Source organism: Scyliorhinus torazame, unplaced genomic scaffold (genome assembly GCF_047496885.1).
Source record: "Scyliorhinus torazame isolate Kashiwa2021f unplaced genomic scaffold, sScyTor2.1 scaffold_211, whole genome shotgun sequence".
Taxonomy (NCBI): domain Eukaryota; kingdom Metazoa; phylum Chordata; class Chondrichthyes; order Carcharhiniformes; family Scyliorhinidae; genus Scyliorhinus; species Scyliorhinus torazame.
Genome location: NW_027307938.1, coordinates 46,354 through 190,532, shown reverse-complemented (window position 1 = coordinate 190,532; position 144,179 = coordinate 46,354). Strand labels below are relative to the sequence as shown.

The 144,179-nt window shown below is 45.5% G+C and overlaps 1 protein-coding gene across 2 annotated transcripts; it reads left to right on the top strand.

Annotated features, from left to right (window-relative positions):
* Window positions 1-32,310: 32,310 nt before the first annotated feature.
* On the top strand, window positions 32,311-111,574 carry LOC140405771 (Fc receptor-like protein 5). Of its 2 annotated transcripts, XM_072494203.1 has the most exons (9): window positions 32,311-32,705; window positions 53,508-53,537; window positions 65,195-65,467; window positions 87,705-87,986; window positions 90,681-90,947; window positions 94,812-95,096; window positions 100,052-100,348; window positions 105,583-105,693; window positions 111,396-111,574. In XM_072494203.1, exons 1-9 carry the CDS (start codon window positions 32,675-32,677, stop codon window positions 111,434-111,436), a joined length of 1,617 nt encoding a protein of 538 aa, XP_072350304.1. In that variant the 5' UTR covers window positions 32,311-32,674; the 3' UTR covers window positions 111,437-111,574. The 2 variants fall into 2 exon arrangements, with proteins under 2 accessions (XP_072350304.1, XP_072350305.1); XM_072494204.1 differs by lacking the exon at window positions 94,812-95,096 and having other exon boundaries at window positions 32,312-32,705.
* Window positions 111,575-144,179: the final 32,605 nt, after the last annotated feature.

Below are 144,179 nucleotides of genomic sequence, written 5' to 3'. Positions count from 1 at the left end.
CTAAAACGTGGCAGCACAGGTGGAAATGGTGGTAAGAAAGCATATGGCATGCTTGGCTTCCTAGGACGAGGTATGAAAGCTCAAAAAATTATGTTGCGATTATATAGCACGTTGGTTAGGCCACATTTGGACTACTGTGTCCAATTCTGGTCACCGCACTTCCAGAAGGACGTGGAGGCTTCGGAGAGAATACAGAAAAGGTTCACCAGTATATTGCCTAGTTATGGAGGGCATTAGCTTTGCGGAGAGATTGAATAAACTGGGATTGTTCTCCTTAGAGTGACGCAAGCTGAGGGGCGACCTGGTAGAAGTTTATAAATTATGAGGGGTGTAGATAGGATGAACTGTTGGAGGATTTTTCCCAGGGCGGAAATGACAATTACAAGGGAGCACAAGATCAAGTTGAGGGGGGAAAGGTTCAATGGAGATGTGCGGGGAAGTTTTTTACACAGACGGTGGTGGTGGACAGGAATGCACTGACAACTGAGGTGGTTGGGGCAGATACGTTAGCGACATTTCAGACTTATCTGGAAAGGCACATGAACAGACGGGAGATAGAAGGATACAGGTGGTTGGTCTCGATAGGGCACGTGATCGGCGCAGGCTTGGAGGAACGAAGGGCCTGTTCCTGTGCTGTAATGTTCTTTGTTCTATGTACTTACTCGCACAAGCTCCCGCACATACATGTTCACACAAACTCACAGACTGACACTCACACACCCACCCACGCATATACTCACACATATCCTCACAGGCACACTAAAATTGCTACACACACTCACACATAGAAACACACGCACAACTACCCACACATGCGCGCAGCACACGCTCCCACAAACACCAACACTCACAAATGCACACACACACTCACACGCCCTCACCCAGACACTGACACACATCCACAAATACACACACATATACAGATACATATCGAGACATCCCACCCACACATAGCCAGCCACACACACACAGAAATGCACACACACCCGGACCCAGACGACATCCAGACACATCCAGACACTTACCCACACATCGACACGCATACAGAGACTCTCGCGCACACTCAAATAAACACTCTCATACAATCAATGACATAGAAAGAGACACGCGTCCTCTCACCCACACAGACACACCTAGACTGTCACCCTCCCACACACACATAAGTATACACACATATACATGAATCCGCACACACATCCACAAACACCCCCACATACCCACACTCTTACCCACAAACTAACAAAGAAACACCCACACACACATACGCACACAGCCAAACTCTCAGACACTCACACACAAACACATTCAATCACAACCGAGCCACCCCCACACACAAAACGCACACCAAACACACAACTATGCAAACAAGCTCCAAAACATGAACACAAAAACCCTCACCCACACACACAGTCATACCGACAGACATTATCCCACTCACACTCACACAACTCCATGCATACGCACACTCACACACAATCATGCACAAACACGCACTCACCCACACGCTCAACCACTCACACACAAAGTCACGCTCACGCACCCACGCACGTATAGCCACATCTACACACCCACACACAAACATAAACTAACCATATGCACACCCAAACGCGAACACACAAACACCAACATACACTCCAAGGCACACACGCACATGCACACAACAACACACCCACACACACATAAACATACCCAAACAGACCCCAGACACCTACACAGACATACAAAGGAAATTTAATCTGCCACACAAACACTCGCGCACGCACACGCACACATAGTCACAGCCATACGCACACCCCATCAAACACACATAGTCACCCACACAATCATCAAGACACACCCACACTCAAATACGAACACACCCGCACATTCACACACACCCTACAGCCAGCCACACACCAATATATCTGCACATATATGTATACAACACAAGCGCAGTTACCCACACACCACACACAATACTGCACATACACCCAACACACCCACACATATCTCACACACACACAAGCTCCCACGCACACGTTGCCCCGCCAGATACTACAACCCACTCACCCAAACTCACACGCACCAATACACACTCTCACCCACACTCAGACCTACACAGAAACACATACGGACACACACATATATAGTCCCACATGCACGCATACACAACCAGACTCATACCCAGCCATTCCCAAACGCACGCGCACACACAGTTGCACTCACACTCACAGCCACACATTCATACGTATAGTGGCAGCCGTGTGTACCATTTCCAATATGCAATGCAGAACTCGCCAAGCTTCCTTGGCCAGCACCTTCCAAACTCACAACCCTGACCACTCGAAGGACAAAAGCAGATACCTGGGTTCACCACCACCTGGAGGTTCTCCTCCAGGTCACGCACCTTCCTGACTTGGAAATACTTCGCCGTTCCTTCTCTGTTGCTGAGTCAAAATCTTGGAAGTCCCTCCAGAGCAGCACCGTGGCTCCACCTACACCTCAGGGACTGCACCAGGTGTTATGGGCAAGGGTTGAAAAAGTTTCAAAGTATATTATGAAGCCCACCTGACCTACAACTTTTGTGTTGAAATTGGCTAGGATGAGCACAAAGCCTTCCTTTCAGGTGGTATTCAACAGACTTCTTTAGCGTTTGAATTTAAAAACAGTTTTCTTCTAAGACTGTAGTTAACATTTGTATAAGCACACACAACAAGTATTTGTATTAATTGCGAAAATTAAGACCCCACACAGCTGCAGTAATTTATGTATAACCCTTAATGAATCCCCCCTTTAACTGTTCCAATTCATTAACAAAATCCAAGTAAAACCAAAAAACCCTTTTTTCAGCATATGGCCTTCCCACTTGTATAAGACTGTTGTTACTGATACTTTGTTCCCCTTATCAAACAACAAATTTGAAATCCTTCCAGAGAGCAATTACCTCTTTCAGGTTAACAAGCTGACTGGAACAGCTTTTAAAATGAAGATAGGGTGGAAGGCCCAAAAAACCTCTGTTCTCTGTCTGTAGTCCACAGCAGCCACATGTGAAAGCGAAACGAAAAAACTCACAACCACAACTCAGCTCCATCCACACAATGATATCACTGAAGCATTGTGATAAGACAAAAACCATTCATAAAACGACACTCCCATGACACAGGCCATGATGGCAGCGCACCACCATCTTATGCAGAGTAACAAGGGATTGTCAGTAAATGGTGGCCGAGCCAGCGACACCCACAACGTAACTGAATAAAACAATACTGAGCCGCAGCCAGACCGGGAAGGAATGGAGATCAGGTTGGCTCTAAGTAGAGTCTCCATCGTGTTGTGTAGCACCATCATCGCATTAAACAGCATTGATTTCAAATAGATCGAGCACCTCAAAACTGGGCTTTGATGAGACGCTGTTGTCCATCAGCAGCAGCAGAATTGTAACAACTACAAACTGTAACTTTATGGCTGATCCTATTCCCCAACCTCCCAATCACATCGCTCCAGGGAATCCTCCCTGGTTCAATGAGGAGTGCAGCAGAACATGCCAGGTGCAGTACCAGGCAGAGCTGAAAATGAGGAGGCAACCTGTTGAAGCTACAACACAGGAGAAGCAGAGATATGAAAACCCTCAGATCAGATCTAAACTCAGCAGTCCTGCCACAGCCAGCCGTGAATGGTGGTGGATACTAAAACAATCCATTCCAGCAGGAGGTTTCACAAGTATCCCCATCTTCAATAATCGGGGAGACCAGCATATCAGGGTAAAAGTCATGGATGAAGCAATCCCAACGATGTTCAACCGAAAGTGCCGATGGAATGATCCCCGGGAGGTCCGCAATATCACAGATGGCATCAAACTTGATTCACTCGACATGGCATCAACAAACCGCTGACGGTACACGATCCTGAAAAGGCTCTGGTCCCTGACCATGTTCCAGAAATAGGACTGACGACCTGTGGCCCCACAACTTGGCCCATAACCAGGCTGCTCCAGTAGAGCTAGAACATTGGCATCTACCCGGCAATGTGGAAAATTGCGCAGCTCTGCCCTGACACGAAGAGTTGGACAAATCCAACCTGGAAAATTGCCGTCCCATCAGTCTGCTGTCGACCGTTAGCAATGTGATGGAAGGGATCAACAACAAAACAATCAAGCGGCACTTACTCAGCAATAACCGGCTCACAGACGCTCAGTTTGTGTTGTGCCTGGATCACTCGACTGCTGACATCATCGTAGCCTTCGTTCAAACATGGACAACACACTGATGTAAGAGGTGAGTTAATATGAAGGCAGCTCACTGATGTCACATTCAGAAGCTGCCTCACATTACCTCCCAAAGCTGGACACACCCCGACACGGTATCTGTGCAGCTGGGAGATGGACAGACTACACTGGAAGTGACCAGCAGTGCAGCAGTGTGGATGCACAATTTATGCATCGATATTTCCACAGCACAGGGACAGGAGGGGCTGTATCATTGAAATCTAGTGTCAGAGAGAGAAAGTGTGCGGTACTGGGGACGGGGAGATTGTGGGGGGCGGGAAGCTCTGTTTTCAGGCTCTGTTTAAACGTCAACAAGCAGATACGTTTTGACAAATGGATAGAGCTTTGGCCAATCAGACGGACAACGTAATCGTGGGATTGGATCAGATGATTGAGACAACCGAGGCTTTGCCAGAGCAGCTGGTGATAAAGGTCAGTGAGTACAAGATGATGGTTCGAGGGGATTTGGTCACAGGTTGGAATGTGGGCAGCAGAGTTTGAGATGAGCTTAGATTCTGCAGCTTTGCAACTGGAAAGCTGGTCAGCATGGAATCATAGAACTTGCTGTTCTGAATAAGGTTATTCGGCCCATCGAGTCTGCACCGGCCTCGGAAAGAGCACCCTACCTAAGCCCACACCTTCACCACATCCCCATAACCCAACAACTGCATCCAACATTTTTACACACCAAGGGCAATCTATCACGGCCAATCCACCTAAGCTACACATCTTTGGACGGTGGGACAAAAACGGAGCAGCCGGAGGAAACCCACGCACACACGGGGAGAACGTGCAGACGCTGCACAGGCAGTGACCCAAGCCAGGGATCGAGCCTGGGACCCTGGAGCTCAGAAGCAACTGTGCTAATCACTGTGCTACCGTACTGCCCCTAAATGGGAATAGCCGAGTCTGCAATTCTCATTGACAGCTCGGGTGTGTCAGCGGATATTGTGGAGGTGACAGTAAACACGATTAACGGCAGAATGGATATGGATCAGAAATCTGCTCAGGGCTAAATGTTAACAGAGGTGGTAATCAGTCTGGACAAGCTTCAGGTACAGGCATGGGGTCAGCGGTTAGGGGCAGAGTTTGTGAATGGAACTGAAGTCAGTGCCCATGTTACCGTGATTTGTATAAGGAGAGTAATACATTTAAAATGGGGATTACAAATATAACAGCTGCATATCGGGGCTTATCAACAATTCCACTCGGAGCCAGAGGAGGGGGTGAAGTATCAAAACACTAAAACGTTTCGCAGTGTTGTTGCAGAGTGAAACCTGGATTCGGAGACTCAGTTGAAACAACAGCATCAAACAGGGCAAGATAATTGACAAGAACAGTAATACAGTTAAACGAGGTTTATAGAATTATAAACAGGAAAACGTACCAGGGACACCTACAACGGCCAGGATCGGATAGTATCCCCCTTGAATAATCCAGAGTACATATTTGATCCTGGTTGCATATGAAACCCGATATTTAGAAAGCCAATAAACACCCCAGGATAAACTCCTGTCCATTGTTATAATGTTCCGATCGATTATTCCCAGATTAGGATCCGTTGTTGGAACGTTGCGATCGATTGTTCCCACATTCTGATCCATTGTTGTAATGCTCCAATCTATTGTTCTCAGATTCTGATGCTTCTTCTCGGTCTCTCTGGAGCCGCTGATCTCTGTTAGTGTTGGAATTGATGCTCCCGCTGATAGATTGGGATAGCACATTGAAAGGAATCCCTTATTAATAGAAGAGCGACACCCTCCAGTGGCACAATTAGGATCCATGGAGACTGACATTAATCACTGAACAAACAGGCTCACGTAACACATTTCAATCCATTTTTTAAAATATCGGAATAGATTGGAATATTTACCCAGTCTAAATGGGGTGCATGACACTCAGTGAGGGATGGAACGGTTATAATGGCTGGCGGACTGAGCATAATCTTTACATTTTCCTTGGATAGCTGAGTGGTCATTTTGTTATCATGGTTATGTGTCTCAGATGAAGGTTTCTTTCGTCATCTTAAGTTCTCTTGCTCATGTATCTGCTTTGTTTGTTTTGTTTGGCCCCTTGTTCCGCAATGTAACCAATCACTATGTTGTCGATGTACTATTTGTCAATGTTTTCTGTTGATTATTGTTGTGTCTATTTTGTACGTACTGTGTACGTTCCTCGGCCGCAGAAAAATACTTTTCACTGTATTTCGGTACATGTGGCAATGAATCAAATCATCAGGATTGATTAAGACTGCTGAAATAAAGGATCTTGTTGAACTTTACATCTGTTGAACAATCTTATGTACAGCACAAACATTGCAAGAACTTGGCGTAGAACTGTCCCTCAGTTACGCACTGTGCAAACTTAGCAAGAACTTCACATAGAATTATCTCTCAGTGTTATGTACAGCACAGACTTAGCAAGAACGTCACACAGCACTGTCTGTCAGTGTTACGTACAGTGTAATATTAGCAAGAACTTCATATGTCACTATTTGTCAGTGTTATGTACAGTGCAATATTAGCAAGAAGCTTCACACAGAACTATCTCTCCGTGTTATGTACAATGCAATCTCAGCATGAACTTCACATCGAACTATCACTCAGTGTTATATACAGCACAAACTTAGCAAGAACAACACGTAGACTATCTCGCAGTGTTATGTACACTGCAACATTAGCAAGAACTATGCATGGAACTATCCAACAGTATTATGTACACTGCAACATTAGCAAGAAGCTTCACATAGAAATATCTCTCAGTGTTATGTACAGTGCAATATTAGTAAGAAGCTTCACATTTGCCTATCCCTCAGTGTTATGTACAGCACAATTTTAGCAGGACCTTCACATAGAATTAGGTCGCAGTGATATGTACAGCAAAAACTAAAGCAAGATAATTCATACAGGACTATCTCTCAGTGTTTTATAAAACAGAAAATTGGCAATTACGTCACAATGAACTATGCCTCAATGTAGGTAGAGCACAGAATTAGTAAGAATTTAACATGGAATTATCTCTGAGTCGCATGTGCTGTACAATCCTGGCAGAAAGTTTCATACAGAACTGTTTCTCGCTATCATGCAAAGCACAAACGTAGCAAGAGGTTCAACATAGAACTATCTCACTATATCACTCTCACTCTGTATTAATCTGTCTCTCATTCTCCATGTATCTCTCTACCTGCATCTCTCACTCGCTCTCTCCCTGGCTCACTCTCTCTACCTCTCTCTTTCTCTCATTCCCTCTCTCTCCAGCTCTCTCCCTCTCTCACTCTAGCTCTCTCAATATACATCTGCATATCTCTCTGCGTGTATCTATATCTCTGTGCCTCTCCTAATGTATCTCCCACTCTGTATCTCTCTCCCACTCTGTATGTATCTCTGTATCTCTATCAATCCACTGTCTCTCCCCTTCTCTCCCTCTGCATCTCTCCCTCTATACCTCCCTCTCTCTCTGATGTATATCCATGTGTATATCTCTCTGTATCTCTCCGCTTAGTACCTATCTCTCGGCACCTCTCTCTGTATCGCTCTCTGGATATCACTCCCTGTATCTCTCTCTCCTTGCATGTCTCTCTCTGCATGGCTCTATATCGTTCTCTGTATCTCTCTCTGTATCTCTCTATCTCTCTCGATATCTCTCTCTCTGTAACTCGCTCACTGTGTATCTCGCTCTCTCTGCATCTTTTTCCATATCTTCAGCGCTCCATCTCTCGAGCTGGTTCTCTCCCTATATCCAGCTCTCTCTCTGTGTCTCTCTGTATTTCTCACTCTCTCTTTCTCTCTCTCTCTCATTCTCTCCCTCCACCCCCCCCTCTCTCTCTTTCTATCTCTGTGTATCTCTGTCTGTGTATCTCACTCTCTCTCGGCATATCTCTCTTTGCATGTCTCTCGCTACATGTCCTATATCCTTTTGTGTACTTCTCTCTCTCTGTGTCTCTATATCTCTCTCTACATCTCTCTCTCACACGCTCTCTGCATCTCACTCTTTATGTGTCTCTCTACCTCTCTCTCTACATCTATATGTATGTACATATATAGAACATAGAACATAGAACAACACAGCGCAGTACAGGCCCTTCGGCCCACGATGTTGCACCGAAACAAAAGCCATCTAACCTACACTACGCCATTATCACTATATGTAGAATCTGCATCGCTCTCTGTGTGTATCAAGATCTCTGCACCTCTCCCAATGTATCTATGTGTAGCTCTCTCCCCCGCTATATCTCTCTCTTTGTATCTCTCTCTTTCCACTGTCTCACTCTTTCTGACTCTCTATATCTCTCTACCTATACGTATCTCCCTATGTCCCTCCCTCTCTCTCTGTATTTCTCTGTATATATCTCGCTGTCTCTCTCTGCTTGGAATCTATCTCTCGGTACCCCCCTCTGTATCGCTCTCTGAATCAAGCTCCCTCTATCCCTCTCGTTGTATCATTCTCTTTGCACGTCTGTCTCAGCATACCTCTGTATCTTTCTCAGTATCTCTATCTCCGTCTCTATATCTCTTTCTCAGTGTCTCGCGCTCTCTGTATCTCGCGCTCTCTGTATCTCGCTCTCTCTGCACCGTTCTCCGTATCTCTCGCGCTGCACCTCTCTAACTGGTTCCCGCTCTGCATCAAGCTCTCTCTGTGTGTCTCTCTGTGTTTCTCACTCTCTCCATCTCTTTGACGCCCATTCTCCTCCTCCAATCCCTCTCTCTCAATCCTTCTCTATATCTCTCCACGTCTGTATATCTCTCTCTGGATCTCTCTCTGTGTTTATCTCTGTCTCCAACTCTTACGTTATATATATATCTGTGTATCTCTCTGTGTATCCATTCCTCTCTATCCCTCCTACTATCTGGCACGCTGCACCTCTCTCTCCGTATCTCTCTCTGTGTATCTCTCGCTCTTCCTCTATCACGCTCTCTTTGTCTCCATCTCTCTGTATCTTTTACTCTGCATCTCAATCGTTGTATCTCCCTCTGTGTAGCTCTATTTATCTCTCTCGCTGTCTGTATCTATCTCTATATATTGCTCTCTATCTCTCTCTCCGTATATGTCTCTCTATTGCTCTATCTGTACCTCTATCTCTGTATCTATCTCTATCTCACTCTCTCTATCTCTCTATATATAGATATATTTATGTCCCCCCTATCTTTGTCTGCACTTCTCTCTATATTTATCTCTCCATCTCTCTCAGTGTATCTCGCTCTCTCTGTATCTCACTCTCTATGCATCTCTCTACCTCTCTCTCTGTATCTATATCTCTGATTCTCTCTCTCTCTCTGTATCTCTTTGCTTGGTATCTCTCTGTCTCGCTCTCTGTATCTCACTCCCTGAATCTCTCTCTCTGTATTTCTGTCTGTGCATCTCTCTCTCTGTATCTCTCTCTTTGCAAGTCTCCCTCTGCATGACCCTATATATTGCTCTGTATCTCTCTCTATATCTGTATATCTCCATATCTCACTCTCGGTATCTCGCTCTCTTTATCGTTCTCCCTATCTCTCTCGCTGTATCTCTAGCTGGTTCTCTCTCTCTATCAAGCTCTCTCTGCATATCTTTCTTGATATATATCTCTCTAACTCTCTCTCTATATACCTGTATACATATATATGTCTGTATATCTCTCGCTGTATCTCTCTCACTGTATCGCTCGATGTATCTCTCTCTCTGTATATCTCTCTCTGTGTATCTCCGGCTGCTCCACTGTCTCCCTTTCTGTCTCGCTCTTTCTCTCTCTCTCGCTCTCTATCTCTTTCTCTGAACCTCTCTCTTTAGCTCAATTTCTCTCTCGATCTCTGCATCCCTCTCTGTATTTCCCAGTACATTTCTCCCTCTAGCTCTCTCTGTACCTCTCTCTCTGTATCTCTCTTTCTGTATCTCTCTGCTTGCCATCTCTCTCTCGTTACCTCTCTCTGTATCGCTCTCTGTATCTCACTCCCTGAATCTCAACCTCTGTATATCTGTCGGTGTATCTCTCTCTCTGTATCTCTCTCTTTGCATGTCTCTCTATGCATGCCTCGATATCTTTCTCTGTATCGATCTCTGTATCTCCATATCTCTCTATATCTGTCTCTCTGTATCTCGCGCTCTCTGTATTTTTCTGAATGTGTCTCTCTGTATCCGTCTCTGTCTCGCTGTCGCTCTCTGTATATCTCTATCTGTATCTTTAGATCTCTCTCTATATCTCTTTCACGCACTCTCTGCATCTCACTCTTTATGTATCTCTCTACTTCTCTCTCTCTCTATATACATATATATATATGCATCTCTCTCTGCGTGTATCTATATCTCTGCACCTCTCCCAATGTATCTCTGTTTCTCTCTCTCCCCCGCTACCCCTCTCCCTCTGTATCTCTCTCTCTATCCATGACTTTCTCTTTCTGACTCTCTATATCTGTCTCTATATATGTATCTCACTCTGTACCTCCCTCTCTCTCTCTGTATGTCTCTGTATCTCTCTCTCTGTCTCTCTCTGCTTGGTGTCTATCGCTCGGTACCTCTCTCTATATCGTTCTCAGAATCTCGCTCCCTGTATCTCTCACTTGAATCATTTTCTTTGTATGTCTCAAGCCCTCTGTTTGTCTCTGTATTTCTCATTCTCTTTCTCTTTCTCTCTCATTCTCTCCCTCCCACCCCTCTCTCTCAATCCTTTTCTTTATCTCTCTGCGTCTGTATATCTCTCTCTGCATCTCTCTCTGTGTATACCTATGTACCAGCCTCCCCGAACAGGCGCCGGAATATTGCGACTCGGGGCTTTTAACAGCAACTTCATTTAAAGCCTACTTGTGACAATAAGCGATTTTCAGTTCGTTCATGTCTCTATCTCTTACTGTATATAATCACTGTGCATCTCTCTCTGTATCCATTCCTCTCCATCTCTCTCACTGTATCTCTCACTGTATCTCTCTCTGTATATCTCTCTGTGTATCCCTAGCTGTTTGCCTGCCACGCTCTCTTTGTCTCTATCTCTCTGTATCTTTTACTCTGCATCTCAATCGCTGTATCTCTCTCTGAAAAGCTCTATTTATCTCTCTCGCAGTCTGTATCTATCTCTATATATTCCTCTCTCTAACTCTCTCTGTATATCTCGCTCTGTATCTATATCGCTGTATCTCTCTCTCCGTATCTCTTTGCTTGGTATCTCTCTCGGTACCTCTCTCTGCACCGCTCTCCGTATCTCACTCCCTGAATCTCTCTCTCTGTATTTCTGTCTGTGTATCTCTCTCTTTGCATGTCTCTCTCTGCATGACTCTTTATCTTTCTCTGTATCTCTCTCTGTACCTGTATATCTCTCTATATATATCACTCCCTATCTCGCGCTCTCTGTAACTCGCTCTCTATATCGTTCTCGCTATCTCTCTCGCTGTATCAAGCTATCCCTGTGTATCTCTCTTTTTATATCTCTCTGTATCCTTCTCTCTCTCTCTCTATCTATATATGTCTGTATCTATCTCCCTGTATCTCTCTCACTATATCGCTCGATCTATCTCTCTCCCTCTATATATCTCTCTGTGCATCTCTCGCTGCTTCGCTTCTCTCTTTTTGTCTCTCTGTATCTCTCTCTCGCTCTGTATCTCTTTCTCTGTATCTCAATCTCTGTATCTCTCTCTGTAGCTCAATTTATCTCTCGCTCTCGGTATATATGTCTGTGTATCCCGCTCTATATTTCCCTGGATATTCTCTATTGCTCTCTCTATACCTCTCTCTCTCTCTCTCTCTCTCTATATATATATATATATATATATACACACACATGTATGTCTCTATGCATCTCTCTCTATGTCTCTCAGTATCTATTTTTCTGTATGTGTCTCTCTGTATCCGTCTCCGTCTTGCTCTCGCTCTCTGTTTTTCTCGCTCTGTATATCTCTCTCTGGAACTCGCTTTCTCTCTTTATATCTTCATTTATCTATCTCACTGGATCCCCCTCTCTCTCTGTATAACTCTCTCCATCCCTCTCGGTAACTATCTCTACCTCCCTCTCTTTCTCTCTCTCTCAATTTAAATTCCATTTCTCACTCTCTCTCTATATATATATACATATATATTTATATGTATGTATATATAAATATATATATATAATTATCTCTCAGTGTTATGTACAACACAAACTTAGCAAGACCTTCACACAGAACTATCTGTCAGTGTTATGTACAGTGCAATATTCGCAAGAAGCTCCACACAGAACTATCTCTCCGTGTTATGTACAGTGCAATCTCAGCATGAACTTCACATCGAACTACCACTCAGTGTTTTGTACAGCACAAACGTAGCAAGAACAACACGTAGACTATCTCGCAGTGTTATGTTCACTGCAACATTAGCAAGAAGCTTGACATAGAACTAGCAATCAGTGTTATGTAGATTGCAATTTTAGCAACCAGCTTCACATAGAAATATCTCTGTGTAATGTACAGCGCAATATTGGTAAGAAGCTTTACATTTGCCTATCCCTCAGTGTTATGTACAGCACAATTTTAGCAGGACCTTCACAAAGAATGAGGTCGCAGTGTTATGTACAGCAAAAACTAAAGCAAGATAATTCATACAGGACTATCTCTCAGTGTTTTGTAAAACAGAAAATTGGCAATTATGTCACATTGAACTATGCCTCATTGTATGTACAGCAGAGAGTTAGTGTGAATTTAAAATGGAATTACCTCTCAGTCGCATGTGTAGCACAATCCTGGCAGAAAGTTTCATACAGAAATATTTCTCGCTATCATGCAAAGCACAAACGTAGCAAAAGGTTCAACATAGAACTATCTCTCTATCGCACTCTCACTCTGTATTTATCTCTGCATCTAATTCTCCATGTATCTCGCTGCCTGCATCTCTCTCTCTCACTCGGTCTCTCTCTGTCTCACTCTCTCTACCTCTCTCTCGCTTTCTCTCTTTCCCTCTCTCTCCAGCTTTCTCCCTCTCTCACACTAGCTCTCTCGTAAGGTGTTCTTCCGAAGGACAACAAAATGCTGACTCAAATTGTTTTTAAACCAAGGGCAAAACATTCATATTTACTCTTGCGTATGTTCCCAAGCATTATCTCTTCAAACTTGTTTATTTCAACCTATAAATAGAATGGTTTTTGACTGCATAACTCAGAGTGCAGTGCCTTGGCTTTGCAGCTGAAACACTCTCTCTCCACAAGTAAATTTGTGTAAATAAATTTCCTAAAATCGAACCTCGAGGAATTTGTCTTTATTATGATTTCCACGACAAATTGGCGGAGTCGTTGCAGTTTCCCTAATTTAGCGGGATGTGAACCCCGAATCTCTAAACAGGACTCTCTCAGCTGAAAGGGAGAGAGCCAAAGCGCGTCCCCAGCTGAAAGGGGGGGGGGGGGGCGGTCTGCGGCTCGGCAGCCTTAATTACTGGCAGGTGACTCATGCGAGGAGAGTTATCTTAATTAATAAATTAATGATAGCTGCATGGGAAGAAAAAGTGGCCTTAGAGACTAAAATTGTTTTTTAAAAAAGACTTCGAGGTTCGTGAAAGGATAAACAGCGGTGTGCGCTCCCTGTCGTATTTGTAAATGATTTCCGATTTCCGCGGTTGTTGTTATTGTTATTTATATGTTCTAAAGTATTTTGCAGAAGGAAGGATGAGCACGAAACTCGCCGCTCCCTCACAGTTCGTCCCGAAGACTCGGTAAAGATATCCGGAGCGAGAAAGAAGGTGAACTCCTTAAAGTGGACAGATAAGGGAGTCAAAATGAGTCAGAAAATGAAAAGAAACAATCGTAAAGCAACAGAATGAGGCAGGAAAACCTACATGTCCCGCTTAGAAATCTAATGAAGCTGACCCCCTTTCGGAAAAAAAAACAGGGGAGTAAAAGTAAATCGAAGATTAAGGTAAAAGCGAGATTTGTCTGCAGCCGTGAGATAAGGCTAACGGTTAACTGTGATATGTGTGAGCTGTGAGAATCTGTGTGTTTTGTTTAACCAATTAATTTTAGTCAAAGCATGAAGTGGGTTGTATTTTTTATCGTCTGTCATTGTGAGTCCGAGATTACAACTTAAGTGATTTTTGTTGAGATTTCTCGAATGAACGGAAACATTGGAAATTACGATCAGTTTTTTAAAAAGTGCCTTTACGGATAAAAGTAATTGAAGATGAATAAGTTTTTAGATTATGTGAAAAGACGTAAATGGCAACATGCCAAGTTCTCCGCCCCTGAGATTCTGCAGGAACCATTCACCATGTCAGCAGACAGTTGATCTTTTCTGAATTGACAAAGAAAAAATATACGTCTCTAAGAATAGCTAATGCCTATAAATTCAATCATTGGAAATTGATTTAAATTTGTGCTATTTATAGCCTCCTCCCAGGTGATGTGTTGCTGCTTCCAAAATACTCTTATGGTGCACCTTTGTCAGCTTTGAAGCTTTGAATTGCAGTCCCACCCGGCATAAATGGGGATGGTTCCCAATAATGATAAACATTTGAACGAAGGAAATGAGTCCCTCGAACACTGGTCAGCAAATAGAGGGAAAGAGGCAATCATGCAAGGGGCCAAGAAGCATTTAACCCCCAGGAAGGATGTCCCGCAACTAGCGACACCTGACCCTATTAGGCAGAAAGACACTCTGGAAATTAGGAGCGGTAATACATCGAATTGAAAATGGAATGTTTATATAACTGCCTCAAATACAAGCTCACCAGCTGAAAAATGTAATAACTTCTGAGACTACGCCCAATCGCTCTGTGTCTGTGTTCTATGGTGGCAGCTGAACATTGACCTTTACAGTACCACTGTTTAAAAAAAAATTATACTGCAGGAAGTCTTACAAAAGATTAATCATCGTTGGGCACATCTATTAAAACACCTGATAGAGTCCAGATGAGAGAATATAGTGACCCATTGCACGACTTGGTATGCTCGTGAGGATGAGCACGCATTCAATTTATAAACGCAAAGTCACTTAGGACAGCAGACATCATTGCATGCCACTCCTTTTTATTTTTCGGGAGTGTGGGACAGGGAATGTTAGTACAGTTGACCCACAGTGAGAGGGACCTTTTTAGGATGTGTTTACCTTCAGAACCCCATTTAACATTGGCCGTATGACATCCCGCTAAGGCAAAGCAAATAGGAGAAGTGTTCAAAGAGGCCAAAGGAAAAAAGTAATACACGGGATTTATATTTAAATGGACGGACAAAATTGCCTGATAGAATTTTATGGCAAACAGGAGGGCAAAGTGACCTGGAAAGAAGAACAATGGCCCGCCACATTTGAAACACAACAACCTCCCCGAGAGAGCCATCATTTACTCCCTTCAATCCTGGCCCAGGTACTGGCACATCTATGGGCCCAACATAAAAATCATGTTGGAAAAGTACAATCTGCCCCAGTGCATAGGGTGCAGTTACAGAAGAACATTGCCCTGCCCTGCTTAAAACTGTACAGGTTGACACTGGAAGCAGAAAAAGGGATAGAGGGAGTGACCAATGCACGATGACAGCAAGGGGTGCTGAAGAGAACACAAAGCCCCTGTAACCCCCTATACTCCCCATTCTAAAGGTTGGAAGACCCAACGAGTGGTGGTTTGTGCAAGATCTTACAACCATCAATAAAACTGTTATCACTATTGCTCCATTTGTGCCGGACACAAATGTCATTTTGTCTTCTATAACATCAACAACGGATACTTTCTCAGCCTTTTTCTCCATACCATTGCACCCAGAAAGTCATCATCTATTTGCTTTACATATCGGAATTAACACTATTAAAAGAGACTTGGACGAGTGCCAGTTGTCGGCAGGCTCAACATTCCCTCAATATGATGACGATTTATTGAAAGCCTCAGAGGGAGGGCTAGTTTGCCAACAGAATACCCTTTTGTTACTACCACATCTGGCAGAAAGAGAGCATATGGTCTCAATGGACAAGCTGCAATTCTGTCAGGAGACAGTTCAGTATTTGGGATTTCAGCTGCAGCAAGGACAGCGGAGGCTTGGGTCTGAAAGAAGACAGGCTGTAGCAAGGGTGCCAACTCCACGCACGAAAAAGGAAACCTTTACCTTCCTCGAAATGTTAGGCGATTGCAGGCAGTGGGCTCCGGACGATAGAGAGATGGACACAGTATTGCGAAAGGCTACCCTGCAGGATGCCCCTTCAGTTGTTACCTGAATCCCAGAGAGGGAGCAAGCATTTCGTAATTTGAAACAAGCCCTGATTGGAGCCCCTGCCTTGGGACGTCCTAATTTCAGCAAAACCTTTACTCTTTATTTGAATGAAGCAGGGGGATTTGCAACAGGGGGTCCTGGTGCAAGAGCATTCAGGAGGGGAAAGACCACTTGCCGCTTACTTGGTGGCCCTGTGCTGTGGTAAAGGGTCTGCCAAATTGCTCAAGAGCAGTAGCAGCCACAGCAGCCATAGGAGAAAAAATAATTCATCCGCAACGTAGCATTTTACTGCGGCTCGACACACTGGGTACGAAGTAATCCACCCTTAAACCAACTTTACCTACAAGCGAGCGCCAGCTGCCAATCCTGCTACACTCTTACCCACGCCCTCAGAAACAGAACATATGGATGATCAAGACTGTTTACTATTGGTTGAAGCCACCACAACCTCTCGACCTGTTTTATTGAGTCACCCACGAGAAAATCCAGACATCATCTTTCTCACCAATGGGTTAGCAAATCGACCAAATGATATGACCCTCCTGGCCGGTGATGCAATAGTAACTCCATTTATAATAATATAATAATAATAATATAATATGGCACTTACCTCAGACCAATGGGTTTTATTATTAGGTTAGAGGAGGAGGGCGGGTGGGAGACACTACACGTGTAGTGTCTCGGGTTTCCTCTCCACCAGAATTTATTGGTGAGGGTCTTCCCAGAAGTCCGCGGGTCGAACTTCCTGTTCCCGCCTTAAAACACTTAAAACAGCAAAGAGGGACCAAAAAAGGCACCAGGTAAGTGTTTACCGCTGAAATTGACTAGCCTGCTCCTGTGAAGGTCTCCCAGAAATCACTTGCGCACTGCTCCCGCTGAAATTGACTCACCTGCTCCGCTCCCGCTGAAATCGACTGGCCTGCTCCTGCAAAGACAAGTGTTTTTAAAGGAGAGACTTACCTCCCAGAAATCACGGGCGTCATTCTCCGCCGGCGGGAGTCTCCATTTTGCCGGCGCCGGGGGGGGGGTTTCCCGACGGCGTGGGGCTGCCCCACAATGGGAAACCCCATTGACCGGCCGGTGTTACGGAGACTCCCGCCGGCCGGTCGGGGCTGAAATGTGGCGGGGCGGGTAGGAGAATTTCGCCCCACTTGCGCACTGCTCCCGCTGACTTTGACTCACCTGCTCCGCTCCCGCTGGAATTGACACATTCTCCCCGTGTCTGCGTGGGTTTCGCCCCCACAACCCAAAGATGTGCAGGCTCGGTGGATTGGCCGCGCTAAATTGCCCCTTAATTGGAAAAACCTGATTTGGGTACTCTAATTTAAAACGCTAGTATGGTTACTGGGTGATGTGAATATGATGTGGAGGCATGAGTTTCAGTGCCCTCTTTCTCGGCACAGGCGGAGGCACAATGCACCGAACGACCTTCTTCTGCACTGAAAATTCTGTGCATTCTAGGAGATCAGTTATGTTTCCAATCCTGATACTTCAATCCATTGAATTTAAATTGTCCCGGTTGAAGTTATGGAATTATATTCTTTGTACATTTGAATGAGGTATCGTTCCTCTGACAATCCCGTCCAACATTCAAGATATTTCACTGCATATACTGATGATTAGGTCCTGTTAAGATTAGTCGAAGTGATGTATCTATATACAGTGATTATTGCCAATGGTGCCTTTCCAAAATTATTGCCACAGAGCCCAGAAATATTTCACTTACTGGAGGTCAGAAGGAGGCAACAGTCACTCGTGTTGATTGCGAGGAGGATTCTGAGCTGAAATTCAATATGTTTCGGAGGACACGCTGTTCCGGCCAACTGCTGTGTGATCCGGTTTCCTGAAAAACATCCAATCTGAGAATCATTGAGGATGGAAGGAGGGGATTCTATCCTCGGCACGCCTGCCGGCTGCTCGTCCAGCTTTGCAACTGGACACCAGGCTCCTTCCCGCAGCATTTGAACTGTTTTATGTGCTTATTTAACTGGGATCAATAGCTCGCGTTACTAACATCAGCTTACAAATGCAAAATAAACTGCTATGTTCTTTTTACTTCTATGCAGCTCCCATTAAGGCAGGTGAGGATCATACTGTCGCGGAGAGACATAAGAAATCAGTCGCTCACACACAGCTTGGGCCGATGGGCAGTTCCTGCTCCTGAGAACGCAGCCTCACAAATTCAGCCTCTCCTGCTGCTTCTGCAACCAGGGGAAGCTCCAGCGGATGCCGTGCTGCAGTGGAAAGGGGAACTTAGCCCTGCCAGTTCAAGTACAAAAACCTGACCGAATGAAAGCAGTTGCAAAGTTGGCCTCACTGGAAACTGATGTCAAATGTGATTGATTCCTACCGCAATGTCCCCTGTGCTGGAGCCCATGTCCCCAGATGGAAGCCCTTGTTTAGCTCACTGCAGAGCCTGGCTCTGAGGAGGAGTGAAAGTGAAGGGCTGCCGTGAGCTGACAATGTAAAGCTGAGCCGGGTTTCCTCCAGCAGAGACACGTTTTCAAATCAACACCGAGTTTCCAAAACGGAATTTGCTTCGAAAATGATTGAAGTCGAACACGAGGTCTTATCTCCGGAAGCATCTTCAGCTGAGACAACTGCTCACACTCGTCCTAACAGCTGGAAAAGATACCTTTAGTTGGACCCAGGGAATCCAATGATCTGATGCCGTTCCATAAGAGCTTAAAAGAACAAGCACCTCTGAATGCGTCGACCGGCATCTAGATATTTCAGATCTTTATCATGGACGATCTGTTCTGAAAGTTCTCACTGTTATATCCGGATCTGTGACTAATTAGCCAAATAACGACCACAGTGCGACGAACCCCACAATACTCGGGCGTCAGTAACACTTAATGAAGTAAAAATGAAATGTTTGGCGCAGGAGTATAAATTTTCCTCATTCTGTAATTATAAAATCCGATGAGTACAACCTGTACTTTGTGAATTACATGTGGGAATCTGTACAGCAGACCGGGTAATGGATTCATGTTGTTCCAAATATGTATATAAACTTGGACAGGCCTGTGATCAGTGTCTGTACTGCCGTAGCCGTACTGGTCAATACTCTTCCTGGTTCTGGGTTATAATTCATTCCGCACTGTCTTGCTGTCCACTTGCCTTCTGGTCGAGACCAATTATTACGCCCAGGGTGCTGCAACTCCCTTCAGCGTTTTATCAGCCTATCCAACTGGCTAACTGGTATGACAATATTACAGTTTACAGGGACATACCAAATAGTTCAATATGCCTACCGTAGGCAGCACGTAGCATAGTGTTTAGTACAATTGCTTCACAGCTCCAGGGTCCCAGGTTCGATTCCGGCTTGGGTCACTGTCTGTGCGGAGTCTGCACATCCTCCTCGTGTCTGCGTGGGTTTCCTCCGGGTGCTCCGGTTTCCTCCCACAGTCCAAAGATGTGCAAGGTGGTGAATCGGCCAATGATAAATTGACCTTAGTTTGGGGTGAGGTTACTGGGTTATGGAGATAGGGTGAAGGTGCGGACCTTGCGTAGGGTGTACTTTCCAAGAGCCGGTGCAGACTCGATGGGCCGAATGGCCTCCTTCTGCACTGTAAATTCTATGATCGATTTGTTCATGTTAGAATTAGTCCATTTTTCAGCCATATTTTTACAGGAAACAGATTTTGTAATGAAATATTATCATGTCCCCATTGAGGCCCATGGAGGAACATATACGGCCTGTATGATGTAGGTTATTTAGTATAATCTGTGTATTTATTATCATGATCTGTAGTCAGAGTTTTGCCTCGATTTGGAGTTTGGAATGCAGAAGGCTTTGATGAACAATAGCTCAACTCACGGCCCATAGCCTTGAATGGTGCGACGTGCAAAGTGTTCATCCCGGTACTTTTAAAAACTTAGGTCAGGCGGCCTGACTCTACCCCACTTCCAGGCAGTGCATTCCAGATCGTCACCGCTCTTTGGGTGTCCTCCAATCTCCCCTAAACTCACCTGGAAATTGTGCCATCGTAAATGACCCGTCAACTCAGCGGAACAGCGGCACCTATCCTCCCTGTCCATGCCCCTCATGATAACAATACAAATCTTTATTAGTATCACAAGGAGGCCTACATTAACACTGCAATGAAGTTACTGTGAAAAGCCCCTAGTTGCCACATTCCAGCACCTGTTCCGTTACACAGAGGGAGAATTCAGAATGTCCAAATTACCTCAACAGTGTCTAATTCTAACATGAACACATAGGAATGTATAACTATCGCGCCATCCCCGTGTGGAAAATTGTCATACCACTTAACCATAATCTTCCACACCTCGATCAGGTCGACCCTCAGTCTTCGTTGCTCCTTCGAAAACACCCCAAGCCTATCCAACCTCACTTCATAACTAACACCTTCCATCTCAGGCATTATCCTGGTAAATCGCCTCTGCACTCCCTCCAGTGCAATCACATCCTTCTATAATGTGGCTAGCGGAATTGCACTCAGTACACACAGAAATGCATCTCCCTTCACTTGTCTCTTATTGTTCCAACTTTGACCTCCAATCCCAACTGAACATGAAACAATCAGACCGGCCGTCCATCACCCATTCTCCGTCTTGTGCCCATGCTTCTACAGATGGAAAATAGACAAAAAAACTGCTCCTCCTCCTCCGAACCTGCTTGAAACTGTTAACCATCTCTACTTCGGCCCCCTTGATGCTGACAGGGGTGTGTACAGTGTGTTGCTTCTTGACGTCTATGACCAGTTCTTTAGTTTTGCAGTCATTGAGGGAAGGATTGTTGTCGCTGCACCACGCCACGAGGTTGTCTCTCTCCCTCCTGTATTCTGACCCGGCGTTGTTCGAGATCCGACCCACTATTTTCGTGCCATCAACAAACCTGTAGATGGAGGTGGAAACAAATTTAGCCACACAGTCGTGTGTGTAGAGGAGGTATGTAGGGGGGTAAGTACGCAGCCTTGCGCCGCCCCGGTATTGAGGACTATTGTAAAGCATGTGTTCTTCTTTATTCTTACTGATTGTGTTCCATGGGTCAGCAAATCATGCATCTAGTTGCAGAGTGAGGAGCCAATTCCTCCGTTTTGGTGCTTTGATATGAGTTTGGCTGGGATTATGGTGTTGACGGTGGAGCTGTATTCAATAAATAGGAGTCGGATGTACATAGACCATAGAAAATACAGCACAGAACAGGCCCTTCGGCCCACGATGCTGTGCCGAACCTTTTTCCTAGATTGATCATAGATTATCATAGAATTCACAGAGCAGAAGGAGGCCATTCGGCCCCCTGAGTCTCCACCGGCTCTTGGAAAGAGCACCCTACCCAAACTCAACACACTCAGCTTGATGCCAGGGCCAATGGATGGTAGTCATTGAGGGACGTTGCCTGGTTATTCTCTGGCACCGGTGTGATGGTGTCTTCCTGCGGCAGGTGGGACCTCGGAGCGGATTAGGAACAGAATGAAGATGTCATCGAACACATCTGGGCGGTGCAGACTCTGAGTGCATGACCAGGGATCCCGACTGGACACGTCGCCGTCCGAGGGTTCACTTTCAGGAAAGCCGATCTGACTTTGGAAGCTGTGATGGTGGGTATGGATGTGTCCTGGGCTGCTGGAGCATTAGACAGCTGATCGATGGTTTCCTGCTCGAATCCTGCAGTGGATTTCTTGTATAGGTCAGGGTCAACTACTTTGAGCACCTCAGACCTGTCCTTTAGTAGCGAGTCAATCTCGCGACTGAGCCATGGTATCCGGTTCGGGAACGTACGTACTGCTCTGTTTGGCACGCAGTCGTCCACACATTTTTTGATGAAGTCTGTGATGGGGGTGGCATACTCGTTTACGTTTGTTGCCGAAATCTTAAATGTGGACCAGTCCACTGTCTCCAAGCAGTCACGCAGGAGTTCTTCTGCTTCCTCGGACAAACACTGCATGACCTTCCTCGCCGGATTCTCCCACTTAAGGTTCTGTTTGTATGCCAGGAAAGGGAGAACCGTCTTCTCGTCTGCTTTTCAAAAGTGCTGTCGGGGATGGAACAGTAGGCACCTTTGAGTTTTGTGTAGTTTTGGCCGAGAGTGTTGCCGCCACTGGTGGAACAGGAGATGTGTTGGTGGAACTTTGGCGCTACACTCTTGAGGTTGGACTTGTTGAAGTCCCCGGCTGCGATGAGCAAGGCGTCCAAGTGTTTTGTTTTTTTGTTATTCACAACAGTGTACAGTTTGTCCAGTGCCTTCTTCACCTGCTGGGGTGGGATGTAGTCCGCTGTGATAACAGCTGAATTGAACTCACTCTCACAGTAGGACAGTGGTTAGCACAGTGGCTTCACAGTGCCAGGACCCCAGGTTCGAATCCCAGCTTGGGTGAGTGTCTGGGTGGAGTCTGCAAGTTCTCCCCGTGTCAGCGTGGGTTTCCTGCGAGTGCTCTGGTTTCCTTCTGCAAACCCTGAGAGACGTCCTCTTCGGTAATTTGGACATTCTGTGTCCACGAACCACGATTCGAGTGCAGACGCACAAAAGTGTAGTTTACTCTTTCCTCACTGCTAGAGGGATGGAGTTTAAGACTACGGAGTTTTTGCTGCAATTGTATAAGGTGTTAGCGAGGCCACACCTGGAGTATTGTGTTCAGTTTTGGTCTCCTTACTTGAGAAAGGACGAACTGGCACTGGAGGGTGTGCAGAGGAGATTCACTAGGTTAATCCCAGAGCTGAAGGGGTTGGATTAAGAGGAGAGGTTGAGTAGACTGGGACTGTACTCGTTGGAATTTAGAAGGATGAGGGGGGGATCTTATAGAAACATATAAGATTATGAAGGGAATAGATAGGATAGATGCAGGCAGGTTGTTTCCACTGGTGGGTGAAAGCAGAACTAGGGGGAATATCAAAATAGGGGGAAGTAGATTTAGGACTGAGTTTAGGAGGAACTTTTTCACCCAAAGGGTTGTGAATCTATGGAATTCCCTGCCCAGTGAAGCAGTAGAGGCTCCTTCATTAAATGTTCTTAAGATAAAGATAGATAGTTTTTTGAAGAATAAAGGGATTAAGGGTTATGGTGTTCGGGCCGGAAAGTGGAGCTGAGTCCACAAAAGATCAGCCATGACCTCATTGAATGGTGGAGCAGGCTCGAGGGGCCAGATGGCCTACTCCTGCTCCTAGTTCTTATGTTCTTATGTTCACTCAATGGCAATTGGGAATGGGCAATAAAAGCTGGCCCCACGAACGAATAAAATAAAGATTTATTTTTCATATGTCGTCAATGGAGGTCGAACTCTCACTCAGGGCCAGCCTCGCCAATCTCCGTGAACGATATCAAGCACATCGATGTCCACATGGATATTCGCATACACTCCAGCCCAGAGAACGATGGAGCAATTAAGTTTCAAAGCGTGTTGAATGCAATGGTAGTGTTTTGATCACAGTTAGAGACTAGGTTTCAATTCCAGATTTTGTTCAATGAGATAAATTTAAATTCTGTCCTTTGCCCTTGAACCCATGCTCCCAAATGCAATTCGCATTTATTACTACCTCAGTTGGGGCCTCCGTCTCCCCTGAACTCCGCCCCACACTTGTTCAAAAGGACACCTCCTGCAGACAGAGTAGTGCTAGAATTTAGAATACTAGAATTTACAGTATGGAAGGAGGCCATTCGGCTCATCGAGTCTGCACTGGCTCTTGGAAAGAGCCTACACATCCACCCTGTCCCAATAATCCAGTAACCCCACCCAACACTAAGGGCAATTTATCACAGCCAATCCACCTAACCTGCACATCTTTGGACTGTGGGAGGAAACCGGAGCACCCGGAGGAAACCCACGCACACACAGGGAGGATGTGCAGACTCCGCACAGACAGTGACCCAAGCCAGAATCGAACCTGGGACCCTGGAGCTGTGAAGCAATTGAGCTAACCACTGTGCTACTGTGGCTAGCACAACTGGTTAGCACAATAACTACAACATGGAGAAGAAAGGGGCTGCCCCACTTTTTCTCGATTCTGAGAAGCCTGCCCAATTGGCAGACAAAATGTCAACTGCAGGATCTCCGGGTACTCCTCTCCTTTCTTCACAGGGATGTCTTACTGCCGTGATTTTCAGTGGAACATCCCGTCTGTGTGGAGCGGAGTTGAGTGGACGTGGGAGGCCCGAGTGCCTTCAATTTGGACTCATTGCTGTGAGCCAGACATGGGTGGCTCACTCGGCAATGTGAGAGGGCAAGTCAGGGTCAGACACATAAGAACATAAGAACTAGGAGCAGGAGTCGGCCATCTGGCCCCTCGAGCCTGCTCCACCATTCAATGAGATCATGGCTGAACTTTTGTGGACTCAGCTCCATTGCTATAGATCTGCAGTCACGTGCAGTCGAGATTCCGATAGGCTGGCACATTTACTTCCAAGAGAATATTAGAGGTGGCATTGTTCATTGTCCGACGCTGAAACCCATCAATGTTCCGCCCCCGATGGGCCGAGTTCATGACCGGTGGATCCTGTGTGGTCTCAGTTTTCCGAGCCTCGGCGTGGCGATGCAGACTGTGTCCCCCACCGCCACAGCCGGGAGAGAGCCGAGCTGCTGGCCACTGGGGTGTCGGAGGGGGCTGGGAGGAGTGGTGGGGTGTGTTGCCGGGGTGCGGAGGAGGGTGGGGGAGTGGTTTAGGGGGAAACTGTTTGGCGGGCCGGGTCCGTGCAGCTGCAAAATGTAAATGAGGTCATGACCGTGCGCACGCGTGAACACAGAACACACAGTGCAGAAGGACGCCATTCGGCCCATCTATTCTGCAGCGACCCACTTAATATCATAGAATTTACAGTGCAGAAGGAGGCCATTCGGCCCATCGAGTCCGCACCGGCTCCCGGAAAGAGCACCCTACCCACGCCCACATCTCCACCCAATCCCCACAACCCAGTTACCCCAACACTAAGGGCAATTTTGGACACTAAGGGCAATTTAGCATGGCCAATCCACCTAACCTGCACATCTTTGGACTGTGGGAGGAAACCGGAGCACCCGGAGGAAACCCACGCACACACGGGGAGGATGTGCAGACTCCGCACAGACAGTGACTCAAGCCGGAATCGAACCTGGGACCCTGGAGCTGTGAAGCAATTGTCCTAACCACCATGCTACCGTGCTGCCCCAAAGGTTTGAGGGGGCAGATCTATTGAGCATTCAGGAGAGTTCAATCCACCAACCTTGCACATCTTTGGGTTGTGGGGGCGAAACCCACACAAACACGGGGAGAATGTGCAAATTCCACACAGACAGTGACCCAGAGCTTGGATCGAACCTGGGACCTCGGCGCCGGGAGACCACAGTGCTACCACTGCGCCACCATGCTGCCCTTAAGCCCTTACTTCTTCCCAATCCCCATAACCCAATAACCCCCCTAATCCTTTTTGGACACTAACAGCAAGTTAGAATGGCCAATCCACCGAACCTGCACATCTTTGGACTGTGGGAGGAATCCGGGGCACCCGGAGGAAACCCACGCAGACACGGGGAGAACGTGCACACTCGGTACAGGCAGCGTCCCGGTGGGGAATCGAGCCTGGGCCTCTGGTGCTGTGAAGCCACAGTGGTAGCCCCTTCTGTCATCGTGCCTCCCTTATCCGTGGCCACGGACCTGGCAATTCTCCGGCCGTTTCTGTCGGGAACGTGCTGAGTTTTACTCGGATCCACCGCTGGCCCCCCACTGGGCGGAGCATCGATGCGGGGGCTGCACCAACCTTTTCATTGTAAAACTAGACACTCAAAACAAGTCTCAAAATCGAAGAAATCAACCCTCCATTTATTTTGCAAACACAAACTCAACTGGACTAGCCACAGGAATTGTGTGGATACAAGAGGAGGGCAGAGGCTGGGACTCCTGGGATGGAGAACTAACTTCCCACCTCCCGAAAGCCCATCTACGATCTAAACGTACACGGAGTGCAATGGAATACTCTCCACTTGCCTGGGTAAGTGCAGCTCCAACAACACTCAAGAAGATTGACACCATGCAAGGAAACAGCAGCCCATTGATTGCTATCCCATTCACAACAATTTGTGCTCTCCACCACTGATGAACAGTGGCAGCCGTGTGTAACATTTACTAGCTGCACTGCAGGGACTCACCAAGGCACCTGAGACAGCACCTTACAAACCCACAGCCCATCTAGAAGGACAAGAGCTGCAGATACCCACCACCTGTAGATTCCCCGCCAAGTCACTCAACGCTCTGACTTGGAAATACATCACCGTTCCTTAACTGTCACTGGGGAAACATCCTGGAACTCCCTTTCTAACAGCACAATGGGTGCACCTGCATCTCAGGGACTGCAGCAGTTCAAGAAGGCAGCTCACCGCCACCTTCTCAAGGGGCCACTTGTGATGGGTAATAAATTCTGGCCCAGCCAACGATGCCCACATCCCGTATCGAATATGAAAACAACATCAACAATTTATGTTGGATTCATGTCAGAATTACTGGAACTTCCTTTCAATTCCAAATTTTATTAACTGAATTTAAATTTCCACGAGCTGCTGTTGGAGTGCGTCACGGAGTGGAAGACTTGAACACTTCCCCACAGAATATTAACACGAGCTTTTATCAAATCAAGTCAGTGAGCTGGGCAGCACAAGTGGATAGCTCTGTGGCTTCACAGCGCCAGGGACCGAGGTTCGATTCCCTGCTGGGTCACTGTCTGTGCGGAGTCTGCACCTTCTCCCCGTGTCTGCGTGGGTTTCCTCCGGTTTCCTCCCACTGTCCAAAGATGTGCAGGTTAGGTGGATTGGCCATGAACAATTGCCCTTAGTGACCAAAAATGTTGGGAGGGTTATTGGGTTTCTATGGAAGTGAGCGCTTAAGTGGGTCGGTGCAGACTGGATGGGCCGAATGGCCTGCTTCGGCACTATTGGTTCTATTTTCCCATGACACCCATAGACTTCACTCTGTTTAGATGTTTAACACATTTAGATCTTGTTTTGTCTCCCCCTTTTCTCTGCCTCTCTCCCTCTCACCCCCTCCCCTCCCGCCCCAATATTACATGTATGCCCACCACCTCCTCTTACTGGTAAGAGTGGCAAAATGCAGGCACCAGGGGCTGAAGGAACACAGCTGCTGCTTTTTCCTGTGCTATTCCGCCATTAGCAGAGCACATCTACCTCCATCTGTGTAATGTGGCTCAGTCGGTAACACTAAGGTCTCTGCTGCCAGGAGCTGCTGGTTACAAGTGTGATTCCCCCTGCCCCCGCCCCAGCGGAGCGGCTCCCCCCTCTCCCGACTGTGGCTGCACTGGACGGAGAAGGCCCGGACCTGTGGCTGCGCATGCGCACGGTGACCGCCCCCCCGATCGCACTGGACACGTGGCGCGAGCCGTGCGCGGAGCTGGCCTGCCAAATCGTGCCCTCCTGTAACACCCTCGCCACCACCGGACCAACCCCCGCCAATTCCCCCCCCCCCCCCCCCGCCTGTGCCGGCGCCGGACAGAGTCCACAGCTGCATACGGCGAAACCTCAGACCACGAGTGATCCACACCAGCAGGAAGTAGACCCATCGGGGACGGTGCAAGGCAGAGGGCCTTCAGCTGAGGTCCTGAAAAGGTCCCAAAAGCGTGCTGCGTACCCACCAATGATGCCGTTTTGGAGCAGGCGGGGTACCGGAAACAGGCGCCGGCCCCGAATTCGGCCTCCAAAGGGATTCTCCGGCCAAACGGCCAAGCGATTTCGGCATCGGCAATCGGAGAATCCAGACAAATGATAAATTGTCCCTTAATGTCCAACGGTGTGTCCGCGTGGTAACATGGTCTCAGGAATGTGGTAGGGTGGTGGGCCTAGGCAGAATGTTCTTTCAGGGGATTGGTGCATAATTGATGGGCTGAATGGCCTCCCTCTGTACTTTAGGGATTGTATAATTCTATGAATGTCAAGGGGAGTCGGTTCGATTCAGTTTAAGCTGTAACTGTTGTAATATAAATGTTCCTTGCCCCAATATTACTGTAGGTTTAAATGTATTTTGGGAGCATAAACAAGAGCGAGTATACAAACTCAATTGTACAACTTTGAAGGAAGTACAGGAGCAGGGGAGCTGGGGTTCAAGTACATAATTCACTGAAGTTGGCCAGGCAAGTTGTCACAGTTGTCGAGAATGCTAACAGGATTCTTGGGTTATAAATAGGGGCAACATGTATCAATGCAAGAAGTGATGGACACCTCTGCAAATGATTGGCCACATCACTTTTGTAGTATTGTGTTCAGTTCTGGGAAATTTATTTAAGGAACAATGCAAAAGCCCTGCAGCGGAGATTAACTAGAGTGATGCCAGGAACGAGGAATTTTAGGTAGGGAAGGATTGGAGAAATTCGCAATACAACATAGAACATAGAACAATACAGCGCAGTACAGGCCCTTCGGCCAACGATGTTGCACCGAAACAAAAGCCATCTAACCTACCCTATACCATTATCATCCATATGTTTATCCAATAAACTTTTAAATGCCCTCAATGTTGGCGAGTTCACTACTGTAGCAGGTAGGGCATTCCACGGCCTCACTACTCTTTGCGTAAAGAACCTACCCCTGACCTCTGTCCTATATCTATTACCCCTCAGTTTAAGGCTATGTCCCCTCGTGCTAGCCATTTCCATCTGCGGGAGAAGGCTCTCACTGTCCACCCTATCTAACCCTCTGATCATTTTGTATGCCTCTATTAAGTCTCCTCTTAACCTTCTTCTCTCTAACGAAAACAACCTCAAGTCCATCAGCCTTTCCTCATAAGATTTTCCCTCCATACCAGGCAACATCCTGGTAAATCTCCTCTGCACCCGTTCCAAAGCCTCCACGTCCTTCCTATAATGCGGTGACCAGAACTGTATGCAATACTCCAAATGCGGCCGTACCAGAGTTCTGTACAGCTGCAACATGACCTCCTGACTCCGGAACTCAATCCCTCTACCAATAAAGGCCAACACTCCATAGGCCTTCTTCACCACCCTATCAACCTGGGTGGCAACTTTCAGGGATCTATGTACATGGACACCTAGATCCCTCCGCTCATCCACACTTCCAAGAACTTTTCCATTAGCCAAATATTCCACATTCCTGTTTTTCCTTCCAAAGTGAATCACCTCACACTTCTCTACATTAAACTCCATTTGCCACCTCTCAGCCCAGCACTGCAGCTTATCTATATCCCTCTGTAACCTGCTACTTCCTTCCACACTATGTAACCCTTGGATCAGGGAAGATTAAAAGGCCACTTTAATGAAGTGTTCAAAAGACTGAAAACATTTCAAAGGGAAATGACGGATATTCTATTTCCACCAGTTGGTAAGTCAGTGACGAGGGGGGTCAGAATTTCAAGATGACCTGCGAGAGAGCTAGGAATGAGTTTAGGATAAACTTATTTACTCAGAGAGTTGTTGGAGTTTGGTATTCGGTGCCGGGAGAGTGTCGGAGGTGGATTCAATAGGAGGTTTTGAGAAGAGATCTGGTTCTATACTTGAAAGTGGTGATTATAAAGGCCAAGGAGATCAAACTGGGGAATGGGGCGAGCTCTGGAACTCTTTCGGGAGCCGGTGCAGACATGATGGGCAGAATGGCTGTGCTGTAACGTTCCATGATTATAAGATGGGAAGAGGTGGTGTGGTGGGTGAAAAGAGCATCAATTGTAACTGATACTGCACATTGAGGGACAGAAGCTGGCGTGTGGCAGGATCACCAGATCCCAAGAATTGATGTCTTGTTTGGCATGGATTCATATTCCAACATGGAATTGTCTGGGATGTAATGTTAGTTTAAATGATGACAAAATGCTGAACGGTTAAACGCAGCTCCTCTTTTGAAGGCACTGGTATGCTTCAGGAAAGGAAATCTGCCATCCTTACCTGGCCAGGCCGACATGTTCCTTCAGGCCCATATTAGTATGATTGACTGCCCTCTGAAATCGCCTAGCAAGGTCACTTAGTTCAAGGGCAATTAGTGATGAGTAAACAAACAAAGAACACATTAACTACAGCACAAGAACAGGCCCTTCGGCCCTCCAAACCTGCGCCGACCGTGCTGCCCGCCTGACCTAAAACCGTCGACACTCCGGGTCCGTATCCCTCTTTTCCCATCTTGTTCATGTCATTATCAAGCACCCCTTAAACGTCACTATCGTTCCTGCTTCCACACCTCCTCCGGCAGCGAGTTCCAGGCACCCACTGCCCTCTGTGTAAAAAAACGTCCATCGCACATCTCCGCTAAACTTGGCCCCTCGCGTCATAAACATATGCCCCCAAGTAACTGATCTTCCACCCTGGGAAAAACATTCTAACAATCCACTCTTCCATGCCCGTAATAATTTTGTAGACTTATATCATGTCAACCCTCAACATCCGTTGTTCCAGTGAGAACAAAACAAATTCCTCCAACCTCTCCTATTAACTAATGCCCCCATACCAGGCAATGTTCTGGTAAATCTCTTCTGCAACCCCTCCAAAGCGTCCACATCCTTCTGGTAGTGTGGCGGCAAGAATTGGACACGATATTCGAAGTGTGGCCTAACTAAGCTGCAGCATTACTTGCCTATTTTTATACTCAATGCCACGGCCGATGAAGGCAAGCATGCCGTATGCATTCTTCGCTACCTTCTCGACCTGCGTTGCCACTGTCAGTGACCTGTGGACCTGTATACACAGATACCTCTGTCTTTAAATACTCTTTTTTTTAAATTAGAGTACCCAATTTTTGTTTTTCCAAGTAAGGGACTTGGCCAATCGACCTAACCTGCACATCGTTAGGTTGTGGGGGTGAAACCCATGCAGGCATGGGGAGAATGTGCAAACTCCACACGGACAGTGGCCCAGGGCCGGGATTCGAACCCTGGACCTCAGCACCACACTCCCCGAGCTATCCACTGCGTCACATGTCTGTCAATACTCTTAATGGTTCTGCCATTTACACTACATTCCCCACCCGTATTAGACCTTCCAAAATGCATTTCCTCACATTTATCCAGATTAAACTCCATCTTGCATCTCTCCTCCCAAGTCTCCAACCGATCTATACCTGATGTACCTCTGACAGTTCACATCGCTATCCGCAATTCCACCAACCTTTGCGTCGCCCGCAAACTTACTCATCAGAAAGTCACATTTTGTTTGAAATCATTTATAGATATTGTAAAAAGCAAGGGTCATACACTGATCCCTGAGAAACACCTATAGTCACAAGTCTCCATTCAGAAAAACACCCTACCACTGCTACCCTCTGCCTTCTATGACAGAGCCAGTTCTGTATCCTTCTTGCCAGCTCACCTCTGATCCCATGTGACTTGATCTTCTGTACCAGCCTGCCATGAGGGACCTTGTCAAAGGACTGTGGACAACATCAAGCACTTTTGTCACTTCCTCGAGAAACTCGATCAAGTTAGTGAGGCACGACTTCCCCTTCACAAAACCTTGCTGCCTCACTCTGAAACGCCCAATCACTTCCAAAAAGGACTGAATGCTGTCTAGACGAATCCTCTTCAATAATTTCCCTCCCTCTGACCTAAGGATCACCAGCCTGTAATTTCCTTGATTATCCCCGGTAAAAAAAAGAATTCTGGCCTGGTTGGCAACATGCCAAAGAATTAAACAATCAAAAATAAATTAAGTAACTGCAGATTGGCCCCGTCTCCAGAGAGATGGTCCGAACGAGGAACTGGAAGACTAAAAGTGGAAGTATCAATCCCCCCAGGATGAGAACAAGAGGTGAAAAGCGTTTCTTCTTTTCTCCAGCTGGGAGTTGGAAACTCTTCTTTATCAGCCCAGCTGCGGTTTGGAACCAGTTCACTTTAAGATGAGAGTTGATATCAGAAAGGAACAGCTTCCTCCTTTTGCCCCTCTGCTGTTTCCTGAAGTCACAAGATAGCCAGTCAACCGCTGCACATGTTTCCGTTTAGATTTACACTTCTGAGTTGGACTCTTGCAGACTCAATTCCACACTTCCTCCTACTTGGTTGCGCTGTGAATCATTGGCCTGAGTGTCTTATTTCTCATTCCCAGCCTGACAGGGTAGTGTGATGCCACATTCTCGCCTCTGCTGCTAGTGGAGACCACGAAAAAGGAACGGAAACCTTTTTGAAGAAGTTCTCTCTCTGCTCTGAAAAAACCTACTCACCCCGTCTAAACTCCTGGGGGACACTTTGTTAAATAACTGTCACCATCTGTTCAGACAGCAGCATCTCACAGGAATAGCGACTGCAACTTTATGCAAGTGTGGGGTATAAGGTAATACACTGCTCCCCCTCTATCTCCTTCAGGCCCCCTGTCCTCGCTGTCCCAGGCCGGAATCGGAATCGATCACTGGGAGCAAGACGAGATAGAGGCAGGAGTCTCTATGGATCGCCCCTGGTCTTTTCTTCTCATTTGTAAGTATCAGTATGTCAGTGGCGGCTAAGGAGTTTTCACAGTAACTTCATTGTTACTACTGATGTAACAAGCCGACTGATATATTTATTGATGGAGCGTTTGATCACAAGATATACTGAGTAATTCTGTCCATGGAATCTTTGCGTTCATTAACAGAGGGATTGAATTGCGTTCATTAACAGAGGGATTGAATTGCGTTCATTAACAGAGGGATTGAATTGCGTTCATTAACAGAGGGATTGAATTGCGTTCATTAACAGAGGGATTGAATTGCGTTCATTAACAGAGGGATTGAATTGTGTTCATTAACAGAGGGATTGAATTGCGTTCATTAACAGAGGGATTGAATTGCGTTCATTAACAGAGGGATTGAATTGCGTTCATTAACAGAGGGATTGAATTGCGTTCATTAACAGAGGGATTGAATTGTGTTCATTAACAGAGGGATTGAATTTAAGAGCCGTGAGGTGATGATGCAGCTGTACAAAACTTTGGTAAGGCCACATTTGGAGTACTGTGTACAGTTCTGGTCGCCTCATTTTAGGAAGGATGTGGAAGCTCTGGAAAAGGTGCAAAGAAGATTTACCAGGATGTTGCCTGGAATGGAGAGTAGGTCTTACAAGGAAAGGTTGAGGGTGCTCGGCCTTTTCTCATTAGAGCGGAGAAGGATGAGGGGCGACTTGATAGAGGTTTATAAGATGATCAGGGGAATAGATAGAGTAGACAGTCAGAGACTTTTTCCCCAGGTGGAACACACCATTACAAGGGGACATAAATTTAAGGTGAAAGGTGGAAGATATAGGAGGGACATCAGAGGTAGGTTCTTTACCCAGAGAGTAGTGGGGGCATGGAATGCACTGCCTGTGGAAGTAGATGAGTCGGAAACATTAGGGACCTTCAAGCAGCTGTTGGATAGGTACATGGATTACGGGAAAATGATATAGTGTAGATTTATTTGTTCTTAAGGGCAGCACGGTAGCATTGTGGATAGCACAATTGCTTCACAGATCCATGGTCCCAGGTTCAATTCCGGCTTGGGTCATTGTCTGTGCGGAGTCTGCACGTCCTCCCCGTGTCTGCGTGGGTTTCCTCCGGGTGCTCCGGTTTCCTCCCACAGTCCAAAGATGTGCGGGTTAGGTGAATTGGCCAATGATAAATTGCCCTTAATGTCCAAATTGCCCTTGGTGTTGGGTGGAGGTGTTGAGTTTGGGTAGGGTGCTCTTTCCAAGAGCTGGTGCAGACTCAAAGGGCCGAATGGCCTCCTTCTGCACTGTAAATTCAATGATAATCTATGATTAATCTAGGACAAAGGTTCGGCACAACATCGTGGGCCGAGGGGCCTGTTCTGTGCTGTATTTTCTATGTTCTATGTTCTATGTACACATATGTTCACAGACACATACATAACCACACACTCTCTTGTACTGATATGTTTTCACACACACATTGTCGCCTTTCACTCAATCTCTCACACGGGGAGACAGTAGCGCAGTGGTATTATAACTGGAATAGTAATACAGAGAACCGGAGGGGGAATTACAAGCACACCTATTCTCTCTGTCTGTCTAACAGACATGCACCGAGAAACGCTCCCTCACACGAACACATATTCTCTCACCCAATTCATCACTCACATGCAGCCAAACACTCCCGCTTTCCTCCCACACGCACTTCACATACACCTTCATATGCATTCGCTCTCTCCACCACATACTCTCTCCCCCACATACTGTCTGTCACATACACTCTCTCCCACACACTCTCTCCCACACACAGTCTCTCGTAGAGGTGACACACACAGTCACACGCAGAGTCACACACTCTCTCCCCCACATACTCACTCCTTCACACACTCTTTCTCACACAGTTTCTCTCATAGCGTGCCACACACAGTCACACACATAGTCACACACTCTCTCGACAACATTCCCACATACTGTCTCTCACACACACACATACCACCTCCCACCACATTCTCCCCCCACACTCTCTCGCACACATTCCAACGCATCACACACTCTCTCCCACACACACTACCACAGAGTCTCATACACGCAGTCAAACTCTCTCCCGCTCTGCCCCCACACACAATCTCTCTCGCATAAACACACCCTCACACACATTCTCTCCCCCACACAGTAACACACACACAGTCACACATTCTTTCCCCCACATGCTCCCTCTCACACACTCCCACACTCTCTGTGATTGTGTGTATAAGAGAGGGAATCTGTCTGGAGTCATTTGTATGTGTGTTTATATATAGGTATGTATGTACAGGTGTGAACTTGTGTGTGTGAGTCTGTTTATGTGTGTATTTGTGCTAGTGTGCGTGTGATTATATTTAAGGAATGAGACAGCCTGCAAAGGATCCCGAGCAGGATTAGCTGTGAACCGGCATCGTATTGTTTAAGGGCAGCCCATACATTATAGCAAAAGGCCCAGGGTAGGCATTCATTAGCAGAAAGGTATTCTTCTATTTGACAATTCCTGTGCTTATATTCCATTGACATTGCTTCCAGTGGTAGCTGAAGCTACAGATATCTGACGTGTGCGAGTGACCGCTGCTTCTAGTACTGAATTGAAATTAGAGGACTTCTCCAAATGGAGGCTAAATGTGACAAGAGATTGCTCCAGAGGTAGAGACGAGTCAATCCACACGTGAACAGCGAGGGTGGATTAATGTTTGAACAGGAAACTTTGCACCCTCGACACACGTCGTTCACACGATAACAATGACAGAACGTTAGAAAGAGGTGGGGGATGGAATTACAGGTAAAACACAGCTTGTAGTAATCGGTAGCAGTGAAGAGATGTGCTGCGGTACCCTCAAGAACTGATGGCCATAGATATGGAAGTCATAGACTTTTCCAAATACCCACATAACTTTCCACCTATCTACCGCCTCTTCCCAACACCCACCTAACGTCAAATATGCACCCATCTTTCCAAATAGCTACCTAACATTCCACCTATGTACCCATCTTTTCAAATACCCACCTAACTTTCCACTGAAACACCCACCTTTACAAATAATTACCTAACTTTCCACCAATAAAACCACTTTCCAAACATCATCCTAACTATTCACCTATCTACCTCCCTTTCCAAACACCTACCTCAATTTCCATCTATACACCCATCTATCCAAATAACCGCCTCATTTTCCACCTATACGCTCATCTATCCAAATACCCATCTAACTTTCCACGTTTACACCCATCTATCCAAATACCCATCTAACTTTCCACCTATACACCCATCTAACCAAATAATCATCTAACTTTCCACCTATACACCCATCTATCCAAATAACCATCTAACTTTCCACCTATACACCCATCTATCCAAATACCCATCTAACTTCTCCACCTATACACCCATCTATTCAAATACCCATCTAACTTTCCAAATGTACACCCATCTATCCAATTAACCATCTAACTTTCCACCTATACACCCATCAAACCAAATTCCCATCTAACTTTCCACCTATACACCCATCTAACCAAATAACCATCTAACTGTCCACCTATACACCCATCTAACCAAATACCCATCTAACCTTCCAACTATACACCCATCTATCCAAATACCCATCTAACTTTCCACCTATACACCCATCTAACCAAGTAACCATCTAACATTGTACCTATACACCCATCTATCCAAATACCCATCTACCTTTCCACCTATACATCCATCTATCCAAATACTCATCTAACGTTCCACCTAAACACCCATCTACCCAAATACCCATCTAACTTTCTACCTATACACCCATCTAACCAAATACCCATCTAACTTTCCACCGATACACCCATCTATCCAAATACCTATCTAACTTTCCACCTATACACCGATCTATCCAAATACCCATCTAACTTTCCACCTATACACCCATCTATCCAAATACCCATCTAACTTTACACCTATACACCAATCTAACCAAATACCCATCTAACTTTCCACCAACACACCCATCTATCCAAATACCCATCTAACTTTCAACCTATACACCCATCTATCCAAATACACATCTAACTTTCCACCTATAGACCCATCTATCCAAATACTCATCTAAATTTCAACCTATACACCCATCTATCCAAATACCCATCTAACTTTCCACCTATACACCCATCTATCCAAATACCAATCTAACTTTCCACCGATACACCGTCTATCCAAATACCCATCTAACGTTCCACCTCTACACTCATCTATCCAAATACCCATCTAACTTTCCACCTATACACCAATCTATCCAAATACCCATCTAAATTTCCACCTATAGACCCATCTATCCAAATACCCATCTAACTTTCCACCTATACACCCATCTAACCAAATACCCATCTAACCTTCCACCTATACACCCATCTATCCAAATACCCATTTAACTTTCCACCTATACACCCATCTATCCAAATATCCATCTAACTTTCCACCTATACATCCATCTACCCAAATACCCATCTAACTTTCCACCTATACATCCATCTATCCAAATAACCATCTAACTTTCCACCTATACACCAATCTATCCAAATACCCATCTACCTTTCCACCTATGCACCCATCTATCCAAATACACATCTAACTTTCCACCTATACACCCATCTATCCACATACCCATCTAACTTTCCACCTATACATCCATCTAACCAAATACCCATCTAACTTTCCACCTGTACACCCACCTAACCAAATAATCATCTAACGTTCCACCTAAACACCCATCTATCCAAATACCCATCTAACTTTCTACCTATACACCCATCTAACCAAATACCCATCTAACTTTCCACCTATACACCCATCTATCCAAATACCCATCTAACTTTCCACCTAGACATCCATCTATCCAAATACCCATCTAACTTTCCACCAATACACCCATCTATCCAAATAATCATCTAACTTTCCACCTATACACCCATCTATCCAAATACCCATCTAACTTTCCACCTAGACATCCATCTATCCAAATACCCATCTAACTTCTCCACCTATACACCCATCTATTCAAATACCCATCTAACTTTCCAAATGTACACCCATCTATCCAAATAACCATCTAACTTTCCACCTATACACACGTCTAACCAAATACCCATCTAACTTTCCACCTATACACCCATCTAACCAAATAACCATCTAACTGTCCACCTATACACCCATCTAACCAAATACCCATCTAACCTTCCAACTATGCACCCATCTATCCAAATACCCATCTACCTTTCCACCTATAAACCCATCTAACCAAGTAACCAACTAACATTGTACCTATACACCCATCTATCCAAATACCCATCTACCTTTCCACCTATACATCCATCTATCCAAATACTCATCTAACGTTCCACCTAAACACCCATCTATCCAAATACCCATCTAACATTCTACCGATACACCCATCTAACCAAATACCCATCTAACTTTCCACCTATACACCCATTTATCCAAATACCCATCTAACTTTCCACCTATACACCCATCTAACCAAAAACACATCTAACTTTCCACCTATACACCCATCTATCCAAATACCCATCTAACTTTCAACCTATCCACCCATCTATCCAAATACCCATCTAACTTTCCACCTATACACCCATCTATCCAAATACCCATCTAAATTTCAACCAATACACCCATCTATCCAAATACCCATCTAACTTTCCACCTATACACCCATCTATCCAAATACCAATCTAACTTTCCACCTATACACCGTCTATCCAAAGACCCATCTAACTTTCCACCTATACACTCATCTATCCAAATACCCATCTAACTTTCCACCTATAGACCCATCTATCCAAAGACCCATCTAACTTTCCACCTATACACCCATCTATCCAAATACCCATGTAACTTTCCACCTATACACCCATCTAACCAAATATCCATCTAACCTTCCACCTATACACCCATCTAACCAAATACCCAACTAACTTTCCACCTATACACCCATCTATCCAAATACCCATCTAACTTTCCACCTATACACCCATCTATCCAAATACCCATCTAACTTTCCACCTATACACCCATGTAACCAAATACCCATCTAACTTTCCACCTATACACCCATCTAGCCAAATACCCATATAACTTTCCACCTATACACCCATCTATCCAAATACCCATCTAACTTTCCACCTATACACCCATCTAATCAAATACCCATCTAACTTTCCACCTCTACACCCATCTATCCAAATACCCATCTAACTTTCCACCTCTACACCCATCTAACCAAATACCCATCTAACTTACCACCTATACACCCATCTATCCAAATACCCATCTAACTTTCCACCTATACACCCATCTAACCAAATATCCATCTAACTTTCCACCTATACACCCATCTATCCAAATACCCATCTAACCTTCCACCTCTTCACCCATCTATCCACATTCCCATCTAACATTCCACCTATACACCCATCTAACCAAATACCCATCTAACTTTCCACCTCTTCACCCATCTATCCACATTCCCATCTAACATTCCACCTATAGACCCATCTAACCAAATATCCATCTATCTTTCCATCTATACACCCATCTATCCAAATAACCACCTAACCTTCCACCTATACACCCATCTAACCAAATACCCACCTAACTTTCCACCTGTACACCCATCTATCCAAATAACCATCTAACCTTCCACCTATACATCCATCTAACCAAATACCCATCTAACTTTCCACCTGTACACCCACCTAACCAAATAATCATCTAACGCTCCACCTAAACACCCATCTATCCAAATACCCATCTAACTTTCTACCTATACACCCATCTAACCAAATACCCATCTAACTTTCCACCTATACACCAATCTATCCAAATACCCATCTACCTTTCCACCTATGCACCCATCTATCCAAATACACATCTAACTTTCCACCTATACACCCATCTATCCACATACCCATCTAACTTTCCACCTATACATCCATCTAACCAAATACCCATCTAACTTTCCACCTGTACACCCACCTAACCAAATAATCATCTAACGTTCCACCTAAACACCCATCTATCCAAATACCCATCTAACTTTCTACCTATACACCCATCTAACCAAATACCCATCTAACTTTCCACCTATACACCCATCTATCCAAATACCCATCTAACTTTCCACCTAGACATCCATCTATCCAAATACCCATCTAACATTCCACCAATACACCCATCTATCCAAATAATCATCTAACTTTCCACCTATACACCCATCTATCCAAATACCCATCTAACTTTCCACCTAGACATCCATCTATCCAAATACCCATCTAACTTCTCCACCTATACACCCATCTATTCAAATACCCATCTAACTTTCCAAATGTACACCCATCTATCCAAATAACCATCTAACTTTCCACCTATACACACGTCTAACCAAATACCCATCTAACTTTCCACCTATACACCCATCTAACCAAATAACCATCTAACTGTCCACCTATACACCCATCTAACCAAATACCCATCTAACCTTCCAACTATGCACCCATCTATCCAAATACCCATCTACCTTTCCACCTATAAACCCATCTAACCAAGTAACCAACTAACATTGTACCTATACACCCATCTATCCAAATACCCATCTACCTTTCCACCTATACATCCATCTATCCAAATACTCATCTAACGTTCCACCTAAACACCCATCTATCCAAATACCCATCTAACATTCTACCGATACACCCATCTAACCAAATACCCATCTAACTTTCCACCTATACACCCATTTATCCAAATACCCATCTAACTTTCCACCTATACACCCATCTAACCAAAAACACATCTAACTTTCCACCTATACACCCATCTATCCAAATACCCATCTAACTTTCAACCTATCCACCCATCTATCCAAATACCCATCTAACTTTCCACCTATACACCCATCTATCCAAATACCCATCTAAATTTCAACCAATACACCCATCTATCCAAATACCCATCTAACTTTCCACCTATACACCCATCTATCCAAATACCAATCTAACTTTCCACCTATACACCGTCTATCCAAAGACCCATCTAACTTTCCACCTATACACTCATCTATCCAAATACCCATCTAACTTTCCACCTATAGACCCATCTATCCAAAGACCCATCTAACTTTCCACCTATACACCCATCTATCCAAATACCCATGTAACTTTCCACCTATACACCCATCTAACCAAATATCCATCTAACCTTCCACCTATACACCCATCTAACCAAATACCCAACTAACTTTCCACCTATACACCCATCTATCCAAATACCCATCTAACTTTCCACCTATACACCCATCTATCCAAATACCCATCTAACTTTCCACCTATACACCCATGTAACCAAATACCCATCTAACTTTCCACCTATACACCCATCTAGCCAAATACCCATATAACTTTCCACCTATACACCCATCTATCCAAATACCCATCTAACTTTCCACCTATACACCCATCTAATCAAATACCCATCTAACTTTCCACCTCTACACCCATCTATCCAAATACCCATCTAACTTTCCACCTCTACACCCATCTAACCAAATACCCATCTAACTTACCACCTATACACCCATCTATCCAAATACCCATCTAACTTTCCACCTATACACCCATCTAACCAAATATCCATCTAACTTTCCACCTATACACCCATCTATCCAAATACCCATCTAACCTTCCACCTCTTCACCCATCTATCCACATTCCCATCTAACATTCCACCTATACACCCATCTAACCAAATACCCATCTAACTTTCCACCTCTTCACCCATCTATCCACATTCCCATCTAACATTCCACCTATAGACCCATCTAACCAAATATCCATCTATCTTTCCATCTATACACCCATCTATCCAAATAACCACCTAACCTTCCACCTATACACCCATCTAACCAAATACCCACCTAACTTTCCACCTGTACACCCATCTATCCAAATAACCATCTAACCTTCCACCTATACATCCATCTAACCAAATACCCATCTAACTTTCCACCTGTACACCCACCTAACCAAATAATCATCTAACGCTCCACCTAAACACCCATCTATCCAAATACCCATCTAACTTTCTACCTATACACCCATCTAACCAAATACCCATCTAACTTTCCACCTATACACCCATCTATCCAAATACCCATCTAACTTTCCACCTAGACATCCATCTATCCAAATACCCATCTAACTTTCCACCAATACACCCATCTATCCAAATAATCATCTAACTTTCCACCTATACACCCATCTATCCAAATACCCATCTAACTTTCCACCTAGACATCCATCTATCCAAATACCCATCTAACCTCTCCACCTACACACCCATCTATTCAAATACCCATCTAACTTTCCAAATGTACACCCATCTATCCAAATAACCATCTAACTTTCCACCTATACACACGTCTAACCAAATACCCATCTAACTTTCCACCTATACACCCATCTAACCAAATAACCATCTAACTGTCCACCTATACACCCATCTAACCAAATACCCATCTAACCTTCCAACTATGCACCCATCTATCCAAATACCCATCTACCTTTCCACCTATAAACCCATCTAACCAAGTAACCAACTAACATTGTACCTATACACCCATCTATCCAAATACCCATCTACCTTTCCACCTATACATCCATCTATCCAAATACTCATCTAACGTTCCACCTAAACACCCATCTATCCAAATACCCATCTAACATTCTACCGATACACCCATCTAACCAAATACCCATCTAACTTTCCACCTATACACCCATTTATCCAAATACCCATCTAACTTTCCACCTATACACCCATCTAACCAAAAACACATCTAACTTTCCACCTATACACCCATCTATCCAAATACCCATCTAACTTTCAACCTATCCACCCATCTATCCAAATACCCATCTAACTTTCCACCTATACACCCATCTATCCAAATACCCATCTAAATTTCAACCAATACACCCATCTATCCAAATACCCATCTAACTTTCCACCTATACACCCATCTATCCAAATACCAATCTAACTTTCCCTCTATACACCGTCTATCCAAATACCCATCTAACTTTCCACCTATACACTCATCTATCCAAATACCCATCTAACTTTCCACCTATAGACCCATCTATCCAAAGACCCATCTAACTTTCCACCTATACACCCATCTATCCAAATACCCATGTAACTTTCCACCTATACACCCATCTAACCAAATATCCATCTAACCTTCCACCTATACACCCATCTAACCAAATACCCATCTAACTTTCCACCTATACACCCATCTATCCAAATACCCATCTAACTTTCCACCTATACACCCATCTATCCAAATACCCATCTAACTTTCCACCTATACACCCATCTTACCAAATAACCATCTAACTTTCCACCTATACACCCATCTAGCCAAATACCCATATAACCTTCCACCTATACACCCATCTATCCAAATACCCATCTAACTTTCCACCTATACACCCATCTAATCAAATACCCATCTAACTTTCCACCTCTACACCCATCTATCCAAATACCCATCTAACTTTCCACCTCTACACCCATCTAACCAAATACCCATCTAACTTACCACCTATACACCCATCTATCCAAATACCCATCTAACTTTCCACCTATACACCCATCTAACCAAATATCCATCTAACTTTCCACCTATACACCCATCTATCCAAATACCCATCTAACCTTCCACCTCTTCACCCATCTATCCACATTCCCATCTAACATTCCACCTATACACCCATCTAACCAAATACCCATCTAACTTTCCACCTCTTCACCCATCTATCCACATTCCCATCTAACATTCCACCTATAGACCCATCTAACCAAATATCCATCTATCTTTCCACCTATACACCCATCTATCCAAATAACCATCTAACCTTCCACCTATACACCCATCTAACTAAATACCCACCTAACTTTCCACCTGTACACCCATCTATCCAAATAACCATCTAACCTTCCACCTATACACCCATCTAACCAAATACCCACCTAACTTTCCACCTGTACACCCATCTATCCAAATAACCATCTAACCTTCCACCTATACACCCATCTAACCAAATACCCACCTAACTTTCCACCTATACACCCATCTAACCAAATAACCATCTAACCTTCCACCTATACACCCATCTAACCAAATACCCACCTAACTTTCCACCTGTACATCCATCTATCCAAATACCCATCTTAACTTTCCACCTATACACCCATCTAACCAAATAACCATCTAACTTTCCACCTATACATCCATCTATCCAAATACCCATCTAACTTTCCATTTAAACACCCACCTTTCCAAATGCCTACATAACTACCTACCCACCTAATGGGCGGCACGGTAGCACAGTGGTTAGCAATGCTGCCTTACAACGCCAAATACGCGGGTTTGATTCCCGGCTTCAGGAACTGTCTGTGCGGAGTATGCACGTTCTCCCCGTCTGCATGGATTTCCTCTTGGTGCTCCGGTTTTCCTCCCAAATGTCCCAATATACCTGCTTGTTAGATTAATTGGATATTCTGAGTTCTCCCTCAGTGTATCCGAACAGGATTTGGTGTGTGGTGATGAATGGATTTTCACAGCAAATCCATGACTTAACTTCATAAGTACGCCTTCTTATGACACTAATACAGGTTATAGATTAAATTAACTTTCCACCTATATATCTACATTTTCAAATACCTATTTAACTTTCCACCTGTCCACCCACCTTTCCAAACACCGAGCCAACGTTCCACAGATATAACTATTCCAAATGCCTGCCTACCTTTGCACTGATATACCTAACTTTCCGGGTGTCTGACGATCTTTCCACTTCCCTATCTCCCGTTACAGCCACAAATTCATAAGTATAATGCTCGGAAGCTACCGCCATCGAATCCTGGAGGTGTGGGGGTCGGTGTTATTGAGGTGTCGGGTACCTCTTCGTCCGGATTAGGGCCTGCAGAACGTCACACTTGCATCCAGTCTGGTCTCTGCATTCTTTAAACAAATATCACCTCCAAGTAAACACCGCGTCCAGAGCTTCAATGGGCCGACAGTGTTTTCCTCAAATGTCAGCCAGGCGGAGTGCATTTCCCGTACCAGCCTCCCCGAACAGGCGCCGGAATGTGGCGACTAGGGGCTTTTCACAGTAACTTCATTTGAAGCCTACTTGTGACAATAAGCTATTTTCATATTTTCATATTTCATTTCTTTTTTAGCAAACTCTTTCTGAGATTGAACATAATCCACTGCCGACAGCCACAGTTTAGGGCGGATGTCAGGTGAATGGGGAGGGTTCAGAATGTTTCGAAGGTTGGGGGTTGGGAGTTCGAGTTTTAGTTTGGGAAAGCTGAAATTGCTCTACTTGAAAAAAATGGGCTGAAGATAGATTTGACAGAAGTGTGCAAAAGTATAAGAAGTTTGGTTGAGGTAGACGAAGAAAATATGTTAAATGCTGAAGACACAAGGACCAGATTCTCAGTAAAAGGTACCGCGCGATTCCGAGTTTTTAATTCATTGAGTTTAGTAACCTGCAACTCACTGCACACGAGGCTGGTAGATGGGGATGTCATGGATGATGCTGAAAGGAAATTGAATGGGCCCTTGAAGAAAATACTCCTACATTTCGCTGGGGCGAGTGACTGGGGGAAAAGGAATGAATTGGGTCTCTCTATGAAGTCCCATCCTGGGCTCAGTGACCGAAAATGGCATTGTTCTCTCCCAGAAATGACTATGTACCTCTTTGATTCAAAACACACTGCCCTCATTAACTCCCTCCACTGCTACCAGAGAACGCAATTGAATTATTAAACCTTAATTTGTCTCAAAATCAAATCCTTGCAGACTACAATTTGAAACATGGGACAATTCATTTTGTCTGGATGAATGACTCTTAAACTGGCCCACACTCCCCGCCCACATCACCCAACCCTCGACCCCCACAAATAAGAATTTGACTCGCCGTTCGTTATTATATTCACATGAGCTTTTCAACATTTGAAAATCTCCTTTTTTTCCGGCATCATTATGATGTGTGGCAGAAACCTTAAGAGTTTTGACAAGCAACCAGATCTGGGCGTACACGTCAACTGGCCAACGAAAGTGGTAACGCTGTTGTAGAATGTAGTCAAGAAGGCATACGGCATACATGCCTTCATCGAACTGGACTTCCTTATAATAATTTGCAGGTTGCAGCTGTCTAGATCCTGAGTTAGGCCACTCTTTGGATTTGGTGTTCAATACTGTCGCCACACTACCAGAAGGATGCGGAGGCTTTGGTGAGGGTACAGCATAGGTATACCAATGTGTTGCCTGGTTATGGAGGGCGTTAGCTATGAGGAGAGGTTTGATGAACTAGGTTTCTTCTCACTGGCCCGATGGAGGTTGATGGGGGACCTGATGAAGATAACAAATTTTTGAAGGGCATGCACAGAGTCAGAAGCTTTTTAACCAGGGTGGAAGAGTCAATTACTAGGGGAGATAGGTTTAAGGTGCGACCGGCAAGGCTTAGAGCAGATGTGCGAGGGAAGTGCTTTCCACAGAGGGTAGTGGGTACCTGGAACTCACTGCGGGAGGACGTGGTAGGAGCACGTACGATAGTGACGTTGAAGGGGCGACTTGACAAACACAAGAATTGATGGGAATAGAGGGATACGGACACCAGAAATGTAGAATATTTTAGGCATGACGGGCAGCATGGCCAGCGCAGGCTTGAAGGGCCGAATGGCCTGTTCCTATGCTGTACTTTTCTTTGCCCTTTGTATGCGGAAAACGGAAATTTCACGATTCCTCTTTGATCCCTCAACAGCGAAAGTGCCCTTTCCATTCTCTATTCTAGATTGAGTCACTGCAGATCTTTAATTCCCTCCTGATATTAATCATCCTTTACAATGCCTCTTCATGTCCTGTTGACCGCAAAAATTGTCAGTTTTAATTTTCATTGCAAGGAAATGCAAAATATAGATTCAGAAAGTCAACCACAGGGATGTATCGATCAGTGAGTCATCTGGTTATTGGTGCTCATTAAAAGCCTCTCAAGCTCCCTTTTATTTTACTTCTCATCTTTGGGCACGAAGGTGCAAGTTGTCCTGGCCAATCTACCTAACCCAGATATCTTTGGACTGTGGGTCGAACGGGAGAACCCGGAAGAAACCCGTGCAGAGACGGCAATAACGTGCAAACAAATCACAGACAGTGACCCAAACCGGGTATCGAACCTGAGACCCTGGTGCTGCGAGGCAACAGTGCTAAACACTGTGCCACCGTGGAGTACCAACCTTCTGCCTTGTGATGTAACTGGTCTGTACATCAGCTACCCGTTGTTTGAAGGCCTAATATTATCCCTTTACTCTTTTATAATAATGAGAATAATAATAATCTTTACTTTCACAAGTAGGTTTACATTAACACTGCAATGAAGTTACTGTGAAAAAGCCCTCGTCGCCACATTCCGGCGCCTGTTCGGGTACACAGAGGGAGAATTCAGAATGTCCAATTCACCCAACAAGCACGTGTTTGCGGACTTGTGGGAACAAACCGGAGCACCCGGAGGAAACCCACGCAGACACGGGGAGAAGGTGCAGACTCCGCACAGACTGTGACCAAAGCCGGGAATCAAACCCGGGACCCTGGCGCTGTGAAGCAACAGTGATAATCACTATGCTAGAGTGCCGCCCTTGTGGCTGTTCCTTGCATTTTATCTGGGACAGATTCTTGTTCTAACCATTGTGATTAGCCCACATCCAATAATTATTCTCATCTTTGCTCTCAGTAAATAATGAACATATGATACAGTTGATGGAGGAGACCATTCGGCCCATAGGGCCTGGCGTTCCATTCAATGTGGTCATGGTTTAGCTAGATTTTGAACTCCATTTTCCCGCCCTCTACCCGTATCGCTTATTTTCCCAAAACGCCAATAATCTGCCTATCCCCGCCTGAAATCAATTCGGCAATGGAGATTTAACAACCTTCTGGAGCAGATAATTCTAAAGTTTCACAACCCTCTGCGTTAACTAATGCCTCCTTATCTCAATGCTACACGAACTGTGCTTCCTCCTGAGGCTGAGTCCCGTGTTCTCGATTACCCCACCAGAGGAAACAACAAGAGATACCCGATCATCATCGGAAGCTTAAATGTTTCAGTGAGGTGGCCTGTCATTCTACTAAACTTCATAGAATATTGTGCAATTTACTCAGCGTCACATGATACGGAAATCCACTCATCCATGGGTTAAGTTTCGTGAAACTTGGCTGTCCAGCCTCTAATGTAAGCAGACCTTTTCCGAATGATGAGTACTTCACATGGTACTCCAGAGACAACCTGGACCTGACTTTGTACAAATGTACCAAATCTTCTCTTGTCTTTTACTCAAATCCATTTAATCTCACGTGTTCCTTATCTAGAACGGTTCTAATGCTGAATATATTGTGATCATTGTTCCTCAGATTCCTTCCAGGTAATATATGCGACACTTGCCCCAATTTTTTACATGGGAATGGCTGTTTTTCTTTGTTTTATAACTTATTGTCACAAGTAGGCTTCAATGAAGTTACTGTGAAAAGCCCCTAGTCGGCACATTCCGGCACCTGTTGCAAGAGGCCGGTCCGGAAATTGAACCCACGCTGCTGGCATTGTTCTGCATCACAAGCCAGCTGTTTAGCCCAGTGTGCTAAACCAGCCCTAGCACTTGGCTGAAAACATGTTGGTCAACTAATGTCGCCACTGCTTTTGCTCCTGACTTTTCCAATGAAAAAAGAACAAAGAACGGTACAGCACAGGAGCAAGTCCTTCAGCCCTCCAAGCCCACGCCGAACATGACGCCCGCCTCACTTAAAACCTTCTAATCTTCCGGGGTCCGCATCCCCTTATTCCCATCTTATTCATGTATTTGTAAAGACGCCTCTTAAACGTCCCTTTCGTCCCTGCTTCCAACACGTCTCGAAAAGCGAGTTCCAGGCACCCCCTACCCTCTGTGTAAAAAACAACTTCTCTCGCACATCCCCTCTCAACTTTGCCATTCGCACTTTAAACCTCTATCTCCTTGTAATTAATTCTTCCACCCTGGTAAATGTTTTTGGGAGCATCCGCTCTGTCCCTCATACTTTTGTAGCATCTGTGGGGAAAGAACGGAGCTAATGTTTTGAGTCTAGAAGCGTCTTTGGCAAAGCTTATCCCCCCATTCCTCCCATCAGACTGGAACTGAAATTTCGGTATTTAGTCATCATAAACGCTTTCTTATTATAGAAACACCGACAATACCAGCTGGAGTAGGCCATTCAGTCCTTCTAGCCTGTTCCCTATATCCCACCAAGATTTAACCCTGCACAATTTCCTGTGTTTATCTCAACCAAATAGATGTAGGCCAATGTTAGCAAACTGCCAACGGGCTACCAGAGACCTGTTGCTATCGACGCGTTCTTATTGCATTATTTCTCAAAGGAACATTGAAGCAAAGGTTGTTAATTAGTCTGGCCTAATCTGCACGGTCATAAAATCGTCTGCTGCTACAAGAATTCCCCACTTTCCCCACGTCCCTTAATGTCATGGGTATCCACACATCCATCGAAATCCGACTCTGATTGATTGGCATTCAATATCCCTTGGGATGGAATGGGTGGGGGGATTCTAAAGATGCACCACCTTCTAAGTGAAAACATTCCTTCGCACCTCAGTATTAAATGACCTGCCCCTTATTTCGAGTGGTTTTGGACCCAGCCGCAAAAGCGAAAGGGGACGATGCGCATGTTCCCAGTCATGACATGTAAGAAGTTTTGACAATGAGCTCAGATCACCCAAGTACGCCAAAATACGCCTAATGTCTTGCAACCAAAGAATTGCGACAGTGCTGAAGGAGGCAATTCGGCCCATCGAGTCTGCACCGAACCTTTTAATGTGCGCCTTCCTCGGCCCACTCCAGCGCCCAATCGATAATTGCCTCTCAGAAGACAATCAGGTAATATAGTAAATACCAGAAAGCTTTAGAATACTGACAGGTAGAGGGATCTGAGTGCACTGGTCGACAGGTCACTGAATGTGTCAAGGCAGGTGGAGAAAGAAGTCCAGAAGGCATACGGCATGCTTGCCTTCATTGGCCCGGTCATTGAGTTTAATAATTGGCAAGTCATGTTGCAGCTGTGCAGAACCATAGTTAGGCCTCACTTGGAATATAGTGTTCAATTCTGGTGGCCACACTACCAGAAGGGTTAAGGCTTTGTAGAGGGTACAGAAGAGGTTTACCGGCATGTTGCCTAGTATGGAGGGTATTAGCTATGAGGGAGGTTGGATAAAACTGTTTTGTTCTCACTGGAACGACGGAAGTTGGGGGGCGACCTGATAGAAGTCTACAAAATTATGAAGGGCATGGACAGAGAGGATTGTCAGATGCTTTTTCACGGGTGGAAGTGTCAATTACGAGGGGGGCATAAGTTTAAAATGCACGTGGCAAACTTTAGAGGAAATGTGGGAAGGAAGATTTCTTACACAGATGGTAGTGGGGGCCTGGAACTCGCTGCCGGAGAAGGCAACATTGATGTTTAAGGAGCGTCTTGAAAATACATGAATAAGGTGGTAACAGCACCATTCCGATCCCTGAAATGTAAAATCTTTTAGGTTAGACGGACAGTGTGGTGGACGCAGGCTTGGGGGGCCGATGGGCCTTTCCTGTGCTGTACTGTTCTTGGGTTCATTTTCCTTTGTCATCCCAGGAGTCAGCCTGGTGAACCTGTCCAGCGCTCCCTCCAGGGCAGTCATGCGTTTCTGAGCGCATGAGAGCAAAACTGTCCACAATGCTCCATGTTTGGACTCGTCAACGTTTTGTACAATCGCAGCAGGAAACCTTTACTCCGGGCCCCAAATCCCTTTGCAATTAATATCAAAACTGCAAACACTTAACTTCCGATCAATGTACAAGTTCAAGTCAATAGTATATACAAAGACTAATCAGTGCGAAACATCACTGCACATTCTCCAATGTAAATCATTCAATATTCCCCTTTGTTTTCTGTCCTTGCGCCTGGCAGTTATGATCAAGCTCATTACCCTCATAAATACACTCAATCACCTCCTGGAAGAAAAATAAGTTTTTTTCACACATTCCCTATCTCTATCTCATGTGTCATTTCTGTGACTAACTTGTCTCTCAGTCCTTAACTTCCTCTCTCACTCAGTCTCTTTGGCCTTACTCTGCCCACCTCTCATACTACTGTAGACTGTGTCAGTGTATTGTCAAATGGTACCTTTGGGTATTGTTATCTCTCTCGCCCTCTTTGTCTCTCTCTCTCCGGGCGCTTTCTCTCTCTCTCTCTCTGTCTATCACTCTATCTAAGTATCTCTCCATCCATTCTCTCTCTCATACACAGACATACAATACTCACTGTATTCCGCGCACACAGGCACAGAGGCATCAATACTCTCTCTCTATCTCTCTCTCTCTCTTTCATACACACAAACAGCACTCACTCACGCTCACACGCACAGGCGTACAGACTGTCTATCTAGCTCTCGATCTCTCTATTCCATCCACACAAACAAGATTCACACTCGCGCGCATACACAGACACAGAGGCATTGATGCTCTCTCTCTCTCTATCTATCTCTCTATCTCTCTATCTCTCTCTCTCTGTTTCATTCACACACAGACAACCACGGTCAAAGGACCAGTTGTATTAATGCACTCCCCCCCCCCCCCCCACCCTCTCTCTCTGTATATATATATATATATATATATATCATTCATATACACAAACAGACAACGCTCATGGACGCAGGAACAGTGGCATTAATTCTCTCTTCATATCTATCTATCTATCTCTATCTATCGCTCCCCCTCTTTCATACACACACAGCCACAGACACACATGCTATTCTATTCAGCACGGTAGCATTGTGGATAGCACAATTGCTTCACAGCTCCAGGGTCCCAGGTTCGATTCCAGCTTGGGTCACTGTCTGTGCGGAGTCTGCACGTCCTCCCCGTGTGTGCGTGGGCTTCCTCCCACAGTCCAAAGATGTGCAGATTAGGTGGATTGGCCGTGATAAATTGCCCTTAGTGTCCAAAATTGCCCTTAGTGTTGGGTGGGGTTACTAGGTTATGGGGATAGGGTGGAGGTGTTAACCTTGGGTAGGGTGCTCTTTCCAAGAGCCGGTGCAGACTCGATGGGCCAAATGGCCTCCTTCTGCACTGTAAATTCTATGATTCTCAAGCTTTGATTAGTAAGTTTGCAGACGACACAAAGGTTGGTGGAATTGCGGATAGCGATGAGGACTGTCTGAGGATACAGCAGGATTTAGATTGTCTGGAGACTTGGGCGGAGAGATGGCAGATGGAGTTTAATCCGGACAAATGTGAGGTAATGCATTTTGGAAGGGCTAATGCAGGTAGGGAATATACAGTGAATGGTAGAACCCTCAAGAGTATTGAAAGTCAAAGAGATCTAGGAGTACAGGTCCACAGGTCATTGAAAGGGGCAACACAGGTGGAGAAGGTAGTCAAGAAGGCATACGGCATGCTTGCCTTCATTGGCCGGGGCATTGAGTATAAGAATTGGCAAGTCATGTTGCAGCTGTATAGAACCTTAGTTAGGCCACACTTGGAGTATAGTGTTCAATTCTGGTCTCCACACTACCAGAAGGATGTGGAGGCTTTAGAGAGGATGCAGAAGAGATTTACCAGAATGTTGCCTGGTCTGGAGTGCATAAGCTATGAGGAGCGATTGAATAAACTCGGTTTGTTCTCACTGGAACGAAGGAGGTTGAGGGGCGACCTGATAGAGGTATACAAAATTATGAGGGGCATAGACAGAGTGGATAGTCAGAGGCTTTTCCCCAGTGTAGAGGGGTCAATTACTAGGGGGCATAGGTTTAAGGTGAGATGGCAAGGTTTAGAGTAGATGTACGAGGCAAGTTTTTTACGCAGAGGGTAGTGGGTGCCTGGAACTCACTACCGGAGGAGGTAGTGGAAGCAGGGACGATAGGGACATTTAAGGGGCATCTTGACAAATATATGAATAGGATGGGAATAGAAGGATACGGACCCAGGAAGTGTAGAAGATTGTAGTTTAGTCGGGCAGTATGGTCGGCACGGGCTTGGAGGGCCGAAGGGCCTGTTCCTGTGCTGTACATTTCTTTGTTCTTTGTTCTTTGTTTGTTCTTTCATTCTATCTAACTGTCTGTCTATCTATCAATTATCTATCTACCTTTCTATCCATCCATCTATCTATATGTCTTTCTACCTATCTCTCGCTCTCTCTCTCACACACACACAAACTGCACTCACACACGCGCACCCACAGGGACAGCGAAATTCTTGTTCTCTATCTATATCTATATCTATCTCTTCTCTCTCACACACAACCAACACTCACACACTCAGGATCAGAGACATCCCTGCTCTCTGTCTCCCTCACACAAATCACCAACTGACTATTAAGGTGCTGGAGAAACTCACACCTCAGCACCAATCCATTTGCAATTAACTCCGTTTTACAGATTAAAGCAACGACCAGCACTTTGTCTCCCGAATGTTAGTCTCATGATTATTGACAGTCACGATCTTCAACAGATCACTTTTGGTCAAAAGTTCTATTTCAGGACATGGCTCTGAGAAAAAGCAAACAGGAATGTGTCACTTCTCTAGGTTGATTCAAGCTTCCTCTTGTCTCTCAACGCAAGATTGCAGCAAATCAACAGAGTCTTAAAAATTATATTTCTCGTTATGTTTTTCAGTGGGAATGGCATCTCAGTCGGCAGCACAAGGTACGTTGAATTTTGAACGACTATTCGCAACCTTTTAAAGCAACGACATGATAGTCAATATTCATCATGAGCTTCACAGATGCCAATAATCTTTCTTAGTATCACAAGTAGACTTACATTAAAACTGTCACGACGTTACGTTCAAAAGCCCCTCGTCGTCAACCTCCAACGGCTTTTCGGCTACACGGAGGGAGAATTTAGATTGTCTTTCGCACCCTATGGGAGGAAACCGGAGCACCCGGAGGAATCCCAAGCAGACATGGGGTTATCGCACAGATGCCGCACAGAAAATGACATGCGCCAGGAATCGAACCCTTGTCCCTGGTGCTGTGAAGCAAGAGTGCTAACCATTGTGCTCACGTGCCAATCTATAGGTTGCGAGGCGGTAGATGTAGAACTCAGATGAGGAGGAACTACTTCTCACAGAGGATGGTAAACCTGTGGAACTCGCTGCCCCGGAGTGCGGTGGAATCTGAATCATTAAATGGTTTCGAGAAGCAAAATATGTAATTCTGATGAAAAATAAACGGGTTAAAGTGATATGGGAAATGGGTAGGTAGGTTAATTTGAGACCAGGAAGAGATCAGTAATGATCTGATTGAATTGTGGAGCAGGTTCACAGGGCTGAATTACGGACTTGCGGGAGCTTCCGGCCTCATCACGCTCTCGCTCTCGCTCAAGAAAAACTAGGCCAGTGAATAACGGAACAGGGCCAAAAAATTAATCGGCACCAATGCACTGAAGAGTTTGCTATGAAACCGGCACTCTCCCGTAGGCGAATTCAGGATTCAGCGGAGCGTGGTGTGAAGTCAATTATTAACACTTTTGCCCCATGTCCATACAATTAACGACAGCCATCGTTATCCAATAGCCTCCCGTCATTCAGCGGCTTCCCCAGCAATTGGTCACGCTGGCGCCGATTCGAACTCCTTTTTAACAACGTGGACAAGGCATAATGGCTACGGGGGTCTCCCAGGCCATCGGAGGTCCTTGATGGTCTGGGGAAGTGCAGAATGGCTCCGTCTACTGCCCCCGGAATGTTTTTATCCTGGCACTGCCCAGCTCGGCATTGCACCCTGGCAATGGCAAGGCCTCCCCAGGCGTGGGCCACCATGTGAGGGTGGGGGAGACATGGGGCTGGGGAAATTGTGTGTGGGGGGGGGAATCACTCGGGTAACATCGTGCCCACCCTTGGATCCTAACCCCATTCCGGGGACAACCCCCGACCTTGCCCGTCTGCCCCACCATAACCCCACATGGGCTGCGGAGGCCTTCGGCCGCGAAGCTGAAGGCAATCGCTCATAGGGGCGCGTTGCTTGGAGAGACAGGTAAAGGGTCAGGGGTCAGCCCGCAGTGCGGAAGAAAGTGTCAGAGGCATCGTAATGATTGTGCAAAAAGGTGTTTTAATGTGCTGTCCAATACTCCATTCCCGAGAGTGCCGACCCCAACCTTCGCGGCCCCAAAACCCACCCCCTTCCCACCCTCTACCTAACCCACACACCCCTACCTCTGTGCCTTCAGTGATCCTCAACGTGCTTTGCCTTCCCAGCTCTACCACTATATTTCGGTGTTTCCCCGGGATGCACAAAGCATACAAAGTGGCGAGGATTAGTGGGAAACCAAAGGATTGGGAAGCCTTTAAAAGCGAGCAGAGGAGAACGGAGAACTACAAAGCAATAAGCGTGGGGGGTTGGGGGGGGGGGGTGGGGGGGAAGATGAAGGACGAGTGAAAGCTAGCGAGTGATATAAAAGAAGATAGGAAGAGATTTTTAAAGATCTAAAAGGTAAGACATAGGCAAAAATAGACATTGGGCAACTAGAACGTGTGGTTGGAGAAGTAATACTAGGAAACAAAGAAATGTCAGACGAACTGAATGGTTACTTTGCATCTGCCTTCACGGTGGAAGACACCAGTGGGATGCCCAAGCTCCAGGAGATCCAGGGGCAGAGGTGAGTGCAGTGACCATTACAAAGGAGAAGGTTCTGGGGAAACTGAAAGGTCTGAAGGTGGATAAATCACCTGGACCGGATGGACTACACCCCATGGTCTGAAAAGAGATAGCTGAGGAAATTGTGGAGGCATTAGTGATGATTTTTCATAAATCACTGTAGGCAGGAATGGTCCCAGAAGACTGGACAGTTGCTAATGTAACACCCCTGTTTTAGAAGGGAGGGAGACAGAAGGAAAATTATAGGCCGGTTGGCCTGACTTCGGTCATTGGTAAGATTTTAGAGTCTGTTATTAAAGATGAGATCACGAAGCACTTGGAAGTGCATGGTAAAATAGGACTGAGTCAGCACAGCTTCGTCAAGGGGAGGTCGTGTCTGACAAATCTGTTAACTTTCTTTGAGGAGTTACCAAGCAAGTTAGACAAAGGAGAACCAGTGGACGTGATTTATTTAGATTTCCAAAAGGCCTTTGACAAGGTGCCGCATAGGAGACTGTTAAATAAGTGAAGAGCCCATGGTGTTAAGGGTAAGATCCTGTCATGGATAGAGGATTGGCTGACTGGCAGAAGGCAAAGAGTGGGGAAAAGGGGTCTTTTTCAGGATGGCAGCCGGTGACTAGTGGTGTTCCTCAGGGGTCTGTGCTGGGACCACAACTTTTCACAATATACATTAATGATCTGGAAGAAGGTACTGAAGGCACTGTTGCTAAGTTCGCAGATGATACAAAGATCTGTAGAGGGACAGGTAGTATTGAGGACGCAAGGGGGCTGCAGAAGGACTTCGCCAAGCTAGGAGAGTGGGCAATGAAGTAGCAAATGAAATACAATGTGGAAAAGTGTGAGGTTATGCACTTTGGAAGGAGGAATCTAGGCACAGACTATTTTCAAAATGGGGAAATGATTCGGAAAGCAGAAGCACAAAGGGGCTTGGGAGTCCTTGTTCACGAGTCTCTTAAGGTTAATGTGCAAGTTCAGTCGGCAGTTAGGAAGGCAAATGCAGTGTTAACATTCATGTCAAGAGGGCGAGAATACAAGACCAGGGATGTACTTCTGAGGCTGTATGAGGCTCTGGTCAGACCCCATTTGGAGTATTGTGAGCAGTTTTGGCTCGGTATCTAAGGAATGGTGTGCTGGCCTTGGAAAGGGTCCAGAGGAGGTTCACAAGAATGATCCGTGGAATGAAGAGCTTGTCGTATGACGAACGTTTGAGGACTCTCGGTCTGTACTCGTTGGAGCTTAGAAGCATCTTATTGATACATACAAGATACTGCGAGGCCTGGATTAAGTCCGCTGCTCATATGAGGAGTGTTTGAGGACTCTGGGTCTGTACTCGATGGAGTTTAGACGTTCGAGGGGCTGGGAGGGGGGATCTTATTGAAACTTACAGGACAGTGTGAGACCTGGATAGCGTGGACGTGGAGAGAATGTTTCCACTTGTAGGAAAAACTAGAAGCAGAGGACACCATCTCAGACTAAAGGGGCGATCCTTTAAAACAGATGAGGAGGAATTTTTTCAGCCAGAGGGTGGTGAATCTGTGGAACTCTTCCCCGCAGAAGGCTGTGGAGGCCAATTCACTGAGTGTCTTTAAGACCGAGATAGATAGGTTCTTGGTCAATAAAGGAATCAGCGGTTATGGGGAGAAGGCAGGAGAATGGGATCGAGAAAAATATCAGCCGTGATTGAATGGCGGAGCAGACTCGATGGGCCGAGTGGCCTGTCTGCTCCTATGTCTTATGGTCTTATGCTTAGCTGATCCGTGGCCTTCGGTGTGGCTGGAGGGCGTCATCTAGAGGTGCTGGGGCAGGAGGGCAGCGGCTCACCTGTCGACAACACATTCAGAGCCGTGCCCCCTATCCCGCGTGTAGACGTCAAGACACGGTCTCATCAGAAGGGTGCAACTTAGTTGTGTTAGTGGTCACCGTCTCCAGTCCATGTGACGGGCCCCGGTTGGCACTCAGCGCCCCCTTCTCCCGGTCGGTGCCCACTGCCACCCCTGGTGGCTCTCCACATCCGTGTCACTGCTCTCGGCTATGCTCCTCAGAAACTGGGACACATCGCCCAGTAACCGGGCCATGTTCGGCAGTGCCTGAGCCATGCTGACCTGCGACTGGGACAAGCTCAGCAGCAACTCGGCCATTCCCACCTGAGAGCAGGACATGTCCCGTAGAAGCCCATCAAGGGGCCTCTGATGACCTGGGAGACCCCGTCCCTGATGCCATTCCGCCTGCTCCACGTTTTAGAAAGGAGAATGAATCGGAGCCACCGTGAGCACTTCCTGGAGACGCCTCAGAATGACAGGAGGCCGATGGATAAACGGTGGCTGGCATTATTCCTTTGGAAATGGGGTTTAAGTTGTGACAACTGCTTGCTCAGCAGGCTCTGGCGACATCCTGACTTTGTCTATGGGAGCTGGGCAGTTGCATCGCAAACAGTTTGGTGTCTGGCCCGGATCTCGGTTTTGACCTCTCCCGCTGTTCACTGGCCTCATTTTGGGGAGGCAACAGCGTAACGAGGCTGGAAGATCATGCCCAGAATATTATACATGTGCACTACTCCTAACTTCATTGCTTTTTTTTGATCTCTCTCCATGCCTCAACTAATAATAATAATTGTTAGTAGTGTCACAAGCTGTCTTACCTTAACATTGCAACAGAATCATTCGATTTACAGTGCAGAAGGAGGTCATTTAGCCCATGGAGTCTGCACCGGCTGTTGGAAAGAGCACCCTATTTAAGCCCACACCTCCATCAGATCCCCCTAAACCAGTAACCCAACCTAACATTTCTGGACACGACGGGCAATATAGCATGGCCAATGTACCTAACCTGCACACCTTTGCACTTTGGGAGGAAACGAGATCATACGGAGGAATCCCACGCAGTCATGGGGAGAGAAAATGCAATCTCCATTCAGCCATTTACCCGAGGCCGGTATTTATCGCGAGTCCCTGGATCTGTGCGACAGCAGTGCTAACCACTGTGCCACCGTGCCACCCGACTGAAGCTACCGCAATGAAGATAATGCTAAAATCCCCTGGCCAACACATTTCGGCGCCTGTTCGGGGACACAGAGGGAGAATTCAGTATGTCCATTTCACATACCAGCATATTTTGGGGGTTTGTGGGAAGAAACCGGAGCGTCCGGAGGAAACCCACGCAGACACGGGGAGAACGTGCAGACTCCGCACAGCCAGTGACCCAGCGGGGAATCGAACCCGGCTCCCAGGCGCTGTGAAGCAACATGATAACTGCAGCCACTGTGCCGTCCTATTATCTATTTGTAAATTCCTCTGGACCCAGAACGCCAGGGATATAAACATTCCTCTAACTCTTCTTTCTTGTGCATCTTGTGCATCATTGCTTCATCGTTCTGAGTTTAACTTTAGTTCCATTGGTCATTCTCCTTGGAATGTGCCCTTTGAAACTTTTTCACTTTTATCAAGTTGCCTAATACCTCCATAGAAATTACACTCACAAAGCTGCACACATTCCGATAGAACACACACAATCATTGAATCTCAGACACACACATGGCGTGACTGGGCACGCCATCCACCAACTTCAAAGTCCATTCCGTCCATCATGGACAGACAGTGACAGGAACGCATACAATGTGAAGTAAAGTGCACAGGAAGAACCCACCAGAGCTCCTCCACCAGCATCTTCCCAACACACGACTTCTACCGTCTAGAATTGCATGGACAGCAAATGGATGGGCACACAGTCATTTACCAGAAACCCATCCTCACTTGGATCTATATCGGCGTTCCCTCGCTGTCGCTGGGTCGAAATTCTGGAACGCCCTCACTAACATCGCTGTGGGTCGACCTACTCCACACGGATTGCAGCCGTTCAAGAAGATGATACACCTCCATTTTCTCTTCGACAATTCGTACTTGCCCAAAGAAATGCTAACCCACGTCCCATGAAAGAATTTATTTTAAAATCTGAAGTCATATCCAGGTCATATTTATTCAAGGTCCCCATGAAGTGCTGTGGTACACTTTTTAATTGCATTTCAGGAAGTATTAAATGCTTGTGTTGAAGGCACTGCTGTTGATTACACAAGAACCATCTCGAGTTGACGTGGTCATGTCAGTGAGTTGACATCCCATCACCAGTTGAGGCTGTGCAGCCTTCTCCTTTCTCGTGTGTGGACAGGAAGCTTCTGAGTTACAGATCTGTCTTTCTCTTGTGTCATGAAGCATTCTCCGAAAGTTACCCTGCAATAGTTGGAATAGGTCAATTAAAAATCCAGAGGAGACCGAACAAAACATTTACTGCAAAGTTTTCATTCACAAGATGTGGGCGCACAGGTAGCACGGTAGCACAGTGGTTAGCACTGTGGCTTCACAACGCCAGGGTCTCAAGTTCGTCCTCCACGGGGTCACTGTCTGTGCGGAGTCTGCACCTTCTCCCCGTGTGTGCGTGGGTTTCCTCCGGGTGCTCAGGTTTCCTCCCACGGTCCAAAGACGTGCAGGTTAGGTGCATTGGCCATGTTAAATTACGCTTAGTGGCCAAAAAGGTGAGGAGGGGTTATTGGGTTAAGGGAATAGGGTTGAAGTGAGCGCTTATGTGGATTGCTGCAGACTCGATGGGCTGAATGGCCTCCTTCTGCACTCTATGTTCCATGTTCTGTGTTCTAATGATGGCATCAACAGCTTTTGCCAATCACTGGGAATGTGTGGCATTGTTGATAATTTTAAACAGCAGTTTCGAGCCAGAAACATACTGTGTGTCTGCAGTAAAAAGAACTTTATGGGGCCAGAACCGAAATCTTTCTGTCCTCACTGGCTGCAGGTGAGGCCCCAGAGGACTGGAAAAACCTATTGTTGTTCTTTTGTTCATGAAGGGTAGCAAGATTAATCCAGGAAATTACAGGCCGGTTTGCCTTCCGTCAGAAGTAGCGAAATTCTTGCTGTGGATTCTCCGAGACAGGATTTGCTCCAATTTCTAAACAAGTGGACGTATGAGCGAGAGGCTGCATGGTTTTGTGAAGTCACACGGGGTCAGAGGTGAGCTGATGAGGTGGATACAGAACTGGCTCGGTCACAGACGACAGACAGTAGCAAAGGAAGGGTGCTTTACTGAATTTCTCTAATCCTGGTCGTTTGTGCGTCCCCCATATGCATTGCTTCATCGTTCTGAGTTTAACCTTCTGTTCCCTCGGCCGTTTTCCCTGGAATGCCCCCGAAAACCTTTTCCACTTTCTATCATGTTTCCCAATCCCTCTATAAAAATAACACACGCAAAGCTTCACACATTCCGGTGCAACACTCACTCTCTCCCACACACACACATGTGTAGTAGTCGGCACCCCATCCACCACCTTCAACGTTTTTTCCTCCACCATCGGCACACGGTGGCGGGACCACGTAAATTCTGAAAAAAGTGGACTCAAAGAAACCACCAAGCTCCTTCGCCAAAACCTTGCAAACACACGTCTTCTACGAGAACTGCACGGGCAGGATGGGGACACAAGCATTTGCTACAAATCCACATTCACGTGGATCTATATCGGCTGTTACTTCGCTGCAGCTGGGTGAAAGTTTGGAACTCCCTCACTAACAGCACTGTGGATGTGCCTACTCCACACGGACAACAGCCGTTCTAGAAGGTGGTACACCTCCATATTCTCATGGACAATTAGAAATGGCCAATTAACATGCTTGCTCACGTCCCATTAATGCATTTTTCAAAAACCTGAATTCATATCCAAGTTATATTTATTCAAAGTCCCCATCAAGTGCTGGGGTACATTTTTAATTGCATTGAAGGCGGTTTTAAATGCTTATGTTGGAGCTACTGCTGATGATTGTACAACAGCCATCTCGAGTTGACGCGGTCATGTCAGTGAGTTCAGTTCCCATCAGCAAACACCAGTTGAGGCTGTGTAGACGTCTCCTTTCTCTTGTGTGGTCAGGAAGCTTCTGAATTGCAGGTCTGTCTTTCTCTTGTGTCATGAAGAATTCTCCAAACGTAATGCTGCAATAGTCAGGAAAGGTCAATCAAAAATCCAGAGGAGACCGAACAAATCAGATAGTGCGATTTTGTCGTTGACAGGATGTGGGCGGAATTGATGGCATCAGCATTTGTTGTCAATCCCTGGAACTGAGTGGCATTGTGGGCCACTATTAACAGCAGTTCAGAGCCAATCACAATGCTGCGTGTCTGCAGCAAAAAGTCAGCCTGGCAGTTTTAGAGGGGAGGTTACCTTCGGGCCTCAGTGCACCAAATATATATTTGCAACAAAGCTCTGAGATTATCTGGGTCACATTGAGATCAAAAAGGAGGAGGTGTTGGGCGTCTTGAAAAACGTTCAGGTAGGTAAGTCCCCACGGCCTGATGGGATCTCCCCAGGAACCTGAGGGAGGCAAGGTAGGAAACTTTCTGAGGCCCTGTCTGAATATTTGTACTTTTCCCTGGCTGCAGATGAGTCCCCAGAGGACTGGAGAATAGCGAATGCTGTTCCTTTGTTTAAGAGGTGCAGCAAGAATAATCCAAGAAATTATGGGCCAGTGACATCCACGTCTGGTAGGGAATCTTTTGGAAAGGATTCTTCCAGACAGGATTCACTCCCATTTATGAAGCGAGTTAAGCAGAGGCAGCATGGTTTTGTGAAGCGGAAGTCATGTCTCACTAACTTGATCGAGTTTTTCGAGAAGTGACGAAGATGATTGGTTTAGGGAGGGTCGAAGATGTTGTCTACATGGACATTAGTAAAGCCTCTGGAAAGGTCACTCAGGGCAGACTGGCGCAGAGGAGTGAAGTCGCACGGGTTCAGAGGTGAGCTGGTCAGGTGTATACAGAACTGGCTCGGTCATAAAAGACAGAGGGAAGCAGTGGAAGATGCACATCTAAATGGTGGGCTGTGACGAGTGGTGTTCCGCATGTTGGGACCTTTACTGTTTGTAGTATAAATAAATGATTTAGAGGAACAGTTAACTGGTCTCATCAGCAAATTTGCGGAAGACGCAACGTTTGGTGGGATTGCGGATAGCGATGAGCAGCATGGTGTATATCGGTTTTGGGGGAGGGATGACAGATGGAGTTAAATCGGGATATATGTGAGGTGATGCATTTGGAATGTCTAATTCCTTGGGAAATAACAGTAAATGGTAGAACCCTTAGGACAGACAGATGTATCTGGGTGTACAGGCCCAACGTCACGGAAAATGCAACACAGGTGGAGAAGGTAGTTAAGAAGGCATACAGCATGCTTGTGTTCAACGGCCGGGACACTGAGTATAAACATAGGCAAGTCGTGCTGCAGTCGCATAGAAGCTTAGTAGGCCAAGCTTGGAATATAGGTTTCAATTCTGTCGCCATACTACCAGAAGGACGTGGAGGCTTTGGCGAGGTATAGAAGAGTTTTACCAGGACGCTCCCTGGTATGGAGGGCATTACAAAGAACAAAGAAATGTACAGCACAGGAACAGGCCCTTCGGCCCTCCAAGCCCCGTGCCGTCCATGCTGCCCGACTAAACTACAATCTTCTACACTTCCTGGGTCCGTATCCCTCTATTCCCATCCTATTCATGTATTTGTCAAGATGCCTCTTAAATGTCCCTATCGTCCCTGCTTCCACCACCTCCTCCGGCAGCGAGTTCCAGGCACCCACTACCCTCTTCGTAAAAAACTTGCCTCGTACATCTACTCTAAACCTTGCCCCTCTCACCTTAAACCTATGCCCCCTAGTAATTGACCCCTCTACCCCGGGGAAAAGCCTCTGACTATCCAATTAGCTATGAGGTTGGATAAACTCAGTTTGTTCTCACTGGAATGATGGAGGTCGAGGGTCGACCTGGTAGAAATCTACAAAATTATGAGGGGCATGGACAGCGTGGATAGTCAGAAGTTTTTTTCGAAGTGTGGAAGAGTCAGATACTAGGGGACATAGGTATAAAGTGCAAGGGGCAACATTTTGAAAGGTGAGCGAGGGAAGGTGTTTTTGCACAGTTGTGCCTGGAACTATCTGCCGAAGGGGACGGAAGCAGGTACGATAGTGACTTTTAAAAATACATGAATGGGATGGTAATAGAGGGCGACGGACCCCGGAAATACAGAAGGTTTCAGGTTAGATGGACAGCATGGTTGGCGCAGGTGGGTCATTAATCTGTGAAATTCTCTTTCGGACAAGGGCGTGGATGCAGCGTCATTGAATATATCCAAGGCTGAGATCTGCAACTTATTTTACGAGACAAGGGATTCAAAGGTTAATCGGCTGGACTGGGAAGGGTGGGGGTAGTCAGGATCAGATACGAATAGATCAGGAATGATCTTATTGAATGGCGTAATAGGATTATATTGGCCTGCTGCTGAGCTGCAGTTTCCTATGTTTCTCAGTCTGTGGGGAGTAAACAAAGGTGGATTGCAAAGTGGGTCTCGAACTCTCATATTCCCCATCCATTCTGCCGGTTAGATTAGAATTGTCCCCTTGGTGAAGTTTGATCTACCTCGCATTGATTACAGGAAAATCTACCACAGGTATCATTCTGCCTAGCGCTGATTTCATCTGTGTGAAATCACTAAGGATCTCACCTTCGGTGCATTTTAAAAAATATATGTATTTAGCGCCTAGCCCACAATGTAAGAGTCAACCACATGGTGATGACCATCATGTAGGCCAGCCTAGGTAATGACAGTGGAAGTTCAGGCGCAGTAACTCTGTGGTTAGGGAGGGCAGATTTAGCACTTATGCCGGAGTCCAGGGTTCAATTCAAGCCTTGAGTAACTGTTGGGTTGGAGTTTGCACATTCTCCCCGTGTGTGCGTGGGTTTCCTCCGGGTGCTCCGGTTTCCTCCCACAGACCAAATAGGTGCAGGTTAGGTGGATTGACCATGATAAATTGCCCCTTACTGTCCTATTGTTCAGGGGGGTTATTGGCCTATGGGGATGGTGTGGTGCTGTGGGCCTAGGTAGTGTGCACTTTCATCCCCATGATGCAGACTCGAATAGCCTCCTTCTGCACTATAGGAATTATATTAACCTGTCCATGTTTGGACACTAAGGGGCAATTGAACATGGCCAATCCAACTGACCTGTGGGAGGAAACGGGAGCACCGGGAGGAAACCCACGCAGGCAGTCATCCTGCCAGAATCGAACCCTGGTCCTCGACACTGTAAGGCAGTAGTGCTAACGTCTGCGCCACCCATCCACCCACCGTCCAGGGCCAGTTCTCAGCCACGATAACACATGAACTAAACCCACGTATCAATGTCTATTATTACTTCAGACGCTGTCCTGTTTTTTAGTGGTGCTAATCAACTGGGCTATTTTGACATTGATCACCGTAACTAGAAGACAGTTGGCAATCTGTTGGTTAAATAAATCGTTTTGAATAATTGCTTTTAAACTTCATTTTGGGGTTAAACTCAAAACAGATGATACAGCGCGTGAATTGGATGGGATTTGAGGTATGCTAGTGTGTGTATCCAGTTACCACTGTAAGACCCCAGTCTCACCATTCCTTTTGAAGATAAATACTCAGTTCATATCACCTTGTGCTAACAGCAATGACCCGGATTGACTAACATCTCTATTTGCGCAATAATGAAGTAACAGACATCGTGTTCGGTGATTGTTGCTTGTCTGAATCGAAAGTCACTATTTGGGGCCGGTGTGGTGAACGTTAGTGAATGGACAACACACACTTCTATCGATTGACAGACTTAAATGTCCTCCTTGTTTTCCATTGGCCTCCACAGGTGAGACCACAGCACCGGTCCTGACAATGGAACCACCATGGGTGAGATTCCTGACTGGTGACAGAATCGTTCTCACATGCGATGCTGGAAGGCGTTCTCTCTCCAAGAATTATATATGGCATAAAAGTGATCGGGGTGACAGACCTGGGGAGGAAAGTTATACCATCATGAATGCTTCAAAGAACGATACTGGAGTGTATAAATGTAAAACCACAACAGATTCATCTGGTCCCAGCACCCCCTACAGCAACACCATTCACGTGAACATCACTGGTAAGTTAAGTTGCTCTCACTTTTACATCCGAACTTTTTATCAATTAACAATTGAATGGAGGAACTGTTCTGAAAAACTTTTGAAATTGGTGTCTGACAAAATATACCGACGAGGTGAATCCATCCCCTCCAATGTTGCTTCTTTGACAAGTGCAAGTTGAGATATCGTCGTCGATGATTAATCCCAGAAGGGAAGTCAACAGTAACTGGGGCGAAATTCTCCCCCAACGGCGGGATGCCCGCCGACTGGCGCCAAAGCTGGCGCAAATCAGACGGGCATCGCGCCGGCAAAAAGGTGCGGAAGTCTCCGCATCTTTGGCGGCCTAGCCCCAACATTGAGGGGCTAGGCCGACGCCGGAGGGATTTCCGCCCCGCCAGCTGGCGGAAATGGCGTTTGTTGCCCCGCCAGCTGGCGCGGAAATGCGGCGCATGCGCGGGAGCGTCAGCGGCCGCTGTCAGTTTCTCCGCGCATGCGCGGGAGCGTCAGCGGCCGCCGAAAGTTTCCCGCGCATGCGCAGTGGGGAGAGTCTCTTCCGCCTCCGCCATGGTGGAGGCCGTAGCGGAGGCGGAAGGGAAAGAGTGCCCCCACGGCACAGGCCCGCCCGCGGATCGGTGGGCCCCGATCGCGGGCCAGGCCACCGTGGGGGCACCCCCCGGGGTCAGATCGCCCCGCGCCCCCCCCCAGGACCCCGGAGCCCGCCCACGCCGCCTGGTCCCGCCGGTAAATACCAGGTTTGATTTACGCCGGCGGGACAGGCAGTTTCTGGGCGGGACTTCGGCCCATCCGGGCCGGAGAATCCAGCGGGGGGTCCCGCCAACCGGCGCGGCTGGATTCCCGCCCCCGCCCAATCTCCGGGAGCGGAGACTTCCGCGGGGGCGGGGGCGGGATTCACGGCGGCCAACGGCCATTCTCCGACCCGGCGGGGGGTCGGAGAATGACGCCCCTGATTTCCGATCACAACAGCTAACAGCACCGCAAGACCTATCCAGGGTCAGCCAGAGCTGTCGATTCCCTTCTGAATTGGCTCTTATCTCGGGGAATTAACGAGACCAGAAATTGGGCCTCCGTCCCTAAGCAGAGCAAATTGTATTCCACAAGCCCCCTGGGGAGAGCGATTAGATCGTTCCCGTGGTTCCGTGGTGCTTACAACGTCCGTCTCCCCAAAGGTCCACTGCTCATATGAGGAGTGGTTGAGGACACTCGATCTGTACTCAATGGAGTTTAGAAAGTCGAGGGGCGGGGCCGGGGCGGGGGGGGGGGGGGGGGAGGCGTATTGAAACTTACAGGACAGTGTGAGGCCTGGGTAGCGTGGACGTGGAGAGAATGTTTCCACTTGTAGGAACAATTAGAAGCAGAGGACACCATCTCCGACTAAAGGGACGATCCTTTAAAACAGAGATGAGGAAGGATTTCTTCAGCCAGAGGGTGGTGGATCTGTGGAATCCTTGCCGCAGAAGGCTGCGGAGGTCAATTCACTGAGCCTCTATAAGACATAGGTAGGTCATGATTAATAAGGGGATCAGAGGTTATGGTGAGAAGGCAGGAGAATGGGGTTGAGAAAAATATCAGCCATGATTGAATGACGGAGCAGACTCGATGGGCCGACAGGCCTAATTATGTGCTTATATCTTATCGTCTAAGTCAGTTCTCAGTGTTCAAGCCACTGGGTGGGTGGGGAGGGGGGGGGGGGGTAATCGCGCCAGGCCAAGCGGGGCTGGAAAATGGTGAAATTGGTCCTGACGCTGTCTCCCTGCTTCAGCGGTTGTAGGTATTCCCACACCGTCCCCTCCCGTGTTTATGCCATACAAGATACCGTTCCCGTCCATTCCATCATCGTTCCTAGTATCCCCAGTATCACTGTCTCCACAGGTTCAGACGTATAAAGTGTCTCCCGGTTGAACACCTCTGTCCTGCATCCGCCTGCTTCAATACTGCCTCTGGAGATCTGGATTCCTTTGCACTTTCCCGCCAATCTCGGGGAACGCCAAACTAAGGCAGATTATCAACCTGCGGCCCATCAGCAGTTGTACCGATGCCGCTCTGGTCGTAATGTGTGGTGTGTTATGGTGGCTGAAGAAAAAAACATGCCAACCTCGTGTCTACGGGTCGCATGGACTCTTTCTACAATTCCCTCTTGAAAGTCTGCCCTGCTCGTTCCGCCACAATGTTTGAGAAGGTTTGGTCTACGGCGGTTTGGATGTGCTTCACGAAGCGTGAAAATGTCTCGCTAGTAAATCTTTATCCATTATCTCCAGGATGCTAAGTCTATTAAATGAGAGGCCTACCTTCTCGGTGGCAGCCGTCGAACTGGTGGATGGCTTACGTTGGATGTCTAACCTAAAGGTGGATTTAGCAGTAAGAGAAGGACAGAGTTCTTCTCTGAAATTGGCTCTGGGGCGCACACACACCGCCCGTCACTCTCCTCAATAAATTCACTTATTTTTTATAAAACATCTTACTTAAACAAGAGGAAGCAAGTTGTAACATGGTAAGTGTACTGGAAAGTGCACTTGGAACCAAATTGTGGCTAAACTAGCAAAGCACCTCCCTTACACTGAGGAAATACCCGTGCAATTCGGGTCATTTTGAACCTTAAAGCTAGCCTAATTAATTATTAAATCCTAACTATATTAATTTCACTTATACCACAACCTTAAACTAAAACATTCTTCACCCTTAAGTATGGGCGACAGAACAAGGACCATAGCGCAATAGCTTATGTACCACAAGGGAATGCTGAAAAAGAAATGAAACAAATAATTAAAGTACTAAAAAGCAGAGGTTAACCCTCGTACCCTTTGCATCATGATTTAATTAGAAAAATTAGGCGAAGAGACCTTGGGCGAAATTCTCCCCCAACGGCGGGATGCCCGCCGACTGGCGCCAAAGCCGGCGCCAATCAGACGGGCATCGCGCCGGCAAAAAGGTGCAGAAGTCTCCGCATCTTTGGCGGCCGAGCCCCAACATTGAGGGGCTAGGCCGACGCCGGAGGGATTTCCGCCCCGCCAGCTGGCGGAAATGGCGTTTGTTGCCCCGCCAGCTGGCGCGGAAATGCGGCGCATGCGCGGGAGCGTCAGCGGCCGCTGTCAGTTTCCCAGCGCATGCGCGGGAGCGTCAGCGGCCGCTGTCAGTTTCCCGCGCATGCGCAGTGGGGAGAGTCTCTTCCGCCTCCGCCATGGTGGAGGCCGTAGCGGAGGCGGAAGGGAACGAGTGCCCCCACGGCACAGGCCCGCCCGCGGATCGGTGGGCCCCGATCGCGGGCCAGGCCACCGTGGGGGCACCGCCCGAGGTCAGATCGCCCCGCGCCCCCCCCCCCAGGACCCCGGAGCCCGCCCACGCCGCCTGGTCCCGCCGGTAAATACCAGGTTTGATTTACGTCGGCGGGACAGGCAATTCCTGGGCGGGACTTCGGCCCATCCGGGCCGGAAAATCCAGCGGGGGGTCCCGCCAACTGGCGCGGCCAGATTCCCGCCCCCGCCCAATCTCCGGGAGCGGAGACTTCGGCGGGGGCGGGATTCACGGCGGCCAACGGCCATTCTCCGACCCGGCGGGGGGTCGGAGAATGACGCCCCTTAAGTCTACCCCCCCGAAACTAAACGAGCTACCTCGAAGCAGCACAATAGAGCTAACCCATCTCTGTGGCAAAAGAGTGGGAAGACTTCCAGGTAGTGGTGACAAGCCTACCGAGTTTAGTGATAGCTGGTTACCCAAGAAAAGAACTTTAATTCTGCATTAATTTCCTTTCTACTGAATAAGAACTTTCTTATCAAAGTTAAACATAGAAATTAATAGTTATTTAGAAGAGGAACAGCCCTTCTAAATTAAGATACAACTTTTTAAGGTGGTTAATGATCATAGTTATTGAGGTTTTTTCTTAAGTGGGCCTAAAAGCAGCCACCTATTAAGAAAGCGTCACAGCTCTAGTTTTATAAAAACCCATAATTTAGATATTTACTCAAAACCCCCTTAACCCTATTGGTTTTTTTTTATAAGAATATAAAATAACTTTTGTTAAAATGAGTAATAGGAGGATAAACCTCTCCTGACACAAGTGGATGTCAGAAAGAGTTAAATCACTGATAATTAAACGATCCCAGACTGAGACCATCATAATTTTATTTCTTAACTAGAAAAGCCTATTTTACCATTCGTTAACCCTACACAGGAATGTCTTAAGGAAAGATTAAAAGAAAGTAAAGGAACTCGGCAAACATAAACTCCGCCTGTTTACCAAAAACATCGCCTCTTGCCCCCTATAAGAGGTCCCGCCTGCCCTGTGACAATGTTCAACGGCCGCGTTATTTTGACCGTGCAAAGGTAGCGTAATCACTTGTCTTTTAAATGAAGACCTGTATGAAAGGCACCACGAGAGTTTAACTGTCTCTACTTTCTAATCAATGAAATTGATCTACTCGTGCAGAAGCGAGTATAACATCATTAGACGAGAAGACCCTATGGAGCTTCAAATACATAAATTAATTATGTAAATATTAATAATCCAAGGACATAAACAAAAAATATAATACTTCTAATTTAACTATTTTTGGTTGGGGTGACCAAGGGGAAAAATAAATCCCCCTTATCGACTGAGTACTCAAGTACTTAAAAGTTAGAATTACAATTCTAACCGATAAAATTTTTATCGAAAAATGACCCAGCATTTCCTGATCAATGAACCAAGTTACCCTAGGGATAACAGCGGAATCCTTTTTCAGAGTTCCTATCGACAAAAGGGTTTACGACCTCGATGTTGGATCAGGACATCCTAATGGTGCAACCGCTATTAAGGGTTCGTTTGTTGAACGATTAATAGTCCTACGTGATCTGAGTTCAGACCAGAGAAATCCAGGCCAGTTTCTATCTATGAATTTATTTTTCCTAGTACGAAATGACCGGAGAAATGGGGCCAATACTATTGGCACGCCCCATTTTCATCTATTGAACCAAACTAAAATAGATAAGAAAAGATTATCTATTGCCCAAGAAAAGGATTGTTGAGGTGGCAGAGCCTGGTAAGTGCAAAAGACCTAAGTCCTTTAATTCAGAGGTTCAAATCCTCTTCTCAACTACGCTCCAGTCCACAATACTCTATTTAATTAACCCTCTTGCCTATATTATCCCTGTTCTCCTTGCTACAGCCTTCCTTACCTTAATTGAACGAAAAATTCTCGGCTACATGCAATTCCGCAAGGGCCCGAATATTGTAGGCCCCTACGGCCTCCTTCAACCCATTGCTGATGGGTTAAAATTATTTATTAAAGAGCCCATTCGCCCCTCAGCATCCTCCCCCTTCCTATTTTTAATTACCCCAACAGTAGCCCTAGCCCTTTTAATATGAATACCACTCCCCCTCCCTCACTCTATTATTAACCTTAATTTAGGTTTCCTATTTATTCTAGCAATCTCAAGCCTAACCGTATATACCATCTTAGGCTCCGGATGAGCATCTAATTCGAAATACGCCCTAATAGGGGCACTACGAGCCGTAGCACAAACTATCTCTTATGAGGTTAGCTTGGGCTTAATCCTCCTTTCAATAATCATCTTCGCTGGAGGCTTTACCCTACATACCTTTAATCTTGCTCAAGAAACAATTTGACTTTTAATTCCAGGATGACCATTAGCCCTAATATGATACATTTCAACACTCGCAGAAACCAACCGAGCACCATTCGACTTAACTGAGGGGGAATCAGAATTAGTTTCCGGGTTCAATATTGAATATGCAGGGGGACCCTTTGCTCTATTTTTCCTTGCTGAATATACAAACATTTTACTAATAAATACCCTTTCCGTCATTCTATTTATAGGAACCTCCTATAATCCCCTCATACCACAAATCTCCTCATTTAGCCTAATAATTAAAGCCACAATACTCACCGTATTTTTCTTATGAATCCGAGCATAGATTCCGGTATGATCAACTTATACACTTAGTATGAAAAAATTTCTTGCCATTAACCTTAGCAATTATTTTATGACATATAGCCCTACCCCTTGCCACAACAAGTCTACCCCCCTAACCTAATCAGGAAGCGTGCCTGAACAAAGGGCCACTTTGATAGAGTGGATAATGAAAGTTAAAATCTTTCCTCTTCCTCCTAGAAAAATAGGGCTTGAACCCATATCTTAGAGATCAAAACTCTATGTACTTCCTATTATACCATTCCTAAGTAAAGTCAGCTAATTAAAGCTTTTGGGCCCATACCCCAGCCATGGTGGTTAAATTCCTTCCTTTACTAATGAATCCAACCATACTAACCATTATTATTTCAAGCCTAGGGCTCGGGACCACTTTTAACATTCATTGGGTCCCATTGATTATTAGTCTGAATAGGACTAGAAATTAATACTCTAGCTATTATTCCCCTTATAATTCGTCAACATCACCCCCGAGCAGTAGAAGCCACCACAAAATACTTCATCACCCAAGCAACTGCCTCAGCTTTATTTTTGTTTGCTAGTGTCACAAACGCTTGAACTTCAGGAGAATGAAGTTTAATTGAATGAATTAATCCCACCTCCGCCACACTAGCAACAGCAGCACTAGCCTTAAAGATTGGTCTTGCCCCCCTCCACTTCTGATTACCAGAAGTTCTTCAAGGATTAGATCTAACTACAGGCCTTATCCTGTCAACTTGACAAAAACTTGCCCCATTCGCTATTCTCCTTCAACTATCACCTTTATTAAATCCTAACCTCCTACTCTTATTTGGCGTAACATCAACAATTGTGGGTGGATGAGGGGGTCTTAACCAAACACAACTGCGAAAAATTCTAGCCTACTCATCAATCGCCAACTTAGGTTGAATAATTACAATTCTACATTATTCACCTGGTTTAACCCTATTAAATCTGATCCTTTACATATTTATAACACTTACAACATTCCTCTTATTTAAAATGCTTAACTCAACAGAAATTAACTCCATTTCCTCTTCCTCCTTAAAATCCCCCCTATTATCAGTCATTGCCTTAATAACCCTTCTCTCATTAGGTGGTTTACCTATCAGGCTTTATACCCAAATGATTAACTTTACAAGAATTAACAAAACAGAACCTAATTATCCCAGCCACAGCTATAGCTTTAATAACCCTCCTCAGTTTATTTTATATCCGCCTATGTTATGCTACCACATTAACTTATGTCCCCGGTCCCATTAATATATTATCTACATGACGAACAAAATCTTATGCCCCCGCCTTAATTTTATTAATATCCGCCTCCATCTCCATATTCCTCCTCCCAATAACTGCCCTAATTCTTATACTTTTAACATAAGAAATTTAGGTTAATTAGACCAAAAGCCTTCAAAGCTTTAAATAGGGGTGAAACCCCTCTAATTTCTGCTAAGATTTGCAAGACTTTATCTCACATCTTCTGAATGCAACCCAGATGCTTTTATTAAGCTAAAATCTTCTAGATAAATAGGCCTCGATCCTATGAAAGTCTTAGTTAACAGCTAAGCGTTTAATCCAACGAAATTTTATCTAACTTTCTCCCGCCGTCATACCGGTAGGGCGGGAGAAAGCCCCGGGAGAATTTAGTCTCCTGCTTTGGATTTGCAATCCAACATAAAAAAATACTGCAGAGCTGTGATAAGAAGGGGAATTTAACCTCTATGCACGGAGCTACAATCCGCCGCTTGACTCTCAGCCATCTTACCTGTGGCAATTAATCGTTGACTCTTTTCTACTAACCACAAAGACATCGGTACCCTATATTTAATCTTTGGTGCATGAGCAGGCATAGTTGGGACAGCTTTGTCTTCTTATCCGAGCTGAACTCGGGCAACCGGGTTCACTCTTGGGTGATGATCAGATTTATAATGTAATCGTGACAGCCCATGCCTTTGTAATAATTTTCTTTATAGTTATGCCAGTAATAATTGGTGGGTTTGGAAACTGATTAGTACCATTAATAATTGGTGCACCAGACATAGCTTTTCCTCGTATAAATAATATAAGCTTTTGATTGCTTCCTCCTTCCTTCCTTCTTCTACCGGCTTCAGCTGGAGTAGAAGCTGGTGCAGGGACTGGATGAACAGTTTATCCCCCATTAGCTGGTAATATAGCCCATGCCGGAGCATCCGTTGATTTAACCATCTTCTCTCTTCACTTAGCTGGCATTTCATCAATTTTGGCCTCAATTAATTTTATTACAACTATTATTAATATAAAACCCCCAGCTGTCTCACAATACCAAACTCCCTTATTTGTATGATCTATTCTTGTAACGACTGTTCTTCTTCTTCTATCTCTCCCTGTCCTTGCAGCCGGGATTACAATGCTATTAACAGACCGAAATCTTAATACAACATTCTTTGATCCTGCAGGAGGTGGAGACCCAATGCTTTATCAACATTTATTCTGATTTTTTGGTCATCCAGAAGTCTACATCTTAATTTTACCTGGGTTCGGCATAATCTCCCATGTAGTAGCCTACTATTCAGGTAAAAAAGAACCCTTTGGTTATATAGGAATAGTTTGAGCAATAATAGCAATTGGGCTACTTGGTTTTATTGTCTGAGCTCACCACATATTTACAGTAGGAATAGATGTAGATACACGAGCTTACTTTACCTCAGCAACAATAATTATTGCTATTCCAACAGGTGTTAAAGTATTTAGCTGACTAGCAACACTTCATGGGGGATCTATCAAACGAGAAACACCCTTATTATGAGCACTTGGGTTTATTTTCTTATTTACTGTTGGAGGACTAACAGGGATTGTTTTAGCTAATTCCTCTTTAGATATTGTTCTTCATGACACCTACTACGTAGTAGCCCATTTCCACTATGTTCTTTCCATAGGAGCAGTTTTTGCTATTATAGCAGGTTTTATTCATTGATTTCCTTTAATATCAGGCTTTACCCTTCACTCGACTTGAACAAAAATCCAATTTATAATTATATTTATTGGAGTAAATTTAACCTTCTTCCCACAACATTTCCTAGGCCTAGCAGGAATGCCACAACGTTATTCTGACTACCCAGATGCATATGCCCTATGAAACACAGTCTCATCAATCGGCTCTTTAATTTCCCTTGTAGCCGTAATTATATTACTATTTATTATCTGAGAAGCCTTTGCTTCAAAACGAGAAGTGTTATCCATTGAACTCCCTAACGCAAATGTAGAATGACTTCATGGTTGTCCACCCCCCTACCACACCTACGAAGAACCAGCATTTGTACAAATCCAACGATCATTTTAACAAGAAAGGAAGGAATTGAACCCCCATAAGTTGGTTTCAAGCCAACTACATAACCACTCTGCCACTTTCTTTATAAGATTCTAGTAAAACATATCACACTGCCTTGTCGAGGCAGAATTGTGAGTTTAAACCTCGCGCATCTTAATTAATAATGGCACACCCCTCACAATTAGGATTTCAAGATGCAGCCTCCCCAGTTATGGAAGAACTTAATCACTTTCACGACCACACATTAATAATTGTATTTTTAATTAGCACCTTAGTCCTCTATATTATTACAGCAATAGTTTCGACTAAACTCACAAATAAATATATTCTTGATTCTCAAGAAATCGAAATTGTCTGGACTATTCTCCCTGCTATTATTCTTATCATAATTGCTCTACCATCCTTGCGGATTCTATACCTCATAGATGAAATCAATGACCCTCACTTAACTATTAAAGCTATAGGCCATCACTGATATTGAAGCTACGAATATACAGATTATGAAGACTTGGGCTTTAACTCTTATATAATTCAAACACAAGACTTCGCCCCGGGTCAATTTCGTTTATTAGAAACAGATCATCGAATAGTTGTACGTATAGAATCCCCCATCCGAGTTCTAGTATCAGCAGAAGATGTCCTTCATGCATGAGCTGTTCCAGCCCTCGGAGTAAAGATAGCTGCTGTCCCTGGACGGCTTAATCAAACCGCCTTTATTATTTCTCGCCCGGGTGTTTACTGCGGCCAATGTTCTGAAATTTGTGGGGCTAACCATAGTTTTATACACATTGTTGTAGAAGCAGTTCCCCTTGAACACTTCGAAACCTGATCTTCATTAATATTAGAAGAAGCTTCACTAAGAAGCTAAACCGGGCCAAGCATTAGCCTTTTAAGCTAAATATTGGTGATTCCCTACCACCCTTCGTGATATGCCTCAATTAAATCCTAGCCCTTGATTTATTATTCTCTTATTTTCATGAGTTATTTTCGTAACCATTCTCCCAAATAAAGTGATAAACCACTTATTTAATAATGAACCTACCTTGAAAAGTACAGAAAAATCTAAACCAGCCCCCTGAAACTGACCATGATTATAAGCTTTTTTGATCAATTCTTAAGTCCCTCTCTTCTAGGAATTCCACTAATTGCCCTAGCTATTTCACTCCCATGATTAATTTTCCCCACCCCAACTTCTCGATGATTAAATAACCGACTATTGACTCTTCAAGCATGATTTATTCACCGATTTATTTATCAGCTTATACAACCTATAAATTTCGGAGGTCATAAATGAGCTATTTTATTTACAGCCCTAATATTATTCTTAATTACCATCAATCTTCTAGGACTCCTCCCTTACACTTTACCCCTACAACCCAACTTTCCATTAATATAGCTTTTGCCTTACCTTTGTGATTTACAACTGTATTAATTGGCATACTTAATCAACCAACCATTGCTCTCGGACACTTATTACCTGAAGGTACACCAACTCCTTTAGTACCAGTATTAATTATTATCGAAACTATCAGCTTATTTATTCGACCATTAGCTTTAGGAGTCCGATTAACAGCCAATTTAACAGCTGGTCACCTTCTTATACAATTAATCGCAACTGCAGCCTTTGTACTTTTAACTATAATGCCAACCGTAGCTATATTAACCTCTCTCGTACTGCTCTTATTAACTATTTTGGAAGTAGCTGTAGCAATGATTCAAGCATATGTATTTGTTCTCCTTTTAAGCCTATATCTACAAGAAAATGTATAATGGCTCACCAAGCACATGCATATCACATAGTTGACCCAAGCCCATGACCATTAACCGGAGCTACCGCTGCTCTTCTTATAACATCAGGCCTAGCCATCTGATTTCACTTTCACACATTACTCCTCCTTGACTTAGGACTTACCCTCCTTCTCCTCACCATAATCCAATGATGACGAGATATTATTCGTGAGGGCACATTTCAAGGACATCATTCACCTCCTGTCCAAAAAGGGCTCCGTTACGGAATAATTCTTTTTATTGTATCAGAAGTGTTTTTCTTTCTAGGCTTTTTCTGAGCCTTTTACCATTCAAGTTTAGCCCCTACCCCTGAATTAGGGGGGTGTTGACCACCCACTGGAATTAGTCCACTAGACCCATTCGAAGTACCACTTCTAAATACTGCAGTGCTTCTAGCCTCAGGAGTAACCGTAACTTGGGCCCACCATAGTTTAATAGGGGGGAACCGAAAAGAAACTATTCAAGCACTTAGCCTAACTATTATCTTAGGTGTTTATTTTACAGCCCTTCAAGCCATAGAATATTATGAAGCGCCCTTTACCATCGCTGATGGGGTGTATGGAACAACATTCTTCGTAGCCACAGGCTTTCATGGCCTCCATGTTATCATTGGCACAACATTCTTAGCAGTTTGTCTTCTACGACAAGTCCAATATCATTTTACATCTGAACATCATTTTGGCTTTGAAGCTGCCGCATGATACTGACATTTTGTTGATGTAGTATGGTTATTCCTCTATGTGTCTATTTATTGATGAGGCTCATAATTACTTTTCTAGTATAAATTAGTACAAGTGATTTCCAATTACTTAATCTTGGTTAAAACCCAAGGAAAAGTAATGAGCCTCATCATGTTTTGTGTCGCAATCACGGCCCTGGTTTCCCTAATCCTTGCTTTTATTGCATTTTGACTTCCATCATTAAAACCTGATAACGAAAAATTGTCTCCATATGAATGTGGTTTTGACCCATTAGGTAGCGCACGCCTACCATTCTCCCTACGATTCTTTCTTGTAGCCATCCTCTTCCTACTTTTTGACTTAGAAATTGCCCTTCTTCTCCCCCTTCCATGAGGAAATCAACTATTTTCACCATTCTCCACAATATTTTGAACGGCAATTATTCTAGTTCTTCTTACCTTCTTACCTTGAATGACTTCAAGGAGGACTGGAATGAGCAGAATAAGTGTTTAGTCCAAAATTAAGACCACTAATTTCGGCTTAGTAAATTATGGTGAGAGTCCATAAACACTTTATGTCCTCAATATATTTTAGCTTCAGTTCAGCATTGAAACTGGGCCTGATAGGCCTCGCATTTAACCGCTCACACCTCTTATCCGCACTCTTATGTTTAGAAGGAATAATACTAACCCTCTTTGTTGCTACCGCAACCTGATCCTTAATATTGAATTCTACTTCTAGTTCAATTTGACCTATGATTCTCCTTACTTTCTCAGCCTGCGAAGCTAGTGCAGGACTAGCAATCCTAGTCGCAGCCTCACGCTCACACGGCTCTGACAATTTACAAAATCTAAATCTTCTTCAATGCTAAAAATTTTAATTCCAACAATTATGCTTTTCCCAACCACCTGATTTTTGAATAAAAAATGATTATTTGCAAATTTTGATTTTTGCTGCTCAGTTTAACATATATATGACATAGCCCACATACCTTAATATATACATAATACCCTCATTCATATATCAACTTTAATAGACTATCCCCTACTAGTATCATATATCTATGCTTAGTCCCCATTAATCTATAATCCACTATATCATTACATACTATGTTTAATACACATTAAGTTACTGCCAACTATATCATTACATTAAATATTTAACCCTCATTCATATATGATCAAAATTTCCATTCCATTATATTATTCATTTAACCCTCATTTACTTAATTATAATTAATGAGGGCTGGATAGAAACCCGTATCTCCCTATTTAATGGAAAAAATTGTTCGGTTTGTGGCACATTACTGATTAATCCCCACTAATTGATCAAATCTGGCATCTGATTAATGCTCGATATACATATCACCCTTAACTGCATCAAACTGGTATTACGCTCGCTCCCTTTAATGACACATAATCCTTGACTGTCTCAAGATTTATCTCCCTCCCAGCTTTTTTTTTTCGGTATGATTGTCAAAAGACCATATCTGAAAGGAATAGAGATAATGACGTCATATATGTCACGTTTCGATTTTTTTGATTAGTGTAACTATGGTTTAAGGAAAACATACTATTAATCCACAAAAAATCCACCTCCGTAATTAATTAGTGCAGGTTGGTATATCATTATATGGGGCATAAAGCTATATATCTGGCATAATTGATCATTATTATATTCTCCCCGGCTTTGAGAGAAAAAGAAAAAATAAAATTTCAAAACCTTTTTTTTGGTAAAAAACCCTTAATATACACGGACACCTCGAAAAACCCCGAAAACGAGGGCCGACATATATTATTTTACTAAGCATGTGGAAAAATCACTGTATAGTGTTATAATGTGATGCTAACGTAGCTTAATTTAAAGCATGGCACTGAAGATGCTAAGATGGGAAATAAAATTTTCCGTGGGCCCGTTAGGTTTGGTCCTGACCTGAGTGTTAATTATAACTAAAATTATACATGCAAGTTTCAGCATCCCCGTGAGAATGCCCCAAGTATTCTATTAAATAATTAGGAGCGGGCATCAGGCACACGTCACGTGGCCCAAGGCGCCTTGCTAAGCCACACCCCCAAGGGACTTCAGCAGTAATAAACATTGATAACATAAGCGAAAGCATGAATCAGTTAAAGTCGATAGAGTTGGTAAATCTCGTGCCAGCCACCGCGGTTATGCGAGTAACTCATAGTAACATTTCCCGGCGTAAAGTGTGATTTAAGGATTAATCTCCAATTAAATACAGTTATGAACTCATCAAGCTGTTATACGCACTCATGAACAGAATAATCAACGACGAAAGTGACTCTAAATTACCAGAAATCTTGATGTCACGACAGTTGGGCCCCAAACTAGGATTAGATACCCTACTATGCCCTACCATAAACTTAGACAATAATCTACTATATTGTCCGCCAGAGTACTACAAGCGCTAGCTTAAAACCCAAAGGACTTGGTGGTGCCCCACACCCACCTAGAGGAGCCTGTTCTATAACCGATAATCCCCGTTAAACCTCACCACTTCTTGCCATTACCGTCTATATACCGCCGTCGTCAGCTCACCCCGTGAGGGTTAAAAAGTAAGCAAAAAGAATTAAACTCCTAAACGTCAGGTCGAGGTGTAGCGAATGAAGTGGGAAGAAATGGGCTACATTTTTTTACCAAAAAACACGAACAGTAAACTGAAAAATTACTGCTGGCCTCAACAGCCTTCTGCGACAAAGCGTTCCACAGCTTCACCACCCTCTGGCTGAATAAATTCCTCCTCATGTCTGTTTTTAAGGATCGTCCTTTTGGTCTGAGATGGTGTCCTCTGATTCTAGTTTTTCCCAGAAATGGAAACATCCTCTCCACGTCCACTCTATCCAGGCCTCGCAGTCACCTGCAAGTTTCAATAAGATCCCCCTCATCCTTCTAAACTCCAACAAGAACAGACCCATATACGTTCCTCATACGACAAGCTCTTCATTCCTGGGATCATTCTTGTGAACCTCCTCTGGGCCCTTTCGAAGGCAAAGCATATTCTTCCTCAGATAAGGGGCCCAAAACTGCTCAATATTCAAAATGGGGTCTGACTAGAACGTTATACACCCTGAGAAGGGCATCCCTGGTCTTGTATTCTCTCCCTCTTGTTATGAATGCTAACATTGCATTTGCCTTCTTAGCTGCCGACTGAACCTGCACATTGACCTTAAGAGAATCGTGAACAAGGACCCCCAAATCCCTTGGTGCTTCTGAATTCCTGAGCATTTCCACATTTAGAAAATAGTCTAGGCCTAAATTTCTCTTTCCAAAGTGCATAACCTCACACTTTTCCACATTGTATTTCATTTGCCACTTCATTGCCAACTCTCCTAGTTTGTCCAAATCCTTCTGCAGCCCCCTTGCTTCCACAATACCATCTGTCTCTCTACAGATCTTCGAACCTGCTGCAAACCTTCTGCCAGATCATTAATGCATGTTGTGGAAAGCTGAGATCCCAGCTCAGACCCCTGAGACACACCACTAGTCACCGGCTGCCATCCTGAAAATGATCACTTTATCCCCACTTTCTGCCTTCTGCCAGTCAGCCAACCCTTTATCCACGCCAGGATCTTACCCTGAACACCATGGGCTCTTAACGTATTTAACAGTCTCCTATGCGGTACCTTGTCAAAGGCCTTCTGAAAATCTAAATAAATCACGCCCACTGTTTCTCCTTTGTCTAACTTCCTTGTTACCTCCTCAAAGAACTCGAACAGATTTGTCAGACATGACCTCCCTTTGACAAAGCCGTGCTGATTCAGTACTTCTTTGCCGTCCAAGTGCTTTGCGATCTCATCTTTAATAACATAATCCAAAATCTTACCAATGACCGAAGTCAGGCTAACTGACCGATGACTTCCCTTGTGAAACAGTGGTGTTACATTAGCCACTTTCCAGTCCTCTGTGACCCTATATGCCTCCTGTGATTCGTGCAAAATCACCACCAATGCCTCCACAATGTCCTCAGCTGTCTCTTTTAGGACACTGAGGTGTCGTCCATCCGGTTCAGGTGACGTATCCACCTTCAGACCTTTCAGTTTCCCCAGAACCTTCTCCTTAGTGATGGTCACAGCACTCACCTCTGCCCCCTGGAGCTCTGACATCCCATTGGTGTCTTCTACCGTGAAGACTGATGCGAAGTAACTATTCAGTTCCTCTGCCATTTCTTTGTTTCCTATTATTACTTCTCCAGCCAAGTTTTCCAGTGGTCCAATATATATTTTTACCTCTCTTTTATCTTTTACTGTTTGAAAGAAACTCTTCCTATCATCTTTCATATTCCGAGCTAACTGCCACTCCTATTTCATCTTCCCTCTCCTTATTGCTGTTTTGCTGTCCTCTGCTCGTTTTTAATTGATTCCCAATCCTCCGGCTTCCCACTAAACGTCGCCACTTTGTATGCTTTTTTATTTTGCTTTTATGCTGTCCTTGACTCCCATCGTCAACCATGGATGTGTGTCCTCCCCTTATCATGATTCCACCTCCTTGGGATGAATTTCTGCTGTGCCTGTCGAATAACGCCCCAAACTCCTGCCATTGCTGTTCCACTGCCTTCCCTGCTAGTCTCCCTTTCCAATCAACTCTGGCCGTCTCCTCCTTCATGTCTTTGTAGTTCCCCTTATTTAATTGTAATACCGCTACATCTGACTCCAGCTTCTCGCTCTCAAATTGCCGGATAAATTCTATTATATTGTGGTCAATGGTCCCTTAGGGTTTCCTCACCCTGAGACCGCTAATCAAGTCTGCCCATTATACATCACCAAATCCAGAATTGACTGTTCCCTTGTGGGCTCAACCACACAATCACATAGAATCACAGGACGCTTCCAGAACATAGGTAGGCCATTCGGCTCATCTTTACTCACTGTATCTCCCAATGAGCATTTCACCATTCTCCCACCTTCTCCGCACAGCCTTGAATATTGCTTTATTTCAGTTCTTTGATGGGAGCGGAGAGTGAACCTATCCCCATCATACACTCGGTAAGAGCATTTCAGGCGACAGGCATTCCCGTGTGGTTAAAATTGTCTTTTGAGTCGGTTTTGCTATTTCTTTCCAATCACTTAAATCTGGGTCCCTTCGTCCACATAATTTCAGGAGTGTGAAAAGTACTCCCCTCTCTCTACACTGCCGAGACCCCTGAATTTTGAATGCATCTATCAAATCTCCCTTCGACGACCTTTTCTCCAAGGAACAGCGTCCCAACTTCTCCAATCCCTCCTCCATGGCACCATTCTAGTGAATCAGTTCTACACTCACCAATGCCTTCACGACTTTCCAAAAACCCAGCATCCAGAACTGGGCACAATCTTGTAGCTGATATCGAACTTGTGGGTTTCAATCGTTAACATTCGGGTCAGTTGTTGTTAATACCGTGAACAGTTTTGGTCCCCTGATCGAAGGGAATATATAATGGTAGTGAAAGTTGTACAAAGATGATTTAACTAGGTTGATCCCGGGAATCCAGGGATTTTCTTTTGAGGAGAAGATTAGTGGATTGGGCCTATTCTCATTGGAAGTCAAAAGAATGAGACGTGAGCTTATTGACAGGTACTTAATTATCAGGGCGCCTGGCAGAGTAAATAATGAGAGGATGTTCCCTCTTGTTTTAGAGTCTAGGACCAAAGTTAGTGGTCGCCCATTTCTGACAGAGGTGAGGAGTAATTTCTTCTCTCAGATGGCAGTGAATCTGTGGAAGTCTTTACAACAGAGAGCTGTAGAGGCTGGGTCGTTGAATATGTCCCCCAGTAATTGACTCTTCTTTTAGTTGGTAGCTTTTGACTACCGACTCAGTCCATCCCCCTCATAAATTTGGAGACTTCTATCAAGTCGCCCCTCAACCTCTGTCGTTCCAGTGACAGCAAACCGAGTTGATTCAACCTCTCCTCATATCCAATGTCCTCCATACCAGGCAACATGCTGGTAAACCTGTTCTGTATCCCCCCCCCCAAAAAAAAAACCTCCACATTCTTCTGGTAGTGTGGCGACCAAAATTGGACACTAAATTCCAAGTGTAGCCTCACTAATGTTTTATACAGCTGCAGCATGACTTGCTAATTTGTATACTCAGTGCCTCGGCCGATGAAGGCAAGCATGCCGTATGCTTCTCGACTACCTTCTGCACCTGCATTGCCACTCTTAGTTTCCTGTGGGCCTGTTCATCCAGATCCCTCTGCCTGTCAATACTCTTGAGGGTTCTGTCGTTTACGGTATATTTCTCATCTGCATTAGACCTTCCATAATGCATTTCCTCACATTTAGAACAGAAAACATAGAACATACAGTGCAGAAGCAGGCCATTCGGCCCATCGATTCTGCACCGACACACTTTCGCACTATCCCTGTAACCCAATTAAACTTCCTAACCTCTTTTTTTGTTCACTAAAGCCAATTTATCATTGCCAATACAGCTAACCTGCAAGTCTTTGGACTCTGGGAGGAAACCGATGCACCCGGAGGAAACCCACGCAGACACGGGGGAGGACGCGCAGACTCCGCACAGACAGTGACCCAGCAGGGAATCGAACCTGGGACCCTGGCGCTGTGAAGCCACAGTGCTAGCCACTTGTGCTACCGTGCTGTCCCATTTGTGTGGATTAAACTCCATTCGCCATCATTCTGCCCAAGTCTCCAATCGATCTACATCCAGCTGTAACCTTTGACGAAACTCATCGCTATCTGTAATTTCACCAAGCTTTGTGTCATCTGCAAACATACTAATCAGACCAGTTACATTTTCTCATTTATATATCCCAGGATCATTTATATATCCTGCAAACAGAAAAGGTCCGAGCACTGAAACACTGCGGAACACCACTAGTCACATTCCTCCATTCAGAAAATCCTGACCAATACTCCCAAACGAGCTGGCCTGGTGAGATGATCTAGCTGCATCAAGGAATAATTAGAATCGTTATGGATCTTCTATACCAATTAACCATGGAGAAGTTACTCACAATAGAGGCAAACGTTTTGCAATGTCATCTTCTGGGAGAATGACGCACCATGTGTCTGATGGCTCATTCCCCTGGCTTTGAATTTTCAGAAAATACTCAGTCCATTTTGCACGTTGCATTGTAAGTGGGGAAGAGGAGCAGGCCATTCAGAAATTGGAATATCTACAACTATGCTTCAGCTGTGCCTAAACTACACCTACTCATCTTGGTGATCAAAATGGATCTCTATCTGTTTTGAAACTATGGTTTGCCGGCTCCACCACAGCACTCAATGACGATTTGTTTTGGAGACCTTTCCAGAGTTTCACTCTTCTTGCAACTCCTAGCTCGTGAATTTAATATTGTCCCTCAGATCTCTGTCCAACCCTCAGTAGTATAACAACCAATTCTACCTATATTATTGGTAAATGTATTTAATCATCTAGAACACTGCAACTGGAGCAGCACTAACCATTCTATTCATGGAAAATAGAATGTAGAACATTACAGCTCAGTACAGGCCCTTCGGCCCTCGATGTTGCGCTGACCTGTGAAACCACTCTAAAGCCCATCTACACTATTCCCTTATCGTCCATATGTCTATCCAATGACCATTTGAATGCCCTTAGTTTTGGCGAGTCTACTACTGTTGCAGGCAGGGCATTCCACGCCCTTACTACTCTCTGAGTAAAGGACCTACCTCTGATATCTGTCCTATAGCTATGTCCCCTCAATTTAAAGCTATGTCCCCCCCGTGCTAGACATCATCATCTGAGGAAAAAGACTCTCACTGTCCACCCTATCCAATCCTCTGATCATCTAGTATGCCTCAATTAAGTCACCTCTTAACCTTCTTCTCTCCAACGAAAACAGCCTCAAGTCCCTCAGCCTTCCCTCATAAGATCATCCCTCCATAACAGGCAACATTCTGGTAAGTCTCCTCTCCACCCTTTCCAATGCTTCCACGTCCTTCCTATAATGCGGCGACCAGAACTGTACGCAATACTCCAAATACGGCCGCACCAGAGTTTTGTACAGCTGCAACATGACCTCATGGCTCCGAAACTCAATCCCTCTCCCAATAAAACCTAACACACCGTACGCCTTAACAACCCTCTCAACCTGGGTGGCAAATTTCAGGGATGTTTGTACATGGACACCGAGATCTCTATGCTCATCCACACTATCAAGAATCTTACCATTAGCTCAGTACTCTGTCTTCCTGTTATTCCTTCCAAAATGAATCACCTCACACTTTTCCGCATTAAACTCCATTTGCCACCTCTCAGCCCAGCGCTGCAGCTTATCTATGTCCCTCTGTAACTTGTAACATCCTTCCGCACTGCCCACAACTCCACCGACTTTAATGTCATCTACAAATTTACTCACCCATCCTTGTACACACTCCCCAGATCATTTATAAAAATGACAAACAGCAGTGGCCCCAAAACAGATCCTTGTGGTACACCACTAGTAACTGGACTCTAGTCTGAACATTTCCCATCAACCACCACCCTTTGTCTTCTTCCAGCGAGCCAATTTCTGATCCAAACTGCGAAATCACCGTGAATCCCATGCTTCCGTATTTTCTGCAATAGCGTACCGTGGGGAACCTCATCAAACGTTTTACTGAAATCCATATACACCACATCAACTGCTTTACCCTCATCCACCTGTTTGGTCACCTTCTCAAAGAACTCGATAAGGTTTGTGAGGCATGACGTAACCTTCACAAAACCATGTTGACTATCTCTAATCCAACTATTCTTTTCCAGATGATTATACACCCTATCTCTTATAAACCTTTCCAAGACTTTGCCCACAACAGAAGTAAGGCTCACTGGTCTATAGTTACCGGGGTTGTCTCTACTCCCCTTCTTGAACAAGGGGACAACATTTGCTATCCTCCAGTCTTCTGGCACTCTTCCATAGAGATAATAACTCTGTTTGTCCTAGATCTAAGTTTCCACCCTAGCTCCCTGAATTCCTGCCTTACATCCCTATCCCTTTTCCTACCTATGCCGTAGGTACCTATGTGGACCATGACTTGGGGCTGCTCCCCCTCTCCCTTAAGGATCCCGAAAACATGATCCGAGACATCGCGGCCCTGACACCTGGGAGGCAACACACCAACTTCGAGTCTCTCTGGTTCCCACAGAATTTCCTATCTATCCCCCTAACTACGGAGTCTCCAATGACTAATGCTCTACTCCTCTCCCCCCTTCCCTTCTGAGCAACAGGGACAGACTCTGTGCCAGAGGCCTGCACCCAATGGCTTACCCCTGGTAAGCACCCCCCCCCCCCCGCCCCAAACAGTATCTAAATCTGAATACTTGTTGCTAAGAGGAATAACCACAGGGGATCGCTGTACTGACTGCTTCCTCCCAGCCCCTCTCACCGTCACCCATCTATCTTGATTCTTCGGAGTATCTACATCCCTGAAGCTTCTATCTATAACCACCTCTGCCTCCCGAATGATCCGAAGTTCATCCAGCTCCAGCTCCAGTTCCCTAACGCGGTGTCTGAGGAGCTGGAGATGGGTGCACTTCCCACAGGTGAAATCAGCAGGGACACTGATGGCGTCCCTCACCTCAAACATTCTGCAGGAGGAACATTGCACTGCCTCCCCTGCCATCCCCTCTAGATAAAACAAGAAAAAGAAACGAAGAGCTTCTCTGATATTCTCTCAACCCCTTAGGTTAGAGGAGATGAAGGGTGGGGGACACTACAAGTGTAGTGTCTCGGGTTTAGCAACCGCCCAACTTATACACAGGTACGAACAAATCGTCCCAGAAATTCCCACGGCCGACTTCCTGCAGCTGCACAGGTAAGTATTTAAAGTTATTCTTACCTTTCCTACAGGCCCCTGGACACTGCTCCCCTGCCGAAAATCTGGAAGCTGTTTCTCCTGCTAGGTACGTATATAATCATAGTAATACCACACTCGCACTACTCTTTCCCCGTGATCTGTCTGTTACCATGTTCCTTCAATCTGCTGTGCACGGTCACTTTTGTTAATCAATCAATCCTACTGTCTGCTGTTCAGAATGAGATTATCACACAAAGAAACAAACTATGTCTCTCTGTATTACTGGCTTTGTACTTAGATATCTCTGCTACATACCCTCCATCATTGAGGATTGTATGATTTTTGGATGTGGTCCAGGTTACTGAAGATTAGTTTGGGCCCATTGCCAATTTGGATGTACCAAACTCCCGACCGTACACCTCTGAATGATTGTTTTTCATATCCGGGACTTGGACGTCGCTGGTTAGACCAACATTTACTCCCATCCCTTGTTGCCTACAGAAAATTGCCTTCTTAAGACGTTGCAGTCCTTGAAATGTAGGTACAACCTATGGAGAGAGTTACAGCATTTTGCCCCAGTGACAGTGAGGGAAAGGTGATATATTTCCAAGCAAGGGTGGTGAGTAACTTGGAGGGAAACCTCCAGATGCTAGGGTTTCATAAGTGTCTTCTGCTCTTGTACTTCGAGATGGTAGTGGTCGGGGTTTGGATTGCTATAAAAAATGTAATGTGTGATTATGTTTTAAGGAACGAGTGCCTGCCCTGTTGTTAATTTCCATTATTTCTATCCAATAGAGCCAGGTCGCACAACGACCATTGAGACTCTTCCAGAAATTCTGTGGGTCAACGAAAATCTGCTATTAAGATGTCATTTCCCCTTCCCGAAGGATGCAATTTACACATTTTACCGAGAAGGTTTTCGTTTGGGCGAGGCAACAGTTTCGAATGGAAGTGGTACATTTGAAATTCAGCGTGTTTCTGTGGAGGATAAAGGACGTTATCGCTGCGAATTGCACTTTGTTAACTTTCCCAATGGACCCATCTACTCATCAGCATATAAATTTGTGGACATTAAAGGTATGTGCCACTGTACATTAGCAACAAGTAAGAGAAAAAAAGCAAAGTTATTGGGAAAAAAGGAGGAATGTTTGGAAGGAAGAAACTGGGAAAGTGCAAATGGGGATGAACACGACAGTCCAATGTCTTTACCAAGCAGGCTAAATGGCGGGTTGCTTCATTGTTTAACACACACTTCTACCCAAGAGGCGGATGAAGAGGAATGCCCTGGACAGTCGCCAAGGTTTCCCCTTCATCTTCTGAAATATACAACCTTCTAAACACCTGTTTGAAAACATTACCTCTGACCATTGAATGCAGCTATTCGCTTTGTCGTTGGTGCAGAATCGGCGCTGGCCGTCATTCTTAGAATTTGCCCAATTATCCCTCTTCATTAAACGATTGCAAAGGGCTGAATTGCATGATCCACAATAGTTTATCGACAGTATTCCCCTCCTTTGAACAGAGGGATAATCCGTCACCCTTTAGTGAGAACCATGACTGATCTGGAGCTGTACGTTAGGTGAATCGCACATTGGATAGCGCCAGTGTGGTAGTATGCATTAGGGGTCATGTGGGACTGTGAAGCCGTGATGTCATTGGCTGACAGATCCCGGGTCCTGGTTGGCTGTTGGCCCCTAGCGCCGCCCTGAAGGCGGAGTATAAGAACCAGGAGTTCTCCCCCGCAGGCCAGTCTGTTACTGAACTGCGGGGGAACAGTCACGCTTAATAAAGCCTCATCGACTTCACTCTATTCGTCTCTCGGAGTCTTTGTGCGCTACAGCCAGTTTATACGACGCCCCAAGGTACTATCAACACCATGGTGGTTACCAGTGGCAGGACACTGACCTGCGCTAACCATGTCAATACTGTGGCTAAAAGAGGAGATCAGAGGTCAGGAATTGGAAGGGGGCGTGTGGGGGGGTGTAACTCACCTCCTGACTCCGCAAAACTATCTACACGGCAAAAGTCAGGAATGCAATGGAATACTGTCCACTTATAGAACATAGAACAATACAGCGCAGTACAGGCCCTTCGGCCCACGATGTTGCACCGAAACAAAAGCCATCTAACCTACACTATACCTTTATCATCCATATGTTTATCCAGTAAACTTTTAAATGCCCTCAATTTTGGCGAGTTCACTACTGTAGCAGGTAGGGCATTCCATGGCCTCACTACTCTTTGCGTAAAGAACCTACCCCTGACCTCTGTCCTATATCTGTTATCCCTCAGTTTAAGGCTATGTCCCCTCGTGCTAGCCATTTCCATCCGCGGGAGAAGGCTCTCACTGTCCACCCTATCTAACCCTGTGATCATTTTGTATGCCTCTATTAAGTCTCCTCTTAACCTTCTTCTCTCTAACGAAAACAACCTTAAGTCCATCAGCCTTTCCTCATAAGATTTTCCCTCCATACCAGGCAACATCCTGGTAAATCTCCTCTGCACCCGTTCCAAAGCCTCCACGTCCTTCCTATAATGCGGTGACCAGAACTGTACGCAATACTCCAAATGCGGCCGTACCAGAGTTCTGTACAGCTGCAACATGACCTCCTGACTCCGGAACTCAATCCCTCTACCAATAAAGGCCAACACTCCATAGGCCTTCTTCACCACCCTATCAACCTGGGTGGCAACTTTCAAGGATCTATGTACATGGACACCTAGATCTCTCTGCTCATCCACACTTTCAAGAACTTTTCCATTAGCCAAATATTCGACATTCCTGTTTTTCCTTCCAAAGTGAATCACCTCACACTTCTCTACATTAAACTCCATTTGCCACCTCTCAGCCCAGCTCTGCAGCTTATCTATATCCCTCTGTAACCTGCTACTTCCTTCCACACTATCGACAACACCACCGACTTTAGTATCATCTGCAATTTACTCACCCACCCTTCTGCGCCCTCCTCTAGGTCATTGATAAAAATGACAAACAGCAACGGCCCCAGAACAGATCCTTGTGGTACTCCACTTGTGACAGAACTCCATTCTGAACATTTCCCATCAACCACCACCCTCTGTCTTCTTTCAGCTAGCCAATTTCTGATCCACTGCCTGGATGAGTGCAGCTTCAATGACATTGAAGCTCTACAGCATCTAGGAGAATGCAGCCCCGCTTGAATCCCCCCTTCCCCCGCCCCTTCCACAACCATTGAAACCCTCCACTACCGACGCACCGTGGCAGCCGTGTGCACCATCTACAAGATGCAGGAACTCACTGAGTATCCTTAGGCAGTAGCTTCCAAACCCACGACCACCACCATCTAGAAGGACAAGGCATCATATACCGTAGAACCCGACCACCTGGATGTTCCCCTTCAAGTCATTCACCACCCTGACTTGGAAATACATCAACATCCTGGAACTACCTCCCTAACAGTACACCTACTCCCCTCTGCAGAGGTTGAAGAAGGCAGTTCACCACCAACCTCTCAAGGGGAGTTAGGGATGGGCAATAAATGTTGCCCCAGCCAGTGACGTCCATATCACATTAACGGATAAAAAGTACGTTTCAAACACATCGATGAAATAAAATGGCCAAAACCGTCCGTTTCTCACTGTTTCCGAATGCATTCCTGCATAAGAACAACACCACCCCCCCCCCCCCCACCCCCACTCCACCCCTTTTGAACACAGCAACATCTCTTAGGCACATATTTTGGAATACCGAGCGATCATGAACAGTGACCTCCTTTTCCTCTTCAATTTCAGATATTCCAGTGAGGCTGTCTGTAAAACCGGAAACGCCAAAGGATGGCGACACGATAACGCTGAGCTGTGAGTGCAGCGATTCAGATGCCTGTGGGAGCGGACAATATTCATTCTACAGAAACAACAGTCTTCTCAATTCTGATTCGGTCAGTCACAATGACTATCTCATCCCACAAGCCACCGTGATGGATTCTGGACGGTATCATTGTAGCGTTCTCAGCAACAGTTTAACACACACGGCCAAAAGTGTGGAAATGACTGTGAGGAGTGAGTACAAAAACATCTGTTGGTGTTTGGCCAATGGTTGAACAAATATATCTTTGTCCGCGGGCATGGGAAAGATATATGAGAGCTTCCTCCCCAGGGCCTGGTAGTTCATGCGATAATAAATTGGGCGGCTCGTTAGCGCAGTAGTTAGCACTGCTGCATCACAGTTCTAGAAATCAGGGTTCAATTCCGAGCTTGGGAGACGGTCTTTGTAGAGTTGCACGTTCTCCCCGTGCCTGTATCGGTTTCCTCCCACAGTACAAAGATGTGCTGGTTAGGTCGATTAGCCTCATGGATTACTCCTTAGTGCCCATTAATGTGCAGCTCAAATGGGGTTACAAGGATAAGGCAAGGGAATCGGCAGAGGTAGGGCACTCTTCAAGAGGGTCGCTGCAGACTCAGTGGGCCGAATGACCTTCTGCACTGTAGAAAGTCTGTGGTTCTGTGGAAAGAATATAGCAAAAACTGTGAAAGAGGGATACTGATCTGAACTGATATGGCATAATATAAATTGGATCAGCTGTACAACTGGTGAACTGGCCTTGCATTTTCACAGAATGTCCTCTACATGTACAATTACCTCTGATTCTCCACCCATATCGTGTGTGAACTGTGCTGTTGAATTAACCCGAGAGCCTAATGTTGATTCATGCCACTTTCCTATTATTGCTTGGTTTTAAGTTTGCAAACGGTCTTGGCTGCGCAGAGCACGTGGAAAATATAGAATTAAATAACCTCTACAAGCAGAATGAGGCTATTCAGCTGATCGAGTCGGCACCAACTCTAACCCCGTCACCTTTTGGACATTAAGGGACAATTTATCCCGTCCAATTCCTCTAACCTGCACATCCCTGGACTGTGGGTGGAAACCGGAGCACCCGAAGGGAACACACACAGACACGGGCAGAATGTGAAAACTCCACACAGACAGTCACCGAGGCAAGAATGGAACCCTGATCGCTGGCGCTGTGAGACAGCAGTGCTAATCTCTGTGTTGCCCTTAATTCACCTTCATTGATGTGAAAAATAAATACTGTAAAAAAAAAACACACATTGAGACGCAAATCTGACATATTTTCCTCAGAAAATTACACGTTGTGTTTCCGAGTCATTTGATTTGGCGAAACATGTGACTTTATCGAATGATAACACGGTTTCTGGCACTGAAGTAGCTCACTTGCCTATCTATCTAGAAAGCCTATGATCCATTACTCGGACTGTAACACTGCAGGTTACCACAGTTGTGGTGTATATCCATTTTTTAAAAAGCTATGCCGGTTTGCACCCGTGCTTTATTTACGGAGAACGATTCCCAGACCCCCATCACAAATTAAGTGAGAATGTTTTTTCCCCCCAAAATGACTACTACCAAACAGATTAAAACAGTTCTTGTGGCCCAGTAGATGTTGTTGCTGAGCAGGTAAAACCACAGAGAGGTTTGTTTAACTCTTCACAAATATTGTTTTCGTTGTGAAAGTGAGGACAAAGCACCAATGATCTCATCAGCGTAGAACTCCAGGAACCCCCTTAGAATTTGAAAAATGAAACTCTTCATTGAAGACAAACTTAAGTGCAAGATTAAAGTTACATGGTTGAAACAGTCTTAAAAAGACGTGCCCCAAACTGACTGTTTGATCCAATGTACACAAGAAACTACCCTCCTGGCAACAAACATCTTGTCGATATTTTTAACCACAAAACCCCTGAAATGTTGCACAAGGCAAGGAAGTGTTGCTCCATTCACAAAGGAATGATACATGAAAGCACAAACACCCACTCTAATGAGGAATTCTAAAAGAGGTCCTTTAACAAACTGTTTCTTGAAACCAAGAGATCTCTGGATAAACGCTCAGCGGCTCTCTCCAAATCAGAACTCTCACAGCTTCTCTGACACTCACAGATAACAGATCTGGCCTTCTGGGCGTCCCCCACGCACGGCAACTCAGCGGCAACCCTTTCCTTAAATATGCATCCACATTTTTCTCTATGTCCTCTTTGAACTTCTCTAATGTTTCCTATTTGCCTCTACCTTCGGCTCAATAAAATTTATTGGCGGAATTCTCTGTTGCACAGACTGAGGGCTGGAATAATCCGATTTTCAGGTCCCGTCCTCACGCCAGCTTGGGAACGGTGGCGTTTTACGACCGAAGATTTGGTGCAGAACAGCTGCTGGTCTCGGTTTGGTGCGGGCCGAGCACCAAGGCCGTGCAGAGCACCAGGCTCCAGCTGCTAACATGGCCCGGAGAATTGCCGGTTCCGTCACTGCACATGTGCACAGCTGAGTGCAGACCACAATGCCAAATAGTGTCCCCCACTATGTGGTTGGCTGGCTAAAGACGGACCACCCCCCGAAATTGCACCCAGCCCCTTCCAAAGCCCACCACCCCTCACCGCCCCTGCCCGGGGATAGGCTCTTCCCCGACGGTGGCGGCGCTGGACTGAGTCCACAGGCGCCACGCCGAGTTCCCGATAAGCAATAGCATAGAGACCCACGCCGTCCAGAACTCGGCCGGTCGGGGGCGGAGAATAGGGGGAAGGGCCTCAGGGAACTTCTTGAGGCTGTCCATACGGCATCCGGCGTACTCCTAGAGTAAGCCGATTTGGAGGGGCGGAGCATCGCGAAAGCGGCGCCACCCTCGATTTCTCGCGGCCAATAGGTTAACGCGATTCTGGAGTGGGCGACCGGAGAATCCCGCCCGAAGTGCTGATGCCGGGCAGGATTCATGGACTTCCGCGACAGCGAACCTGACGCCGCACCTGGACTGGTGAGGGACTAGCACGGTTTCACAGCCGCTTCACAGCTCCAGGGTCCCAGGTTCGATTCCCCGCTGTGTCACTGTCTGTGTGGAGTCTGCACGCTCTCCCCGTGTCTGTGTGGGTTTCCTCCGGGGGCTCCGGTTTCCTCCCACAAGTCCCGAAAGATGTGGTGTTAGGTGAATTGGACATTCTGAATTCTCTCTCTGTGTTGCCGAACAGGCGCCAGAATGTGGCGACTAGGGGCTTTTCACAGTAACTTCATTGCAGTGTTAATGTAAGCCTACTTGTGACAATAAAGATTCTTTTTTCATTTCATAGCATCGACACCACATGGAACAGAATCGATTCCAATGAGGAAACGTGTGGGACTTACAGGGTCCATGGTTGACACTTGGAAGACTGGCAAACCGCAGTCGCATTTCTACATTATAATCCCCCCACACACTCATCCCGTCAACTTGTGCTTTTAGAAATCGTGAACCAGGCGCTGTGGCTGCTGAGTGGGGGGGGGGGGGGGGGGGGGTCCGGAAAGTGCCCACCATCGCCATAGTTTTCTGTCACTTGTGCCACTGGTTGGAGTAGCGTCTGATGGCCAGGAGGTTGGCTGTGGTTTCGAGGTGGATGCGCACAGTACACCATTGCCACGGCCTGCAAGGCAGCCACGCAGCTGCGCACGCTGCTGATTGCCCACTGTGAACGTATGGGCACTGGTCGTGTGGGTGTACCTCCGGGCCACCCTTGTAGATGCCCTCTGGTCCCAGCCAACCCATAAGCGGCATGGGCGCGCTCCAGGGTAACCAATGCCATCTTGTTACCCTGGAATTCGCCGCAGAGGATGAGGAGCATCAAGGAGGCCCCTTGTGTCTTGTCCATTAATGGCATGCGAATGCCGTTTAGTGTACGTGTGGAGTGGAGCACATTGACGTGGCTGTCGAGGCAGCAGAGAATTGCGATTTGGCGAGAAAAAGGCCGGCCGCCACGATTTCAGCCTCGATTCTCCAGCCAATCGCGTTTCCCGATTTAGGTATCAGCCGAGAGAGAATCCCGCCCCATCTTTCTGTAAATTGAAGTCATCCAGGCTCTGATCTGTGGTTGTATCTCCCACAGGACTTCCGGTCACCAACCCACATTTGAGCATCAATCCGGTGAACGGGAGCGTCAGGGAAGGAGGCAATTTGACACTGAGGTGCAGCGTCACTGCAGGCTCTGCTCCAATAGAGTTCACCTGGTACAGGGGAGAGATGGAGATCTACAAGGAAATCTCATCCAGCAGAGAGGTCACTCACCAACTCTCCAATTTCCATGAAGGAATCAATGGCAATTACAGCTGCAGTGTTTACAATAACATGAGCACCGCTGTCCACAGCCCAGCTGTCGAAGTGGAGGCTGAAGGTGAGGAATATCTTCAGTCAGCATCCTTTTAAGAGCCGTGAGGTGTGTTAGTGGCCGCGCGGGTGCACAGCGGAGGAGAAAAATATTGGGAGATCGTCACTCATCGCGGACTCGATTGTAAAGGAAGCCGGATTGCGTTTCTGTGGCCAGAAACAGGCCGTATAATTGTTTATTTCCTTTTTTGTGCCTTGAGAGCAGTGTGATGTGGGAGGGGATTAGCCAGTGGCCGTGGTGCATGTCGTTACCACTGACATGGGAAGACAAAGGGATGAGATCCTGCAGCAGGAATTTAGGGAGTACTGCAGGTGGAATGAATCGCATTGACATTTGTGATGCTGAAGACCTCCAGAGGAGACCGAGATGGATCATCCACTCGGCACTTCTTGCTGCAGATTGTTGTGAATGTCTCAGCCTTGTCTTTTGTATACCTGTCCCGGGCAGCTTCATCATTAACGACATGGATATTTGCTGCGTTGGGAGTCAATGGAGAAGATTGCGGGGGCCCATTCAGAGATATTTAGGTATTTGCTGACCGCAGGTGAATTGCCAGATGGAGGATCGCTAATGAGGCACCTTCATTCAAAAAGCGCGGCAGTGATATACCACGTATTTACAGGGCTGTACGTTATTGGTACGGAAATATTGTGGTTGGGGGGGGGGGGGGGGATCCTGTGGCACAGGAGTAATCAACGCTTGGACAGAAAACGATTTATCAGGGATAGTCAGCGCGGATTGGTGGTGGAACATCCTGTCCAACTAATTTCATTTAGTTGTATGAAAAGGTAAATAAATATATTGTTGAGGGTAGTTGACGTGGTTAACATGAACATAAATGAGTGATTTGAGAAGAACCCACTGGGAAAATTGCCCCAAAGGTTTAAAGCCATTGGATTCAAGCTGGAAAAATGTATTCAATGTTTTGTTGTTAACAGGAGGCAAAGGGTGATGGTAGAGTTGCTTTGGTGATTGGAAACCTGTCACCATCAGTGTACGACAGGGATCGGTGCTGCGACCCTTGATGTGTATATTCAAGAAATTAAGTATATGCCGAAGGTATACAGAATACAGATGATACGGAATTTGGTGGTGATGATAGTGAAGAGGATAGCCATGCGACAGACTGATATTGATCACCTGGAGAGTTTGGCAGAGCAAAGACAGATGCAATTTAATCCTGAGAAGTGTGAGGCGATGCATTTTGGGAGTTCTATTAGGCGTATTATCAGCAAAATGAACGACAGATCCCGAGGAATTATTGAAGAAAGAAACGACTTTGCTCTACGAGTCCATGAATACCTGGAGGTGGAGGAACAGGTAAACAGGGTGGTGAAGAAGACATACGGAATGCTTGCCTTCATTATCTGATGCTTAGAATATAGGAACACGGAAGCTTTGGTCCAACTTTATATATCAATTGTCATGCCACAGAAGGAATATTGTGCGCAGTTCTGACCACCACAGCATCGGAAGGAACTTGTTGCACTGGAGGCTGTGCAGAGGAGATTCCCCAGGTTGTTGCCAGCGATGGAACGTTTCAGCTCTGAGGAAAGACTGTGTTTGTTTTCATCGCAGTAGCGGATGCTGAGGGGAGAACTGAGAGATGTGCAAACAATTTAGAGAGATATTTAGGATAGATGGTCCGAATCTTTCCCACATTGAAGAGGTGTCAAAGCTAAGGGGGGAAAATGTTAACGTGAGGAATAAATTGTGTATGGGGACCTGCGGAAACTTTACTTTATACCCAGAGTGTGGTGGAAATGTCGGATCGCGCTGACAGACAGGGTGGTGTGCACAGATACACTTGCAACATTTCAGTAGCATTTGAACTAACACTTAAATCGCAGAGGCATAGTAGGCTGTGCACCACGAGTTGTTAAATGGAATTAGTACAGATTGGGGCTCGATCGGCATAGACAACGTGGGGCGAATTGCCTGTTTCTGTGTTATGCGACTCGCTGACTCGATGATCACTCTGCCAGCGACTTCCCAATTACTTCATCAAAACAGATCATTTATTATGTAATTTCCAGGAAACGTTGTCTTAATCTTCCTGGCACTGCCAAGGGAAAGGGAGATGTTCAACTTGCTAGTCCTAACTTATGTCCCTCATTCCTGGAAGCATTTGAGTCAATGACCTCCAAATCTCTTTATAGACCTGGCCATCATGTATAGAGTTTCACGCACCCGCATGTTCTCCGATCTCCCTCACCCGAAGTCATATATCTAACTGGTTTTGAAAACATACAATGCTTTGGCCTCTACTGGCTTCCAGTGGTAACGAATTCCACCGACTCTCCACTTCTGGGGGAATAGATTTCTCCTTATCTCTGTCCCAAATTGTCTACCCGTATCCTCGGGCTGTGACCCATCGTTCTGGACACCCCCACCATCGGGAACATCCTTCCTCCATTCACCCTGTCTCGCCCTATTAGAATTTTATAGGTTTCTAGGCGATCCACCTCGTTCTTCAGAACTCCAGCGAATGCAATCCTAACCGATGCAATCTGTTCTCATTCGGCATGGAATGCACTGCCTGTGGAAGTAGTTGAGTCGGAAACATTAGGGACCTTCAAGCAGCTATTGGATAGGTATATGGATTACAGTAAAATGATAGTGTAGATTTATTTGTTCTCAAGGGCAGCACGGTAGCATTGTGGATAGCACAATTGCTTCACAGCTCCAGGGTCCCAGGTTCGATTCCGGCTTGGGTCACTGTCTGTGCGGAGTCTGCACGTCCTCCCCGTGTCTGGGTGGGTTTCCTCCGGGTGCTCCGGTTTCCTCCCACAGTCCAAAGATGTGCGGGTTAGGTGAATTGGCCAATGATAAATTGCCCTTAATGTCCAAATTGCCCTTGGTGTTGGGTGGAAGTGTTGAATTTGGGTAGGGTGCTCTTTCCAAGAGCCGGTGCAGACTCAAAGGGCCGAATGGCCTCCTTCTGCACTGTAAATTCAATGTTAATCTATGATTAATCTAGGACAAAGGTTCGGCACAACATCGTGGGCCGAAGGGCCTGTTCTGTGCTGTATATATCTATGTTCTATGTTCTATGTTCTATGTAAGTCTCGCCATCCAAGGAATCAGTCTGGTAAGCTTTCGATATACTCCCTCGAGAGCAAAGACTCGTTCTCAGATAAGGAGACAAAAACTGCAAAACATATTCCAGTTGCTGATTCAGCAAGTCCCTGTACAATTGCAGCCAGACACCCCTGATCCTGTACCCGAATCCTCCTGCAAGAATATAATTTCCCTTCTTTACCACGTGCTGTATCTTTCTGCTGATCTTCAGGGACTGTTGTGCAAGGGCACTCGGGTCTCATTGTACATTACCCTCTCCTAATTTATGAACATTCATATAATAGTATCCCCCTCTTGTTTTTCCGAACGAAATGGATACAAATGCGTTCATCAAAATGATGCTGCACCTACCATTCATTTGCTCACTTATTCAATTGTCCAAATCACAGCGGAGGATCTCTGCAACCTGCAGGAAGTTCACCCTCCCACCGAACTTGGTGTCATCTGCAAATTTGGCGATATTATTTGTCCGATTTGATTTGTCCTTTTTCTGTGTAATGGACATATCTTGATTGATTGATTTATTGTCACATGTACCAAAGTACAGTGAAACTAGTTTTCTGCGACCAAGAGAACGTACACAGTACATAGTGGACAAAAAGTATAATCAACTAAGTACATCCACATGTAGTACATCGACAAATAGTGATTGGTAAAAGTACGGAACAAGGGCCAAACAAAGCAAACATATGAGCAAGAGCAGCATAGGGCGTCGTGGATAGTGTTCTTACAGGGAACAGATCAGTTCGAGGGAGAGTTGTTGAGGAGTTTAGTAGCTGTGGGGAAGAAGCTGCACCTATATCTGGATGTGCGGGTATTCAGACTTCTGTATCCTGCCTGGTGAAAGGGTCTGGATGAAGGCAATGGCTGGGTGGGAGGGGTCTCTGATAATGCTGTCTGAATTCATGAGGCAGCGGGAGGTGTAGACAGAATCAATGTGGGGGTGGCAAGCTTGTGTGATGCGTTGGGCTGATTTCACCACACTCTGCAGTTTCTTGCAATCTTGGGCCGAACAGTTGCCATACCAGGCTGTGATGCAACCGGATAGGATGCGTTCTGTGGCACATCTGCAGAAGTTTGTGAGATTTGAGGGAGACATGACGACTTTTTTTAGCTTCGGCAGTAACAAGAGATGAATTGGGCTTTCTTGACTTTTGCGTCAAAGTGAAGGGACCTGGACAGACTGCTGGTGATGGTGATGGCCAGGTATTGAAGCTGCCGACCGTATTCACTTCGGAGCTATTGATGTGGCAAATTGTACTGCACTGTACTTTGGTGCATGCCTTCAGTACAAGTACAAGTCTGTAGGAATATCCGCAGGTCCTCTAACCTCTAACCTCGACAGTGTCCAATTCCTTTTGCCGTTTCTTGAGATCAAGATTGCTGTTTTGAATTAGCTGAGGACCGGCACACACCATCCGAAAGAACAACCGAGACCCACACTCCGACACTACCCCAGTAACCCCACCTAACCTCTCGGACATTAAGGGCAGTTTGTCACTGCCATTCCATCTAATCTGCATATATTTGTATTGTGCACCCGGGGGAAACCCGTGCAGACACGGGTAGAATGTGCAAACTACACAGTGACAATCACCCAAGGCCGACATTGAACCTGGGTCCCAGATGCTGTGAGTCACCGGTGCTAACCAGTGTGCCACCGTGCCCCAAATCAAAACGCTGGGACTCTGGAGCACAACCCATTGACAGTACTACGGCCCCACTGCCTCCCTGACTGATCAGTCCTTCACATTCGATAGCATCCTGTTATCTCTGTCTCCTTTTCAATTAGGTAATTCGACTAAAGTTCTGAATATTAATAACCTGATTCAGTGTTGAATATGTAATGACCGTCACTATTTCTTTCTGTCCAACTGCAGGTCTGAATAAACCACGTTTCTCAGTGGATTCCTATGTTATTGCTGACGGTGAAAGTGTCACGTTTAACTGCTCCAGCTCCCAGGACAGTCCTGGGATTGCATTTTACTTATACAGACAAGGACAATCGAATTCTGTCAACGTTAAATCTCCTGCTGCAGGAATGCATTCTGTCACCTTCACCATCAATAAAATCGATCACTCCAAAATAGGATATTATACCTGTCGATATGAAGCGGAGGTGAACAAAACCCGGCTATGCTCGACCTCCAGTGACCCTTTGAGCATCAGTGTAAGAGGTGAGTGATATGCACAGTCAATATATCCACCTGATTATGGATAATGTGTTCCTGTTTTAATTCAGACATGAGATGTTATCTCGTTAAACTAACCGGTGCACTTCGCAATTCAAGCTGACATGAAAATAGGAACACAGTGCTCTGGTGTTAAATCTTGGCACAGACTACACCGAGAATTAAATGTGTACATGATCTAATATCTGGCAGCAATAAATCATCTGCCTCCTGGTTGGCACAGGTTAGCTGTGTCATGGGGAAGTCCACGCTTCAAAGCCAAAAATCAAGATATTTCCAAATGTAAACTGAGAGTTCTGCTGCATAATACCAGCAGATGCATTGAGACAAGATCCACATCCCAGCACCTTGCTAACTCCATTCCTGATTGGCTGCCGTTGAAGGATCATTTTTACGGAGCACCATTCTGAGGGAGGAGGATAGACAGACTGGGGTAAATTATCCAAATTGGAGAAAGACGGAAAATACTGTTTGTAATGTGCCACAAGTTTAGAAATGGTTACAATTCGTACATGGAGAGCGGAGCATGTTGTTAGAGACATTCCTTTTGATTTCCCTTTGCCCCATTTATTTTATGTAATTTTCTTTGTTCCGTGGACTCATAATGTTTTATTTATTTTCTATAAATTTAGAGTACCCAATTCATTTTTTCCAATTAAGGAGCAATTTAGCGTGGCCAATCCAACTACTCTGCACAGCTTTGGGTTGTGGGGGCGAAACCCACGCACATACAGGAAGAATGTGCAAACTCCACACAGACAGTGACCCAGAGCTGGGATCGAACCTGGGACCACAGCGCTGTGAGGCTGCGTGCTACTCACTGCGCTCCCGTGCTGCTCCCGTGGACCATGATGTATAGAATCAGTGGACTCAAACTGAAGCAACCTGATCGTCAGGCCTGTTTGACACAGCTTTTGTATTTTGGAGATGGAAATAGAAACTCCTCGGTGGTGGGTAAATCTATTGGTTTTAAACAAAAGGGCAACTTAGCGTGGCCAATCCACGGACCCTGCACATTTTTGGCTTTTCGTATTAAGACTCTCACAAACACGGGGCAAATGAGCGAACTCCTCACGGAGACTGACCCGGGGTATCTCTGGAACCAAGGTCCTTGGCGCTACTATTGCGCTACATGTGTCCCGGGCGCCGGGTGAATATTAAGATCTGCATTGGTGGAAGTTGGTTCGATTGGTCTGTTGGCAACCTATGGGTTGTCCAGCGACAGTCTTCTCTCTGACAAGAGTCAGTGATTAGTTCTAGCGGGATGTTTCTGAGAGAGCTGAACAAAAGTGCTGTAAACACTGGTGGGAAACGTTTCAGTGAAAATTAAATCCGTGCCAAAGGAAGTCGACACCATTTCGAAAGCGCATTGCTAAAGACCCTTCATCATTTTGAGTTATGTGTCCGGTATGGTAATAAACACAGCCTAATCTTTCAGAACCATAATCTGCCCTGGTTTATAGAAATATGTAAAACTCAGATGCAAGATGGCTCCTTTAGAATTCATTGATGGTACGTTTCAATATTAAGTTTTCCCATATTCCTGACAAGGACCAGATTATGGTGGATAGATTCTCAATTATTTACAGTTGGTAAGTGGCAGATAGAAGAATTCCGGCAACACAAGTAGAGGGAAAGGATAGATAAATGGATGTGCGCTTTGTTTTTTGCGTTACCCTGCTTGGTTTGAAACGTCCTTCAAATAAAGTTTCATCCCTTCAGGTGGGATGGGGGACGGGACGGGGGAAGTTATGTTAGATTCCCTCCTTTTCAGTTCCTTATGCTACCATTTATTTTATTATTTTGTTCCGTGGACCCATAATTAAAATGTGCCTGAAGAAAAGCCTGTTCATCATGCCAGTGCTTACCACATTTTGTACTTCGGAGAGACACCGAGACTATCATAAGAACCAACTTGGGAGGACGTCATTTCGTGTGGCTGCCCGTCAGTCTGTGGGCTGGCGAGTAATACGGTTCTGCTTGGCAACAGTCAGTGACTGGTTCATGTGCGATTCTTCTGAGAGAGCTGGGCAGAAGATTCGGACTTGAAAGGGGGAGGAGCTCTTTTTCTCTCGCTCCTTGCTGAATTAGAAAAACTAGTCTGTTGTTCAAAAACCAGCGAGCACCTGACATATCATTACTCCTAATTTAAAATGATGTTGATTCAAAAAGAAAGTAGACAACATTCGCCGAAAATATCCTTTCAAGCCCAGAAGGAATAAGTATCAAAACGAAATCTTGAACTCTTGAAAGACGTGAACTGAAAGCAGGCGCAATGCTTTAGAGATCCTTTCACGATGTTATTTTATTTTACTTTGTTCTCACTCCACAACTCTTTTCCTCAATGTTGTCTGCCACCGTGAGTGTGTGTCTGAGTGTGACTACGTGTCTGTGTCTGTGTGTGAGCCCGTGTATGTCTGTGTGTGTCTGTGTCTGAGTGAGTAAGTGTGTCTCAGTGTGTTGTAGGTGGGGCTATTTGGAAAGTGGGGGCTGAGTTGAGGAAAGTGGCAGATATATTTTTGTCATTGTACTTACAGTACTGTTAAAATACATTGTTGGTATTAAACTTATAAACCTGATGACTTCAATGTATTGGGCTAAGTCAAGATCGTCAGGTGTTTTGAAAGTACATTTAATTTCCCTCCTGTCACGTCAATCGGTCACGTGGGTTGGCATGGACAGCGCACGCGCCCAGGGGAGTTTGAGAATGTTAACAGGTGATTGAATGGAATTGCTCAGTATCATGAAGGATTCTTTTAGGATAAGTATACACCGCAGGGCAAGAGTTATAGCTGGGGGAAGGGCAATTATGATGCCATTAGACGTGACTTGGGGGGTGGGGGGGGGGATAAGGTGGAGAAGTAAACTGCAAGTGTTGGGCACACTGGATAAGTGGGGCTTGTTCAAGGATCAGCTACTGCGTGTTCTTGATAAGTATGTACCGGTCAGGCAGGGAGGAAGGCGTCGAGCGAGGGAACGGTGGTTTACACAAGGAATTGGAATCTCTTGTTAAGAAGAAGAAGGAGGCCTATGTGAAGATGAGGTGTGAAGTTTCGGTTGGGGCGATGGATAGTTACAAGGTAGCGAGGAAGGATCTAAAGAGAGAGCTAAGACGAGCAAGGAGGGGCCATGAGAAGTATTTGGCAGGAAGGATCAAGGAAAACCCAAAAGCTTTCTATAGGTATGTCAGGAATAAGCGAATGACTAGGGAAAGTGTAGGACCAGTCAAGGACAGGGATGGGAAATTGTGTGTGGAGTCTGAAGAGATAGGCGAGATACTAAATGAATATTTTTCGTCAGTATTCACTCAGGAAAAATATAATGATGTGGAGGAGACTGCTGAGCCCCAGGCTAATAGAATAGATGGCATTGAGGTACGTAGGGAAGAGGTGTTGGCAATTCTGGACAGGCTGAAAATAGATAAGTCCCGGGACCTGATGGGATTTATCCTAGGATTCTCTGGGAGGCCAGGGAAGAGATTGCTGGACCTTTGGCTTTGATTTTTATGTCATCATTGGCTACAGGAATAGTGCCAGAGGACTGGAGGACAGCAAATGTGGTCCCTTTGTTCAAAAAGGGGAGCAGAGACAACCCTGGCAACTATAGACCGGTGAGCCTCACGTCTGTAGTGGGTAAAGTCTTGGAGGGGATTATAAGAGACAAGATTTATAATCATCTAGATAGGAATAATATGATCACGGATAGTCAGCATGGCTTTGTGAAGGGTAGGTCATGCCTCACAAACCTTATTGAGTTAATTGAGAAGGTGACTGAACAGGTAGATGAGGGTAGAGCAGTTGATGTGTTGTATATGGATTTCAGCAAAGCGTTTGATAAGGTTCCCCGCGGTAGGCTATTGCAGAAAATACGGAGGCTGGGGATTGAGGGTGATTTAGAGATGTGGATCAGAAATTGGCTAGCTGAAAGAAGACAGAGGGTGGTGGTTGATGGGAAATGTTCAGAATGGAGTACAGTCACAAGTGGAGTACCACAAGGATCTGTTCTGGGGCCGTTGCTGTTTGTCATTTTTATCAATGACCTAGAGGAAGGCGCAGAAGGGTGGGTGAGTAAATTTGCAGACGATACTAAAGTCGGTGGTGTTGTCGATAGTGTGGAAGGATGTAGCAGGTTACAGAGGGATATAGATAAGCTGCAGAGCTGGGCTGAGAGGTGGCAAATGTAGTTTAATGTAGAGAAGTGTGAGGTGATTCACTTTGGAAGGAATAACAGGAATGCGGAATATTTGGCTAATGGAAAAGTTCTTGAAAGTGTGGATGAGCAGAGGGATCTAGGTGTCCATGTACATAGATCCCTGAAAGTTGCCACCCAGGTTGATAGGGTGGTGAAGAAGGCCTCTGGAGTGTTGGCCTTTATTGGTAGAGGGATTGAGTTCCGGAGTCGGGAGGTCATGTTGCAGCTGTACAGAACTCTGATACGGCCGCATTTGGAGTATTGCGTACAGTTCTGGTCACCGCATTATAGGAAGGACGTGGAGGCTTTGGAGCGGGTGCAGAGGAGATTTACCAGAATGTTGCCTGGTATGGAGGGAAAGTCTTATGAGGAAAGGCTGATGGACTTGAGGTTGTTTTCGCTGGAGAGAAGAAGGTTAAGAGGAGACTTAATAGAGGCATACAAAATGATCAGGGGGTTGCATAGGGTGGACAGTGAGAGCCTTCTCCCGCGGATGGAAATCGCTGGCACGAGGGGACATAACTTTAAACTGAGGGGTAATAGATATAGGACAGAGGTCAGAGGTAGGTTCTTTACACAAAGAGTAGTGAGGCCGTGGAATGCCCTACCTGCTACAGTAGTGAACTCGCCAACATTGAGGGCATTTAAACGTTTATTGGAAAAACATATGGATGATAATGGCATAGTGTAGGTTAGATGGCTTTTGTTTCGGTGCAACATAGTGGGCCGAAGGGCCTGTACTGCGCTGTATTGTTCTATGTTCTATGTTCTATGTTTATTGGATAGGTAGGGAATGCATCAATTTACTGGGACAAGCGGTGGCGCAGTGGCGTGTTCACTCGACTAGTAATCGAGAAACACAGGACAATTTTCTGGAGTCATGGATTCCAATCATGCGACGAGAGCTGTTAGAAATTCAGTTCAACTAAAATCTAAAATATTTAATGGAAATGTTAAAACACATCCCGTTCACTACTGGCCTATGACGCACTAAAATGGTCATTCATTTTCTCCTCATAATCTTTTAGTTTCCAGTTCAATCCCAATCCGTTTCAGTCTCGCTGCATTGATCGTGTTAGGAATCGTGATTATTCTGGGAATAGAGTTTATTCCGACCAAGAGAAAGCCAGTTCCTGCAGGTATGTTTGAAAACCTACCGGATAGATTGATCAATTCATGTTGGATATAATAGTAACATACCAATGCAAACTGCTACTCACAGAGTAAGTATTAAGTCTTCGTTATTGAATGCTGTCAATTTAAATAAGGCCGTATAGAGTCCGAAACAATCAGACAATATGTTCTCAGTCATTGTCAAAAAAGAGATGTGAAATACATATATTTGTTAAAGTATATGTACACTGAATGTATATATATAATTATAGTTCTGTGTTTACATGCATATACTTTCTTGTTATTGAGAAAACCAGTTGAAATTGCTACTCGTGACAGATATCTGAACATTTACACATCAGTCACATTTCCACTAAGTAGATATGTACGTAGTTCCCTTTAACATTTAACTACAATACCATCTGAAATTCGGCAGCTGCTGGATTTACATTTATTCAAAACACACTGTTGAACTCGGGATGAACATCTCACCTAAACCAGGAATATCAATATGGTAAGGTTAACTAAAATGATCACTATGTCTCAAATACAAAGAGTTACACCAAATTCAGCCAGCAACATGTAGCGATGGAATTCAACCGTGAATGGAAAAAGATAGTTATTGAATTATATTGAATTATCCAGCAGAGGGCAGTAGAGCGGAGCTGCTGATTGGCTGTTGCGGGGGTAATTTGCATACTTCCGTGTGCTCACCCTTACTTGAAGGTAGTTTGTGGAGGAGTTGTTGTCAAGTGACACTTAAACCCGGAACACTTCTTCAGTGTTTCCGTCCGTACCCCCTCCTCTAACCAAAAAAAACAACCGCTGTAAAGAACACGAGGAAGGCTCGAGGGCAGGTAGAAGTCGAAAGAAGTTGAACCGTGACGTCACAGCCTGCAGGTAAGGGACTGGCTAGTGACTGGTAAGTAGCTTTTCTTTTATTTTCCCTCAGGTGTTATCTTGTGGGGCGCAGAGGTTGCCGAGTGAGTGCTTGCTGAGAAGGGGAGTGAATAACAGGTAAGCTGTTTCTTTCTTTTTCTTTTTTTTATCTAGAGGGGATGGCAGGGAACGTAGTGCAATGTTCCTTCTGCAGAATGTTTGAGGTGAGGGACGCCGTCAGTGCCCCTGCTGATTTCATCTGTGGGAAGTGCACCCGTATCCAGCTCCTCAGAAACCGCGTTAGGGAACTGGAGCTGGAGCTGGATGAACTTCGGATCATTCGGGAGGCAGAGGTGGTCACAGATAGAAGCTTCAGGGATGTAGTTACTCCGAAAAATAAAGATAGATGGGTGACGGTGAAAGGGGCTGGGAGGAAGCAGTCAGTCTAGGGATCTCCTGTGCTCGTTCCCCTTAGTAACAAGTATATCGCTTTGGATACTGTTGGGGGTCGACGACTTACCAGGGGTAAGCCATGGGGTACAATTCTCTGGCTCAGAATCTGTCCCTGTTGCTCAGAAGGGAAGGGGGAGAGGAGTAGAGCATTAGTCATTGGAGACTCCATAGTTAGGGGGATTGATAGGAGATTCTGTGGGAACGAGAGAGACTCGCGGTTGGTGTGTTGCCTCCCAGGTGCCAGAGTGCGTGATGTCACGGATCGTGCTTTCGGGATCCTTAAGGGGGAGGGGGAGCAGCCCCAAGTCGTGGTCCACATAGGTACCAACGGCATAGGTAGGAAAAGGGATAGGGTTGTAAGGCAGGAATTCAGGGAGCTAGGGTGGAAACTTAGATCTAGGACAAACAGAGTTATTATCTCTGGGTTGTTACCCGTGCCACGTGATAGCGAGTCGAGGAACAGGGAGAGAGAGGAGTTCAACGTGTGGCTACAGGGATGGTGCAGGAGGAAGTGTTTCAGACTTCTGGATAATTGGGGCTGATTCTGGGGTCGGTGGGATCTCTACAAAAGGGATGGTCAACGCCTGGATCAGAGGGATACCAATATCCTGGGGGGAGGGGCGGATTTGCTAATGCTCTTCTGGAGGGTTTAAACTAGTTCAGCAAAGGCTTGGGAACCTGAATTGTAGCTCCAGTATATAGGAGGTAGAGAGTAGTGAGGTCATGAGTAAGGTTTCAAAGTTCCAGGTGTGTACCGGCAGGCAGGAATGTGGTTTAAAGTGTGTCTTCTTCAATGCCTGGAGCATCCGGAATTAGGTGGGTGAACCTGCGGCATGGGTTGGTACCTGGGATTTTGATAATGTGGCCATTTCGGAGACATGGATAGAGCAGGGACAGGAATGGCTGTTGCAGTTGCCGGGGTTTAGATATTTCAGTAAGCTCAGGGAAGGTGGTAAAAGAGGGGGAGGGTTGACATTATTAGTCAAGGACAGTATTACGGTGGCAGAATGGAACTTTGAAGATGACTCGTCCACTGAGGTAGTATGGGCTGAGGTTAGAAACGGGAAAGGAGAGGTCACCCTGTTAGGGGTTTTCTATAGGCCTCCGAAAAGTTCCAGAAATGTAGAGGAAAGGATTGCAAAGATGATTCTGGATAGGAGCGAAAGCAACAGGGTAGTTGTTATGGGGGACTTTAACTTTCCAAATATTGAATGGAAACGTCATAGTTCGAGTACTTTTGTTGTGTCTGTTTTTGTCCAATGTGTGCAGGAGTGTTTCCTGACACAGTAAATAGATAGACCAAAGAGAGGCGAGGCAATATAGGATTTGGAAAAACTGTTTAGCACAGGGCTAAATCGCTGGCTTTGAAAACAGACCAAGGCAGGCCAGCAGCACGGTTCGATTCACGTAACAGCCTCCCCGAACAGGCGCCGGAATGTGGCGACTAGGTGCTTTTCACAGTAACTTCACTGGGGCTGTTTAGCACAGGTCTAAATAGACCAAGGCAAGCCAGCAGCACGGTTCAATTGCCGTACGAGCCTCACCGAACAGGCGCCGGAATGTGGCGACTAGGGGCTTTCCACAGTAACTTCGTTTGAAGCCTGCTTGTGACAATAAGCGATTTTCATTTCATTTCATTCATTTCATTTTAATTTGGTACTGGGTAATGAACCAGGACAGATTTTAGATTTGGAGGTAGGTGAGCACTTTGGTAATAGTGACCACAATTCCATTACATTTACTTTAGAGATGGAAAGGGATAGGTATATACCGCAGGGCAAGATTTATATCTGGGGGAAAGGCAATTCTGAGGCGATGAGGCAAGACCTAGGATGCATCGGATGGAGAGGAAAACTGCAGGGGATGGACACAATGGAAATGTGGAGCTTGTTCAAGGAACAGCTACTGCGTGTCCTTGATAAGTATGTACCTGTCAAGCAGGGAGGAAGTAGTCGAGCAAGGGAACCGTGGTTTACGAAAGCAGTCGAAACACTTGTCAAGAGGAAGAAGGAGGCTTATGTAAAGATGAGACATTAAGGTTCAGTTAGGGCGCTCGAGAGTTACAAGATAGCTAGGAAGGACCTAAAGAGAGAGCTAAGAAGAGCCAGGAGGTGACATGAGAAGTCTTTGGCAGGTAGGGTCAAGAATAACCCTAAAGCTTTCTATAGATATGTCAGGAATAAACGAATGACTAGGGTAAGAGCAGGGCCAGTCAAGGACAGTAGTGGCAAGTTGTGCTTGGAGTCCGAGGAGATAGGAGAGGTGCTAAATGAATATTTTTCGTCAGTATTCACACAGGTAAAAGACAATGTTGTCGAGGAGAATACCGAGATTCAGGCAACTGGACTAGAAGGGCTTGAGGTTCATAAGGAGTAGGTGTTAGCAATTTTGGAATGTGTGAAAATAGATACGCCCCTGGGCCGGATGAGATTTAGCCTAGGATTCTCTCCGAAGCTAGGGAGGAAATTGCTGAGCCTTTGGCTTTGATCTTGAAGTCATCTTTGTCTACATGAATAGTGCCAGAAGACTGGAGGATAGCAAATGTTGTCCCGTTGTTCAAGAAGGGGAGTAGAGACAACCCCGGTAACTATAGACCACTGAGACTTACTTCTGTTGTGGGCAACATATTGGAACTTTATAAGAGATGGGATGTATAATCACCTGGAAAGGAATAATTTGAGTAGAGATAGTCAACACAGTTTTGTGAAGGGTAGGTCGTGCCTCACAAACGTTATTGAGTTCTTTGAGAAGGTGACCATCAGGTGGATGAGGGTAAAGCAGTTGATGTGGTGTCTATGGATTTCAGAAAAGCGTTTGATAAGGTTCCCTACAGTAGGCGACTGCAGAAAATACGGAGGCATGGGATTCAGGGCGATTTAGCAGTTTGGATCAGAAATTGGCTCGCTGGAAAAAGACAAAGGTGGTGGTTGATGGGAAATGTTCAGACTTGAGTCCAGTTACTAGTGGTGTACCACAAGGATCTGTTTTGGGGCCACTGCTGTTTGTCATTTTTATAAATGATCTGGAGGAGGGCGTAGAAGGATGGGTGAGTAAATTTGTAGATGATAACTAAAGTTGGTGGAGTTGTGGACAGTGCGGAAGGATGTTACACGTTACAGAGGGACTTAGATGAGCTGCAGCGCTGGGCTGAGAGGTGGCAAATGGAGTTTAATGCAGAAAAGTGTGAGGTGATTCATTTTGGAAGGATTAACAGGAAGACAGAGTACTGGGCTAATGGTAAGATTCTTGGCAGTGTGGATGAGCAGAGAGATCTCGGTGTCCTTGTACATAGATCCCTGAAAGTTGCCACCCAGGTTGAGAGGGTTGTTAAGAAGGCTTACGGTGTGTTAGCTTTTATTGGTAGAGGGATTGAGTTTCGGAGACATGAGGTCATGTTGCAGCTGTAGAAAACTCTGGTGCGGTCGGATTTGGAGTATTGCATACAATTCTGGTCGCCGCATTATAAGAAGGATGTGGAAGCATTGGAAAGGGTCAGAGGAGATTTACCAGAATGTTGCCTGGTCTGGAGGAAAGATCTATGAGGAAAGGCTGAGGGACTTGAGGCGGTTTTCGTTAGAGAGAAGAATGTTAAGAGGTGACTTAATTGAGGCACACTAGATGTTCAGAGGATTGGATAGGGTGGACAGTGAGTCTTTTTCCTCGGATTGTGATGTCTAGCACGAAGTGACATAGCTTTAAATTGAGGGGAGATAGATATAAGACAGATGTCAGAGGTATGTTCTTTACTCAGAGAGTAGTAAGGGTGTGGAATGCCCTGCCTGCAACAGTAGTGGACTCGCCAACACTAAGGGCATTCAAATGGTGACTGGATAGTCATCTGGACGATAATGGATTCGTGTCGATGGGCTTTAGAGTGATTTCACAGATCGGTGCAACATCGAGGGCCGAAGGGCCTGTATTGCGCTGTAATGTTCAATGTTCCATGTTCGATAAAGTGAAGGAGGGGTATCAATTTTACGCACGAGAGTTTCCACATAAATTCAGAGGCAGGTAAGTTGATTGTAGAAATGTCTTGCTGTGGTCTATAATTGTTTAGTTGGTTAGTTAATATATGTTGCTTCCAGATGCAGTAAAATTACGATATTGACAGGGATGAAATTGTAGAATGTACTCTCAAAACGCGCTCTCGAGGCGACAACCGAGACGACGGCAATCATAGTATAATTAAAAAGGAACTGAACAGGTGAGAAATTGCCACAGCTAATCGTCACACAGGGTTCTTGCTGAAAGACATGGAAGCAGACGATTGTTTTTCACAATGGCGGCATTGCGCATCGGGAAGATTGTTGACCATTAATGTGTGCCTGTATAGGTTATTACGACGGGATGATATCAGAGATGTATTACTCACGATGATTCACCTTGTATTTGACAGGTGACGATGCTGATGCAGTTTATTGTGAAACAACAATGTGAAGCGACAATGAAGAGATCACAATGTGAAAAAACTCTATTAAAGATGTCACACAAGTCTGGGACTTTTAACCATAGTTAAGTTTGTTATTGCTCAAAAATGCAGCAAAGGATGTAATTCAGGTTCGCCAATTACCAGTACGATGTCTCTGACTGATATATCTCCGCATGTGTGTTTACGTATCAATGGGTCAGTGTGGGCGAAAATGTGTGCGTTTATTTGTGTATGTGTGTGCAACTTTATGTGCATACGAACGAATTTAAATATAATATAATTATAACGGAATTACATATATGAGGTAAACAATTAATTTCCAATAGAAAATGTTGAAATGAAAAAATAAATATACAAATAAACAACATACATTTTTTTTAAAATTCAGTTCAATGTATTTTTGTTTTAGATCTTTTGTCCTGAAACACATTTAACCACTTCAGCAGACTGCTGAAGCTGATCCCTGGGGATATTTTCCATCATGGCACTTCTGATAAGGTTAGAATCCTCTTCAAGTGCATTGAAATGCATTCAAGAATCCTGTGCATTGTATGGCACATCGGAAAATTAGCAAAGAAATATTAACGAAACATCAGGTTCTGGGGCAACGTTTAGAGGATATGTGCGGGGGAATTATTTCAGAGGGCAGTTGACACCTGAAACTCGCTGCTGGCGGACGCGGTGGAAGAAGGTACGGTAGTGACGTTTAAAGGGTGTTGACAAATACAGAATTGGATGCGAATTGAGGGATACGGACACTGACAGATGAGAGGTTTTCGGTTAGAATGCAAGAATGGTCGGCGCAAGCTTGCAGGGCCGATGGGTCTGTTCCTGTGCTGTATTTTTCTTTCTTTTTTGTTCCATGTACAAGGGAAACAATATATTTGGACATGACATCTTAAAATGAATGGCCAAATAAACAAAGAAAGAACACAAGCAACATAGCATAATCAGGTAAATGGAAATTAAATGTTTTGCCCTCGTGTCCTGAAACACAAGTTCTACAAAAAGCTGAAGATTGTGACTTTGGGGACATTTTCCATTAAGGAAAGGAGACAATATCTCCAAGGAAACAGCATTTCCCACACCTCAGAAAGTTCGCAAAGCGTTATCGGAGACATCATTGTGTGTCAGAACAAAGAACAAAGAACAAAGTAACGGACAGCACAGGGACAGGAACTCCGGCCCTCCAAGCCTCTGCCGTCCATGCTGCCCGTCTAAACTAAACAATTCTACACTTCCGGGGTCCGAATCCCTCTATTCGTCGTTCCAGTGAGAACGAGCCGAGTTTATTCAACCTCTCCTCATAGCGAATGCCCTCCATACCAGGAAACATCCTGGTAAGTCGCTTTTGCACCCTCTATACAGCCTCCTCTGGTAGCGTGGCAACCAGAATTGAAAACTATACTCCAGGTGTGGGCTAATTAAGGTTCTATACAGCTGCAACATGACTTGCCAATTCTTATATTCAATGTCCCGGCCAATGAAGGCAAGCATGCCGTATGCCTTCTTGACTACCTCCTCCACCCGTGTTTCCCCTTTCAGTGACCTGTGGACCTGTACACATAGATCTCTCTGACTTTCAATACTCTTGAGGGTTCTACCATTCACTGTATATTCCCAACCTGCATTGGACCTTCCAAAATGCATTACCTCACATTTGTCCAGATTAAACTGCATCTGCCATCTCTCCGCCCAAGTCGCCAAACAATCTAAATCCTGCTGAATCCTCTGACAGTCCTCATCGCTATCCGCAATTCCACCAACCTTTGTGTCGTCTGTAAACTTACTAATCAGGCCAGTTACATTTTCCACGAAATCATTTACATATACTAAGAACGGCAAAGGTCCCAGCACTTATCCCTGCGGAACAACACTAGTCACAGCCTTCCAATCAGAAAAGCACCCTTCCATTGGTATCCTCTGCCTTCTATGACCTGACCAGTTCTGTACCAATCAAACTTTAATTTGACACAACAAAAGTTACCAGACAGAACACTCATGATTCCATTCTTAGCGTTTACTGCATGAACGTTATGTCCTATTTTAAGTGAAAGCATACGACTAGTTTTAAAGAATGTCACAGGGCAAGTTATATTTTATTGCAAATTCATATAGTAATGTCACAGGTAGAAAAAATCGGAAAGCCCTTCGGCACTCATGGGGATTGAAGAATAATCATCTACAATTGAAATTTCAAAAAATACACCTTGAATGAGTCAATGACATAAGCATTAATAGTGTAAAAGAAAATAAATAAAAAATGAAAAGATTCAAAATACCGTCTTAATAAGTTGGAACATTCTGGAGCAGCAATTCTAATCTACATTTGGAGAGGCTACGTTTGATCCGTCATAGCCACCATGGTTTTCTCAGAGGGATGTCGAGCCTAAGGAATGTGATTGCATTCTCGAGGAGTTGATCAGATGTAAAGGTTAGGGTAGTGAACATAAGAACATAAGAACTAGGAGCAGGAGTAGGCCATCTGGCCCCTCGAGCCTGCTCCGCCATTCAATGAGATCATGGCTGATCTATTGTGGACTCAGCTCCACTTTCCGGCCCGAACACCATAACCCTTAATCCCTTGATTCTTCAAAAAACTATCTATATCTTAAAAACATTTAATGAAGGAGTCTCTACTGCTTCACTGGGCAAGGAATTCCATAGATTCACAACCGTTTGGGTGAAGAAGTTCCTCCTAAACTCAGTCCTAAATCTACTTCCCCTTATTTTGAGGCTATGCCCCCCCCCCCTAGTTCTGCATTCACCCGCCAGTGGAAACAACCTGCCCGCATCTATCCTATCGATTCCCTTCATAATCTAATATGTTTCTATAAGATCCCCCCCCCCTCATCCTTCTGAATTCCAACGAGTACAGTCCCAGTCTACTCAAGCTCTCCTCGTAATCCAACCCCTTCAGCTCTGGGATTAACCTAGTGAATCTCCTCTGCACACCATCCAGTGCCAGTACGTCCTTTCTCAAGTAAGGAGACCATAACTGAACACAATACTCCAGGTGTGGCCTCACTAACAACTTATACAATTGCAGCATAACCTCCCTAGTCTTAAACTCCATCCCTCTAGCAATGAAGGACAAAATTCAATTTACCTTCTTAATCACCTGTTGCACCTGAAAACCAACATTCTGCGACTCATGCACGAGCACACCCAGGTCTCTCTGCACAGCAGCATGTTTTAATATTTTATCATTTAAATAATAATCCCTTTTGCCGTTATTCTTACGAAAATGGATAACCACACATTTGTCAACATTGTATTCCATCTTCCAGACCCTAGCCCATTCACTTAGCCTGTCCAAATCCCTCTGCAGACTTCCAGTATCCTCTGCACTTTTTGCTTAACCCTTATCTTCGTGTCGTCTGCAAGCTTGGACACATTGCCCTTGGTCCCCAACTCCAAATCATCTATGTAAATTGTGAACAGTTGTGGGCCCAACACTGATCCCTGAGGGACACCACTAGCTATTGATTGCCAACCAGAGAAACACCAATTAATCCCCACTCTTTGCTTTCTATTAATTAACCAATCCTCTATCCATGCTCCTACTTTCCCCTTAATGCCATGCATCTTTATCTTATGCAACAACCTTTTGTGTGGCACCTTGTCAAAGGCTTTCTGGAAATCCAGATATACCACATCCATTGGCTCCCCGTTATCTACCGCACTGTTAATGTCCTCAAAAAATTCCACTAAATTAGTTAGGCACGAACTGCCATTTATGAACCCATGCTGCGTCTGTCCAATGGGACAATTTCCATCCAGATGCCTCGCTATTTCTTCCTTGATGATAGATTCCAGCATCTTCCCTACTACCGAAGTTAAGCTCACTGGCCTATAATTACCCACTTTCTGTCTACCTCCTTTTTCAAACAGTGGTGTCACGTTTGCTAATTTCCAATCCGCCGGGACCACCCCAGTGTCTAGTGAATTTTGGTAAATTATCACTAGTGCATTTGCAATTTCCCTTTATTTTTGAAATGTTTGCATGATAGTAAAAACGTTTTGTTATATTGACACAATGTTATTGTTGCCTTGTTGTTGTTGATATGTTAAAGTGGAGTGAGCAGGTAGGGTGGGTGGATGGGCAGTGAATGGGAGGCGGAGGTTAAACACCAGTCCTGGAGTGAGCAGGTAGGGTGGGTGGGTGGGCAGTGAATGGGAGGGGGGAGATGAAGCACCAGTCCTGGAGTGTGCAGGTAGGGTGGGTGGGTGAGCAGTCAATGGGAGGCGGAGGTTAAACACCAGTCCTGGAGTGAGCAGGTAGGGTGGTGGGTGGGCAGTGAATGGGAGACGGAGGTTAAACAGCAGTCCTGGAGTGAGCAGGTAGAGTTGGTGAGTTGGGAAGTGACTGGGAGGCGGAGGTTAAGCAGCAATCCTGGAGTGGACAGGTAGTTGAGTGAGTTGGACAGTAAATCGGAGGGGGGAAGGATTAACACCAATACTAGAGTAAGCAGGTAGAGCGGGTGAGTTGGACAGTAAATGGGAGGGGGAGGGTAAATACCAATCATGAAGTGCAGGTAGAATCGGTGAGTTGGACAGTGATTGGGAGGGGGGTTCATTAGTGTCTGTGCCTTTATTCCCAATGAGGCAGTCGGAGTTGGTGATTAAACAAAAGAGGAAGAGACACAGGCCCTGAGAGTGAGTCTCCAGTCAGTACTCACTGCCAATCCTCTGGTGTACTTACCTCCCTACACTCGCCACTCGCTTCCTCCATTCCCCAGTACCTCCCTCCATTCCCCTCCATCCAGTCCCCCATCCACAGTGTGATTTGATGTGTTTTCAACAATTAAATTGGTCCATTGTTTGGACGTGTATATAAAATGGATTTTATAAAACTGAGATTGTGACTATCGAAGTGGGAGTATTCTTGGTATCTTGCTGTGTCTTTATATTTCAATAATGTTTTGCTTTCATCAATTTCCAGGTTGCTCTTTCTCTCCCCAAGGAGAGGTGATTTTGACGCTCGGACGACGCAAAGAGAATCTTTACTCAACGAGAAATCCCCATACAAGAGCTGAGAGAAAAATATTTAAAAAATTTTAAAAAACAATTTATTAGGGCATTGGTAGTTTATATCATAGTAACGATAACATCACAATAAATATGGTATATAAATCAATTTCAACCCTGTCACGTCAATGTGTCTTTGTCTCATGGGAGTGTCCCTTTAAGAAATGTTTTTGTCCTATCACATGGCTTCAGCGATGTCATTGTGTGGGTGGAGCTGGGCTGTGGCTCTGAGTTTTACTTTCGCTTTGAGTTTGAACTGGTTTAGTACTGCAGAGGTTGAAAGAAGTGTATCTCTATCTTCATTTTAAAAGCTGATTTGATTCTGAACTTCCGGTGAGGTTCTGTACTTCTGGTGGCGCTCGCGAGCGGGGTGGCTGCGTCGAGAAGAGGCTCTCGCCGGTCCGCGATGTTTCGGACTTTTTCGGCGGTTTCCCCGTTGTTCTTTCTTTCCGAGTTCCTTCGGCCTTTGGGGCCTGAGGGACTGAGGGATCAAAGCAAAGTGGGAGGAAGAGTTGGGAGACGATATGGAGGAGGGGTTCTGGTGTGAGGTGCTCCGGCGAGTGAACGCCTCCACCTCGTGCGCGAGGTTGGGGCTGATACAGCTGAAGGTGAAGACTGCACCTCACGAAGGCGAGGATGCGCCGATTCTTTGAACGAGCAGACGTTGTGTGTGAGCGTTGCGAGGTCGGGCCGCTAATCACGTTCATATGTTTTGGCCCTGTCCAAAGCTAGAGGATTACTGGACGGAGATTTTTAGGGTAATTTCTGAAGTGGTGCACGTGAAACTGGACCCGGGCCCTCGGTGGGCCATATTCGGGGTATCAGACCAGCCAGGGTTGGAAACGGGAGCCGAGGCAGATGTTGTCACCTTCGCCTCGTGAATCGCCCGGAGGCGGATTCTGTTGGGTTGGAGAGAAACCTCGCCACCCTGTGCCCTGTGGCGGGGGGACCTGTTGGAATTCTTCACTCATGAGAAGGTTAAGTTTGAACTGAGGGGAAAGATGGAGGAATTCTACAATTCATGGGCATTGTACTTCATGAACTTTCAAGAACTGGATAACATCGGACATTAGCTGGGGTGGGTGGATGGGAGGTTTGGGGGTGGGAGTGGGGTGGGGGGGGGTGGGGGGCTGTGTGTGTTAATGGCGACTATGTGTGATTCCTGATTCCTTTTTGTCATTTGTTTCTGTGAACATGCGGGCTACTGTTTGGGGTTTGATGGGAGGTTGGGATCGTTTTTATTGATATGCGGATTGACATATTTGTTACGGATTATTGTTTATTGTTGGTGGGTGTAAATTTGGGAGAAAATTTGAAAAAGAAGGAGAATAAAAAATATATATTTTTTTTAAATTAAAAGCTGTTTTGAGATTACTTGATAACTTAAAAGAGCTAAATGATTTGTGGAAGTAATTCAAACCTGCTGTTTTGGAAAGGAAACAAGAGCATCCATACCAAGTCGTAAAGATTGTAAGAATGCCATGTGCTGGGCCGCAACTTTGAAAAGGGGGTTTGGGTTTATGGGATTTGTTATTAAATTGGAACAGTTAAGAGGGAATTCATTAAGGGTTAGGAATAGATTTCTGTAGGGATATTTATGTTTGTAGTTGATAAAAATTCTTGCATGTGTGTGGTTATACAAATGTTAACTAAGTTTGTAGAATACAGCTTGTTTTTTGTTGAAAAGCGAGACCTCTGCTGAATAAAACCTGAAAGGCAGGCACTTGTGGTCAAAGTAACCAAAATCAATCAACACTTTTAGGTTGCGTGAACTCCATGATATACTTTGGAGTTTTCTAAACCCTGGCCCATAACATTTGTCCTTCATTATTACACCCCCAGAATACACTTGAGGTATGGTTACTCAAGTGTTGGGGTCTATTTTGGAGGGAGTGGGGGGGGGGGGTCAGGCGTCTCAGTGTCTCTGGGGGGAGTTGGAGACTCGTGGGATTTTCACTCCAAGAATTGGGTGAGGCATTCCAGTGAACAAGGTGGAGTGTGGGAGCAGGAGGGAACGCAGGTTCAGGATGGGTTTGGTGTGTTTAATAAATTAAATACTGGGGCACACAGGAGGCATTTGCACCGTCATTTTATTTTAATCTGTCTCCATGTGGGTCAGGGTTTAGTAAGGGGGAGAAGCCCACACTATCCATATAGCTCTCTATCCATATAGCAATAACATATGAAAAATACGAAATTGATCTGTGGTTATATGGTTGGGGGGGGGGGGGGGGTGGGGGGGTCAATTTGGTGGGGGAAAATATTTTTTTGGGGGAAATATTTTTGGGGGATATTTTGGGGGCGATATTTGGGTAGGAAATATTTTGGCGGAATATAATTGAGGGGGTAATAAAATTTGGGGGTGAATACATTTTGGGGAAATAAGCAGCTAGGGGGAAACCCAGCACAGGGGGGGTTGGACAGAAGCCAGTAGAGGGGGAGGGTCAGAACCCAGCAGAGGGGGCGGGGCATAACCCAGCAGAGAGGGAGGGGCAGACCCCAGCAAAGGAGGGGAGCAGAACCCAGCAGAGGTGGAGGGGAAGAACGCAGCAGAGTAGGGAGGGACAGAACCCAGCAGAGGTGGAGGGGCAGAAGCAAGCAGAGGGGGGAGCAAAACACAGCAGATGGAGGGACAGAACCCAGCAGAGAAGGGGAGCAGAAACCAGTAGATGGGGAGGGGCAGAACCCAGCAGAGGTGGAGGGGCAGAAACCAGCAGAGGGGGAGGCAAAACAGCAGGTGGGGCAGGACCCAGCAGAGTGAGGGGGGAGCAAAACAGAGAAAAGGAGTGGGGAGGGGGTCACAGCAGGGGTAGCAGATCACAGCAGAGGGGGTGCAGAACTCAGCAGAGGGGGGCAGAACTCAGCAGAGGGGGTGGCAGAACCCAGCAGAAGGAGGGGCAGAACCCAGCAGAGGTGGTGGCAGAAACCAGCAGAAGGAGGGCAGAACCCAGCAGAGGGGAGCAGAACCGAGCAGGAGGAGTGGCAGAACCCAGTAGAGAGAAGGGCAGAACGCGGCAGAGGGGGTGGCATAACCCAGCAGACGGAGGCGCAGAACCCAGCAGAGGGGGGGCAGAACCCAGCAGAAGGGGGGAGAGCCCAGCAGAGGGGCATAACACAGCAGAAGGGGGCAGAACTCAGCAGAGGGGGGGGCAGAACCCAGTAGATGGAGGAGGAGAACCCAGCATAAGGGGGGAGAACTAAGCAGAGGGAGGCCACAACCCAGCAGAGGAGGGAGAGGGGGGCAGAACCCAGCAGAGGGGGGCAGAACCCAGTAGATGGAGGGGGAGAACACAGCAGAAGAGGGGAGAACCAAGCAGAGGGGGGGGGCAGAACCCAGCAGAGGGGGGTGGCAGAACCCAGCAGAGGGGGACAGAACCCAGTAGATGGAAGGGAGAACCCAGCAGAGGGGGGGGGGGCAGAACCCAGCAGAGTGGGTGGGGGGGCAGAAACAAGAAGGGGGGGCAGAACACAGCAGGGGGGGCAGAACCCAGTAGATGGAAGTGGGAAATCCAGCAGTGGGGTGGGCAGATCTCAGCAGATGGAGGGGGAGAGCAAAACCCAGCAGAGTGAGGGGGACAGATCCCAGCAGAGAGGTTGGGGGTTAGAACCCATCAGAGCGTTTACTCTATCTGGGCTTCTCAGTATTCTGTAAGTCTCAATTAGTTTTCACCTCATCATCCTCAACTCCAACGAGCCCATACCCAGAAACCTCGACCGCTCCCCGTATGACAAATCCTTCATTCCGTGAATCATTCTTGTGCACCTCCTCATGACCCTCTCCAGTGCACGCATATCTTCCTTTGATATGGATGCCACAACTGCTCACAATATTCCAAATGGGGTCTGAAATTAATCCCACTGCCCCTGCTCTCCCGATAGCACTCTATGAATGACCAAACTAATCGGTCTTCCACACTCTCTCACCGTAGCCCTGGATCAATCTCCAAGCCAATCCATCAGGACCTCTTGTCCCAGTAATCCTGCATCAAGGCCAATCTAATCACACAGAGCCGCATTCCACTGTAGCTTTATCGCAAGCCCAAACTAAGGCACACACACCCAGCTGACCGGGCATTGGGGAGTCACACACACACACACAGATGATCGGCCATGGGGAAAGCACACACACCAGCTGGTCGGCCATTGGGGGGGGGGAGTCACAAACTCCCACCTGATCGACCATGGGGGTGGCACACACACCAGCTGATCGGATGTGGGTGAGGCACATACACCCAGCTGGGTGAAGCACACATACACAGCTGATCGGATGTGGGTGAGGCACATACACCCAGCTGGTCGACCATGGGGGAAGCACACTTACACAGCTGATCTGCCGGAGGGGTGCACACACCCATACCCAACTGATCGGCCGTGGGCGAATCACACGTGCACCCAACTGTTCCACTATGGGGGTTGTCACACACACACACAGCTCATCGGCCATGGGGGAGGCATACATACCCAGCTGATCAGCCATGATAGGAATCCCACACATCCTGCTGAATGGTCATGTGGGAATCATGCAGCCCCAGCTGATCGCCCATGTGGGAATCATTCAGAACCAGCTGATCTGTCGTCTAGGAATCACAGACCAGCTTATGGGCCTTAGGAGAATCACACACACCTATCTGATCACCAATGGGGGAATTATTCATGCCCAACTTGTGCCTGACGCCGTTCCTATTCTTCCTCCTCCCAGCCGCCAGGCGCCGCTACAGATCCCCATGCGGAGGCTGCTGCTCGTCCCGGTGTCACTTCCTGGCCCAGCACCCCCGGCCCAGCCGCTCAAACACACAAAACGTAAGATGGCCGCCGACCACCTCCAAAGGTAACACAAGGTGGCATTAGGATGAGTTCAGGGCGAGGCTGGCTGGTGATGGGCAGTTTCACCGGCACTGGCAGGAGAGAGATGCCGTGTGGGTGGGCTTTCCTCTCATGATTTAATTAATTGAAGTATTGGACCAAAGGGAAATTTCAGCACATTCTTCAACTGCTGTCTGAATTGAGTCTGTGTCACGGCGTAAATCGCAGTGTTTGTGCAGCAACTCAAGAGCTGCAACATGAAGCCCAATTCCATAACATAATAATCTAACCATACAGAGTAATTCCCCAGATACCACATTCGGCTCCACATAGAATAAACCATTAACATTGACCATAACAGGATGAAATTGGCCGAGATAATAAAAAGCAAAATGATGGATTTCCTCCGACTCTCCATCTCTGGGTCTCTGGGACTGTCCCCACTGCTGTGAGCCCGGAGTCTCCTGCGGGCCCTGCTGCTCAGGACAATGTGTCTAACGGTGAAAACATTGAGGAGCAGAATCAGGGCGAATGGCACACACGGGGTTAGAATGTGGTGGAGGAACTCGATTGTTACCCAGACAGGAGAAAACTTAACATCATCTGTGAGAGCACAAAATCCGGGGTCGTTCTTCAGCCAATACCGACCTGTGAACATAAAATACCAGAAAATGTTCTTCAAACAGCTCAGCACAGTCACTGTTCCCAGAACCACAGCCGCCGTTTTCTCGCTGCAATATTTACTTTTCAGCTTTGAGCAACAAATGGCCACAAATCGATCAAAGGTGAAAGCGACGGTGAACCAGACAGAACAGTCAGTGGCTGCATAAAGCAGGACGGCGTGGATATTACACACGGGGATGGACCGCAGGAAATTAAACTGTTCATCAAAGACAATGGGAATGTGTCTCAATATCAGGTCGAAAATAACGACCAGTAGATCCCCCACTGCCATCGCCACCAGGTAACAAGTGACACATTTGGAAAGTCCACAGTTTTTCCTCTTCATGATCACAATTGTGATGATGTTCACTGAGAGGAAAGGAAATAAACAATGAAATGATACATCAGGCCAAGGAAGACATTACCAGTGTGATTGAGGTGGTGTTAATAAAATAAAACAAATACACACACTCACAGACACAGAGACACGAACACACACACTCACATTCCCAGAGAGACACAAATACACACTCTCACAGGCACGAATAAACAAACACAAAGACACAGAGACACTAACACAAACACTCACATTCCCAGAGAGACACAAATACACACACTCACAGACACGAATAAACAAACACACAGACACAGATACACTAACACGCACACTCACAGACACACACAAAGACACAAATGCTCACACTGACAGACACAGTGACACAAACACACACACTCACAGAGCGTCATGAATGCACGCACTCACAAATACACAGAAACACGAAGACTCACAGAGACAGAGACACACATATATACTCACAGACATACAGAGACATAAATACACACACTCACAGAGACACAGATACACCAATACTCACACTCTGAGACACACAGAGAGACGAAAACAAACACTCACAGACACATATACACTACCACACACAATCACAGACACACAAAGGCACTACAGACACATATACACTACTACACACACTCACAGACACAGAGAGACAGTTATAAGCACACTCACTTCCACACCCAGATGCACTAATACACACACTCACAGACACGCACATAAACACCAGTACACACACTCACAGACACAGAGACACTAATACATACGCTCATAGACACATATACACTGATAAACACACTCACAGACACATACAGAGTCACTAATACACACTCACAGACACACAGAGACACAAACATACACACTCACAGACACAGAGAGAGTTTAATGCACACACTCACAGTCACACAAAGACACTAATGCACCCACTTAAAGACACACACAGACACAAATACACACACTCACAGACACACAGGAGCACAAATACACACACTCACAGAGAAACAGAGAGACGAATGCACATACTCACGGACACACAGAGACACAAAAGCACACACTCACAAACACACAGAGAGACACCAATACACACTCACAGGCCCACAGGTACAGTAATACACACACTCACAGACACACAGAGACAATACTAGATACACTCACACACACAGAGACACAAATACACACGCTCACAAACACACAGACACGAATACACACTCACAGACACACAGATGCACTAATAGATACACTCACAGACACAGAGACACAATTACAGGCACTCACAAACACAGTGAGGCACTAATGCACAGTCACAGACACAGCGACACAAATACATACACTCATAAACACACAGAGACACGAATACACACTCACATAAACACACAGAGACACTAATACGCACACTCACAGACACAGAGGTACAAATACACACACTCAAAAACACATAGGCTCGAATGCACACACTCACAGACACAGCGACAGACATACACACACTCACAGACACACATAAATACTAATAAACACTGAGATAAACACACAGAGACACTAATAGAAACAGTCACAGACACAGACACAAATGCACACACTCACAAACACACAGAAATACTAATACACACTCACATAAACACACAGAGTTGCTAATAGATACACTCACAGACACAGAGGCACAACTACACACACTAACAAACACACAGACACCAATACAGACACTCACTGTCACAGCGACAGAAATACACACACTCACAGACACACATAAACTAATACACACTCACATAAACACACAGAGACACCAATAGATACACTCACAGACACAGAGAAACACATGCATACACTCACAAACACACAGACACGAATATACGCACTCACAGCGACAGAAATACACACACTCACAGACACACATAAACACTAATGCACACTGACATAAAGCCACAGAGACGCTAATAGATATACTCACAGACACAGCGACAGAAATACACACACTCACAAACACACAGCGACACTAATACACACTCACATAAACACACAGAGTCACTAAGAGATACACTCACAGTTACAGAGGCACAAATACACACACTCACAGGCACATAGGCTCGAATACAGACACTCACAGACACAGCGACAGAAATACACACACTCACAGACACATAACTACTAAGAACCACTCACATAAACGCACAGAGACACTGATAGAACCAGTCAAAGACACATACACAAATGCACACACTCACAAACACACAGCGACACTAATACACACTCACATAAACACACAGAGTCACTTATGGATACACTCACAGACACAGAGACACAAATGCACACACTCACAAACACACAGACATGAATACACACACACACAGTCACAGCGGCAGAAATGCACACTCACAGACACACATAAACACTAATTCACACTGCCATAAACACACAGAGAAACTAATAGATACACTCACAAACACAGAGGCACAAATACACACACTCACAAACACACAGACACGAATACACACACTCACAGTCACAGCGTTAGAAATACACACTCTCACAGACACACATAAACATTAATACACACTCACATAAACACACAGAGTCACTAATAGATACACTCACAGACACACAGACGCACTAATAGATAAACTCACAGACACACAATTATATGCACTCAAAAACACACAGAGATGCACGCATACACAGTCGCAGACACAGCGACAGAAATACACACACAGACAGACAGAAACACTAATACACATTCACATAAACACACAGAGACACTAATAGATACATTCACAGAAGGAGAGACAAATACACACACTCACCAACACACAGATACACGAATACACACTCACAGACACACAATGCACTAATAGATCAACTCACAGACAAAGAGACACATATAAACACACTCACAAACAGACAGACACGAATAAACACACGCACAGACACAGCGACAGAAATACACACACACACAAACACACAGAGAGACAGTAATACGCACGCTCGCAGACACACAGAGAGTCAGTAATGCACACATTCACAGACACAGCGACACAAATGCACACACTCAGAGACACACATAAACACTAATACACACCAATCCATCATGCAAACCAGCCTCTCATCCATTGGCTCGGTCTACAATCCACACTGCCTCGGCAAGGCAGCCAGCAAATTAAGGACCCCACGCATCCCGGTCAGTCTCTTCCGCCCTCTTCTGTCTGGAAGAAGAGAGGGACACAAACACAGGCACACATAAAAACACACACAAACACACAGAAACGTACCCATAACACCCCCCCCCACTACACAGACAATTTAGCACACATACCTTCACATACACACTCAAAGACGCCGATAAACACACACACATACACCCTCGCCACACCCAAACAGACAGCCACGCACAAACAAATTGATAGGCGCACCTACACCTAGACACGCATCCACGCACACATGCCCTTACACACATACCCACACTCACATGTGCACCCATAGATACAAAAATCATGCTCCCACCTAATCATGCACACCCATATCCAAACACCCACCCACACACAAACAAACAGACACAGCAACACGCACCCACACACAAATACTCACACGCACACTTAGACTGTCTCACACACACTGACCGACACACACTAACAAACGCCCCCACAGACAAACTGTTCCCCCACACACAGATCCCCAAATATACATACCCACACACACACGCACCCACTCACATAGCTTTACACGCAGACACACACATTCACCCATACACCTGCACACAGGCACATATTCGAAGTCATAACCGAACGCGCAGAGAAACACACGCACACGCACGCACACCCACACGCACACCCGACATCCACAAACACTCTCGCACGCACACGCACTCTCTAACACGCACATATACTCACATACACACTCAAGAACACACGAACTCACATACACTCAACTGCTCACTCCCACATGCACCAACACACACTTGCTCACACACACTCTAATACTCGTTATTACGAGGGAGGAAGTATTAGGTGTGTTACAAAGCACTAGACGAATAACCAGGGCCAGGTGGCATCTATCCCAGATTGTTCAGGGAGGCAAGAGATGAAATCGCTGGGCCTCTGACAGAAATCCTTGTGTCCTCATTGGCCACAGGTGAGATACCAGAGGATTGGAGGATAGCCAATATTGTACCATTATTTAAGAAGGGTTGCAAGGATAATCTTGGTAATTATAGGCCCGTGAGATTGATGTCAGTGATAATTAATTTTTCGGAAAAGATTCCCAGAGATAGGATCTATGCACATTTGGAAGTGAATGGTATTATTAGCGACAGACAGCATGATTTTGTACGAGGGAGGTCATGCCTCACTAATTTGATTGACTTGTTTGAGGAGGTGAGAAAAATGATTCATGAGGGAAAGGCTGTGGTTGTTCTCTACGTGGACTTTATTAACGCATTTGATAAGGTACCTCATGGCAGGCTGGTGCAAAAAATTAGATCACATGGGGGTCAGGGGTGAAACAGCTGGATGGATCCAGAATTGGCTTGACCATTGAAGACAAAGGGTAGCAGTGGAAAGGTGTTTTTCCGAATCGAGGTCTGTTACCAGTGGTGATCTGCAGGGATCAGTACTGAGACCTCTGCAGTTTGTAATATGTAGAAATGATTTGGAAGAAAACGTAGCGGGTCTGATTCGCAAGTTTTCGGATGATGCTAAGATTGCCGGAGTTGCGAATAGTGGTGGATTGTCAAATAATACAGCAGGATATAGGTCGGCTGAAAAATTGGGCAGAGAAATGGCAGGTCAAATTTAACCCAGGGAAATGCGTGGTGATGCATTTTGTTTTAACCAATTCAGATGGGAGCTATAAAATAAATGGGAGGACCATCAGGAGCATAGGGACACGGAGTGGTCTGGGCGTGCAAATCCACAGATCCTAAAACGTGGCAGCACAGGTGGAAATGGTGGTAAGAAAGCATATGGCATGCTTGGCTTCCTAGGACGAGGTATGAAAGCTCAAAAAATTATGTTGCGATTATATAGCACGTTGGTTAGGCCACATTTGGACTACTGTGTCCAATTCTGGTCACCGCACTTCCAGAAGGACGTGGAGGCTTCGGAGAGAATACAGAAAAGGTTCACCAGTATATTGCCTAGTTATGGAGGGCATTAGCTTTGCGGAGAGATTGAATAAACTGGGATTGTTCTCCTTAGAGTGACGCAAGCTGAGGGGCGACCTGGTAGAAGTTTATAAATTATGAGGGGTGTAGATAGGATGAACTGTTGGAGGATTTTTCCCAGGGCGGAAATGACAATTACAAGGGAGCACAAGATCAAGTTGAGGGGGGAAAGGTTCAATGGAGATGTGCGGGGAAGTTTTTTACACAGACGGTGGTGGTGGACAGGAATGCACTGACAACTGAGGTGGTTGGGGCAGATACGTTAGCGACATTTCAGACTTATCTGGAAAGGCACATGAACAGACGGGAGATAGAAGGATACAGGTGGTTGGTCTCGATAGGGCACGTGATCGGCGCAGGCTTGGAGGAACGAAGGGCCTGTTCCTGTGCTGTAATGTTCTTTGTTCTATGTACTTACTCGCACAAGCTCCCGCACATACATGTTCACACAAACTCACAGACTGACACTCACACACCCACCCACGCATATACTCACACATATCCTCACAGGCACACTAAAATTGCTACACACACTCACACATAGAAACACACGCACAACTACCCACACATGCGCGCAGCACACGCTCCCACAAACACCAACACTCACAAATGCACACACACACTCACACGCCCTCACCCAGACACTGACACACATCCACAAATACACACACATATACAGATACATATCGAGACATCCCACCCACACATAGCCAGCCACACACACACAGAAATGCACACACACCCGGACCCAGACGACATCCAGACACATCCAGACACTTACCCACACATCGACACGCATACAGAGACTCTCGCGCACACTCAAATAAACACTCTCATACAATCAATGACATAGAAAGAGACACGCGTCCTCTCACCCACACAGACACACCTAGACTGTCACCCTCCCACACACACATAAGTATACACACATATACATGAATCCGCACACACATCCACAAACACCCCCACATACCCACACTCTTACCCACAAACTAACAAAGAAACACCCACACACACATACGCACACAGCCAAACTCTCAGACACTCACACACAAACACATTCAATCACAACCGAGCCACCCCCACACACAAAACGCACACCAAACACACAACTATGCAAACAAGCTCCAAAACATGAACACAAAAACCCTCACCCACACACACAGTCATACCGACAGACATTATCCCACTCACACTCACACAACTCCATGCATACGCACACTCACACACAATCATGCACAAACACGCACTCACCCACACGCTCAACCACTCACACACAAAGTCACGCTCACGCACCCACGCACGTATAGCCACATCTACACACCCACACACAAACATAAACTAACCATATGCACACCCAAACGCGAACACACAAACACCAACATACACTCCAAGGCACACACGCACATGCACACAACAACACACCCACACACACATAAACATACCCAAACAGACCCCAGACACCTACACAGACATACAAAGGAAATTTAATCTGCCACACAAACACTCGCGCACGCACACGCACACATAGTCACAGCCATACGCACACCCCATCAAACACACATAGTCACCCACACAATCATCAAGACACACCCACACTCAAATACGAACACACCCGCACATTCACACACACCCTACAGCCAGCCACACACCAATATATCTGCACATATATGTATACAACACAAGCGCAGTTACCCACACACCACACACAATACTGCACATACACCCAACACACCCACACATATCTCACACACACACAAGCTCCCACGCACACGTTGCCCCGCCAGATACTACAACCCACTCACCCAAACTCACACGCACCAATACACACTCTCACCCACACTCAGACCTACACAGAAACACATACGGACACACACATATATAGTCCCACATGCACGCATACACAACCAGACTCATACCCAGCCATTCCCAAACGCACGCGCACACACAGTTGCACTCACACTCACAGCCACACATTCATACGTATAGTGGCAGCCGTGTGTACCATTTCCAATATGCAATGCAGAACTCGCCAAGCTTCCTTGGCCAGCACCTTCCAAACTCACAACCCTGACCACTCGAAGGACAAAAGCAGATACCTGGGTTCACCACCACCTGGAGGTTCTCCTCCAGGTCACGCACCTTCCTGACTTGGAAATACTTCGCCGTTCCTTCTCTGTTGCTGAGTCAAAATCTTGGAAGTCCCTCCAGAGCAGCACCGTGGCTCCACCTACACCTCAGGGACTGCACCAGGTGTTATGGGCAAGGGTTGAAAAAGTTTCAAAGTATATTATGAAGCCCACCTGACCTACAACTTTTGTGTTGAAATTGGCTAGGATGAGCACAAAGCCTTCCTTTCAGGTGGTATTCAACAGACTTCTTTAGCGTTTGAATTTAAAAACAGTTTTCTTCTAAGACTGTAGTTAACATTTGTATAAGCACACACAACAAGTATTTGTATTAATTGCGAAAATTAAGACCCCACACAGCTGCAGTAATTTATGTATAACCCTTAATGAATCCCCCCTTTAACTGTTCCAATTCATTAACAAAATCCAAGTAAAACCAAAAAACCCTTTTTTCAGCATATGGCCTTCCCACTTGTATAAGACTGTTGTTACTGATACTTTGTTCCCCTTATCAAACAACAAATTTGAAATCCTTCCAGAGAGCAATTACCTCTTTCAGGTTAACAAGCTGACTGGAACAGCTTTTAAAATGAAGATAGGGTGGAAGGCCCAAAAAACCTCTGTTCTCTGTCTGTAGTCCACAGCAGCCACATGTGAAAGCGAAACGAAAAAACTCACAACCACAACTCAGCTCCATCCACACAATGATATCACTGAAGCATTGTGATAAGACAAAAACCATTCATAAAACGACACTCCCATGACACAGGCCATGATGGCAGCGCACCACCATCTTATGCAGAGTAACAAGGGATTGTCAGTAAATGGTGGCCGAGCCAGCGACACCCACAACGTAACTGAATAAAACAATACTGAGCCGCAGCCAGACCGGGAAGGAATGGAGATCAGGTTGGCTCTAAGTAGAGTCTCCATCGTGTTGTGTAGCACCATCATCGCATTAAACAGCATTGATTTCAAATAGATCGAGCACCTCAAAACTGGGCTTTGATGAGACGCTGTTGTCCATCAGCAGCAGCAGAATTGTAACAACTACAAACTGTAACTTTATGGCTGATCCTATTCCCCAACCTCCCAATCACATCGCTCCAGGGAATCCTCCCTGGTTCAATGAGGAGTGCAGCAGAACATGCCAGGTGCAGTACCAGGCAGAGCTGAAAATGAGGAGGCAACCTGTTGAAGCTACAACACAGGAGAAGCAGAGATATGAAAACCCTCAGATCAGATCTAAACTCAGCAGTCCTGCCACAGCCAGCCGTGAATGGTGGTGGATACTAAAACAATCCATTCCAGCAGGAGGTTTCACAAGTATCCCCATCTTCAATAATCGGGGAGACCAGCATATCAGGGTAAAAGTCATGGATGAAGCAATCCCAACGATGTTCAACCGAAAGTGCCGATGGAATGATCCCCGGGAGGTCCGCAATATCACAGATGGCATCAAACTTGATTCACTCGACATGGCATCAACAAACCGCTGACGGTACACGATCCTGAAAAGGCTCTGGTCCCTGACCATGTTCCAGAAATAGGACTGACGACCTGTGGCCCCACAACTTGGCCCATAACCAGGCTGCTCCAGTAGAGCTAGAACATTGGCATCTACCCGGCAATGTGGAAAATTGCGCAGCTCTGCCCTGACACGAAGAGTTGGACAAATCCAACCTGGAAAATTGCCGTCCCATCAGTCTGCTGTCGACCGTTAGCAATGTGATGGAAGGGATCAACAACAAAACAATCAAGCGGCACTTACTCAGCAATAACCGGCTCACAGACGCTCAGTTTGTGTTGTGCCTGGATCACTCGACTGCTGACATCATCGTAGCCTTCGTTCAAACATGGACAACACACTGATGTAAGAGGTGAGTTAATATGAAGGCAGCTCACTGATGTCACATTCAGAAGCTGCCTCACATTACCTCCCAAAGCTGGACACACCCCGACACGGTATCTGTGCAGCTGGGAGATGGACAGACTACACTGGAAGTGACCAGCAGTGCAGCAGTGTGGATGCACAATTTATGCATCGATATTTCCACAGCACAGGGACAGGAGGGGCTGTATCATTGAAATCTAGTGTCAGAGAGAGAAAGTGTGCGGTACTGGGGACGGGGAGATTGTGGGGGGCGGGAAGCTCTGTTTTCAGGCTCTGTTTAAACGTCAACAAGCAGATACGTTTTGACAAATGGATAGAGCTTTGGCCAATCAGACGGACAACGTAATCGTGGGATTGGATCAGATGATTGAGACAACCGAGGCTTTGCCAGAGCAGCTGGTGATAAAGGTCAGTGAGTACAAGATGATGGTTCGAGGGGATTTGGTCACAGGTTGGAATGTGGGCAGCAGAGTTTGAGATGAGCTTAGATTCTGCAGCTTTGCAACTGGAAAGCTGGTCAGCATGGAATCATAGAACTTGCTGTTCTGAATAAGGTTATTCGGCCCATCGAGTCTGCACCGGCCTCGGAAAGAGCACCCTACCTAAGCCCACACCTTCACCACATCCCCATAACCCAACAACTGCATCCAACATTTTTACACACCAAGGGCAATCTATCACGGCCAATCCACCTAAGCTACACATCTTTGGACGGTGGGACAAAAACGGAGCAGCCGGAGGAAACCCACGCACACACGGGGAGAACGTGCAGACGCTGCACAGGCAGTGACCCAAGCCAGGGATCGAGCCTGGGACCCTGGAGCTCAGAAGCAACTGTGCTAATCACTGTGCTACCGTACTGCCCCTAAATGGGAATAGCCGAGTCTGCAATTCTCATTGACAGCTCGGGTGTGTCAGCGGATATTGTGGAGGTGACAGTAAACACGATTAACGGCAGAATGGATATGGATCAGAAATCTGCTCAGGGCTAAATGTTAACAGAGGTGGTAATCAGTCTGGACAAGCTTCAGGTACAGGCATGGGGTCAGCGGTTAGGGGCAGAGTTTGTGAATGGAACTGAAGTCAGTGCCCATGTTACCGTGATTTGTATAAGGAGAGTAATACATTTAAAATGGGGATTACAAATATAACAGCTGCATATCGGGGCTTATCAACAATTCCACTCGGAGCCAGAGGAGGGGGTGAAGTATCAAAACACTAAAACGTTTCGCAGTGTTGTTGCAGAGTGAAACCTGGATTCGGAGACTCAGTTGAAACAACAGCATCAAACAGGGCAAGATAATTGACAAGAACAGTAATACAGTTAAACGAGGTTTATAGAATTATAAACAGGAAAACGTACCAGGGACACCTACAACGGCCAGGATCGGATAGTATCCCCCTTGAATAATCCAGAGTACATATTTGATCCTGGTTGCATATGAAACCCGATATTTAGAAAGCCAATAAACACCCCAGGATAAACTCCTGTCCATTGTTATAATGTTCCGATCGATTATTCCCAGATTAGGATCCGTTGTTGGAACGTTGCGATCGATTGTTCCCACATTCTGATCCATTGTTGTAATGCTCCAATCTATTGTTCTCAGATTCTGATGCTTCTTCTCGGTCTCTCTGGAGCCGCTGATCTCTGTTAGTGTTGGAATTGATGCTCCCGCTGATAGATTGGGATAGCACATTGAAAGGAATCCCTTATTAATAGAAGAGCGACACCCTCCAGTGGCACAATTAGGATCCATGGAGACTGACATTAATCACTGAACAAACAGGCTCACGTAACACATTTCAATCCATTTTTTAAAATATCGGAATAGATTGGAATATTTACCCAGTCTAAATGGGGTGCATGACACTCAGTGAGGGATGGAACGGTTATAATGGCTGGCGGACTGAGCATAATCTTTACATTTTCCTTGGATAGCTGAGTGGTCATTTTGTTATCATGGTTATGTGTCTCAGATGAAGGTTTCTTTCGTCATCTTAAGTTCTCTTGCTCATGTATCTGCTTTGTTTGTTTTGTTTGGCCCCTTGTTCCGCAATGTAACCAATCACTATGTTGTCGATGTACTATTTGTCAATGTTTTCTGTTGATTATTGTTGTGTCTATTTTGTACGTACTGTGTACGTTCCTCGGCCGCAGAAAAATACTTTTCACTGTATTTCGGTACATGTGGCAATGAATCAAATCATCAGGATTGATTAAGACTGCTGAAATAAAGGATCTTGTTGAACTTTACATCTGTTGAACAATCTTATGTACAGCACAAACATTGCAAGAACTTGGCGTAGAACTGTCCCTCAGTTACGCACTGTGCAAACTTAGCAAGAACTTCACATAGAATTATCTCTCAGTGTTATGTACAGCACAGACTTAGCAAGAACGTCACACAGCACTGTCTGTCAGTGTTACGTACAGTGTAATATTAGCAAGAACTTCATATGTCACTATTTGTCAGTGTTATGTACAGTGCAATATTAGCAAGAAGCTTCACACAGAACTATCTCTCCGTGTTATGTACAATGCAATCTCAGCATGAACTTCACATCGAACTATCACTCAGTGTTATATACAGCACAAACTTAGCAAGAACAACACGTAGACTATCTCGCAGTGTTATGTACACTGCAACATTAGCAAGAACTATGCATGGAACTATCCAACAGTATTATGTACACTGCAACATTAGCAAGAAGCTTCACATAGAAATATCTCTCAGTGTTATGTACAGTGCAATATTAGTAAGAAGCTTCACATTTGCCTATCCCTCAGTGTTATGTACAGCACAATTTTAGCAGGACCTTCACATAGAATTAGGTCGCAGTGATATGTACAGCAAAAACTAAAGCAAGATAATTCATACAGGACTATCTCTCAGTGTTTTATAAAACAGAAAATTGGCAATTACGTCACAATGAACTATGCCTCAATGTAGGTAGAGCACAGAATTAGTAAGAATTTAACATGGAATTATCTCTGAGTCGCATGTGCTGTACAATCCTGGCAGAAAGTTTCATACAGAACTGTTTCTCGCTATCATGCAAAGCACAAACGTAGCAAGAGGTTCAACATAGAACTATCTCACTATATCACTCTCACTCTGTATTAATCTGTCTCTCATTCTCCATGTATCTCTCTACCTGCATCTCTCACTCGCTCTCTCCCTGGCTCACTCTCTCTACCTCTCTCTTTCTCTCATTCCCTCTCTCTCCAGCTCTCTCCCTCTCTCACTCTAGCTCTCTCAATATACATCTGCATATCTCTCTGCGTGTATCTATATCTCTGTGCCTCTCCTAATGTATCTCCCACTCTGTATCTCTCTCCCACTCTGTATGTATCTCTGTATCTCTATCAATCCACTGTCTCTCCCCTTCTCTCCCTCTGCATCTCTCCCTCTATACCTCCCTCTCTCTCTGATGTATATCCATGTGTATATCTCTCTGTATCTCTCCGCTTAGTACCTATCTCTCGGCACCTCTCTCTGTATCGCTCTCTGGATATCACTCCCTGTATCTCTCTCTCCTTGCATGTCTCTCTCTGCATGGCTCTATATCGTTCTCTGTATCTCTCTCTGTATCTCTCTATCTCTCTCGATATCTCTCTCTCTGTAACTCGCTCACTGTGTATCTCGCTCTCTCTGCATCTTTTTCCATATCTTCAGCGCTCCATCTCTCGAGCTGGTTCTCTCCCTATATCCAGCTCTCTCTCTGTGTCTCTCTGTATTTCTCACTCTCTCTTTCTCTCTCTCTCTCATTCTCTCCCTCCACCCCCCCCTCTCTCTCTTTCTATCTCTGTGTATCTCTGTCTGTGTATCTCACTCTCTCTCGGCATATCTCTCTTTGCATGTCTCTCGCTACATGTCCTATATCCTTTTGTGTACTTCTCTCTCTCTGTGTCTCTATATCTCTCTCTACATCTCTCTCTCACACGCTCTCTGCATCTCACTCTTTATGTGTCTCTCTACCTCTCTCTCTACATCTATATGTATGTACATATATAGAACATAGAACATAGAACAACACAGCGCAGTACAGGCCCTTCGGCCCACGATGTTGCACCGAAACAAAAGCCATCTAACCTACACTACGCCATTATCACTATATGTAGAATCTGCATCGCTCTCTGTGTGTATCAAGATCTCTGCACCTCTCCCAATGTATCTATGTGTAGCTCTCTCCCCCGCTATATCTCTCTCTTTGTATCTCTCTCTTTCCACTGTCTCACTCTTTCTGACTCTCTATATCTCTCTACCTATACGTATCTCCCTATGTCCCTCCCTCTCTCTCTGTATTTCTCTGTATATATCTCGCTGTCTCTCTCTGCTTGGAATCTATCTCTCGGTACCCCCCTCTGTATCGCTCTCTGAATCAAGCTCCCTCTATCCCTCTCGTTGTATCATTCTCTTTGCACGTCTGTCTCAGCATACCTCTGTATCTTTCTCAGTATCTCTATCTCCGTCTCTATATCTCTTTCTCAGTGTCTCGCGCTCTCTGTATCTCGCGCTCTCTGTATCTCGCTCTCTCTGCACCGTTCTCCGTATCTCTCGCGCTGCACCTCTCTAACTGGTTCCCGCTCTGCATCAAGCTCTCTCTGTGTGTCTCTCTGTGTTTCTCACTCTCTCCATCTCTTTGACGCCCATTCTCCTCCTCCAATCCCTCTCTCTCAATCCTTCTCTATATCTCTCCACGTCTGTATATCTCTCTCTGGATCTCTCTCTGTGTTTATCTCTGTCTCCAACTCTTACGTTATATATATATCTGTGTATCTCTCTGTGTATCCATTCCTCTCTATCCCTCCTACTATCTGGCACGCTGCACCTCTCTCTCCGTATCTCTCTCTGTGTATCTCTCGCTCTTCCTCTATCACGCTCTCTTTGTCTCCATCTCTCTGTATCTTTTACTCTGCATCTCAATCGTTGTATCTCCCTCTGTGTAGCTCTATTTATCTCTCTCGCTGTCTGTATCTATCTCTATATATTGCTCTCTATCTCTCTCTCCGTATATGTCTCTCTATTGCTCTATCTGTACCTCTATCTCTGTATCTATCTCTATCTCACTCTCTCTATCTCTCTATATATAGATATATTTATGTCCCCCCTATCTTTGTCTGCACTTCTCTCTATATTTATCTCTCCATCTCTCTCAGTGTATCTCGCTCTCTCTGTATCTCACTCTCTATGCATCTCTCTACCTCTCTCTCTGTATCTATATCTCTGATTCTCTCTCTCTCTCTGTATCTCTTTGCTTGGTATCTCTCTGTCTCGCTCTCTGTATCTCACTCCCTGAATCTCTCTCTCTGTATTTCTGTCTGTGCATCTCTCTCTCTGTATCTCTCTCTTTGCAAGTCTCCCTCTGCATGACCCTATATATTGCTCTGTATCTCTCTCTATATCTGTATATCTCCATATCTCACTCTCGGTATCTCGCTCTCTTTATCGTTCTCCCTATCTCTCTCGCTGTATCTCTAGCTGGTTCTCTCTCTCTATCAAGCTCTCTCTGCATATCTTTCTTGATATATATCTCTCTAACTCTCTCTCTATATACCTGTATACATATATATGTCTGTATATCTCTCGCTGTATCTCTCTCACTGTATCGCTCGATGTATCTCTCTCTCTGTATATCTCTCTCTGTGTATCTCCGGCTGCTCCACTGTCTCCCTTTCTGTCTCGCTCTTTCTCTCTCTCTCGCTCTCTATCTCTTTCTCTGAACCTCTCTCTTTAGCTCAATTTCTCTCTCGATCTCTGCATCCCTCTCTGTATTTCCCAGTACATTTCTCCCTCTAGCTCTCTCTGTACCTCTCTCTCTGTATCTCTCTTTCTGTATCTCTCTGCTTGCCATCTCTCTCTCGTTACCTCTCTCTGTATCGCTCTCTGTATCTCACTCCCTGAATCTCAACCTCTGTATATCTGTCGGTGTATCTCTCTCTCTGTATCTCTCTCTTTGCATGTCTCTCTATGCATGCCTCGATATCTTTCTCTGTATCGATCTCTGTATCTCCATATCTCTCTATATCTGTCTCTCTGTATCTCGCGCTCTCTGTATTTTTCTGAATGTGTCTCTCTGTATCCGTCTCTGTCTCGCTGTCGCTCTCTGTATATCTCTATCTGTATCTTTAGATCTCTCTCTATATCTCTTTCACGCACTCTCTGCATCTCACTCTTTATGTATCTCTCTACTTCTCTCTCTCTCTATATACATATATATATATGCATCTCTCTCTGCGTGTATCTATATCTCTGCACCTCTCCCAATGTATCTCTGTTTCTCTCTCTCCCCCGCTACCCCTCTCCCTCTGTATCTCTCTCTCTATCCATGACTTTCTCTTTCTGACTCTCTATATCTGTCTCTATATATGTATCTCACTCTGTACCTCCCTCTCTCTCTCTGTATGTCTCTGTATCTCTCTCTCTGTCTCTCTCTGCTTGGTGTCTATCGCTCGGTACCTCTCTCTATATCGTTCTCAGAATCTCGCTCCCTGTATCTCTCACTTGAATCATTTTCTTTGTATGTCTCAAGCCCTCTGTTTGTCTCTGTATTTCTCATTCTCTTTCTCTTTCTCTCTCATTCTCTCCCTCCCACCCCTCTCTCTCAATCCTTTTCTTTATCTCTCTGCGTCTGTATATCTCTCTCTGCATCTCTCTCTGTGTATACCTATGTACCAGCCTCCCCGAACAGGCGCCGGAATATTGCGACTCGGGGCTTTTAACAGCAACTTCATTTAAAGCCTACTTGTGACAATAAGCGATTTTCAGTTCGTTCATGTCTCTATCTCTTACTGTATATAATCACTGTGCATCTCTCTCTGTATCCATTCCTCTCCATCTCTCTCACTGTATCTCTCACTGTATCTCTCTCTGTATATCTCTCTGTGTATCCCTAGCTGTTTGCCTGCCACGCTCTCTTTGTCTCTATCTCTCTGTATCTTTTACTCTGCATCTCAATCGCTGTATCTCTCTCTGAAAAGCTCTATTTATCTCTCTCGCAGTCTGTATCTATCTCTATATATTCCTCTCTCTAACTCTCTCTGTATATCTCGCTCTGTATCTATATCGCTGTATCTCTCTCTCCGTATCTCTTTGCTTGGTATCTCTCTCGGTACCTCTCTCTGCACCGCTCTCCGTATCTCACTCCCTGAATCTCTCTCTCTGTATTTCTGTCTGTGTATCTCTCTCTTTGCATGTCTCTCTCTGCATGACTCTTTATCTTTCTCTGTATCTCTCTCTGTACCTGTATATCTCTCTATATATATCACTCCCTATCTCGCGCTCTCTGTAACTCGCTCTCTATATCGTTCTCGCTATCTCTCTCGCTGTATCAAGCTATCCCTGTGTATCTCTCTTTTTATATCTCTCTGTATCCTTCTCTCTCTCTCTCTATCTATATATGTCTGTATCTATCTCCCTGTATCTCTCTCACTATATCGCTCGATCTATCTCTCTCCCTCTATATATCTCTCTGTGCATCTCTCGCTGCTTCGCTTCTCTCTTTTTGTCTCTCTGTATCTCTCTCTCGCTCTGTATCTCTTTCTCTGTATCTCAATCTCTGTATCTCTCTCTGTAGCTCAATTTATCTCTCGCTCTCGGTATATATGTCTGTGTATCCCGCTCTATATTTCCCTGGATATTCTCTATTGCTCTCTCTATACCTCTCTCTCTCTCTCTCTCTCTCTATATATATATATATATATATATACACACACATGTATGTCTCTATGCATCTCTCTCTATGTCTCTCAGTATCTATTTTTCTGTATGTGTCTCTCTGTATCCGTCTCCGTCTTGCTCTCGCTCTCTGTTTTTCTCGCTCTGTATATCTCTCTCTGGAACTCGCTTTCTCTCTTTATATCTTCATTTATCTATCTCACTGGATCCCCCTCTCTCTCTGTATAACTCTCTCCATCCCTCTCGGTAACTATCTCTACCTCCCTCTCTTTCTCTCTCTCTCAATTTAAATTCCATTTCTCACTCTCTCTCTATATATATATACATATATATTTATATGTATGTATATATAAATATATATATATAATTATCTCTCAGTGTTATGTACAACACAAACTTAGCAAGACCTTCACACAGAACTATCTGTCAGTGTTATGTACAGTGCAATATTCGCAAGAAGCTCCACACAGAACTATCTCTCCGTGTTATGTACAGTGCAATCTCAGCATGAACTTCACATCGAACTACCACTCAGTGTTTTGTACAGCACAAACGTAGCAAGAACAACACGTAGACTATCTCGCAGTGTTATGTTCACTGCAACATTAGCAAGAAGCTTGACATAGAACTAGCAATCAGTGTTATGTAGATTGCAATTTTAGCAACCAGCTTCACATAGAAATATCTCTGTGTAATGTACAGCGCAATATTGGTAAGAAGCTTTACATTTGCCTATCCCTCAGTGTTATGTACAGCACAATTTTAGCAGGACCTTCACAAAGAATGAGGTCGCAGTGTTATGTACAGCAAAAACTAAAGCAAGATAATTCATACAGGACTATCTCTCAGTGTTTTGTAAAACAGAAAATTGGCAATTATGTCACATTGAACTATGCCTCATTGTATGTACAGCAGAGAGTTAGTGTGAATTTAAAATGGAATTACCTCTCAGTCGCATGTGTAGCACAATCCTGGCAGAAAGTTTCATACAGAAATATTTCTCGCTATCATGCAAAGCACAAACGTAGCAAAAGGTTCAACATAGAACTATCTCTCTATCGCACTCTCACTCTGTATTTATCTCTGCATCTAATTCTCCATGTATCTCGCTGCCTGCATCTCTCTCTCTCACTCGGTCTCTCTCTGTCTCACTCTCTCTACCTCTCTCTCGCTTTCTCTCTTTCCCTCTCTCTCCAGCTTTCTCCCTCTCTCACACTAGCTCTCTCGTAAGGTGTTCTTCCGAAGGACAACAAAATGCTGACTCAAATTGTTTTTAAACCAAGGGCAAAACATTCATATTTACTCTTGCGTATGTTCCCAAGCATTATCTCTTCAAACTTGTTTATTTCAACCTATAAATAGAATGGTTTTTGACTGCATAACTCAGAGTGCAGTGCCTTGGCTTTGCAGCTGAAACACTCTCTCTCCACAAGTAAATTTGTGTAAATAAATTTCCTAAAATCGAACCTCGAGGAATTTGTCTTTATTATGATTTCCACGACAAATTGGCGGAGTCGTTGCAGTTTCCCTAATTTAGCGGGATGTGAACCCCGAATCTCTAAACAGGACTCTCTCAGCTGAAAGGGAGAGAGCCAAAGCGCGTCCCCAGCTGAAAGGGGGGGGGGGGGGCGGTCTGCGGCTCGGCAGCCTTAATTACTGGCAGGTGACTCATGCGAGGAGAGTTATCTTAATTAATAAATTAATGATAGCTGCATGGGAAGAAAAAGTGGCCTTAGAGACTAAAATTGTTTTTTAAAAAAGACTTCGAGGTTCGTGAAAGGATAAACAGCGGTGTGCGCTCCCTGTCGTATTTGTAAATGATTTCCGATTTCCGCGGTTGTTGTTATTGTTATTTATATGTTCTAAAGTATTTTGCAGAAGGAAGGATGAGCACGAAACTCGCCGCTCCCTCACAGTTCGTCCCGAAGACTCGGTAAAGATATCCGGAGCGAGAAAGAAGGTGAACTCCTTAAAGTGGACAGATAAGGGAGTCAAAATGAGTCAGAAAATGAAAAGAAACAATCGTAAAGCAACAGAATGAGGCAGGAAAACCTACATGTCCCGCTTAGAAATCTAATGAAGCTGACCCCCTTTCGGAAAAAAAAACAGGGGAGTAAAAGTAAATCGAAGATTAAGGTAAAAGCGAGATTTGTCTGCAGCCGTGAGATAAGGCTAACGGTTAACTGTGATATGTGTGAGCTGTGAGAATCTGTGTGTTTTGTTTAACCAATTAATTTTAGTCAAAGCATGAAGTGGGTTGTATTTTTTATCGTCTGTCATTGTGAGTCCGAGATTACAACTTAAGTGATTTTTGTTGAGATTTCTCGAATGAACGGAAACATTGGAAATTACGATCAGTTTTTTAAAAAGTGCCTTTACGGATAAAAGTAATTGAAGATGAATAAGTTTTTAGATTATGTGAAAAGACGTAAATGGCAACATGCCAAGTTCTCCGCCCCTGAGATTCTGCAGGAACCATTCACCATGTCAGCAGACAGTTGATCTTTTCTGAATTGACAAAGAAAAAATATACGTCTCTAAGAATAGCTAATGCCTATAAATTCAATCATTGGAAATTGATTTAAATTTGTGCTATTTATAGCCTCCTCCCAGGTGATGTGTTGCTGCTTCCAAAATACTCTTATGGTGCACCTTTGTCAGCTTTGAAGCTTTGAATTGCAGTCCCACCCGGCATAAATGGGGATGGTTCCCAATAATGATAAACATTTGAACGAAGGAAATGAGTCCCTCGAACACTGGTCAGCAAATAGAGGGAAAGAGGCAATCATGCAAGGGGCCAAGAAGCATTTAACCCCCAGGAAGGATGTCCCGCAACTAGCGACACCTGACCCTATTAGGCAGAAAGACACTCTGGAAATTAGGAGCGGTAATACATCGAATTGAAAATGGAATGTTTATATAACTGCCTCAAATACAAGCTCACCAGCTGAAAAATGTAATAACTTCTGAGACTACGCCCAATCGCTCTGTGTCTGTGTTCTATGGTGGCAGCTGAACATTGACCTTTACAGTACCACTGTTTAAAAAAAAATTATACTGCAGGAAGTCTTACAAAAGATTAATCATCGTTGGGCACATCTATTAAAACACCTGATAGAGTCCAGATGAGAGAATATAGTGACCCATTGCACGACTTGGTATGCTCGTGAGGATGAGCACGCATTCAATTTATAAACGCAAAGTCACTTAGGACAGCAGACATCATTGCATGCCACTCCTTTTTATTTTTCGGGAGTGTGGGACAGGGAATGTTAGTACAGTTGACCCACAGTGAGAGGGACCTTTTTAGGATGTGTTTACCTTCAGAACCCCATTTAACATTGGCCGTATGACATCCCGCTAAGGCAAAGCAAATAGGAGAAGTGTTCAAAGAGGCCAAAGGAAAAAAGTAATACACGGGATTTATATTTAAATGGACGGACAAAATTGCCTGATAGAATTTTATGGCAAACAGGAGGGCAAAGTGACCTGGAAAGAAGAACAATGGCCCGCCACATTTGAAACACAACAACCTCCCCGAGAGAGCCATCATTTACTCCCTTCAATCCTGGCCCAGGTACTGGCACATCTATGGGCCCAACATAAAAATCATGTTGGAAAAGTACAATCTGCCCCAGTGCATAGGGTGCAGTTACAGAAGAACATTGCCCTGCCCTGCTTAAAACTGTACAGGTTGACACTGGAAGCAGAAAAAGGGATAGAGGGAGTGACCAATGCACGATGACAGCAAGGGGTGCTGAAGAGAACACAAAGCCCCTGTAACCCCCTATACTCCCCATTCTAAAGGTTGGAAGACCCAACGAGTGGTGGTTTGTGCAAGATCTTACAACCATCAATAAAACTGTTATCACTATTGCTCCATTTGTGCCGGACACAAATGTCATTTTGTCTTCTATAACATCAACAACGGATACTTTCTCAGCCTTTTTCTCCATACCATTGCACCCAGAAAGTCATCATCTATTTGCTTTACATATCGGAATTAACACTATTAAAAGAGACTTGGACGAGTGCCAGTTGTCGGCAGGCTCAACATTCCCTCAATATGATGACGATTTATTGAAAGCCTCAGAGGGAGGGCTAGTTTGCCAACAGAATACCCTTTTGTTACTACCACATCTGGCAGAAAGAGAGCATATGGTCTCAATGGACAAGCTGCAATTCTGTCAGGAGACAGTTCAGTATTTGGGATTTCAGCTGCAGCAAGGACAGCGGAGGCTTGGGTCTGAAAGAAGACAGGCTGTAGCAAGGGTGCCAACTCCACGCACGAAAAAGGAAACCTTTACCTTCCTCGAAATGTTAGGCGATTGCAGGCAGTGGGCTCCGGACGATAGAGAGATGGACACAGTATTGCGAAAGGCTACCCTGCAGGATGCCCCTTCAGTTGTTACCTGAATCCCAGAGAGGGAGCAAGCATTTCGTAATTTGAAACAAGCCCTGATTGGAGCCCCTGCCTTGGGACGTCCTAATTTCAGCAAAACCTTTACTCTTTATTTGAATGAAGCAGGGGGATTTGCAACAGGGGGTCCTGGTGCAAGAGCATTCAGGAGGGGAAAGACCACTTGCCGCTTACTTGGTGGCCCTGTGCTGTGGTAAAGGGTCTGCCAAATTGCTCAAGAGCAGTAGCAGCCACAGCAGCCATAGGAGAAAAAATAATTCATCCGCAACGTAGCATTTTACTGCGGCTCGACACACTGGGTACGAAGTAATCCACCCTTAAACCAACTTTACCTACAAGCGAGCGCCAGCTGCCAATCCTGCTACACTCTTACCCACGCCCTCAGAAACAGAACATATGGATGATCAAGACTGTTTACTATTGGTTGAAGCCACCACAACCTCTCGACCTGTTTTATTGAGTCACCCACGAGAAAATCCAGACATCATCTTTCTCACCAATGGGTTAGCAAATCGACCAAATGATATGACCCTCCTGGCCGGTGATGCAATAGTAACTCCATTCAAGGTAGTGGAAGCTTTTGCTCTGCCTTCGGGAATGTCTGCTCAAGCGGCCGAATAGTTTGCCTTTA

Bases quoted from the DNA above. Each gene is read 5' to 3' on its own strand.
- LOC140405771 (XM_072494203.1), top strand. From the start codon at position 32,675: ATGGATCGCCCCTGGTCTTTTCTTCTCATTT. The intron at 65,468-87,704 runs GTAAGTTAAGTT...TCTATCCAATAG, and splicing joins CATTCACGTGAACATCACTG to AGCCAGGTCGCACAACGACC. The intron at 95,097-100,051 runs GTGAGGAATATC...GTCCAACTGCAG, and splicing joins TGTCGAAGTGGAGGCTGAAG to GTCTGAATAAACCACGTTTC.